The sequence below is a fragment of the Ictalurus furcatus genome, chromosome 14, assembly GCF_023375685.1.
Source record: "Ictalurus furcatus strain D&B chromosome 14, Billie_1.0, whole genome shotgun sequence".
Taxonomy (NCBI): domain Eukaryota; kingdom Metazoa; phylum Chordata; class Actinopteri; order Siluriformes; family Ictaluridae; genus Ictalurus; species Ictalurus furcatus.
Window position 1 is genome coordinate 8595558 of NC_071268.1, and position 122936 is coordinate 8718493.

The following is a 122936-nucleotide window of genomic DNA, read 5'->3' on the forward strand; positions in this document are numbered from 1 at the left end:
CATATACCTTGTAAAAGGGTCAAGGGAAAGCTATAAAACCATTTATAATTTGCATGTTTCCAAGAGCAAAATTGGTTCCATTATTGAGAAATGTAAGAAGTTTGGAAGTACCAGGAACTAGCCCTGTGGCTGTTAAAGAGAAGCTTCATGCCACTACTGTAGCTCAGTCAAAATGTCATCAGTTCTCATCATCCTCAACCATTTCACTTGATCTTCAACACAGTCAATGAGAAGACCCTCTTGTCCATCCCCATGAGTCTTTCATGACACAGCAAGGCAATAGTTTTGTTTTTAGCTGGAAGGACAGTCATATCTGGTGACATAGAGGAGATCCACATCTGCTTCATGCACACTGTCCATTGGTGTCCCATAATGCTCAGTGCTGCATCCTCCACTATTCTCCATTAATAACCATTCTCTCGGAGAGGTCGTTTTTATACCACTATGCTGATGACGCTCAACTCATCCTTTCCTTTCCTCCCTCAGACACTCATGTTTCTGCATGGATATCAGCATGTCTGGCAGCAATCTTGTCAAGAATGGCAGTTAATCAACTGAAACTAAATCCAAACAAAACCGAGTTGCTGTAGATCCCCATGCCAAGATCGTGTCATATCCCGTGTGATATTCCTGGACAACTCTCAGATCTCGCCATCTGTCTCTCCCCACACATCGTCACAGCCAATAGGCAACAACTTCCCTCATTACCTCATATCACTAAACTGACTCAGTCATGAAGGTTTCTCCTTCAGGACATCAGGAAGATCGAGCCATTTCTATCCACTCAGGTGCTTGTTCAGTTCCTTGTCATTTCAAATCTAGACTATAGAATCAGTATTTTGCCAACACTTTATTGCCTGTGAGTTGTGCTCACAGGAATTGGTTTTGGTTTGGTGCCATTATGCAACATTAAACAATACTTCAAAATATACAGTGTAGCAAAATCAACAGTGCAACCAGTGACAGATCCTGGCATTGGCCATATACGCAGCCACGTAGGAGGCGGCATTGGGTGTCACACTTTCAGACACAGGAGCAGTTTCACACAGGAAAATTCATTCTTTAGCTTGTGGTACATCTCCCCTTTCTGCCAGCCCTCACACCTATGCTGTTGTCTGTCTGTTCATGAAAAGTCACCTGCTGGAAGTCTCAAATGTGGGATGGATGATATTTTAATAGTGCCAAAAAAAAAATTAACTAAGTGAAATTGCGAAATAAAAATGTATCTCTACTCCTGATGTACATCCAGTGACGTACAGTAGCAATTTCCTTGGATTACTATAAAACATTAATAAATGACAATGTGAGACTGAACAGCACAAATGTGGAATGGTTTAGTCTTGACTGTTGATTGACGGGGGCAGAATGGGATGGGCGATGTTTACATGCGTGTGTGTGACATAATGAAAAGAGAGACTGTGAGTGAGACTGAAAATATCTGAGAATGAAAAGATCAAAGCCATCAGGATTTCACTTTCGAAAAAGAGAAAGGAGGACAATGAGAAACGGGTCAAAGCTATGACCCCATAGCAAACGGGTATGCTATGATGTCATCTCATATGATGTTTTGCAGTAACTTTATTAATGTGTAATTTTGCAGTGCTAACATCATAATAGTCAGCAATAAGTCTAAGACCAAATTACTTGAAACTTTGGATTATGCATTATAACAATTTTAATAACCTAAATTGCATAATTAATATAAGCATTTTAATGTTATGTTTTTATATTGTAACAAACTCATTTTTTCCCTGTCACTTGCACTGCAGTGTTACTTTGTCATTATGTCCCAGTATGATTGATAGTACCTCATGTACTATAGGGGGGACCCTCTGAAAGTATTGGAACAGCAAAGCCAATTCTATTATTTTTGCTATGCATTGAAAACATTTCGGTTTGAGATCAAAAGATGAATATGAGGCAATAGACCAAAATTTCAGCTTTCATTTCCTGATATTTATATCTGGATGTGTTCAACAACTTAAAACATGGCACTTTTGGTGGCAGACCACCCAATTGAATTAAAATTAAGTAAATTCCACTTAATATTTGGTTGCATATCCTTTGTTTGCAATGACTGCATCAAGCCGGTGACCCACTGATATCACCATACTGCAATTTTATTTTGTGATGCTTTTCCAGGCTTTTACTGCCACTTATTCAGTTGTTGTTTCTTCTGGGGGGTTTCTCCCTTCAGTCTCCTCTTCAGGAGGTGAAATGCTGCTCAACTGGTTTAAGGTCTGGTGATTGAGTTGGACAGTTTTAAGTCTTCCACTTTTCCACCCAAAAGTCCTTTGTTGTGTTGGTAGTGTGTTTTGGGTCATTGTTTTGCTGCATGATGAAGTTCCTCTCAGTTAGGTTGCATGCATTTCTCTGTAATTTGGAACACAGATTGTTTCTGTAGACTTCTTAATAGTGAGAATGTTCCAGATACAGCCATTCAAGCCCACGCCATGACGCTACCTTTGGATGTTGAGGACCTTGAGCAAATCTCCACACTTTGGCCTTTCCATCACTTTGAAGAAGAAGCCTTTATTTGTCACAATAGAGCAAAGTGAAGCAGTGCCCCTGGAGCAGAGATGGTTCCTAAACCCGCACATGACAGCTTGGTGGTACTGGGGCTTGAACCCACAAACTTCTGACCCAGAGCCATAACCATTGAGCCACCTTGTAGAGGTTAATCTTGGTTCCAGAGCATTTGTGTCTCATCTCTGTATTTGTTTGTGAATTCCAATCTGGCATTGAAAGTCCCAATGAGCACAGTGGCCTCCATCATCCATAAATGGAAGAAGATTGGAACCACCAGGACTCTTCCTAGAGTTGGCCGCCCGGCCAAACTGAGCGATCGGGGAGAAGGGCCTTAGTCAGGGAGGTGACCAAAAACCAGATGGTCACTCTGACAGAGCTCCAGTGTGTCTCTGTGGATAGAGGAGAACCTTACAGAAGAGCAATCATCTCTGCAGCACTCCACCAATCAGGCCTGTATGGTAGAGTGGCCAGACAGAAGCCACAGCCTGCCTGGAGTTTGCCAAAAGTCACCTGAAGGACTCTCAGACCATGAGAAACAAAATTTTCTGGTCTGATGAAAGAAAGGTTGAACTCTTTGGCCTGAATGGTAAGCGTCATGTCTGGAGGAAACCAGGCACCACTCATCACCTTTCCAATACCATCCCTACAGTGAAGCATGGTGGTGGCAGCATCATTCTGTGGGGATGTTTTTCAGCTGCAGGAACTGGGAGACTAGTCAGGATCGAGGGAAAGATGAATGCAGCAATGTACAGAGACATCCTTGATGAAAACCTGCTCCAGAGCGCTCTGGACCTCAGACTTGGGTAAAGGTTCATCTTCCAACAGGACAGTGACCCTAAGCACACAGTCAAGATAACAAAGGAGTGGCTACTGGACAACTCTGTGAATGTCCTTGAGTGTCCCAACCAGAGCCCAGACTTGAACCCGATTGAACATCTCTGGAGAGATCTGAAAATGGCTGTGCACCGACGCTCCCCATCCAACCTGATGGCGCTTGAGAGGTCCTGCAAAGAAGAATGGGAGAAACTGCCCAAAAATAGGTGTGCCAAGCTTGTAGCATCATTCTCAAAAAGACTTGAGGCTGTATTTGGTGCCAAAGGTGCTTCAACAAAGTATTGAGCAAAGGCTGTGAATACTTATGTACATTTGCTTTTTTTTGTTGTTTTTTATTTTTAATAAATTTGCAAAGATTTCAAACAAACTTTTTTCGCATTGTCATTATGGGGTATTGTTTGTAGAATTTTGGGGAAAATAATGAATTTAATCCATTTTGGAATAAGGCTGTAACATAACAAAATTTGGAAAAAGTGAAGCGCTGTGAATACTTTCCGGATGCATTGTAGCTCAGGAGGTGATGGACCTGCAGTGTCTCCACAATGGCATCTTAACAAAGAGGTGCACTGCACTCCTCTTTGCCATGATGGTGTATAGGTCCTTGATTTATAGCAACTCACTCATGGCAGGTCTGCCCCATGCGCCATCTGACCTCTACAACTAATCCAGAATGCAGCTACATTATTTGCTTTCAACTTCCCCAAGTTCTCCCTCAACACCCCATTGCTGCACTTCATCCAATGGCTTCTTGTAACTGATGCTTGGACAAGGGCATCTGCTAAATTCCGTAATTGTAAAATGTGTTCCCGGGGCAGGCTCTGGATCCATTGCAACCCTGACCTGGATTAAAATTAGTAGAATGATAGATTTAAAAGTATGATCTACAAAGATGGCACGATTGTGCAACCTGCATTTACATAGAAAAGTGGTTGTACACTAGTGATACTCATGGATAACCAGAAAAAAAAAAATTAAATCAGCTGTTTTTGCACTAGCCCAGGTCATGTTTTTACTGAACTGGGCCAACTTTGACTGCCCCAGCCCCCATGTTTCATTGACACATTTCTATGTTGGTATTCTTGATAAAAATGAAACGAGCTATAAAATGAATGGATGGTCACACTGCATCTCTCCATGACCCAGCCTTTATACTTAGAATTCAGAGTGAGTCCAATTAAAAATATTTCACCCTTTTTTAGGAGGAGAATTTGGTTTGCATATGCTTTGGGCTTGTCAAGAGAAAGCTTTTATGTTAGCAAAAAGGTGAGTAGATTTTTACCGTTTGACTGGGAAATTTTAATTATTATTTGTAATGTGAATTGTGGAGTATCTTTTTTATGAAGGGTTCCAGTTATTCTGGAGGGCACTGTATGTGCTGCAGTAACTGCCATGATTGTCAGAAGGCAAATCAGAAGGTTCATCAGGTTTGAGTTCACTGTTTTCAGTGCTGTATGATTTTATTCTACCTCAGTCTTTTTGTTAGGGGAAAATGATGTGACTGAGATCTCGTTGTGACTGGTGGATGAGATCTTGATGATTATCTGTTATGAAGCTATCACGCCACCTGTCATGACATTCCAATGGACATAGTATGTCTTATGATAAGCATGAAAACTAAATGCCAAAAAATGTTTCCACAAATTGGAAGAAAATAATGTATGTTTTGGATTATAAACCTTAAACACGTTCTGAGAAGTGAGGAAATGATGTATTGAATCGCTTATCTAGAACAGTGTATAACACAATGCTGCTAACAGTTTGGGCCAACATCTTTGTGCTGTAACAGGAACAGTCAGAAAAGACTATGTGGTACACAGAGCCACAGTTTTGTGATTAGGATTAGTCAGCATTTTCAGTTTTCTGAAGGCTGCCTTATCAATTTTTTATCATTGCATCTCTTCTGCAAGCAGTTGCAGGAGAAGATGCAGTTACTGAGAATATCATTTGCCCCTCACTTAACAATGCCAAACCAAACTAAGCAAACTTCCTGGCAAATGTTTGGGTATTAGTCAATTACTTTGCCCTCATGTGCGTGTGATGATAAATGATAATCAGCTGTAAATTACTAAGCATGTTACGGCTCAGCTTATTTACATTTAGTGACAGCCACACAACACCGTAAAAGGGCAACAACTTACAATGAGCTGAAAAGAACAAAATGAAGACTAAACAATAAGAGTGCCTCCCAAGCATGGTACGCGAAAAATGTCCCAGTAATGCGGCTCTGCCACTGCAGCCCCTCAGCTACCATAAATACACACTAACACATCCTTTTTTTTATAGGGTGCCATTTCTTTTGTCCTAATTGAATGGCTAGTTTTATTTGTTTCAATGAATACTATTTTCATTTAATTCATGCATGCAACTGAAACTAATCAATTCTATTAAACATAACAGAGTAATCCATATAAATTTGCAGTAAATTGCTTGTTATATGATTTGAAGCCAATCAGTCAAAGTTAATATTAGCAAGTCTCCTTATGCTTAAATTTGAGGAGAGGAGCTCTCGTAGGATAAGAAATGTTTTCTAAATTAACTGGATTCTCATAAATACCATATATCTTGTGTAAATGCTCTTTAGCATTTATTTTGATAAATGAGACCCATTATTCTTATTTTTTTTTTACTATTAGTACCTCACAAGATGGTGTCATTAGTATGAAATTGGGGCAGCATGCAACAAACAAGCAAAACAACTAATTAAAGAAAATGAGTACTTGAATTCCTGGTACCTCTGATGTAGCACACTGTATTTGACTCTCGACAAAAAGGCAACATTTCATGAGCCGTGTATTTCTTTCCTTGTATTGCACATCAAAGACATTATTTAAATCTGGCTAGAATCTTTATCTTTAGTTTGACTTGTGTTTTAATGCATGGTGTGCTAGTAGTAGTGCATCATAAGACGATTGCTTAGTTTAGCCAGTGGTTCCTGGTTCAGATAAGATCATCCATCAATTGTGTAAGCTGATGCTCATACTCAAGTTTCTGTTAACACAATTAGCACTATTTGATAATAGAAATTATTTATCCGGTGTCACCCAGATGAAGATGTGTTGCCTTTTGAGTTTGGTTCCTCTCAAGATTTCCTTCTCTTTCATCTCAGGAAGTTTTTCCTCTTCACTGTTGCCTCTGGCTTGCTTATTAGGCATAAATTGTATATAAGGATTTCTATTAAGCATCTTTGTGACAATATCGATTGTTAAAAGCACTTCATAAATGTAAATAAATTATTCGAATTAATCTAAAAAAAAAAAAAAATAGTTCCTATTGTTTTTGTGTCTAGTGTGTCATGCAACTGGATTTGCCTAAATGTATTTTCTCACTAATTACAGCATTAATCATAGACTGTACTTATAACAACTACAAATAAAGAACTAATATCCTGAACACATTATCTAGTGATTTCTCCACAAGTATTCTTAAATTTATTCTACCTATAGATTCACACATTAGGCAGATACCTTTATGTAAAGGCATAAAATAATTCAAGTACAGAAACAGATCCATCCATTCATTTTCTACACCACTTATCCTTCAGCGTCGTGGGGAACCAGGAGCCTATCTCAGGGAGCATTGGGCACAAGGCAGGGTACACCCTGGATGGGGTGTCAATCCATCGCATGGCACACAGAAACAGATTTCAGTGAAAAATCTCTTTTAAAAATGTCAGATATTCATATACCGGAATACTGTACTTGGTGCTGTGTGGTTAACTTAAATTTCTCTCTGACGGGTAATCAATAACATCTTAATCAAGATATCAGAAGGTATGAGCAGTATGCGCAATCACATCCTCTCTCCACACTATAAGAAGAGAGAGAGAAAGAAGTCACACAGCACTGGACCCACTGAATTCTTACAGTTCTGACAGACTGGAACAAGCTACACCATGAAGCTCTTCTTGCTTTTCCTCACCACCATGATGGTTACTGCAGCACCTCATGCATCTCCATCAGATGAACATAAACTTAAGCGTTTGATTTTAGAAGAAATCATTCAAAGTATAAAGGACGTGAAAGACAGCCTAACAGCAGAGGTAAGATTAATTAGTCTTTTAATTTAGTCACTGAATAATTACTAGAGAACATTTATAATACAGAATAAAGTCACTGATCGATTAACATTTCACCTTATAATTTCTCAGATTTTTGTCCAAAAAGTTATAACAACTGAACACTGCACTGTAAGTTGGAGAAAATAAATTTCACTTCCTTTTATTTTATATTATAATTTCTGTTGAAGCTAACAATACTTTGATGCAATATTCCAGCATAAGAACTTCTGCAATGCAGGTAATATCCTGTCGGTGTATAAAGCAGAGGATCTCGGACTAAAAGAAAAAGACTGGCTGCTGCCCAGGAAACTTGTAGCCTACACCAGGGTGAGTGACTATTATGTACAAACATGTCCTCTAAAAACCTATTCTAAAACGTGGTTCTCCATAGTTCAGCATAGTCAGGGGGTCTGGAATTTTGTTTGTTTACCTATCATTATCAAAATGTTTTTTTTATTAAGTTCTTTTAGTCATTATCTGATTTGACAATTTTATTAATTCAATCAAGCCCCAATAACTAACAAAACCAGTCAGAAAGTGTCCCCTCAGTGATAGCTTAAGGAATAAAAATCACTATGGCTTCAATATGTCTGGCGGTCTGGGAAAATGACTCTGATATTGCTGTGTACTGCTGAATTTCGGACAACTTGAAATAAATATTTAAAAGAAAAACTTTAGATTTTTGCAGGATAAGCAGATTGTATAATTTTAGAAATTCTGATTTAAATACATACCAAAGAGAAACATATTTTAGGGGGGTCACAGTGGCTAGCACATTTGCCTCGCACCTGCAGGGTTGGAAGCTTGAATCCCACCTCCACCATATGTGCACTCCAAAGAAATGCGTTGTAGGCTGATTGGCACTGGTTTGTCAATGTGTATGCGATTGTGCCCTGCAATGGGTTGGCACCCTGTCCAGGGTGTCCCCTTCTTGTGCCTCGATTTCCTTTGTATAAGCTCCACGCTCCCCTGCAACACTGTGAAGGATAAGCAGTATGGAAAATGGATGGATGGAGAAACATATTTCAGTTTGAAAGTCTGTAGTTTTAGGGCTGTATAGCAGAAAATGTCAAACCTTCACCATATCAAGGGTTTTCCTAGCCTAGTTTCCTAGGCTCCACATATTGCCGAAATATTACTGAACTTATTGAAATAATTAAAATAATACTTGACCATTTGCATTATGTTCATAAAATAGATATGTACTGATGGGGTTTGTGGAATTTCCCCTTTAAAGGTGCAAAAAGGTTGAACAATTGTCCTCTTGAGCATTAACACTACTAATACAGTGTCATTCAAAATCATCTAGACATATAAAAGAAAGCACTTACAAGCACTTTAGAAAGACATGTGAGCACAATGTATGTGGACCTTCTAATCTGAAAAGTCTTAATACAATAGTAAACACATCATTTTAATTTAAATGAAAATAACTGTGACTGTTTCACCTGCAGGACATTACCTGCAAGGACCCAGCATCAGAGGACAAAGTTAAACTTCACCAACTTCTGGATATCATACGGCAGTGCGCTCAGAAGGAGTACACAAATTCTTAAAGTTTTGAGATCTTAAGGTTTATTTAACCTTCGAGTGTTTTAATGCAAACACATTACATGATATATTGGCATTTTGCATATTGCTCACAATGTGGCATTAATTATTAATTTTTCCTCTTTTTTCACAATTCATTTCATAATGTGGTATTAAATTAGGGATTGAAATATTTGCAAAATGTAGATACAAATGCTATTTTAAAAATAAATTCTAATAAAAACAAGCAGTATGTGTCATGTCTCATAGTAAATGTACACACTTTTAGTGGTAATTAACATCACTTCTTTTTTTACAGTGCATATTATTATTATTTGTTGTTCAGCCCTCTATTAATAATCCATTTATTCACTCCTGTATATAAACAAGGTGTTACACATCTGCACATATTCAAATTATACACATACATTGAGGTGTCCATAGTGTACATATTAAAATTATTATTATTTTTTTACTAATTTAATTCTTATTTTTCTATTCCTATTGTATATATATATTTAGATACTTTATTTCAATTCTATTCCTATTTAATGTGTATTCTTTCCTATCTGTTTTTTGTGTAATTGAGCTGCTGTAACGAGGGAATTTCCACAGTGTGGGATCAGTAAAGGTTATCTTATCTTATCTTATATAATGTAAACAGGCAAAAAAAAAAAACAGCTGTTGTTAAATGGTGCTACAGTTGATGTAGAATGATATGAAGGCTCACTAGCTAAATGGCGTTGAAGTAATTGCCATTCATTCATATTCAAAGTAATTTTAAAAGATGACGAAATCATTAAGGGAATCACAACTAATATCTTGATACTGAGAAATTAGGGTGCATTGACATTTTTCTGTCTCAACATCTTTACTGAGGGAAATATTTACATAATATTAATAATCAAAGTTATAATCCACATTTCTAAAGCATTTCTCAATTTGGGTCAAAACTGCTTCACGATAAATGTTTAAACCAAATATTCATGATGAAACATATTAATGATATAACTGACAATGATTAATGAAACTGTTCAGTAAGGGGTGTTCAGTAAGGGCCACCACTAATGAACAGATCTGATGGAAGATCTCAACAAAGGACTTTTATCACGGGGAAAAGTGGAAGGTTTTCGACTGACCAAGTCAATCACCAGACCTTACCCCAATTAAGTAGCAATTCACCTCCTGAAGAGGAGACTGTTAGGAATGTGATCTTCGTATTGTGATTATTAAGAAAAGAGAAAGCGAAAGTACACGAGAAAACAAGGCGCCCTTGCCCTGCTACACACTTCTTGTATCAAGCGCTTGGGAGAGTTACCAAATGACACACAGATACACAAAATTCAAATGGCAAGATCTCTCTTTATTCAAAGAAAAACAGAGTATATATACTGCTTGTCACACAACAGAGACAATGGGTTAACTATTGATTGGCTAGGCAGAAGGGCATATTTGCACAAAACAGGAAGCATGTCAATGTAAGAGAGGAACAACTCCATATATGGTATTTGGAGGACATAGGAATGCGCATAAATGGTATTCTGGAAGGTATGTAAATGCATGCAAATGGTACTTGGGGAGACAAAGGAATGCACGCATATGGTGAGGGGTTTTATCCGTCTGTACCTGATTAAAAATGTGAACAAGGGAACAGAGAGGGAAGAGTGTTAACCTATAGGAAACTCGAGAAACCCATAATGTAAAAGCCTGGAAAAACATCACAAAAGAAGAAACTGACAATTTGGTGATGTCAATGAGTCTCAGAGTTGATGCAGTTATTGCAAGCAAGAGATATGCCACCAATATTAGGTGTTATTTATTTTAATTTACTTATTTGTTCCTATACTTGTACTCACCTCAAATTTGCGTGGTATGATGCAAAAGGTTATATGTTTTCTATTGTCCAACACATCTAGCTGTATATACCAGGAAATAAAAGCTGAAATCTTAAACTCTCATCTCATATCCAGCTTTTGATCTCAAACCCAGATGTGTATAGTGTATAGTGCTAGTGTATAGCACAAACAGATTAATTGGCCCTGCCATTCCAATAGTTTCAGAGGGGACTGGATCTATCAACATTAAATAATATTAAATAGATTAAAAATGTAAGACCATTAAAGACTGCTACACATGTTTGAGCATGCAACATATACTTCCTAACCCGGACCCATTTCCGAATGTGTACAGCTGATTAAAAGACGAATCACTCCTGATAAGAGATATCATGGATGTTTATTTCATAATCCTTCTCATCATTTTATTATGGATTTAATGTTACTATATTTATTCCTCACAGGACACTCACTGCATTGACTTATCATCAGCTGACAAAGTTGAACTTCGCCAACTTCTGGAAAACATATAACTGTGTGCTAATAAATACTTAGGGTCAGTGTAATAGGAAGAGCCATAAAAGGCATTGCCTAAATTGTCAGATGTTGCACTACACTCAACCAGAATTTTACAATTAGGATGTCATCATTTTCAGTCATGTGAGGGCTGCCTTATCTGTTTTTATCACTGCTTCTCTTTTTGCAAGCAGTTGTGGTTGCTGATAACTAGCGAATCAAATGACATGTTCAGTGTATTCCTTTGTTTAGTTATAATCACAAAATTGGTGAAATACCAGTGGTTGATGCTCTGATATGTTCATGTAAGTTAATGAAATCTCTTTTTTAACCCATCTTGGATCACTCTTGAATGCACATTTCTTTATGACAAACACAAGACTCAGCTCTCCATTGTTTCTTGCAGTTATTCATTACTTTATTGTTGTTGTTAGTCTGTTGTTATTACTATTAGTATACTATTAGTATTTATCCTGGTCAGGGTGAATTTGGGCTGCACTACCTGCTGCACTACCACGCCACCCTAGAATATATCATGGTGGTGTAATTATTCGTTTGTCTTCACTGGGGCAGAATACAAAACACGAGCCGACTTTGTATTGCGCACATAGTAATCTGTGATTAAAGATATTTTACTTAAATAATATTGACTTATCAGGAGCATGGTGGAAAGGTGGTACAGTGAGTAGTATTGCTGCCTCACAGCTTCACTGTCCCTGGTTTAGTCTTAGGTGATACTGTCTGGGTGAAGTTCCACATGTTCTCCCTGTGTCTGTGTCGGTTTTTTCCAGGTTCTCTGGTTTTCCTCTACCTCCCAAAAATATGCTGGTAGGAGCACAGGGCTATGACAAATTGCCACTAGTGTGCAAATGAATATACTGACAACCCCTACAGGGTGTATTCTCAGAGTTCCTAGAAAAGACTCCAGATCCAACATAACCCTGATCAAGAAAAACTTAGTAAAGATAAATGAATGAATTGACAGCTGACAGATTTCAGTGACAGATTAATGATTTTTTTTTTTTTAAACTGTCAGATATTCAGATATTCACTGTATTTAGTGGTGTGCGGTTAGCTTCAATTCTTTCTGACGGGTAATCAAGAACATCTTAATCAAGATATCAGTAGGTATTCCCAGACACCAGGTCTAAGTCGCTAAGTCGCATCCTCTCTCCACACTATAAGAAGAGAGAGGTAAAGAAGACACACAGCACTGGATGCACTGAAATCTGACATTTTGACTCAAACAAGCAGCATCATGAAGATCTTCTTGCTTTTCCTCCTCACCCTCATGGGGATTACTGCAGCACCTCATGCATCTGCATTCAATGAACATAAACTTCAGCATATAGTTTTAGCTGAAATAATACAAAATATAAAGGAAACGAATGGTAGCCTAACAGAACAGGTGAGCTATGAATTAGTGTTTTATTTGATTATAATCATTAATTATAATTCAATTTATAATACAGTATAAAGTCACTAATCTATTAACATTTAACCTTATCATTTCTCAGATTTTGGTTCAAAAAGTGATAACGACTGAAGGCTGCACTGTAAGTTTCTTGTCACTTTCTTCCTAATATTATTTTACAATTTCTATTAAATCTATACTTTGATGCAATATTCCAGCATAAGAACTTCTGCAAAGCAGGCAAAATCCTGTCGGTGTATAAAGCAGAGGATCTCGGACTAAAGGAAAAGGACTGGCTACTGCCCAGGCAACTTGAAGCCTACACTAGGGTGAGTGACTTTGACATATAAGCATCAACCTTTGGTTTGTCTATTGGTTGTCCAAAAAAACATTTTAGATTTCTAAACATTAGTTTTCCAGCACAACCCACCATTATCAAAGCTATTTGTTATTAAGTTCTTATAGTTGTTATCCAGTTTGACTGATCAATTGAATGGGTTTATTCCTTACCTTAATAATTAAAAAACAAGTCAGCCTATACATCATGTAAAATTTAAAGTAATGTGTTCTCTCTATGAATAGTTTAAAAGGATTAAAAATCTGTTTGGTTCCAGTATTTGTGTGGTCATGTGGGAAAAACAATCAGATGTCGGTATGATTTAATTCTAGAAAACAACCAAAAAAAAAATAAATTAAATAGAGATCATATAGAAAATAAAGATCAGAATTTTACTGCCAGTAATATACTTTGGCATTTCTGTAATTCCATGACTTAATGACAGCAGACAAAGTTTTATAAATGTTTAAAAGACCTAATAAAAAATGGGAAATTTAGCCAATAGTACAGAAATAACTGAAAGAATCAGCTATTATTTTCCCACTGATGTTAGAACAGATATAAATTAAATAACGAGATGATGATGACTTTTATTTTATTTTTCTATAAGTAGATTAGATTATACAAGTAGAGGAAGGTGGGGCATCTTTCTGGAATTGGAATAAAATCTTTTAAAATAAAATTTTATCCCTTTTTACTTTTGGTAACCAGGACTTAAAATGCTATAACTTTGATTGTGATTGAGATAAATGCAAAAGACAAAAATTTCAGTTTGGAAAGGTTTTCAGAGCAACCACTTACTTGACTTAATCCACTGCCTGTAGGTAAGAGATAGGGTGACTTTCTTTCTCTAGTCTAAGGCAAGTAAGAGTTACAACTTCTATGGGCATTCCTGTAACCAAAGTGAATCCACTGATGAGTTGGCCCTCCAGCTTCACCAATAACCCATTTGCCAACCAAATGTCATTACCAGGCTCCATGATGATAAGATAAGATAAGATAATCTTTATTGATCCCACACTGGGGAAATTCCCTCGTTACAGCAGCTCAATTACACAAAAACAGATAGGAAAGAATATACATTAAATGGGAATAGAATTGAAATAAAGTAGTAAATATATATATATATATATATATATATATATATATATATATATATATATATATATATATATATATACACACACACACACACACACACACACACACACAATAGGAATAGAAAAATAAGAATTAAAGTAGTAAATAATAATAATAATAATAATAATAATAATAATAATAATAATAATAATAGTAATATGTACACTATGGACACCTCAATGTATGTACAGATGAATACAAATTTGAATATATACAGATGTGTAACACCTTGTTTATATACATGAATGGATAAATGGATTATTGCACAGTTAACAATAGAGGGGTGAGCAACAAATAGTAATAATGTGTGGGTTGATGATGCAAAAAAACAGCTAGCAGTGCTACATCATATTGTTGTTGCATTAAAGAGTCTGACTGCTGTAATGATGAAGGACCTGCAGTAGCGCTCTTTCTTGCACTGAGGGTGCAGCAGTCTGCTGCTGAAGGAGCTGCTCAGGGACCCCAGTAACTCATACAGGGGGTGAGAGGAATTGCACATGATAGACGCCATCTTAGCTAACATCCTCCTCTCCCCCACCACCTCTATGCAGTCCAGAGGGTAGACCAGGACAGAGCTAGCCCTCTTAACCAGTTTGTTGAATCGTCTCCTGTCCCTCTCTGTGCTCCCAACTCCCCAGGAACCTATTGCATATAAGATGGCAGATGCAACCACAGTGTCATAGAAAGATTTAAGCAGGGTCCTGCACACACCAAAAGACCTCAGTCTCCTCAGTAGGTGGAGACAACTTTGGCCCTTTTTAGTACAGGACATCTGTGTTTGTGGACCAGTCCAGTTTATTGTTGAGGTGAACACCCAGGAATTTATATGAGGGTGTGGGTTGGACTTTTGAAGCCCTTTCAGAGCTCTATTTAGTAGAAAATGGGTGTCACACATATTGCCAAAAATGTTATTATGTACATTTAAATAATGAATCTAATATTTGAATATTATTATGCTCATAAAATAAATATGCACTCAGGGGGATTTTTTTTCTTTGTGTGTGTGTGTGTGTGTGTGTGTGTGTGTGTGTGTGTGTGTGTGTGTGTGTGTTCACAAATACATTTTATGTTATATGTTAGTTATATAGACCTCCAAATCTGGAAGGTTTCGCATTGAATTTGTTTATACAATAGTAAACACATAGTCTGAATTGAATGTGAATCTTTCCTGTGCAGGACATAAACTGCAAGGACCCAGCATCAGAGGACCGAATTACCCTTCTCCAACTTCTGGATAACATATACTGTTGTGCTAAGAAGGAGTACTCAAAACCTACCAGATCATCTCTCAGTTAGAGAAACTGATTATACTTGTATGTTCAGTTAATCATAAATTGTTGTTTTTGTTTTTAACCTTAAAGTATTTCAATGAAGGCACAGTACATATTACATTGGCATTTTACATATTGCTTATAATGTTGTGTTAAATCTTTTTGTTCTTTTTTCATAAATTTACAGCTTTCTCATGTGGTATTTAATTAGTCAAGGTTTGAAATATTTGATAATTGTAAGAGTTATTTTTAAAATAAAGAGAATATGCTATGCCTTGCAGTTAATACAAACACTTTAATGGTAATATACATTACATGCTTTTCTATGGTGCCCATGTGGTAGCTCATATATGATACACACACACACACACACACACACACACACACACTAATTTGCCATTTATTCATATCCAAAGCAATTTTGTAAGATGAAGAAATCATTAAGTGAATCCCCTGACTAATATCCTCATTAATCTAATTTCTAAAGCACGTCTCAATTAGAGTCAAAAATAAACACTAAAAGATTTAACAAAACATTCATGGTGGATCATATTAATGAAATAATTTACAATCATTAATGAAATGACTAGGTAAGAGATGTAATCATAGGCATAGTTTTAAACTCCTCTTCATTTATTGAGGATTTTGTCATGAAGAAGTGTATTGTGTACTTTAGTGAATCTCAGGGCTATATTACTGGGAGCGTAAAGCTTTCAATAAGCCCACCCTTGGTGAAAAAATCTGAGGGGAAAGGTCAAACAAAGACTGATCTTAAAGGTGAAGGGTACTGAAAAGGTATTTTTAAAAGACTTGAGTGTACCCTGTCTGAATTTTGGTTACTGGTTACATAAGAATTTAAGAATTTAATTTGATTCTCAGCTTCAATGGGTCCATCAAGTGGAGTGTGTTTGAAGACAAGTGTCACGTTCCGGAACGTAAGAGAGGATTAGGTCGGATGCAAGTGCAGTAAAAGTAGTTTATTAGAGAGATAGGCAGACAAATCCAAAATGGTAATCCTAAGCATGATCTAATAACATGCAAAAGGTCAGGCGATATACAAACAGGCATAAACAGAGCAAGGCTAGAATCAAAACAAGAAACGAGAAACAAGGTCAATAACATGAATCAAAATGAGAAACGAGAATCAAAGAACAACTGCTTGGTAAAGAGATAAACACAATACTATACAATGTGCACAGAAACATGAGGGGATTATATAACAAACATAATCATGGGTTAAACACAGGACAGTTAAAACCAATGATGACACACATTTGGGAAACAACCAAGACAGGGGTGGAGACAGGACAAAATCCTTAATAAAAGCACATGCCCAAAGCAAACAAAGTCAATGTCACTCAGGATTGTCCCTTTTTCGGAGACTTTGGACATTGCTGTCTTTGTCAGGCCATTTTTTTAGTTATTACCTGCTTCAGCCCTGCATTGGCTTTCTTTTGGTTGTGCTCCCTTATGAAGACACTAAATAAAGACTTAGCATTTATATTTCTCAAAGTCCTGCTTCCAGTGTCTCTCTGCACTTGGGCCCTCACTCCTGCATAGTGTAGTTGTTAGAGCACTGGGTTTCCAGCACCACACCTGAGGTTCGATTCCCATGACAGCAAGACTGAGTAATGGACGCAGCAAAGTCTGAAGAGCTTCAGTGAGCAATAGTAAACAAGGAGCCTTGCTTGGAACACACCAGGAACAACTACAACAGCTGGCAGAGGCTGTGAACCTGATTGCAAAGTCCTCTCCAAGACCTTCAGGCATGTTCACCTCAGTGCTGGACTCTGAGGAACCCAAGATCCCAGCCCCTCAGCATTATGATGCCTGGCACCTGCAAGGGTTTCCTAACCTAAGTTTCCCTCATCTTTAAACTCCAACAGAACTTCAACTTAAACTTCAACTCCAACTCGAACAGGTGTTCAAGCATCCAGTCAGTGGCCATAAAGCAGAGAGGCAGCTACTAGACCAATGCCAGGTCTGTGGCAGATTATGCCATTTGAGTTCTGCACTCTGGCATCTGGCAGTAGATGGGATTCAAAGACTCTAATATGGTCTTTCCAAAAAGGTAAAGGATGAACTTGCCAGTAGAGACTGGGGTTCTAACCTGGAGGAACTCATAACTATAGCCATCCGCATTGATAACCATGTTTGGTAGAGGAGGAAAGAGCGCTGCACTACCTGAGCCATGCCCATGACATCACCTCTGAATACACTAGCTCCTGATGTGAGGACCTTAGCAAGGGGATGTGAGGACCTTAGCAAGTGGGACAGCCCAGTTTGACACTCCTCACTCCTGGTTATTGTTGTCAGCTAGCCTTACTTGGAGGAACAGCAAGGAAAGGACTGTCTCAGTAAGAGCATTTGTAGAGTCAGGTGCAGCTGACAACTTTTTGGACAGTGAATTTGCAAGAAAGATGTGCCTTCCATTTGAGGCTTGTTCATCATCCTGGAAGGTGCAGGCCCTGGATGGCAGACCTATCAGGTCTGGAGTGATCAAATTCAGAGCAAGGCCTCTACATTTGACCATTGAGGAAAGCCACCATGAAATAATTTCCCTTGACCTTCTTGCATCTAATAAGAAACCCCTGATTCTTGGATAACCCTGGTTGCAGCTTCACAACCCTCAATTTTCTTGGACGTCTGGGACTCTGCTTCATTGGGGGCCTGTGTGCAAGGAATGCTGCATCCAACATCTCACCCTTCCTGCATCCTCTGGTTAAGACTCAAGGGATTCAATCAGCAACAATCAGTGAAGTGGGTGTCTTCTTTGAAGAATCCTTTAGGATTTACACTTTTGCCTCTTGAATACCATGACTTAAAAGAAGTATTTAGCAAACAGTGTGCTACCAAACTGCCCCCCATAGGCCCTATGATTGTGCTATTCACCTCCTCCCTGGCACCCTCCCACCTAGAGGTTGTTTATATTCTCTCTATACCCCAGATACTAGAGCCACACATGAGTATATTCAGGATGTACTGGTGCTGGTTTCTTTTTTGTTTCCAAAAAATATGGTGGTCTTCACCCCTGTATAGACTATTGTGGGCTTAACAAGATAACAATTAAGAACCGTTACCCTCTTCCTCTGATGTCATCTGCATTCAAACTGCTTCAGAAAGCTATGACTTTTTCAAAACTAGATTGCGAAGTGCATACAACTTGGTACGCATCTAAGAGGGTGATGAATGGAAGACCGCCTTCAGTACCTCAACTGGGCACTGGGAATACCAGGCCATGCCCTTTGAGTTAGCCAATGCTCCAGCAGTGATTCATTCCTTTTATTAATGATGTTTTGAGTGTGATGTTGAACCACTTTGTGTTTGTTTATCTAGATGATGTACTAATCTTCTCTAATTCTCTATAGGAAAACATTCAGCATTTTCTTTAAGCTTTAAAAGTGTGAGTTCCTGGTCTCCCAAGTTTCATTTTTAGGTTATGTTGTCTCCCAAGAAGGCATCCAGATGGAACCAGGGAAAGTATCAGCCATCACCAACTGGCCCCAGCCCAAAACATTGAAGCAGGTGCAGAGATTTCTTGGCTTTGCCAATTTTTACAGGAGGTTCATTCGTAACTTCAGTACTATTGCAGCACCCATTTCTGCTCTCAATAAGGGCTCACCACCTCATATTTACTGGACCACTGAAGCTCAGAATGCTTTTGAAAAGTTAAAGACATTTCTCCTCAACCCCCAACCTGGTACACCCTAACCCTGAACTACCATTTATTGTTGAGGTGGATGTGTCTGAAATGGGTGTAAGAGTGGTTCTCTCACAAAAGTCTATTACAGATAACAAAGTTCACCCTTGTTCCTTCTTTTCCATATGCCTGTCTCCAGCAGAGATAAATTAAGATATTGGTAACTGAGAACTCCTAGCTGTAAAACTTGCACTAGAAGAATGGTGCCACTGGTTGGAGGGGTCCAAGCATCCATTCACTATATGGACAATTCACAAAAACCTGTCCTGTTTACTGTTAAAACCTGTGGTAACCTCTCCTTTGTCTCCTCCAGCTCCCGATCCCCCCCATATTATAGATGCTGGCCCCACATATACAGTGAGGAGGTTACTAGACTCTCGACACTGTGGCTTTCACTATCTGGTTGACTGGGAAGGATATGGACCAGAGGAGCATACCTGGGTGCCTGCACAACATATCCTGGACCCAGACCTGACCCAGACCTTTGATCGTCAGCACTCTGATTGCACTGGGCTGTCTGGAGCCAGGCTTGGAGGGAGGGGCCATGTCACAACATGATCTGTCCAGCAGAGGGAGGCAGAGAGGAGATCACCTACGGCACGTTTGTTTGAATTGTTGCGCAGTCTTGGAGTTTCTTTTGTTCTCAGAGCTTCTGAGAGTTCATCTTGAACTTTTTTGGACTTTTTTGGGATAGCTATCTAACCCTTTTGGGCCTGTTTTTGTTTGCTCTGGATTGTTCTTTATTTGACCCTTTTTTTGGAGACTTTGGACATTGCTGTCTTTGTCAAGCCATGTTTGAGTTGCTAACTGTTACAGCCCTGCATTGGATGCGTTCTTTTGGTTGTGCTCACTTATGAAGATACTAAGTAAAGACTGTTTATAGTTCTCAAAGTCCTGCTTCCAGTGTCTCTCTTCAGTTGGGCCTCACCCCTCCATAGTGTAGTTGTTAGAGCACTGGTTTTCCAGCACCACACCGAGGGGTTTGAGTCTGTGACAAGTGTGATTGTATGTACCCAACCGTATGAGTGTATTTTTCCATATTATGCCCGTTGAATTGAATCACACTAACCAGGAGTATAATATTTTGCCTCTGTTATACTGCTGTTTGATAGACATGACAATAAATCTGAATCTGATCTGAGCTGAAATTCACCCGATTTAACAAATTGAATGTTGCTTCATTGCCCACCAAATGCTCTGTGGTGCGTTTGAGGGATTATCACTAGTTTTTGGATGTTGCTATGGCTGTAGTTGAAGATGGTGGTTTAACTGCCAGGTCATTATTAGCCTGGTAAAAATTCAAAGGGTCTCTGCTATTTCTAAAGGAAAATACCCTGGCAGGACTGAATGTAAGGCAGTAGAATGGAATGTTGCGTACATAACTCTGAAAACCTTTTCAGACATTGATATGTTACTGTGATTATTTTAATTAACGTTTTATATAATTTCATAGCTAGGTGGTCATATGACACGGTATGTGAATGTGATTATATTAATGAATCTGCTTAGTAGAATTACCAAAAGATAGTTACTTAGATAATGTGGATATTCTGACACTCCATTGCATCATGTTTGTGGGTTTTCCATTTTAAAGATAAGGGAGTGCTATGACTGCTATTTTCAGTGTATTAATGTGTATTACTCTGAGGTGTTGAGTGGTAAAACATTTCTAATACTTAAAAGGGCCTAATTGAGACATTATATGCAATGGTGCCCTGGTTTTTGCAATATAATTCATAGTGTTTACTCAGCAAAAGCACAAAGTGTGATTGTATGTACCCAACTGTATGAGTGTATTTTTCTATATTGTGCCTGTTGTATTGAATCACACTAACAAGGAGTATAATATTTTGCCTCTATTATACTGCTGTTTGATAGACATGACAAGAAAGCTGAATCTGACCTGAGCTGAAATTCACCCGATTTAACAAATTCAATGTTGCTTCATTGCCCTCCAAATGCTCTGTGATGGGTTTTTGGATGTTGCTGTGGCTGTAGTTGAAGATGGTGGTTTAACTGCTAGGTCATTATTAGCTTGGTAAAAATTCAAAGGGTCTCTGCTATTTCTAAAGGAAAACACCCTGGCAGGACTGAATGTAAGGCAGTAGAATGGAATGTTGCGTACATAACTCCGAAAACCTTTTCAGACATTGATATGTTACTGTGATTATTTTAATTAACGTTTTATATAATTTCATAGCTAGGTGGTCATATGACACGGTATGTGAATGTGATTATATTAATGAATCTGCTTAGTAGAATTACCAAAAGATAGTTACTTAGATAATGTGGATATTCTGACACTCCATTGCATCATGTTTGTGGGTTTTCCATTTTAAAGATAAGGGAGTGCTATGACTGCTATTTTCAGTGTATTAATGTGTATTACTCTGAGGTGTTGAGTGGTAAAACATTTCTAATACTTAAAAGGGCCTAATTGAGACTTATTATATGCAATGGTGTCCTGGTTTTTGCGATATAATTCATAGTGTTTACTCAGCAAAAACACAAACTTAATTACATGCCTTACTCAAGGACCCCAAAGCAGCTTTGCACCGCTATGTCTTGAAATCTCTATTTTTTGATCAGTAGCTCAGAGCCTTGCTCACTGAGACACCATCACCCCACAGCCACTGATTTGACATTATTCACACTTTGCATGATTTCTACTAAATTATATTAATGGTGTTTCATCTATTTCCCATGGCAATGGTCAAAGGAAAAGCATGAAGATATTCATGGTGTTGCTGATTCCCATCCAAGAGTGTACCAAGTGCTTTGTTTATCTTCTATACCCCTCTCTTCTAATAATTTAGATAGACGATTCGACTGCATCACTTAACTCTTGTGTCTGGTAAAAGATATCTTGACTTAGATGTTACTGATGTAACTCTTCAGAAAGCTCATGTTTGGATAAAAGAAAAAGGACTTGTTGATAATAAATGCAAGCAAGAAGAATTGCTATTACAGTGAAAAGTGAGAAACCGATTTATGAAATCACAGATGTAGGATTTAAATGCTAAATAGGATAATAATGCTAACACTTCAGTAGAGAATATTTGTGCTGTAACCGGAAGCACCATAAAAGGCCTTTTTATCAGATATGACAGTACACTGAGCCACAGCTTGCGCCTCTTCACCAAGCAGCTGTGGTTGCTGATACTTAATGAACTAGGGAAAACTTGTACGTTGATTTTCAGTTTATTCCATTAATAAACTGGCTCTGACTATGACTCTGAGTCATAGTCATGAAATTAGTGAAATATCAAAGGGATCACTCTGACAGGTATAATATAAAATAAAGAAAAATTAATTTCTTTTTTTCTTAGCTGGGTTTAATTTGTGCTGTTTCATCACAACAAACACGTGTCTCAGTTCTCCGTTGTTTCTTACATTTACTCATTACTCAGTATGTATTACTATTAGTATGTATCGTTCATTTGTTTATCTTCAGTTAGTGCTTTATCCTGGTCATGGTTGTGGTGGATGTGAGGAAGGAATACACCGTGGATGGGATGTCAGTTCATCACAGGGCACCACACACACTCGCACACCAATGGTCAACATGCACAGAAACGGCACACAGAAAGAAACCTGAGCTTGGGACTGAACCAGGGACCCATTAGTATGCATAGCTTACCACCTTCTACCCATGTCTGTGTGGCTTTCCTCCACGTTCTCTGGTTTCCTCCCATCTTCCTAAAACATGGTGATGTGAGGTTAGCATAAATGTCTCTCTAACGACTAATCAATGACATCTTAATCAAGATATTAAATGAGTTTCCCACACAAGAGGTACGTCACATCCTTCCTCAGCACTATAAGTAGAGAGAGGTATAAAAGACATACCCACTGAACTCCGAGATCTGACAGCTATCAGCACCATGAGGATCTTCTTACTGTTGCTTCTGACCATCGTGATGGTTACTGTAGCATTACATGTACCTGTATCAGACAAATGTAAGCTTCAGCGTACACTTTTAAAAGAAATCATTGACAGCGTGAACAAATTAAAAGAGGTAAGATATATTCATTGTTTTAATCCCTGTGCTGCAATTTTAAAACATGAGTAAAACCCACAATACAATGATTACAGTGATCCAATAATTATATATTTCCAGAGTTCTCCGATTTATGTTGAAAATGTGATATCCAAAAACTGCACTGTAAGTTACCATTGGTTTTGGCTTTTTTGTTTGTTTGTTTGTTTGTTTTGCTTTAACAAATAGAAAGTTTATATCTCATAAATAAATGTGCGTTACGTTACATTAGTTTTACTATAATTACAGTACATCTAACACTATGCAATATCTATCTAGCACGAGAACTTCTGCAAAGCAGGGGTAGTTCTGTTTAGGTATAAAGCACAAGACCTCGGACTAAATGAAAAAGACTGGCGGCTTCACAGGCAGCTGTTAGCCTACACCAGGGTGAGTGACTGTGATGTGAAGGCCTTTAGGCAATTAGTTTGAACAAACAACAGAGACTGATTTTAAACATGAGTGTTTAAAAAACAAGTGATTTTATTAACACTACAGACACAATGCAATCAAATATCAGGCCAAAATATTAAGGAATGTTAAATATAATGAATTAAACTGAAGAACAAAAGACTATTAAAGTCTATTACACATGTTTGAGCATGCAGTATACACTTCTAATCTGGAGCAATTCCTAATGTGTACAGCTGATTAAAAAGCCATTTAATTCTGATGAGATATTAATTAATAAATAATTCATTCATTTTAAAAACCCTTCTCAGCATTCTACTGTGGATTTAATGTGATTTAATTTATTCCCCACAGAATATCAACTGCAAAGTTAACCCCTCATCGGCTAACCAAGTTCAGCTTCACCACTTTCTGCAAGAAATAAGACTGTGTGCTCAAGATCATTACAGACAATTATGTAACTTCCACCATATGCATTAAGATTTATAAATGCAGTATTTATATGAATGTATCATCTGTTCTAATCAGTTACCATTTATTTATAGAAATTATTTATAGGTATATTTATGTTTCATATGTTATTGAATTCTAATTAATAAACATGTTAAATATGTACTATTAATGTCATATGATTAAAATGTTAAATTAATCACTGATTAAAATGTGTCCAAATATGTAAAGAGAAAATGTGCAATGTGTGTGTGTGTGTGTGTGTGTGTGTGTATACATACATACATACATACACACACACGGTCATGTGAAAAAATAATTACACCCCATGGAAATTATTGGCTTTTTTTTTTTTTTTTTTACATATTTGGTAAAGCAAATATCTGATCATCTTTGAAACAGTCTCTATTAATAAAGTTGATACACTCTATCAAATAACATACTTGAATGAAACCACAAGGAAACATAGCTTTTTCAATCATTTAGACATGGCTAATAGGGAACAATCCTGACTCTTCGGTTGAGCTAGCTGGATTCACACTAGTGCGAGCAGACAGAGGAAAACAGAGTGGCAAGAAGAAGGGAGGAATTATATGTCTTTGTTAACTCAAAATAGTGTAATGCTGTACACATAATGGTGAAAGAGAGCATCTTTACTTCAGATCTAGAGTTACTTGCTGTGGGGCTGAGACCATACTACTTGCCCAGGGAGTTCTCTCATGCCATTGTTGTGACAGTCTACTCTGTCCCTTCTGGTAGAGAGCTTCAGTGTTTTCCGACCAGTCCAGCTTGTTGTTTATGTGCACTCCCAGGAACTTGTATGAGTCCACCATCTCTGTTTTCTCCCCATGAATGGTAACAGGTGTTGGGGGCTTTCTGTTCTGGTAGAAGTCCACTATCAGCTCTTTGGTCTTGCTGATGTTGAGCTGAAGGTGGTTATTCTCAGAGCATCTGATGAAGCTCTACACCATGTGTACTCCTCCTCCTAGGAGGAGTCATCAGAGAATTTCTGGAGGTGGCATGTTCCAGAGTTGAAGCTAAAGTCAGAGGTGTTGATAGTGAATAGAAATGGTGAAAGTACAGTTCCTTGAGGTGTGCCGGTGCACATCACTGCATTTAACAGACTGCCCTGCAGTCATACATACTGTGGTCCGCTGGTTAGATAGTCAGTGATCCAGGCCAGCATGTTGTGGTCTACCCACATGGCTGAGAGCTTCGCTGCAAGCATGGTGGGCCGGATGGTGTTAAATGCACTAGAAAAGTTGAAAAACATGACCCTCACTGTGCTTCCCAGCCTCTCCAGGTGGGAGTAGGCCCTGTGCAGCTTGCCTCTCCCGGTAGCTGTTTTTGGCTTTCCTCAGTTCCTTCTCAGCTCCTTTTGGACTGATTTGGCCTCTTCATTGTCTCCTGCTATGAATGCTCTCTTTTTTCTGTTTAGGAGGCTTTAGTGTCTTATTGATCCATGGCTTATTATTTGAAAAACAGTGGACCTTCTTTGTGGGTACAACACTGTCCTCACAGAAATGTATGTAATCAGTAATACAATGTATTACTAAGTAATATACTGAAGTTCAGTAAAATACTGAAGCTCTCTACCAGAAGGGATAGAGCAGACTGTTTTTTCTAAGGAGGCTCATGTGAGCAGCAAGCTACTGCAAATGTTCCACCAGTCTTTGGTTCTCAGCACCCTGTTCTTTGCTGTGACATGCTGGGGAGGTGGAATTAAGGCTGGGGAGCAATGACAGACTCAAAAAGCTGGTGAAGAAGGCCAGTTCTGTTGTTGGTCAAAAACTGGAAAATCTGGAGACAGTGGTGGAGAAGAGAATGAGAGACAAAATCAGGTCCACTTTGGGAAACCCCTCTCATCCACTGTATGTTGAACTGCGGCAGATGGAGAGCACCTTGTGCAAGACAGAACCAGCCGACAGCCATCAGACTGTACAACACCTAACCACCCCCTCCCTTGACTTTACCTTACTTTGCTACACTACATATATGTTGTATTGTAATATTGTAGTAATAAGGGTACAGTAGTGTAATAGTTATATTGTTTACTTATCACTATTTCATAGTTATTGTCATATGTTTACACTAGATATAGGGTACAGCTGCTATATGTATATAGTATTGTGTATACTGTACATATGTGATAATTGTATGGGCTATATGTATAGTGTGACTGTACATTGTTGTTTGTTGTTTATAATGTTCATATTTTCATTATATAGTTTGCTCTTATGTTTATATATATTTATATATGTATCCACTGTATTCTTTATATATCTCTGTATTATATATCTCTGTATTTTCACTATCTTTATATTTTCATCACCTGTCTTGCTGCCGCTGTGACACCCACATTTCTATGTCTGGGGATTAATAAAGTATTATCTTTTTTTATCTTATTCAACAGAAATATCAATAGATGTGATATTGTTCTGTAGAAAAGTAAGTACTCCCTTTGCCTCAGAAGCTGGTATTGTCCACCAGTCTCTGACATCGGCTTGCTGGAATTTTTGACCACTCTTCCGTGAAATATTCTTTCAGTTGTAAGATGTTTGAGGGTTTTCTTACGTGTACTGCCCATTTCAAATCCTCCCACAATATTTCAGGGGGATTCAAGACCAGGCTTTGACTAGACCATTCCATAACACTCCATTTCTTCTTTTTGAGCCTTGGTGGAGTTGCTAGTGTGCTTAGGATCATTATCCTGTTGAAAGGTCCACTTTCTGTTCAACTTTAATTTTTGGAATGATGACCTCAATCACTCTTTGATACAGAATTCAATGAATGAAAGCTGTCCAGTCCCTGAGGCAGCAAGGTAACCCCAAACCATCAAATTTCTACCACTTAGCTTCACAGTTGGTATGAGGTGCTTCTCCTGAAAAGCTGTCTTTGGTCAGCATCAAATATGTCTGCTGTCATTGTGGCCAAACAACTTTCTTTGATGCATCTGTCCAGAGCACATTATTCTAGAAGTCCTGCTCTTTGCCTATGTGCTCATTGGCAAACTGTAGTCTTTCTCTAATGTTAATTTTTGACAGCAAAGGCTTTTTCCTGGCACGCCTCCCATGCAGGTCAAATTTGTGCAATCTCTTTCTGATTGTAGAAGCATGTACTTTCACACCAACAGTTGCAGGACTTACTAGCAGATCCTGTGATGAAATTTTGGGGTACTTGGAGACTTCTTTTTGCATCAGTTGGCCTGCTCTTGAGCTGAATTTACTGGGATGGCCAGTCCTGGTGAAATTGGCAGTTGTTTCAAATCTGTGCTATTTATAGATTATTTGCCTTATAGTGGAACTATGCATTTCAAATAATTTGGAGATCTTTTTAAATCCTTTGCCAGACTCATAGGCATCCACAACCTGTTCTCTGAAGGCCTTATAGAAGGCCTCTTTCAATCTTGGCATGATGACATCACAAACCTCAATAGCAAAGGGAACACCAGACACTAGATATGAGAGGGGTGTAAATAAGATAGGTTACACCTGCACCCCGTAAACAGGTTCTAATCCAACTATGAAGATTTGTAGGCCTTAACATGCAATAATTGCCCTCTTCTACCAGAATGTGCTGTTAGAAACACATTAAATATGTTCATTACTTTAAAAATCTTTAATATTTAATACATATTTTAACCTATGGAGGTTGCCATTACGTGACATGTGCGATGCGCTCAGATTCGATGATGCAAAATGGTTCTGTAATCTGTATATATAATCAAACCTGTAAGCATCTTGTTAGTGTGTTTTTTCTGTATAATCTCATATTGTACATCCATGGTTTTGGTCTCTTTTGAAAGGTGGGCTAAATATTTTTCGATAGCATCTGTTTGCTCATAACATAGCGACAGTGTGCTGGTGGGCCGTCTGTATTTTAACAGGATGAAATATATGACAGCGAGATGGCTGATAATCTCTAAAATGATAGATATTAGAATATGTTTCATCATAAAATGCTAGTTTAATCCATATGCTTACTTTGAACAACAAACGCTCTCAGTTGGCAAAGACGTGTAGTTGCTATACAGACACCATCGATTTTGCCCCACTCTTGACTCCTCACCTCTCTGATCATCTGATCATCATTTTGATATACATTTTGAGTAATGTTTTCTATATTAGCCTCCTCGCTTATGTTATGCTCAGGTTCAAATTGAAAAGGCGGAAGACATGTTAATATCGCTGTAGGGTCGTTGGAGAATTAAGACCGTTTCAACCATTTGACGTCACTGCCCAGAATGCATTGCAACATAAACAGCAATGGCTGCCTAAGAGTGCAAGGATTTTTATTATTTAAAAAAAAAACTGTCATCTAGAGTGTTTTTGTATAGCAGTATATATCGGATATCAGCGTTAATCTAATAAGCAATACAAGTCTTCATAGTCGGGGTTCCCTTTAACTGGAAATGTTATGAATCAACCTGGAATTGGAAGTGTGCCTATATTGTCTCAACGCACTGTGAAGAGGATAGTTTGAGTGGCCAAAAAATCTCTAAGGACCACAGCTGGAGAATTGCAGAAGTCTGTTGTATCTTGGGGTCAGAAAATCTCCAAAACTACAATCCAAAGTTGTTTGGATGGGTTTAAAAAAAAAGCCTCTACTCTCATCCAAAAAAAAACCTCAGTTTGCCAGACACTACTAGAACTTCAAATGTGATCAGGTTCAATGGTCAGATGAAACCAAACTAGAGCTTTTTGGCAATAAATATCAGAGATGGTTTTGGTGCACAAAGAGAGGTAGCCATATGAAAAAGTACCTCATACCCACGGTTAGATTTGGTGGTGGCTCTTTAATGTTTTGGAGCTGTTTTTCTACCAGTGGACCTGGACAATTTGTTAGGATACATGGCTTCATGGACTCTATCAAATATCAGCAGATATTAAACGAAAACCTGACTGCTTCTGCCAGAAAGCTTAAAATGGACCATGGTTGGATCTTCCAGCAGGACAATGATCCAAAACATACATCAAAATCAACACAAAAGTGGTTTACTGACCACAAAATCAAGGTCCTGTCATGACCATCCCAGTCAAGCACAGTAGTCATTGAGGCAGGACACTGGAGACTTCTTCAGCAGATGTCAGTGAAAACATCTGCTAGCTGATCTGCACATCCTCTGAGCACTCTGCAAGGAATGTTGTCTGGTCCAGTAGCCTTCCGTGGGTTGACTCTGCATAGAGTTTTCCTCCATCAGCCGTGGTTAGACACAGCACCTGGTCGTTGGGAGGAGGGGTGGTCTTCTCGCTGCCACATCATTCTGCACCTCAAACTGAGCATAGAAGTTGTTCAGCGCATCTGGAAGGGAGGCATCACTGTCACAGGTGGGTGATGTTGTCCTGTAGTTGCTGATTGCCTGAATGCCCTGCCACATGCGCCGTGTGTCACCACTATCCATGACGTGACTGTGGATTTTCTGGCCATGTGTGCAATTTGTCTCTCTGATGGCCCGGTATAGTTTGGCTCTCACTGTTCTTAGGGCCGCCTTGTCAACTGCCTTGAAGGCGGAGTCTCGGGTCCTTAGTAGTGCTCACATCTCCGCAGTCATCCATGGCCTCTGGTTGGAGCGTGTGGTGATGGTCTTGGAGACAGTAACATAATCAATGCACTTACTGATGTAGCTGGTCACTGATGCCGTGTATTCCTCCAAGTTGGTGGAGTTGCTGTCAGTTGCAGCCTCTCTGAACATGTCCCAGTCAGTCTGCTCTAAACAGTCCTGAAGAGCAGAGATGGCTCCTGCTGGATAGGTTTTCACCTGCTTCAAAACCGGTTTGGAGCGTCTGACGAGCAGTCTGTATGCAGGAATTAGCATAACAACTAGCTTTTGTCAACAAGAAGGATATTGTGTACTTCAATTAATCTCAGGAGCTTAATGCTTCCAATAAGGCCAGTCTTGGTGAACAGACCTGAGAGGAGAGGTCGAACAAAGACTGATTCTAAAAGTGAAAGGTATCAAAAAGGTATATAAAAAAAAAATAATAAAAAGACTAAGTGTACACTATCTGAATTATGGATACTGGGACCAACAGCTGGAGCCAGGATTGCTGGTAGTGTTCACAGGGAGGAAGGCCAACTACTGACTGGCACAGCCAAAAATGCCAACCAGGAGGCATCTTCTGGTCTCACCACCAGTAGATGTTTTCGACCTATTTCATTAAAAGACGGCCAGAGCTCATAACTGATCAACACTTGGTGGTGAGTTAGACTTGTCACACAGGGTGCTGATAGTTCCTGTGATGTAGTTCCTGTGTTTAAATCATTTGCCAGGAGATTCTTCCCTGTTTTTGCATTTAAAGTAAAGTAAACATTTTTATTATCTGATTTTTTTGTGTGCTATTTGTTCAATTGTTGTATTTTTCTCTTGCCCTTTTTGCCAACAATTCTTTTAAAGTTTCTTTCTAAGACCATTTTTTTTTCTGTTTAAACACCGCAAACGGATGTCATACACTTTGGACCTGCCTGAAATCCTTACCAGAAAGCTATGACCATGGTACCTGTAGTACTTTCAACATTGTCCAACACTGAGCTTGTTCTGCCTCAGGCAGAGAATGTGAACTCCCAATACTAGCAATAATTCAATTTAATTCCATGGAATTCAATGGACAGTCTCACATAGCAGCTTTACAGAAATATATCAATTCTGTATATAAATTTTATATTTATATGTTTATCCCTTATAAACATTAGAGCCCGCACAATGAGCCAAATGGGGGATAACTCAGCAACATAGTTGCAAAGCCAGAGCTAACACTAAGGCTCATCCATGGAAGCACCACTCCTCTCCTCAATTTGCATATTTCATTTAGAACCTGGGTCTTTCTGTAGAAAAAAAAAAACAGTAATTGATGGAGACTTTTGGCTTTTCTGGCTGGGTGCACTATCAAGATGTGTTATGAACCATTCTAAGGGTCTCCACTAGTTCAGAAGGAAAATGCAACAATGTAAGTCAGTAGAATGGAAGGTTGCATATGTAATCATGAAAGCTTTTGCTCAACATATCCTAGCTTGTGAGCTGAGCCTCCATTATATTGCATCCCTGGAGCAGATAGAAGTAATGGGCTTGCTCAAGAGTTCCACATTGGCAGCTTGGCAGTGCCTGGGCTTTGAACTCTCAAGCTTCTGATCAGTAGCTCAGCATCTTAACCACTGAGCCACAACTACCCACTCACCATTGCCTTCACGTTATTGACACTTGGCATTTCTGCTAAAGTTAAATGAGAAACTATAGGTTCATCTGATGTACTGTAGATGCTGCAGTAACCTTTGCAATGTTCAAGAGGAAAATCCATATGGTGTTGCTGTTTCTCATCCAAGCATTCTATGAGTTTAACATCATGTCCGTCTTCTATACTCCTCTTTTTTGCATCGTGCTGAGAGAGGATGTAACTTACCCCTTTCGTGCTTGGGGTATGATATCTTGATATAGATGTCACTGATTACACGTCAGAGAAGTTTCATAGTTGAATGATGCCAACTTCTATGATGCCAACCTCAAAACAACCCAGTGCGGTCTTCCGGTGGATGGAATATCTGCACATTTACAATAATTTTTCATTCAAAAATTTGAATTTTATATTTGTTCAATATAAAAAAGCACATGTTGGAATAAAAGAAAAAGGACTTTTTGATAATACATCTGAATTTGACATTGTGGCCCTGATACTGTTATTCTGGTCCAGACAAGCATAGTTTTGGAGCAAGAAGAACTGTTATACAGTGAGAAGTGAGAAACTGATTTATGAAATCAATGAAGTAGGCTAACACTGCTAGAGAGGATAATAATGCTAACACTTCAGTACAGAATATTTGTACTGTAACATGAACAGCCTTAAAAGGCTATGTATCAGATGTGGCACTACACTGAGTCACAACCTTGTGATTAGGATGTCATCATTTTCAGTTATGTGAGGGCTGCCTTATCTTTTTTTCATCATTGCTTCTCTTCTGAAAACAGCTGTGGTTGCTGATAATTAAGGAAGGAGGTGACGTGGCTGTAACTTATTTTCAGATTACTCTATTGTTCAGCAATAATCATGAAATAAGTGAAACAACAAAGGGATTGTTCTGATTATAATATAATGAAAAGCCTTTTTATAGACCATCAATTTTCTAACCAAGCTGATATTAATTTGCACAGATAGGAGGTATAATTACTTTCGAACTACCTATGGATTTCAGCTGGTTCCTTGCCTTGGAGAACTGCTTTTTCTTAGTGTGTTCAATACTTTTTTCCTGTGTCATTCCGCTTTATTACACATAACTTCATTTATGGACTTTAATGTTTGGATTTCATTATATGTGTGGATTTCTTGAGTTAATACCAAAGTCTGGTGAAAATTTCATGTGAATAGCCTCATTGGAAATATATTTACTGAAAAAAATGTTGACGCATTCAATACTTATTTCCCCTACTGTAAACGTTTATTTTGAAACTGATGCATGCAACACGTTCCAAAAAAGTTGGAAGAGGGGCAATTTAAGATTAATAGCGATGTGACGAGTTGAAATAAGAAGGTGATGTGAAACAGGTGAGACGATCGTCTAATTGTAGTATATAAGGAGCATTCAGAAAGGCCTAGTCCTTCAAGAGCAAGGAGGGGTCGAGGCTCGCCAATTTGCCAACAGATGCGTCAGTGAATAATCCAACACTTTGAGAACAACATTCCCCAAGACAAATCGGTAGGATTTTGGGCATTTCACCTTCTACAGGGAACCACATTCCCACAGGAACAATACCATATTTGATTGTCGTTGCAGAACTTCTTCTTCTGTTGTCTTCCTCCATTTCGTGTTTTAACCATTCCCATTTGTGTTTCATTTTACTGATTGATTAGTGCTCCTATTTAAGTTCCCTGGATTTTCTCATCAGTTGCTGGAGCATTGCATCAAGTCAGGTTATGTTTGTGGTGTGTTGTCGTCATCGTCGTCGTCGTCATCATCGCAGCCCTAGTTTGTCTACGTTTCCGATAGCCCCGGTACCTAGTGTGTTTTATTCCTCTTGTTTGTTTCCCTGAGCCTGTTCCCTGTATCTGTCTCTCCATAAAGAAGTTCTGCATGTTGTGTCTGCCTCTCTGGACTCCCGTCATGACAAATAATGTGTTTTCAATAGGTGAACTGAATTTTCAAATGATTCTCTTTTTTTTTTTTTTTTTGGGTTTTGTATTTTCCATACTGTCCCAACTTTTTTGGAATTTGGGTTGTAATATAAGTATAATATAACTAAATACAATCTCTTTTCTTATATTTCTTATACCCAGTTCACCTTGTACATTCCCTCAACAAACACAAGTCTCAGCTTTCTGTTGTTTCTTGCAGTTACTTTATTGTTGTGAGTAGTATTTACCATTCATTCATATTCACTAAGTGCTTTACACTGAACGGGATTGTGGCATGAGGCAAAAACACACCCTGGTGGGACACCGGTCAATTCCACAGCAGCGTGCACACACTCATTCACAGCTAGGGCAATTTAATGTACTCAGCCCCCATACTGGTATTTTTTTTTCTTTGTTGGAAGATGAGAGGGAACTGGAGAACATGGAGGAAACCCATGGGAGATCATGCACAAAAAGGGACCAAGGTTCCTTGAGCTGTCTGGTAGCAGTGCTACCCACTACACCACTGTGCTGAATGAATGATTGAGAATACATCCCAAGCATAAAGATGGCTTGATCAACACTTTATCCACCAGAACACTGTACTTGGTGGTGTGAGGTTTACTTTTGTTTCTCTCTGACGGGTAATCAATAATATCTTAATCAAGATATCAAGAGGGTTTCCCCACACACAAGGTAAGTTATGATGTCACATCCTCTCTCAGCTCTATAAGAGGAGGGGCAACGAAGACATACATACAGCACAGGACCCACTGAACTCTGAGAACTGACCAGCCATCAGCACCATGAAGATCTTCTTGCTGTTTCTTCTCACCATCGTGGTGGTTACTGCAGCAACTCATGTACCATCTGCATCAGACAAATGTAAATTTCAGCATGTGCTTTTAGCAGAAATCTTAGAACATGTCAAAGGCTTGGAAGGAAAGGAGGTAAACAAGGTAAGATATATTCGTTGTGTTGTATTTCCAGTGCTGAAAGTACTCTTTAAACATGAGTAAAACCCATTATACAATGTCCGTGATCTAACAATTGTATATCCCCAGAGTTCTTGGATTTATGTTGAAAATGTGATAACACCCGAACACTGCACTGTAAGTTACTGTTTTATTTTTTGGGTTGTTGTTTGTTTTTTATTTTTATTTTTTTTTTTGCTTTAACAAAAGAAAAAAGTTTATATCTAGCAAATGAAATTCATACTTTAAATGTTATATTAGTATTTCTGTGTTTACATCTGACTCTATGCAATATTCTAGCATGAGAACTTCTGCAAAGCAGGGGTGGTTCTGTCAGCATATAAAGCAGAAGAGCTTGGACTTAATGAAAAAGAATGGCTGCTACCCCGTAGCCTTGTAGCCTACACCAGGGTGAGTGACTGTGTTGTGAAAGCCTTAACAATTAGTTTGAGTCAAAAAAATAATAAAACGCACACACTGATTGCACAAAATAATGACGATTTTATTATTATTGCTGCAAATACAATGCAATAAAATATCAGACTGAAATGTTAAAGAATAATAAAAAGAATTAATTCATCAAATGAACACTGTTAAAAGTATATTACATATGTTTGAGCATGCAGCATATACTTGCTAATCTGGAACAATTCATAATGTGTACAGCTGAATCACTCCTGATAAGAGATACAGTGGATCTTAGTTTGATAACACTTCTCAGCATTTTACTGTGACTATATTTCTTCCTCACAGAACATGCAATGCCATGTCAGTTCATCGCTGGACCGAGTCGAATTTCCACAACTTCTGGAAAACATAAAACTGTGTTCTCAAAAGGAGTACAAAAAAAACTGTGATCAAAAGCAGCACTCCAAACCTTAGGATTTACGAATACAATATTTATATGAATATACAGTATATCTGTTCTAATCCATTACCCTTTAATCATGGAACTGTTTATGGTCTGTTATTTATAAATGAGAAGTATATTAAGTAATATATATATATATATATATATATATATATATATATATATATATATAAGTTTCAAATGTTACATATTAAATTTTAATTAATAAAGATGTTTTTAACATAAAGTTGTAATAGTGCTGTTGTTTTTTCCTTTTTCTTTTTCATAATACTGTTTTGTCATAAGATAATAAATTAGTCAGTAATTAACATATATATTTACAAAATGTAAAGACAAAATGTGTGAGATAGATGCATTTACACCACAGCATGGTAGAATTCTTGAGTCTGGTTGGTTTTGAACTGATTGAACTGTTTATTATTTGTTTTGAAAAAAAAAAATTGTGAAGTTGATTCATTGTCATTTATGGAAGGAATGCTGGTAGTCAGTGCTTTGTAAGTTTCCATGCAGGAGAAAGTTTCTGATAGATAGAGAGAGAAAGAGAGAGAGAGAGAGAGAGAGAGAGAGAGAGAGAGAGAAAGCAGCTTTGTCATCATTGGCAAATCACTATTGTATAAGGGGAATAACAAGGGGAATAACACACTCAATGCTGTGTGATTATACAAAAATAATCCAGTTTGGTCTGTTCCTTTAGCTGTTCATTGTTGGCAAAGTTTGGCATTGTTGTGTGTGGATAAAATAATACTGTATTTTGTGCACAAATACAAAAAAGTGATTGTTGTCATATGTTGCTACAATAAATGGAGAACACCATACAGGTTCTCCAGCTTATGGGAAACATTGTAGAATTTGCCAGTGATTCATATCCAGATGACTTTTTTTCAAAGTGGCCTACACATCTCATTAGTAACATCCTGCATCTGAGGTTTTGTGGTGCACTGACCTACAATGGCTGACTGTATTACGTCACATTGCAAGGTTGTATACGTGTGCTGATTCTGTTTCCGGATTTTCGAAGGCAATCCAAATAACAAAACAGTGATGTATGCATGCATGCATATATGTATGCATTTGTTTGATCAAACATGACACATTGTGGAAGGTTTTTATGCCTCTACCATTAGACATTAAGACATTATATTTTTTGGTTGTCCTTGCATCCGTCCAAGATTTTCTTTAGTGCTGTATCACAAGAAAGACTGGATGTTTGTAGGATTTATGTGAAATTATCATCGTAACCAACAAATGAGCCGATTAGATTTTTGAATCGATTTGAAGTGGTTTGAGGTCACAGCAAGGTTAAATGTTGGAAATATTTTTTCTTCAATAGCTTCCTTCTTGTTTGAAGTATATTTTAAAGGTATTTGAAGAAAAAAAAATTATTAACAAGATGGACTAGACTTGGTGCTGGAGGCATCTCCGTTGACACTGTTTGCATCAATTTCTACTTGTTTACACAGTCTGCCTGACTGTGGATTGATGGAGTCTAAACTCTTTGCTCACTCACACCTGATTGCCATCTCATTCATTAAAAACACCTGATTAATTTCACCTTCAAATGAACTGCTAATCCTAGAGGTTCACATACTTTTACCACTCACAAATATGTAATATCGGATCATTTACCTCAATAAATAAATGACTAAATATAGTATTTTTGTCTTTTTGTTTAATTGGGATCTCTTTGAATACTTTTTGGACTTGTGTGAAAATCTGATGATGTTTAGGTCATTTACAGTGGGGGAAATAAGTATCGAACGTGTCGACATTTTTTTCAGTAAATACATTTCCAGTGAAGTTATTCACATGAAATTTTCACCAGACTTTGGTATTAACTCAAGAAGTCCACACATAGAAAGTCCATAAATAAAGTTATGTGTAATAAAGAGGAACGACACAGGAAAAAAGTATTGAACAGGCTAACTGAAAGTTATTTAATACTTAGTGGAGAAGACTTTGTTTGTAATGACAGCTTTAAGACACTTCCTGTATGAAGAAATTAATGGGCCGCAGTATTCAGATGTGATTTTGGCCCGTTCTTTTAAACATATTGTCTTTAAATCTTGTTCAATTGGATTCGAGTCAGGTGATTGACTGGGCCATTCTAACGCCTTGATTTTTTTTCTCTGAAACCATTTGAGGAGTTTCCTTTGCTATATGCTTTGGATCGTTGTCCTGCTGGAAGGTCCACCCACGTCTCATCTTCATCGTCCTGGTGAACTGCAGCAGATTCTTCTCAAGAATCTCCTGGTAAAGGGCTCCATTCATCGTTCCTTTAAATCATATATGAAGTCTGCCAGTACCATGCGATGAAAAACAGCTACACAGCATGATGCTTCCACCTCCACACTTCACTGTTGGTATAGTGTTTTTAGGGTGATGTACGGCACCATTTCTTCTCCAAACACGGTGTGTAGTATGACAACCAAAAAGTTCAATTTTGCTCTCGTCTGACCAGACCACACTCTGTTAGTGTTTCATAGGCTTGTCCAAATGAGTTGTAGCAAACTTTAAACTAGCTTCAACATGCCTTTTCTTTAGTAATGGAGTCTTGCGGGTGAGCGTGAGCAGTGGAGTGCATTGCCTATTGTTTTCTCTGTGACGATGGCACCTGCTGCCTCCAAGTGTTTCTGGAGCTCTTTCCGAGTGGTCCTTGGCTCTTGGGCTACTTCTTCTGACTCCCTGTTCAGAAATCTTGCGAGGAGCTCCTGTGCGTGGCCGGTTGATGACGGAGTGATGTTGCTTCCACTTGCGGATAATGGCCCCAGTGGTGCTCACTGGAGGATTCAGAAGTTTTGGAAAACGTCTGTATCCGATTCCATCAATATGTTTTGCAACAATAAGGTTGCGAAGGTCTTGGGAGAGCTCTTTGCTTTTACACATCATGAGATGTTTCTTGTGTGACACCTTGGTAACAAAAAGCCTTTTTATAGACCATCAATTTACTAACCCAGCTGATATTAATTTGCACAGATAGGAGGTATGATTACTTTCTAACTACTTACAGATTTCAGCTGGTTCCTTGCCTCGGAGAACTGCTTTTTCTTAGCGTGTCCAATACTTTTTTCCTGTGTCATTCCACTTTATTACACAAATTTATTTATGGACCTATTGTGCTGTAATGTTTTGAATGCTTTATATTTCCAGATGTCTTGACTTAATACTGATGTCTGGTGAAAATTCCATGTGAATAACCTCATCGGAAAAAAATGTTGGCGTGTCCAATACTTATTTCCTCCACTGTATACATGCAGGTCAAATTTGAGCAATCTCTTTCTGATTATCGAAGCATGCACTTTGACACAAACAGTTACAAGACTTAATAGCAGATACTGTGATGAAATTTTGGGGTTCTTGGAGACTTCTTTTTGCATCAGACAGTCTGCTCGTGGTCTGAATTTGCAGAGATGGCCAGTCCTGGACAAACTGGCGGTCGTTTGAAATCTGTGCCATTTGTAGATTATTTTCCTTTCAGTGGAATGATGTATTTCAAATAATTAGATCTTTTTAAATCCCCTTGCCAGACTCATGACTAGGCATCAACAAGCTTTTTCTGAAGGCCTTACAGATCTCTTTAAATCTTGGCATGATGACACCACACACCTCAATATCAAAGGGAACTCCAGACACTACATATGAGAGGGGTATAAATAAGACAGGTTCCACCTGCACCCCCTAAGCAGGGTCTAATCACTGGCACTCAATCTTGAATACCTTAATTGTCGGGGAACACACAGTGGCTTAGTGGTTACCATACATGGTTATCACACATGAATGGGTGTGTGTATGTGATTGTGCCCTGCGATGAATTGGCATCCTATCCAGGGTGTACCCCACCTTGTGCCCCATGCTCCCTGGGATAGGCTCCAGGTTCCCTGCAACCCTGTAGGATAAGCGGTATCGAAAATGGATGGATGGATGGATGGATAAATGTAGGCGTGTACTTACTTTTTCCATGTGGCTGATCTGTTCGTTGTTGTTGTTTTTTTTTTTTTATTTAAACTGTGAAAATTACTACAAAATGTCATTTGAAAGTGTATCAACTTTATTAATACATTTACGGTATTTGGCAGACGCCCTTATCGAGAGCAACTTACAGAAGTGCTTTGAAGTCTCTATCAATAAATGCATCCTGATACTGGTTCGCTAGGTCACAGGCTAAGAATACCATTAGTCTAAAAACTCTGTTGGGAGGTAACATAGTAAGAAAAACACACTGACTACACAACTTTTTTTAAACAAAAAATGCTAATTTAAGTATTTTAGGAAGAGGTAGGTTTTTAGATGTTGTTTGACTCAGCTGTTCGGACATCTAGGGGAAGTTCATTCCACCACCTAGGTCCCAGAACAGAGAAGAATCTTGATGCATGTCTTCCTTGTACCCTGAGAGATGGTGGCACCAGTCTAGCGATGTTAGAGGATCGGAGGGAGTGTGGTTGAGTGCGGGATGTGATAAGTGATTTGAGGTAAGTTGGTTCTGGTCCATTTTTAGCTTTGTAGGCAAGCATCAGTGTTTTAAATCTGATGCTGGCAGCTACGGGAAGCCAGTGGAGGGAGCATAGCAGTGGAGTGGTGTGGGAGAACTTAGGAATGATAAAAACAAGTAGAGCAGCTGCATTCTGGATCAGTTGCAGAGCTAGCTTTTTCCATTTCAATTACATCAACAAGCATAAAGAAGAATGCACACACAAACCAACTAAATCCTTTTTTCTTTTTGAATTTTCTGCCCCAGATAGATATAAACACTTCATGATAACCACTTTTTCGTGCCCTTCTGATGTTACTTACATGATTTACCTAATTTAGTTGCATTTATTCTTTGCACACCACAAGGGGTCCCCTGTGACTGCTTGATAAATAATTCTATTTGTGTAATGTGCTTTTTGCATATCTATTTTCAAAATCATGTGGCCCCCTGGTGGCCCCAAGCGACCCCGTATATTGCTTAAAGCAAGAAATAAGCCTGGTGTCCCTATTGATTTAATGTAGTAATTGTTTTCACTTTAATAGTCTTTAAAATATCCAGTCAATTAAAGTACATACATTACTAAATCAAAAGTCTAAATATTGCAGCTTCCACTCAAGGGAGTAAATGTTCCTCAAGGGAGGAAAGTAAAATCTGCTTGCATAATATTTGTCTTAATCTCTGTGTTCTCCCTTTGCTCATGTGGGTGTCCTCCAGCTGCTCCTGCTTCCACCCACCTCCCAAAAACATTCCAGTAGGTGGATTGGCTATGCTAACGTGCCTTTAGGTATAAATCAGTGTGTGAATGAGTGTGCAACGGGGTGCAACACAATGCTCGGTGTGGCAAATATCTGTCTCTATTTATATTTTAACCCAAAGTGGACACAACCTAAAGCAGAAAGTTTTTGGGGTTTTTTTCTATGACTGGAACACACTGAAAAAAAATTCAACTCAGAGGTAAAAATGGCAGTATGGTTTGTGAATTCTGGCTGTGACCGTTCCTCAACCTCAGCTACAGCACTTCATTTCATACTCTAACAGGTCTCAACTAGAGTTTACATACCCTTGATACTCTTAATACTGTGTGTTAATCTTGTTTGTCCTGAGCAGTTAAACTACCCACTGTTCTTCAGAGAAATCCTCCAGGTCCTGCACATTCTTTCATTTTCCAGCATCTTCTACATATCTGAACCCTTTCCAACAGCGACTATATGATGATCAGATCCATCTTTTCACCCTGAGGACAACTGAGGGACACAACTGTTACAAAAGGTGCAAACGTTCAAAAGCTCAAAAAAAAAAAATGAACAGGATAATTGGTGTAAATTATTATTATTTTGTTTAAAGATCTTAATTTATTTCATTTAGTACCGCCCTTCAGAAGCTACATAACATATTTACGTTTCCCTCCTGGTGAATCCTGTGAGGTCCCAGTCCCGATGCATACATCTAGTCGCAAGGGAAAAAAAAAAACACCTCATTTTTGTATCTGTATTTTATCCATACAGAACATATTATCTGTTCATTCCGAGTACGTATTCATATTTGATTACATACCTAGTGTACGACAGAGTGGCATCACTTCCAGGGTGTATTACCACCTCGTCTCCAGTGTTCCTAGGAGAGGCTCCAGATCCACTGCACCTGACCAGGATAAAGCACTTATAGAGAATGAATGAATGAATGATTTCCATGTACTTGTTTCTGTTGTGTTATGGTCAATTGTATTACTGATGGCATGTTTAAAAAGCTTGCTTGGATTCTACCTGACTACGACACTTTGGATAAAAGCATTTGACAAGTGAGCAAATATACTCAAATGTACATGACTAGAAATCTTACCACTCCATGCTTTAATAATAGACAACAAACTAGATGTATTGTATATGCATTCTCACTCAACGAATGACTAATGACTTATTAATAAGACTCTGAACATTCCCTACAATCCTTTTTAGACCATCACTTTTAAAAAAAAACAAAAAAAAACAACAACTTACCACCTCACAAAATCTTGACCTAAAAAAACACAAGTAGTGTGAAAAGAGCATGTGTCTGACGTTGCCAATATCTCAATCAAGATATCAGAAGGGATTCCCAGACACGTAAGTCATACAGTCACATCCTCTTGCTCTCACTTCTATAAGAGAAGAGAGGCGGTATGGTATAAAAGACAGTGACAGCACAGAGTAAACTGAACTTGAAAACTCAAAACCAGGCAAATTAGACTGGAACCACGCACGACGACATGAACGTCTTCATATTTTTCTTCCTGACCACCGCTGTGGTTACTGCAGCACCTCATGCGGCATCTACATCAGACAAACATCAACAGAAAGGCGGAAAGACGGCCAACTTCACCAACCATGAATGCCACCAGAAAACTCTAGAAGGCAAGAAAGGCGGCCAATATCTTTTAAAAAATGTCATGCATAGTGTGAAAAACTTGAAAATGAACCTAACAGCGAAGGTAAGATTCACATTACCTGTATGATTAACAGAATTGTAGACCGGCAGTGATTAAAAACTCAATCTAACAATATAACATTTTGTTTTTTTTTTAATCAGACACTTCAGAAACAAGTCCAACATGTTTTTATGAATGAAGAATGCAGTGTAAGTAAAACACCAACATGCAAGCATACAATTGATTAACATAACATTCAAATGATATATCAATATGAGAAAACCTGAAGATATGAGCCCTTTTATATGTGTATTCTAGTGTGAGACGCTCTGCAAAGCAGGGAAGGTTCTCACAGCATACAACACATCGGACCTCGGACTGAAGAGTGAGCGGGACTGGAGGCTGCCTAGAATGCTTCAGTCTTACTCAGAAGTAAGTGACTGTGATTTTGAGAAAGCAACACCCTTTTACCACAGTGCCTCAATTCTGATTGGTCAGAAGTTTCTCTAACAACCCAGCCTAGACAGGTTGATCCGTCTGTAAGCTAAATCACAGCGCGCTCATTCTAACACATTTTCAACACATGCTCATGTTTTCTGTATGGAGATGTTTATTTAGCATTTTTGGAAGGAGTCTCCGGTGTCAGCACTTGGTACTAATCAGAGCTTAAACGTTAAGATGTCCCGCATAAGAAATTCTTTGGGACAGATGGCTTTGTGTTTCGTGATTTCTCATTAACACGCTGCAATTTGTTTTTTTATGTCTTCAAGAAGATTTAAGGGCACGACCGTTTATAGCCGCTAAATGATAACAGGAGCTAACCTATTTTGATATTCCTCAACATTAAATGTAACTACAAACGGATAAAAAGTACGACGGGTCATTCTTAAATAACTAAGTCATTTTATTCTGGGATGTGCCATTACAGCAATATAATTTTAAATGGATTTGCTCGTTTGTATTGCAAATGTGATGCATATGACTACAGATGCACAGCAACTCTAACATCTCTGTATGTTTCACCTGCAGAACTGCTCATACCCAGAGGAGCCAAGCACGGTTCCACTTGACGAGCTTTTGGATAAAATACACAGCTGTGCCCAGAAGGAGTTTGCAAATTATTAAAAAAGAATGTATTGTAATATTTATATATCTTTATACTAATACGTTATTTATGGGAATGTGTTTATACTTTAGTATTTATTTGTAAACTGATTACATATTTATGAATAAAATATTTATGCACATGGCATGAATTTTGTTGTCGTTTCAATTCAATAGCAGTCACCATGCAGTTTCCCCAACCATACAGCCTACCTGCTGTACAATACACACAGCAAACAAGGGACTTAAAATTCACCACACTGTTGCAGTTAAATATTTAAATACAGGCAGGAGACATTAAATTAAATAATAATAAATTTTAAAAAAACAGTAGCTCTATTATTCTGTAGGCATGGCATGGTGTGGGTTCACTTACGAATCTCCTTAGACGGACACTGCAAGTCTGTACAAAGCTCTTCAGATTGATCACCTTTATACGGAAGTCCTAAGAGGCCATGCATTATTTTTTTCTTTCTTGGTTTCTTGTGATAACAACTTAAATTTTCTCATGATTTCGATAGATCAAAAACGGATTTCTCACGATCTAATTTTATAACGAGAAAATCTTGTGCCCTGTGAATGGGACTGGTGTTTCATGAACGTTGCCATCTTCGCCACGGGCATCATAAATTGCATAATTGAGATTGAAAGAAATTGATTGAAAGGAACAGAAATCGAGATCACAAGAAAACAACTGTTTACTATGTCGAGATCACAAGAAAATAAAAAAATAAAAAAATAAAAAGCTTTTATCCAATGTACTTTTATCCAATAATGCAACATTTCTAGCATGATGGGAGTGGTCTTTTCCAGGATAACTGCACACACACAGCACAAAGATTCACTCGATCTTGACCTAGTTGAACCAATTATGTATCTCTGCAGCCTGGAGTCAGCTCCAAATGGGCGGGACTAGCTCCAATCCGCCTACATATGAGATGAGCTAAGGTTAGAGAAGGTCGCTTATTGGAATTATCCTCAACAGCAGTGGTCACCAACCCTGTTGCTGGAGATCTACCTTCCTGAAGACTTTAGCTTCAACCATAAGTGTGCCCACCTGACCATCTACTCATTGCCTTAAGGCTTTCATGATCAACTAAAATAGGTGTGCTAGATTTTGGAGATGAAACCTGCAGGAAGGTAGATCTCAAGGAAGAGAGTTGGTGACTACTGGTCTACAGAAATATGCGATCATATGTACAGGTGCATTTAAAAAAATTAGAATATCATGGAAAAGTTCATTTTTTTTCCCTTGTAATTTAATTGAAAAAGTGGAACTCTCATATACTCTAGATTCATTAGACAAAAGTGAAATATTTCAGCCATTTTTTTTCCTGTTTTAATCTTGATTACGGCTTACAGCTCATGGAAATCAAAAATACAGCATTTCAAAATATTCGAATAAAGAATTTATAATACAGAAATGTCAACCTGAGAAGAGCTCTAATCAGTTAATTAGCTCAAAACACCTGCAAAGGTTTCCTGAGCCTTTAATCTCTCAGTCTGGTTCAGTACACAATCACAATCATGGGGAAGATGAAAGTAAATGTTGCGTTTCATTTGGAAATCAAGGTCCCAGAGTCTGGAGGAAGAGTGGAGAGAGGAGAGACACAGAATCCAAGTTGCTTGAAGTCCAGTGTGAAGTTTCCACAGTCAGTGATGATTTGAGGAGCCATGTCATCTGCTGGTGTCGGTCCACTGTGTTTTCTCAAGTCGAGAGTCGATGCAGCGTCTACCAGGAGATTTTAGAGCATTTCATGCTTCCATCTTCTGACGAGCTTTATGGAGATGCTGATTTCCTTTTCCAGCAGGACTTGGCACATTGGCACCTGTGCTTGATTGTCCAGCCAACTCGCCTGACCTGAACCCCATAGAGAATCTACGAGAGACACCAGACCCAACAATACAGATGAGCTGAAGGCCGCTATCAAAGCAACCTGGGCTTCCAGAACACCTCAGCAGTGCCACAGGCTGACTGCCTCCATGACACGCCGCATTGATGCAGTAATTCGTACAATAGGATTAAAGCCCTGACCGAGTATCAGTGCATAAATTAACATAATTTTCAGAAGGTCGACATTTCTGTATTATAAATTCTTTATTCTAATATTTTGAGATACTGGATTTTTGATTTCCATGAGCCGGAAGCCGTAATCATCAAGATTAAAACAAAAAAAAGGCTTGAAATATGTCACTTTATGTGTAATGAATCTAGAATATATGGAGGTTCCACTTTTTGAATTAAATTATGGAAAAAAAAATAACTTTTCCATCATATTCTAATTTTTTTGAGATGCACCTGTAGATATGCTGGCCTGTTTGGAGCTAGCCCCACATATATTGGCTACCTATGGGAGATTTTAGAGCGATGTGTTAGACAGCACTCTCCAAGACCATCATTGAAACACCAACTGAGGGATTATCTTTTGGAAGAACGGTGTTCATTGCTCCAGTACAATTCCAAAGACTTGTAGACCCTTTGCCAAGGTGCACTGAAGCCGGTTTTGCAGACAAACACCTTACTCTATGTTGTTTTTTCATTCATTTGTCACCTGTCTGGAAATGTTTGGTGGTAGTCCATTTAAACCAAGACTATGTATCCTTTTGTCCATTAGGTGTTTCACATTGCTTTAACATTTACATCTTTTCATTTGAAAGATGCTTCCATCCAAAGCGATTTACAAGCTAGACCACTCCAAGCATCTGAGCTGTTAAATGCAAGGATGTTTACCAACTGATCAAGAAGAACAGAACGATGCATAATCTAAGCCTACCAATAAACAGCTTGTCATTTAAACCGAAATTTTGTAATCATTGATATGGCGAAGCTTTTCATGTTTACCATTTATGGAAGGAGTCTCCATTGGACATTGGAAAGTCTTTAGGATTTACACTTTATGGTTTCTCTGGAACACGCTGGAGACGGAACAACTGTTATAGCTTGTCATATTGTAAGTGAGAACTAACGTGTCTTGCAGAAGTTCCCCAACATTAAATGTACCTATAAATGGATAAAATTATGACGTGTTGTTCTTTAATGCATTGCTGTGGTATAAGAAGGATAACATGCATGCTGTTTTTGGAAAATATAATAAATTTTAGAGTGGGAACAGTAACTCCTTTATGTGTCGGGCTGCATCACACCACCCCAGCATTCCCCAGTGTGTTTATTCCTTGCATCAAAGATATAAGAACAGAGTCTGCATGATGGCCTTTGATTTTCAAACCAAAAACACTGTTCATGCATTGGATCTTTAACATCATATACCTGTTAGGCTGAAAACATTGTGATTACTTACAACCCCAAACACACAGAATTTCAAAGTATTGCCATGTTATGAATCCCGTTTCTGCGTTAGCTATTATTTGTTTAAAAATACTACTACTACTAATAATAAAATTTAAAAAAAAAAATAGAAAAAAAAACACACAACAACTAAACTCTCCTACATCTATGCTCTCTATGGTTCTGTTCTCTACACCAGGACATCATTAAATCAGTATAATCTCGAATCCATCTTTAATATGTATTAATCCAATACTTACTTATCCAATCAGCTTGCTTTTCTACTTTCAGTTCACAGCTAGAGCTGGGAAGGTGGTGAAAACATGCCACACAACACACAAGTAAGTTCAGTTACTGTTCAAGATCACAGAAAATTCATGAAAATGTCTGACCACCAAGCATCCGGTTATTTACTACCCTATCCACACTCCTCTTTGAGGATCACCACATCAAACACACACACGATCATCAGTGCAGTGTTGTGCATCATGTGAAGCTTTCCCTCGTCACTCTTGCCCTTGGCTGGCTGGCTTGCTGACGGTTCATTACGGCACTGTAAAACGTCTAAATCTGCTAATTGTATTGTAACAAGATCTAAAAGTGTATTTATTTTTAATCTGTACTCAGTGTCCAGAAAAATGCTCCACCATTCATTCACTGTGCTTGCTCACTTTATATCACTCTCTACTCTTCATGTTATTAGGATTCATGAACGTTGCTTGTTAATAGTCAGTGTAGTGGCACTTATTTTTGGGTGAATGTTGCTTATGTAAAGTAAATGATCAATTTATAGCACCATAATACTAATAAATAAAAGCTCCATAAATAATTTTCAGAAAGACAATTGTAGTATCGGACCATATTATTCGTATATCTTTAATCGACACATACCAATGTGATCGGGACATGTAAATATGAGGTAAATAATTTAATAAATTAACAAGTATACATGGTACAGCATAGTAAATGTAAACAATTTTATGGCAAATGCAAAGTTTCATCTTCGACTACAGTGCGCATGTGGTTGCTGATGAAATGAAAACAAAAACATTTAGCTAGTGTTAAGTAATGCTACAGTTGATGTTGAGCAGCATGCACGTTCTCAGGCCAAATCCCTCACCAAATCAGGTTAGGAGCACACATTACATACATCAAGTTCAAAGACTAAAAAGGAACCTCAAAAAGGCCAGTGGTAGAAGCATCAAGCATGTGATTCATATCTGAAGTAGCTTGCTTAAGACTACAAGCTAATCAGCTAGGGCATCAGTGTAGTAACATCCTGAGGAGCCATGTCCTGCCTGAAACTACCATGTATCAGCCGAAGCTCAAGTAACACTTTCAGTTGTGTGTTGAGGTTAAAGAAGAAATTTATCATCATTTGCTGAATGCACATTCTGAAACGAATAAGTGTTTTTACAACGAGCATAAAGAACTGCAGTACTCCAGCACACGTACACCGAATACCTGTTTCTCCACCAAAACTTCAGTATCCTTTGTCCAGATGCTTACATCTTTACACATCGAACATCAATTCGTTCTTATGCAAATGACTGGCCTGGATCCTGCAGTCAGAAACGAATGAAGATGATCACTGTAGCAGGGACTCGATGGCAGTCTCCGGCCTGGACGAACGCTTCCTACAAACATTAAGCAAATGGATTTAGCACACGATTGATTTTATGCTTCTAAAAAGAAAACCCAGATCAGAGAGGAAACATGTGCTTAGACCACATGAGCACTATTCCAGCTTTTTGGAATAGTGACTACACATTGTGTTGTGACTACAGTTACTCTCAAACTTTTGAGATAAATAATTACAATTATTCACATCTTAAGATTAATCAGACCAACTCTGGTTCATGTTAGGCTTCATACCAAGTTGTTTTTTTTCTTTTTGGTAGATTAGTAATGTATAATACAATTGTACACTCATTAAGGTACCAACAATCTCTGCTACTTCCTTCCAAGCTTTATTTTATCTTTTAGCAATGCATCGACACATTTAATTAGATAGATGATAGATGATAGATAGATAGATAGATAGATAGATATGACAGAATGAAACCACAGTTGAGAATCTTCCACTCCACTTTTGTGTGTCTGTCTTTTTTTAAATGGCGGAAAACAGCGTGTCGACTCTTTTTTAAAGTATTAAACCTTGGTTAAACAGGACTTGTTTAAGAATACCTGAATAAATTGTTAACTTGTTGAAGGTTTAAACAAGAAGACAGTTGTCAAAGCGTCTGAAACCTTTTTTGTGATCTCCATCATGCCTAATCCGGTCAATCCAACGGCAACAATTTTACCTCAGCCTGTTAACCCCGCCCACATTACATTACTAATTCAGTTAACTTTCCTGATGTGCGTTTTGCCATTAGTGCGGTGGCTTTAATCTAGCGGTCCCTTTAAGATTTTTGTGTTTATGACTATGTCGAAGGTCACATGACATTGCCAACATGGCGGATGTAGTATGTTCGGGATTGTAATCACGTATACTGATTAGTACGTACTGTTTCAACGGCCGTACAGTAGGTACTGTCACAGTACGCGATTTCAGACGCGGCCTAAATGAGAACCAACTGTGGGTAGGAACTAAAGTAGTGAGTGGGGAACTGAAGAAATGTCAGACCAGACGTGCGTCATAGGATTGCTCAGAGGAATTATCTGAGCCAATCATGTGGAATCGTAACTTTACTGAGTCATACCTAACTGCTTAGAATTGAGAAAAACCTCAATTCGCTTGTTGTGCCGCTGTCCTGCTGAAGTTGCGACCAGGTCAAGAGCGTGTTGCACTCTGGACATTTATTTATTTATTTTTATATAAAGTTGAACTTTAAAAAAAGCTCCACTGTGATCCAAAAGAAAAGCATTCAGCTTTTCTGCCCATATGATTATGCGTAAAAATGTGCAGTGGCAGTTGAGAAAATGCTTACAGTGACATGCCAATAGTTTTCAAAGTTAAAGGCGAGCCTATTCTTATAGTGTGTTTTATTCTTGAAGAAAAGCAGCAGATAAGAAACACGATCTGACCTGCGTCCAGTCCTGGGTCTGGCCTTGCCACTCTTCGAGGTCCTGGGCCTCTCCAGCCTCATCAAGGACTGGCGCATGCTCTCCTCCGTATACGCAAGATACACGTGAGACAGATCCACCTCGAACGGCTGAAACGCATACAAACAGCACACTCGGTAAGCCTAATCTCATCAAGCTGTATAAAGCGCATTACAGAATTGTATTCCGAATCCAAGTGACATTTACATCCTTTTCTTTCTTATCTGGCACAGGGGTTTGTTTTCTCATGTTGTTCCCGGTGTACGCCACGCATTTCTAAGGAAACAGAGATGTTATTTTAGTGCAATATACCCACAATATAGCCACATGGAGTGAAACAATACTTTGAGTACGCACCAGCTGCCATTCTCCTATGTCTTCATTCCAGTGTACATAATTCTCAATCATTTCCTAGAGCACACAAAGGTTACACTGATTAGATCTTGGTAGACAAACTCAAATTCAGTTTATGAAATCTATAATGTCAAATCAGCACTCTTTACATATTTCAAAATGATATATTTAGTTGCAAGTACAGTCAAGACAATCAAAATTAAGCACAGTTCAAACTTGAAACCATTGAGAAATGTTCGGTATTTTAAGATCTTCAAGCTTCTGTATGATCCCAGTACATTTGTACATTTTAACTTGAAAGAACGTATTAGATTCTAGAGATAAGAACATGCAGCACTAGGCATATAATCATACCTGGTATTCCTGAGGGATAAAGTTGTCAATGATCAGCATTTGCAGACGGAGTTCTCTGCTGAGCTGGCGGATGTTCTCCAGCAGGCCCTCGATCTCTCTGTGATGTTCCTGTTGCAGATCTGCCATCTAGAACAGAAAAGCATACTTGGAGCTTTTGCTTGCTTGGATACTGTAGATTTGTACCAAAGAACTGCTGCTATAATCATAAAGACCATTCTGTACTCATCCCAGGACTCTTATTCTTAATATGCACATACTGAAAAGCCTTTTCATCTGCCTCGCTTTCCTCTATATTACTGTATACTATAATAATAATAATTTATAATCACACTATCTGGTTTCCTTTCGAGTCTGGCTCCTCTCAAGGTTTCTTCCTTTTTTTTGGCCCAGTCACCTTTCGTTTGCTCATTAGAGATCTAAATCTACATCTGGATTTCTTTACAGCTGCTTTGTGGCTAGGTCTAGTGTCTAAAGCGCTATACAAATAAAACTAGATTAGACTGCAAATCATTTTGAAACGTTTCTTACAACATTATTTACCAAGCATGATGTAAACATGTTTTAAAAAGGATCAAAAGGACTGCCAAGATACACTAAGGCCAAATGTTTGTGGACACCTGGCCACCTGGTTCTTCCCCAAACTGTTGCCACAAAGCTGAAAGCACACAGTTGTACAGAATGTCTTTGTATGCTGTAGCGTTACATTTTCCCTTCTCTGGAAATAAGAGGCTCAAATCTGTTCCAGCATGACGACGCCCCTGCGTACAAAGCGAGCGCCATGAAGACATGGTTTGAGAAGGTTGGAGTGGAAGAACTCGAGTGTCCTGCACAGAGACCTAACCTCAACCGCACTGAACACCTTTGGGATGAACTGGAACCCCAGACCTCCTCAACCAACATCAGTGCCTGATCTCACTAATGCTTCTGTGGCTGAATGATCACACAATGATCCCCAAAGCCACGCCCTAAAATCTAGCAGAAAGCCTTCCCAGAAGTGTGGCGGTTATTATAAAAGTGTGTGGGGGGGGGGTCTAAATCTGGAATGACATGTTCAACAAGCACATACAGGTGTGATGGCCAGGTGTCCACAAACTTTTGCAATTTAGGCCATATAGTGTAAATTGTGTTGTATTATGATGTTCACCCTGAAGAACCTTTAAGGCAAATGAGTGACCAGTTCTCATATACATTAACAACAGGAATGCTCTGCTGTTGCACATCAAATTGCAATTCAGGCAGAAACAAAAAGCTTGAACACAGTAAGATAATAAGATAATGAATATTTTTAGCATACCTCTGACTTTGCTGCCATCAACATGGTCCAGACTTTCTTCAATTTCTTGGTCTTCCCTTGGGCCTCCTCCTGCAAACTGGTGTATTTTTCCTCAATGTCCAAACGCTCTTGCTATTGAGAGACACAACAGGGAAACACAAACACAGTACTGAATAGTGTAGAACAATCCAGAACAAATCCAATCTTGACATGAACTAAACTTGTGTACAAAGCTGATTGACCTGCTCTAATTTCATTGGTGCCAAGTGTATCCGTGGCGCTAAATTGAAGCCAAGCCTAAATTGAACGCCTACCTCCTTTTCTTCCAGTTCTCTGCGGAGTTGCTCGGCTCTTTTCCGCCGTTCCTCCAGCTCGTTGTTGGATTCTTCGAGAAGCTTCTCCTGCTCCTCTGCCTTGGCCAGCAAGTCAACTCCTCCAACGATCACCTTCTTCTCCAAAGCAGACAGCTTTTCAAGTAAAAGGTGGTGTTCCTGCCTGAAAACCAAATGAGATCGTTAAAGTGCTGGCAAGAAAGTAGAACTGAAGCACAAACAAATAGAAGATTTTATTAATAATAAATAAAATAACCTACTTTATATATATATATATATATATATACACACACACACATACACACACACACACACACACACATATATATACACACATACACACACATACATACATACACACACACACTCTATAAATTCGGCTTCTTCAGATTAAAAAAATAATTATAATAAAAAAATCCATAAAGACTTATCTTGCATTCGACTGAAGCTTATAACCCAGCATTTCTGACTTCCGAAAATGAAGATCCAAACAAGACAAAACGTATCACTTCTTTACTTTTAAAGAAGCTATTCTGTATCTACTAGTACTTAACATACAGACACATTAGGTTGTTAAATCTAGAATGATGACAAGTATAAGTAGCTGTTCTGAGGAGGTGAATACATCACTCATAACACTAGATTAGATTAACTAGATTGTTGCTGACAAAAGATGAACATAAAAAAAAAGGTGTCCATGTTTTTGTCCACGTTGTAGCTCGTGCACATGGAGGTTGAAAATGATGTGATTCCCAGTTCTAACTTCCCCACTTCAGAGTCAATTCGAACGCAGCGTTAATAATGATGTAAATTGGGAAGAAGTCTTTGAAAAGCAATCTTGTGTAAATACCATTTAGAAGTCACAAACCACAAGTACTGAAAACGAAGGCTTCTAGGACTAGTAGAAGCGTGGTTATTTGGAAACTGGCTCGGCCAGGACTCACTGGGCTTTGAGCAGGTCTTTCTCCCTCTTCTCCAGCTCTGCTCGTGCCTTGTTGCGCTCCTCCTCCTCCATGTCTAGCTTGGCCTCCAGGGCCTTCCGCTCCTCCTCGATCTTCACCTGCATCTCTGCCATCTTGTCTGGGGACACCTTCTTCCTTCCTGTCAGCAGTGTAGGGGGGAAAAGAAACAAACAAATAAAATAAACCTAATGTCAAACAACACATCAACATAGTAAAACTTATTAGCAGTGGAATTTTAACGCAAAGATCTTACACCATATGCCAAAATGGTACACCACTTTGGTATGCATATTGGCCAGGGACCACCCTATACCTCCTCGAACAACTCCCAAAGTGAGCATGTCAACGCCTCACCCACTTCCACATCCATACTCCTAACTCTTACACACCCTTATCCTTATCACACACTATAACAGGTCCCAAAATTCAGTGGAAAATTATTACATGAATTGAAATCTTTGCATTTTAAAAACAATACTATAGACCCGTGTTCATCCACTGCACACCATTTTCCATATTCAACCACAGAAGAAAAAAAAAAAAAAAAAAAAAAACACAAAAGTGGCAGAAAAACAGGGCCAATTGGAATGCGGGAAAGATCGATTTGTCTTTACGTAGGTACTCGAGTAAGTACTAAAAACTAACCCTTACTAAAATTAGTATCAAATGTCCTGTTTATTTAAGAAGCCACTGCTGTTTGATATGTTTACATTATAAACATGGGACTGAGGTGGAATCTCGTTGAAAAAGACGCGTCTGAACTTTTCACTAGCAACTCCTACTTACTGACATTTGGCCTTAGCACATTGTCTGTCTAATAGTCAATGATTAGAACAGTTTCGGCTGTTTGCAAGTGAATATTTTTGATCCATGACGTTACAAGTCATCTGTGTGGGCACACACACACACACACACACCATAACACCAATATTGCTCATGTAGTTATACATTTCTTACTCATTTTAATTTGATGCAGAATGTGTGGGTGGATTGGTTCATGCCAAATAAAACTTCCCATTTGATGATCCCGGCTCGGTGTCAGTTAATTTAAGCCTGTGCCGAAATGAGTTACAAGTATAAGCTTGGTTCACACAAAGCTTCAAAATAATCGAAATTATTTGTGAACTTTGCACTGAAAATGGGGCACTAGGTATACAGAATAAGCCTGAAGATATTATTAGACTGGTGTTTCCTGGAACCTTCTTACGGCACACCAATGCAGGTCATGTGTGCAGTTAATTATGAAACCACGATCCATGGTGTTATGTACATCAATAGCATCAATATTTCCACAAAGTCTATAGAAAAACAGTTCTCTAACAGGTAGTAGATACAGCAGAGACAGCAAATTCAGCAGCATACTTGCGTTGGTGTTTTGCACTAGGAGAGATTTACATTTACAGAGCACTGGGTTAATAGAGGAGAGGAGGGTTGAATTGCTGCCGAGACTTCAACACCAAACTCGATCTTGAATTTAGATGAGAAAAAGAAATTCATACAGTATTGAGGAGGACGTTTATATTCTTACAGTTGAGGTCAAAAGCTTACACCTAGCCCAAAGATATTCAATCTCAGTTTTTCACAACTCCACACATTTCATGTTACTATACATTTCCTTTAGCAAGTCAATTAGCGCCTTTATTTTGATCACATCAGAGTTTTTTTTTTTTTGTTTTTTTTTTAAAATCAATTAGACAGCTTTAATTCACTATAATCAGATTTAGAGTGGGTCAAAAGTTTTCGCCACATTGACTGTCTTCTGCTTGGCCAACTGTCGTAAGTAGGAGGTAATTGAGAGTGCACCTCTGGCTGTACCAGGGCCTACGTTTAAAGACCGTGCCTTTGAGATCATAAGAAAATCCAAGCAACTTAGCCAAGACCTTGTGGATCTCCACAAATCTGGTTCCTCCTTAGGAGCAACGTTCAAACAACTGTACACTGCATCATTCAGGAAAGAGGCACAATTTAAGTCTCAAGTGATTAATGAACATGGTTCAAAAGATTCAACTAAACCCCAAGAAACAACAAAGAATCTGTTGAAGGAGTTGGAAGCATCACATCCAATTATGTACATCCACCATTAAGAGAGTCCTACATGCCCATAGCCTAAAAGGTGGTTGTGCAATGAAGAAGCCCATACTCAAAGGCCAGAATAAAAAAGCCAGACTGATGTTTGAAGGTGATCAGCAGCCTTTTGGAGGAATGTTCAGATGTGTCAGATGAAACTTGAAATGCTTGGCCATAATAAAATCAGTGCTACGTGTGGATGAAAAATGGTGAAGCTTTTAATCTGAAGATGACCATCCCAACCTGTGAAGCATGGAGGTGGCAGCATCATGTTATGTTTTGCTGGAGAAGCGACTGTGCCCTTCGAATATAGACAGCATGATGAGTAACAAGAAGGATTAACTAGAAACACTGAAGCAACACCTCAAGAGACCAGTCAGAAAGTTCAAATTCACTGTCAACTAGGTCTTCCAGCAGGGCAGTGATCCTAAGCATACCTGCAAAAGTTGTCATAAAATGGCCTAAAGACAACAAAGTGAAAGTATTATATTGGCCATCACAGAGCACTGACCTGAATCCCATAGAAAATGTGTGGACTGAACTGTAAAAAGCACATCTGAGCAAGGAGACCTACAAACATGACCGAGTTACAGCAGCTCTGTCAGGAGGAATAAGCAAACATTTCCAGCAAAGTACTGTGGAAGCCTAAAGCGAGCATTTGATTCAAGTTCAAGCAATTAAAAGGCAATGCAACCAAATACTAACAAAGCGTATGTAAACTTCTGACCCACTGAAAATCTGATATAGTAAATAAAAACAGGAATAAATCTGTCTCTTAGCTGTTATTTTAAAATGGCCTCTTAAATGAGTAATAAATGAGATGCCATAATCAACGCAACATAGGAAACGCATGGTAACATGAAACGGTGTGGTGAAAAGTTTAGTTTGAATGTCTTTAGCCTAGTCTAGGTGTATGTAAATTATGGCCTCAACTGTATAATTAAACGAGGTGTTTAAAAGAGAGAGGATACGAAATCAAAGGCAGCAACATGACCACAACAAAAACAATAACGTTGACTCTGCAGTAAAGCAAGGAACACACATAAAAGAGAAGAAGAGTGAAAAAAGTAGATACATTATAGATCAAAAAGATCTGAAACAATTTTTCCGCCTCAGATCCCGTCATAATGCCTGCAACTGACCCAGATTTAAAAGATTCAACTGTTAATGTTCGGCGTTCTCATTTCAGTCAGCTGTCCGCTCTAACAAATACAGAGACCGATACACGGAGAAGTGCTGTGTGTGTGTGTGTGTGTGTGTGTGTGTGTGTGTGTGTGTGTATATATATGTATGTATTTATTTATTTATTTTTTAAGAGCTGCAACTTATGATTATTTTGATAATCGATTCATCTGTCGATTATTTCTTCAATTAATTGGATTAAAAGGCAATTTTTATTTTCTGTATTTTGAAAAGAAAAACAAAAAAAAAAAACTGTTATTTCACATTCTGCACAGTGCTGTCCTAATTTAAAGGTATTAAATGGATCTATGTGGGCTAGGGATTTTTTTTTTTTTACATTAACATATTTTGAAAAAAAAACCAAAAAAAAAAAAAACCTGTTTGTCCATAGGCTTTAAAGCAGAAGTTAAAACACTATATTAAAAATGCTAAAAAAGTTATAAATAAATAAAAAATTCTAAAAAAAGCACAAACTAAGTGTTAAGAGGTTGAACGTTCTGCAGTAACACACACATTCACTCTTTATTCTTTTTTACTTAATTCTGTAAATGTACGACACTTCTTACATAGAAATACAAGGCCGTGTTCTAACAGTTACTGCTCTCATAAAATACACAATTACTTTTGTTTCTAAATATCGCTAAATATACAATCAAACAACAGATTTGATCAGAATGAATGTTTTAGTCAGAGTTATTGCGCTTCTTTTCTATTACGCGCTGTTTGATTGACGTGGGGACTCGCGCTCGTTCGGTGATGTTTAACGGAGACTCGCTCGCTGTCAGGACGAAGCTTTATGTAAAATGGAAACACTGGCGTGAATTTCTAACATTTACAGATAAGGATATAAAGGTAAAAATGTCATTTCTGTGCTGAAGAAAACACGTCTGGAACACATTAAACATCACACACGTTTAACGTCGTAGGATACGACACGACGAGCCACGTTAATACACTTACGAATTTGTCTGAAGCGCTTAATATAAAACAAACACACATGTTTTGGACGACCAAATCTCATGCGCTTTTCCCGCAACAGCTCACTCTGTGATTTCCGCTGTTTTTCAGATGGGTTTACATCACTAAACCTATGACGTAAAAGAAAGCTTTAACATATGCCACAGTCTGTATTTGGTGCCAGTGTGACTCAGCAGCAGATTGATAAGAGGTGGCATTCACTTCAGTTACCATAAGGATGAACCATATTTGATCGTTATCAGTTTGCCTTGGTATACAGTTTATGCCTGGCAGTGATGTATCCACCATCTCTTTGTGGTCTTGACTGCTAGAAAACATTCATTCAGCTACTCCCTCCTCTGGTTTGCAGTGAACTCTTTCTATGCCATCTATCTGTGCCTCTGCGCTCCTTATCCCTCTTTCTCTCTTTGCCCTTGCTGGGTGCTTTGGCAGTGTCCTGAGATTAGTGCACAGGCTGAAAGACAGGGGGATTTATAATGGCCATATGGGAGGAGTGTGCGCAACAGAATTCACATTGGATATGAAGCGTAAGTGACCTTCCATCCCGTCCTCACCGCCTGAGACTCACTTTTGTTATGTGAGCACTACCGATGGGAAGCCAAAACCGTTATATCTTTATAAACCTTTATATACACAATAATAATGCCCACCTGTACAACACCACCAGTGGTGGATCATGATGCTTAGAGATAGCAGACATTTTAACAAATATAATGTAAAAGGTTACAAAACACTGTAAGACAATGAATACCACATGATAATGTCTTTTGTTAAAAATACCATACAAATAAGGCTCCCATGGTAGTGTAATGAGCAGCATTTCTGCAATACTCTGCAGCAACAGCCACTCAATCATAATTTTTCATCATGGTATATATAAGATTAATTCTGTAAGGAACGATGTGTACATTTATTAAAGTCAAAGATATTCCATGGTTAAAATAATTCATTTCATTTAGACTAGCACACAGCATTAAATAGTTGTTCAGTAGTGAAACAAATTTTCACTATTGGCATAAAAGGGATACCAAATCGATCATGTAAAGAAACGGTAAACCTTGCATCAGAAAAATAATGGAACATCCTATTTCATCGTGTATTTATCCTTGCGAGTTCAGTGGTAATGGAGCGTGTTCAGAAATCCCCTGTGCACTTTACTGGTATATGAGTAAGAATGTAGGTGCAATTCATCACTGGGAGGATCAACTCGATCAACCACACACTGTATCACATGATTAACTCGCTATCTGATTATTAGAATCCGGCTAACACCACGTGTGACAGTGGGAGACTCTAACCTCGTCGTTTCCTGCGTCTCTCTCCACCATCTGCAGTCTCATCCTCCCCTTCGTCCATCTCTTCAGAGCCGCTGCCCTCTGAGCCCGAGATCTCCTCTCCTGGAAATAAGTATGTATTAACAACACATAGTTAGAGCCAGTTTTTAGTTTTTGTACTGTTAAAAAAAATAATAATAATAATGCTGACTAGACAGACACATTTCAGTAACCCTACTCGTCCTTATCCTTATCATCATCATCATCATCCTTATTATATTTATAGCGTTGTGAAAGTGTTTGCCTTGGTTTATCTTAGATTTTGTTTTCATTTCTGATACAATTTTGTAGGAGATCTGCACAAAAACAGAAGAAATCAGCACTGTATTATTTCCATATCCTTATACTTAAAAATGCATTATATCTATATATTTAAAAATTTTGCCCTAGACGTAAATTGCAAAGGCAACAAAAACATTAAAACCCCTCCAACCTCAAACCAAAACCCACTCCCTCTGCTAAAACTTCTGAAGCCACATTTCAAATGGTGCACTTTTTGCATACTGTACATTTACTGAAAATAGTGTGGTCACATCGGGGGGAAAAAAACAGTGAGATGTAGTGCACTATTAATACCTGCATGATGTATTACTATATTATTAAATCTGTGCCAAAAGTATTGAGCGTAACATTTCAAGTAACGAACAGAAACATACAATGAGAAAGAAGAAAACACTCTGAAACGGTGAACTCGGAGACAAAAATGTAACACGGTCCTTAAATAAACAGCGTTCTTTGTTAAGTTTTCTAAGCTTCGTTTTTGTTAAATCGTGGTTTATGAACGCGCTGCCGGAGTTTTCATTTACACTTTCAAACTTTACGTTTACGCTCCGCAAGTTTACATTCGCCATTCTGGGATAAATCTCTCGTGTGGGCGGGACTTAACAGCGATTTCCTCTCATTGGCTAGTGGGATTTGGATCGACAGCTCGAGTGTCCAGCTGAGGAGGAGGAGGAGGATGACGATAAAGATGCTTCCGAGAGCTTATCTAAAACAATTATAATAATAATAAAATAAATAAATAATCGGATGAGACTATCCAAACCTCAAATATTAATTACCAACTAATACACTAAGTAAGTAAATAATTTCCAGTACATAGTACAAACACTAACTATACAGAGAACTGCATCCAGAACACTCCAAAATTCACGTCACTACTTCCTGGACAGGGAGCTGTCCATCCAAATCTCTCTAGCCAATGAGAGTAAATCTTTAAGCCCCACCCACACGAGAGGTTTTCCATTTCAGATTCAGATCAAGTATACCTCAAGGGTGAGAGCTGCTGCTCTGTCTACATACCGGCCGACAAATTGGGCTGAAAGTCAGGAAATTGGAGCGGTTGCAAAACAGATAACTGTGTAATAATTTGATTAGGAACAGGTCTAGAATCGTTTTAAACATTAGAAATGACACGTTTATCCTTTACTCATTCATAATTCTAATGAAATGGTGCAAGCCGGTTGGTTATTCTAGTGTACCTTCTTCCAATTTTTTCTTGAGCTCTTCGATCTCCTTCTGAAACTGGCGTAAGAGCGCATCTTTAGGGTCTTCGTTGATTCTCGCTTTATTCTTGATGTTCTTTGCACGGTTTGCATAGCGCAAGGTGCTGATGGTCTCATCATAGTTGTAGTCCGCTGGTCCAATGTTTGCGCACTAAAGAAGAAGCACCAATTGAAGTTAACTTAGAAGATAGACAGATTTCTATTTTATTAGTTCTGCATTGTAGTTAAGATGGCTGTGCCCCCAAAACAGAAAAAAAAACTCTAGGTCTATGAATTTAATTATGTGTGAAAGAGCACCGAGAGCCTAAATTGTGTGTGCCTGTACCATCATGGTTTTAGAGTTTCCTCCCAGAGAGTCTTGCAGCAGGCGCGTGAGTTTGGAATTCCTGTAGGGCACGTGTGTGCTCTTCCCGTCCACCAAAGCGGAGATCACATTGCCCAGAGTGGACAGGGACAAGTTGATCTTTGTGGCCTCTTTAAGACGCTGCCCGGTGGCTCCTGTCTTACCCTGCCTCTCAGATCCCTGACAAGCAAGAAACATCCATCGCAGCACTTCAGTTTAATTAAACTATGAAAAACATCAAATGTTATGCTTGTTTTTAGGCTTGTTCTCCTCACCGCAAGATCCACCAGGTGCAGTTTGCCCATGCGTACATGCTGGTTTCCGTCGATGCCCTTCTCACTGCACTCAATGGTGATGGTGAAGATGGCGTGAGATCGGGAGCTGTGCTCGTTCATGTTGGTAGCACCGACAGAACCTGCAGAAACAAACACAACATCAGTTAGATGTTTCAGCATGTAGGAAATATAATATGTTTATCAGAATGCAGCTGACTCTGAATTTCTGTAATCGATTCCCATAATTATAACCGTTGCTTTGTCATTGTTGTGTTCGTTTACATTCGGATGAGTAAAGCGGGTAAGAAAAAAATGAAATTTTGTTAATGATAAATATTACCATCTCTTAGAAGATGGCGAAGTTAAACTGGTAAAATAATAATAATAATAAAAATTATCATATTAGCACTACACTCACTGGCCACTGTAATAGGAACACTTGTATCCCTGTTCATTCATATAATTATCCAATCAGCCAATCATGTGACAGCAGCACAATGCATAACATCATGCAGATATGGGTCAAGAGCTTCATATCATGTTCACATCAAACATTCAGAATGTGGGGAGACGGGGGGTGATCTCTGGGAGTTTGATTGGGGTATGGTGACTGATGTCAGACAGGCTGGTTTAAGACCAGGCAATGTTTTTCTCCCATCTTGAACTGTCCAGATGTGGTGATCTGCTGTTGTAGCCCATCCACCTCAGGGGTGTGCATTCTGAGATGCTTTTCTGCTCACCACTGTTGTAAAGAGTGGCTGTGTCAGTTGCCATAGCTTTCCTGTCAAGTCCAACCAGTCTGGCCATTCTCCTCTAACCAGTGATTTCCGCCTGCAGAAGTACCCCTCACTGAATGTTTTTTGTTTTGCCACACCATTCGGTGTAAACTCTAGAGATTGATTGTGTGTGAAAATCCCAGGAGATCAGCAGTTTCTGAAAAGCTCAAACAAACCCATCTGGCACCAAAAACATGCCACGGTCAGAGGTGCTGAGACGACCAAGATCTCTTGACCTAAATCTGTATGAATTTATTCACTGCCCTGATGCCATGTGACTGGCTGATAGGATAACTGAATGAAAGAGCAGGTGTACAGGAAGGTGTTCCTAATAAAGTGGCTGGTGAGTGAACTTAAGGCAGCGTTTTCAAATTCATTTAATACTGTAATCTGAAACCATTTAATAAGCATATGAAAGCAAAATTTGAGAACATCTGAAAATTGTATAGAAGCCCAGATCCAACATCCAGGTGTCGTTGATGTTAATAACAAGTATCACCAGAAATATGCAAACAGTAATACACGCTTACGGTTCTTGTGACCCAGAGTCATAATTCGGTCCATATCATCCGCATTGTTCACAACGTAGCCGGATAAGTCTTTAATGTAGACGCCCACGTCTGGCCTCTCTTTCACCTGTTTGGGGGATTTTCAAAAAATGTGCAATGTGTTCATGGAACTTATGAATACACTAAATATATATGAATAAAAGTTGAAGGAAATAAGAAGTTAATGAGAAAAAACATGAGAAAGAAACTACTGACAGGTCCACATTTTATCAAACCATCAAGTCATAACCACAGGTTACTAAAATCGGTTCCTGGAAACTCTTATCGGATACCAGAGAGAGAGAGAGAGAGAGAGAGAGAGAGAGAGAGAGATTATATATATATATATATATATATATATATATATATATATATATATATATATATATATATATATAAAAATAAAAAAATAAAAAAAATACACTTTTCAGGCTAAACACATCACTCTGAAGCTGCATTGAAACTGTCTACTATTAGGGCGTGAGCATAATTTGCTAGTAAATTCCAGTGTGTTGTTATTCTAGGTGGATTCTTGCATTTTGGACCAAAAATGTCAATCTTCTGCGAGCCTCTCTAAGTGGAGATGCAAACGGTATATTACAGACTATCTTGAAACAAAAAGGCGAGACTCTGGTATCTTTGGCCCATAAAAAATAAGGCAAAACTGCTGATTATTAAGTAGCAGACTTTTCACCTCATTATTGTTTTTTGCTTGGGAAGTCCCATCATATTTAGCATTTCTGTATTAACAGGCAGGTCATGCAACAATAAAAAGAGCAAAAAGTAGGGTGTGCCGTGTGTCAGCACTTAATATTTTCCATCACTATGTAGGCAAGTGTGAATTTCTGTTTCTCACCTCCAATCTCTGCATCTGGTCCTTCCCCAACAAGTCCCTCACTTCCTCATTATAGATCTCCAAGTATGAAACTCTAACTAAGAACCTGTCATTTTTTAAAATAAGCAACATTTAGTCAGCAGTACATCTGTATTGTTTTTTTTTTTTGAGACTAATGAAATGAAAAATATGCGCCTACGGGTAAGTGCAAACTACATCATTTGGATATGGCGAGTAAATACATTAAATCTAATGGAAATTGTATTATAATGAATTTTATTGTGTTCTGACAAAAACAAAAGGTCAGTTTACATTTGTGAATTGCTCACATTAAACAAGTTTTATCACTGATGATGTGCTCACCTGGTGTCTCCTTCTGCTTTAGCAATGTGACCGAAAATGTGAGCGAACGAATTTGGAATGATCCCTCTGAGCTCAGGAACAGCTCTCACACCCTCCATGGTGAAGGTTTTCCCAGTGCCAGTTTGTCCGTAAGCAAATATGGTTCCTGGGAACACATTAAAGACAACATGCAAGTTTTCACTGTTATTCTACGTACAAAGATCAGGCCTCAATTATCAAGGTCATTTATTCGTAAATCATTTGTATGCGTATTCATGAAAATCTTGTACATTCAAAAAACGTCTGCAACAGACGCAAACCTCGAAAATCATATAAATTTGCATGGATTACTGCACTTTTGTATACGGAAAATACCGTCGAGTTTAAACGGCTTATTTTTTTAATTATGTTTAGAGCATTTAGCAGACATCTTATCCAGAGCAACTAATAGACGTGCATTGGGGTCTCAATCAAAAACACATCCTCATGCTAGTTCACTAGGTCAGGGACTAGGAACCTCAGTGAAAACTAATACCAACTCAAACCCATAAATTAAGACAAACTAAACTAATCATTCAATTATAATCATCATCATCGGCATAGACGTTAGTCAAGATAACTTCCACTTCTGTTTTTCGGCATTTACTCTGCTCATTCAGTTAGTGCTTCCAGACGTCTGTGCACTTGAACTTTTATGGAGTTCTGTGGACGTCACTACATGCAAATGAGCTGCGTCGAGAACGTGCTTTGCACTTCATGGGTGACCAGCGCACACACGCACGAAGAAAGTCAGAAACTTTTGTAAATCTGGCAGAAATGTTTTTTGTTTTTTTGTTTTTTTAAGTTCACTTTCTATTTACACCCAAATTTACTGAAAGATGCCGAAAAATTTAACGAGACCTAATATTCATGTTCTTTTATAGAACTCAACTAGTAAGCAAATATCAGGTGCAGTGCAGCATGAACAACCCTTTAATTTAAAAACATTAAGAAATGAATAAATAAAAATAAATTAAAAAAGAAAAAAAAAAAGAAAAAAAAAAACCACACACACACACACACACACACACACACAACACAACACAACACACAGGACCTTGTCTAAATCCTGCACCTAATATTCCACAGGATTGCAATTTTGCTTAAATTTACTCACATGGCCAAGAATTTCACCCAAAGCAACCTACAAATGAGGCAGAATACAAGCATTGACCCAAGCTGATGAAGGTTTACGGCCTAATTCATAAACAACTTTCTGGGATGTAAACTCAAACAAAACAAAAAAATGGCAGCGCAGATGTCCAGTACTTTCCAACTGCACTTTTTTTTTTTTTTTTAAACTGACCAGAGAGTACAGTCCTGCCTTCTTGCTTTCTATTGGCTAACAAGACCGAGAATTGTGACATTACAGGTTTAAAAGATCAACTAGATAAAAATCAGTTTGAAGTAAAATTAACCACTTCTTGAAGCAGAGGCATTTTCATTTGCCACTCCCTTTTACATGTCTATAAATGCTTTAATGTTTCTGCTTTGCAAATTTCATTCACATTGTAATATAGGTTTCTCCCATATAGACAAATCAACTCTGAAGTCTGAGCATCTGCAGAGGTGCTACATTTAAACTGGCACACCATAAATATCAAAGTGGCTCCTGAAGAGTAACGGTGGATGATATACAAGTATCAGTATTGAGTTGTAATAACAAAGACTAACACCACTGACAGTCATAATAAAGAGCAGTAACTAGTTATTTTTTACTCATTCTTTCATTATTCCACCTTTCCTTTGTCAAGCAAGTTAAGCATCTATGTTTTTTTTTTTTTTTAATAGAAAGATGTGTACTTGACATCCAAGAACTGCACTGTGATGAATAATATGTGCAACATGTAGTGCTGAAGTTTACCAGTAACGGTTTAGCCAGAAAAGGGGGTTTTGCCGTTTGTTATCAAGCAGTGAGGTTCCAAAAACAGCATACTGCTTTTATATTGCTACACACACACACAATCAAAATTATTCAACCCCCACTGCAAATCAGGTTTATTGTCAAAATTTACAGACTTTCAGCCGTTTGCAACGAACAAATCAAACAAAAGCAACCGAAATAGTTCAACACAACGAATGCTTCAAGTGGTTTCGCCAAATTCAACTGAAAATGCAACTTAACCTGACTTAAACCCCATAGAAAATCTCTGGTGGGATTTGAAGAAGGCGGTTGCAGCACGCAAACCCAAGAATATTACTGAACCGGAGGCCATTGCTCATGAAGAATGGGCCAAGATTCCTCAGGAACACTGCCAGAAGCTCTGCATCTCGTTTGTAGCAGGTCATAACAGCAGAAGGGTGCTCTACTATGTACTAAAGATGCCTGCCATGAAGTGGTTGAATAAGTTAATAAGTTATAAGTTGCATTTTCAGTTGAATTTGAAGAAACAACTTGAAGCATTCACTGTGTTGAACTATTTCAATTGCTTTTGTTGGATTTGTTCATTGCAAACAGCTGAAAGTGTGAAAATTGAGACAATAAAGCTGATTTGCAATGGGGAGGTTGAATAATTTTGATTGCAACTGTATGTGCAATATATTTAGTACTGAAGCCGTGATGGGCTTTAAAAACGTTTAAAAACTGGCTTGCGTTCATTTAACTGAAATGTATTCATTAAGAATAATACAAACTGTAGCCTGTTGCATATTGCAGGCATTTGCAATTGTAAGTAAGGAATACAACATGACTGTGCATGCTGTTATAGGAAAATAATCAACAAATGGGAGGTGTGATGAAACAAGGTTAAGGTTCACACCATGTCGTAATTACCTCAATTACAGTATTCTGACTTGTATAAAGTTCACGTATTGGTAGAACTCGTAATTACAACTTGTAAGCTAGGAATTTTCTGGGAGCTCCAAACGCTCAAAATGGTGGCGGCTTCAGTTAAAAGTAGTTATCTCGTAACATTTGTGTAATAACTTGTAGAATTGACTATTATTAATGTCTTAATAATGAAAAATAAATCTGGAAATAAACAAAAGATGTACAATACATGACGTACAAAAGACGTACAATAATGTTTAATGTTGCTAGCACAGAACTGGATATCTATCTAATGTCCCTGTAGGAATGCATCATCCCGAGTCCGAGGACATGAACAGCTCCTAATCATTATTTAGGTCATTGTTCAAGGACTGCATGTGACAAGCACTTGTTCTAGTATATCACATACCATTATATCCCTCTAACACCGAATCGATAATGGGCCGGGCTGTTAAATTGTACACGTCTAGCTGTTTGCTGTCGAGACCAAACACGGTGTCGAAAGTGAACGTCTTCGGTGGCTCATGGGGCGTCTCATGTTTGCTCACGGTGATGGTTCCTCGGATTTCGTCCACAGTGACCGACTGCTTGTGCCCCATCACCTTCTCTTTTTGGTTGAGAGGTCGACATCGGACCACCACCTTCACGTTGTCGCTCACCTCCAACTTTTCTGGCTTATCAAGCTTGTTGCTCTACGAGAAAACACAACAGAGATGGTTGAAAGAGCAGGTCACATGCATGACCAAATCATTAGTCATATGATTCAATTCACATTTAATAGTTAAAGTCCCCAGGAAGTGCTTTGAAACGCAGCGCATTATTGGATGTGTTGACATAAGTCAGGGCGAAACATTGAGTGGCTCCTCCCCCTTGTTAAATAGCCAATAGAAGGGCTAGGCGATACGACAAAAATATCATATCATTCTTATCATTTCATATCATATACTTGAGGACATTTCTACGATACACGTTGCACATTACGATATATATTTTAGCTAACACACTGTCGCAGAACAGTAATAAATTAAACAAAACAAAAAAAAAAACTGTTCAACTGACTTTGATGATACTTTCTTTAATGCCTACAAAGACTAAGAAGATTAAGTTTTAAAAAATTCCATCAAACCAACGGCAACCATTCAGTACCATTTAATTTGCAATTATTAAAAAAGTAAAAAAATAAAAACGCATAACCATACCAACGATATCTCGGAAAAGTGTATCGCGATATTATAAATCGATATATCGCCCAGCCCTAGCCAATGGCGTTTAGCTTACCCAACAGCCAGGAAACTTCGGTTGCGTTCACGCCATGTCGGAAGTACCGTAATTACTACATGACAACCCGGAAGTTCTGCTCAGAGCTGTTCACGTCCTTGTGCCAGCTACATTAAACCGTTTTGTACATTTATTTCCAGATTAATCTTTCATTATTAAGACATCAATAATAGTCAATTACACAAATTATTACACAGAAATGTTACGAGATAGCTACTCAACTACATTTTACCGCTGAAATCGACGCCATTTTGAGTGTTTCCGCAGAGTTATACCCATACGTGAACGAGTCAGAATACCGTAATTACGGTAATTACAACACAGCATGAACACAGAATTAAAATTGTCGGGGGTGGGACACTACAGATTCTAGAGAGCATTTGATTGGACAGATAAACTGACGAGAAGCCGAAGTGCAGAATGAGGTCGTTAAAATTGTTGATCCATATTAGTGGTAGAGAGAGACCGTCAAAAAAAGACTGAACGCTTACTAGCTTATAGATAAATTTCAGGCTGACACATTCATACTAAATGTCACAAGACGTTCATTGAAGTTGTTCAAAAAAAAATGCACAAATTACTGACAGCTACAAAATGAAGATTTTTATTTATTTATTTACTGAAAATAAATGGAATACATGTCTAATAACAACACACTTCCTGACAAAAACGATAAGCAGGACAGCTATGCTGCAGTCTGTTCAATACGTGCTTTGAGGGAACCAACAAGGATGCTAAACAATCTACACATTAGCGGATATGACAGTTAGCGGTTAATCCATAACTATGGTTATTGTTTGTTTGTTTGTTTAATAACAGCTGCATATACTAACCAGCTAAATTTTGATATAACTATAGCTATCTTTCTGTGAAGTTTGGTCATTCATATATATATATATATATATATATATATATATATATATATATATATATATATATATATATATATATAAACTGTCAGTTTTGCTTTAGAATAGTTGACAAGCTATGGTAAACTAAGCTAAGCTAACATAGCTCAGTAGCTACCAACATGAAGTTAGTTGTCTAGACAACCATCGGTATTTTGCTAGCGGGGTTAGCTAGCTAGCTAGCTATCTGGCTAAACACAAACAAACGCTCTCTCCCAGCTATATCTTTGTAGAATTAACGACATTGTCAAGACGCCATTGCAACAAAAAAATAATATATATATATAAAAAGAGTCTCAGTGAATAGCATCAAGGCGATGATAACTGTATGACATTTATCGGTTATATGTAGCACGGAAGCTAGCAAGCTAATGGGATAACAGATGAAGAAGGGAAAAACCTCGGGATGAACACAACGCTAGAAATGATCATTGATGATCATTTTACACTCTTACCGGCATTTCTGAATCTTCGGTGTGTTGTTACTCGAGTACGGAGAAACGATTCGCTTCCTGTTGGGTAATAAACAATGTGTGTGTCTGAGGTGTTATTTCTCCATACTCAGATGCCCATCCCAAACAGCGGCCCTTAGGGGGATTTTATCACCAGGATACACTGAGGCTGCGCACCGACACACACACACACACACACACACACACACACACACACACACACACACACACACACACCTGCATCAGCACTGTGTCTCTGCACATCCACAAACAACTACAAGCTCATTAAAGTTCGATAAAATGATTGTTATTGTTATTATTGTACACAAACATGTTCTTCTGTTCAAGGTTCGACTGTACATCTTCTAAGACCCTAAAACAAAGCCTGTTTGAGCTGCCTCAAACCGCTTCTTATCGGTACACAGAAGTGTCATGCTCTGTGTTTCATATATATAGTAGTGGTTCAGCACAAGCACTTTAGAGCACTCTCATGATTCTATCCTGTATTAACCATTTTTCTGCAATAAACCTTTTTATCTTCAGAGGACGAGTCTGCGAGTGTTGTCTAATTTCTACGACAATTTGGCATCTCCTGGCTCGGCTGCACGAGTCTTTTCAGCTTTTCTGGACAACAAGCACACCGGAGGATGCCCATGGAAGAGTTTCACCCTGAAGTGTGTGTTGACATGCAGGCGGTCTGCCCTTTGTTGTGCAGAGCGAAAGACCGATGCAGCCTTACTACTGACTGGTAGGAATCATCAAACATTTAGAATTAGAATTAGAATTTTATGAAGTCATTGTGTATTGCTGTCTGTGTGGAAGGGAGTCAATGATATAAGAAATGCGTGTATTACATTGAGAGAAGTATTAAATGGAGGCGATTTCTTTAGAGCTGCAACAACTAATCGATAATAATCGATTATGAAAATCGTTGTCAACGAATCTCAATATCAATTAGTTGGTCTGCGCGCAACACGGGGCAGATTTCGGTTCAGAAAACAAGCTTCAGAGAGTAAATACTAAAGTTGTGTCCCAAATAAAGTACTCTACACTTACACTATGCATTATGCACTCGACCCTAGTGTGTGGATTTTAGGAAGGTATTATCATCTCATATATAACACTAGCGTTTTTTTTTTTACTAACCGGAAATATAAGCAGCTTCCTAGGCGACTGCGCATGACGTCATATGCACGCTAGCATTAGCAGACACCCGAATCACCGATAATGACTTTCTTCACTGTTACCTTTTATTCCCAACATGACCTCAGTCTCCAACAGACGGAGGCGAAATCGTCACGTGACTGAGGAAGAAAGTCAGAAAGGCAGGGGGGCATTTTATATTAAACACCGCAGAGATCGAACAGTGCTGCACGAGCACAAAATTATGTTTATATCCAAAATGCTCCACTGTGTGTAAGGGACAGGGGAAACTGGTGCACGCTGTTTAAAAGGTTTAGTTTAATTTAAGTTTCTTGTCATTATATGCTGTATTTGCGCACTTCCAGTGTAAATTCTGTTGTTTATTATAACGGCAGTGATGCGTTACTAACGAGGCCACGTTGCTGATCACGCGCTGTGTAGACATGCAGTAGGAGCATGAGTAAGATCTGTAATGTCAAATGTCACTATGATCAAAAGTAAACACAAGTCAAATAATATGTCTAAAGGCAGTGAGTAACAGAAACCACAAGGTGTGGTGAAAGGGAGTTTTTATTATTAGTTTAGGACTGTAGTTTAATTCGGTGCTTTTTGTGCATCCATAAAAAATAATGCATGAATACTATAATATATATATATATATATATATATATATATATATATATATATATATATAACATTTGTTTTTGTTTATATTGTGTATATAAGTATTTATTCATTATTTTTTATGGATGCACAAAAAGCACCAAAAGCACCAAATTAAACAACAATCCTAAATTAATAATATATATTCTTGTGTGTGTGTGTGTGTGTGTGTGTGTGTCTGTGTGTATTGAGTTCTTTTCTGTTTTGTACAAACGGTTGTGTAAATTTTAGTCTGAATTTATATTTGTAACACTCAGTTTGTGGATTTTATTTTAAATAAACAAAAAAAAATGGTACTGAAAGTTTGCCCCGCCCCATCCGATTAATCGATTAATCAATTAACAAATAAATAAATAAATAAATAATCGGCTCACTAATCGACCATGAAAATAATCGTTAGTTGCAGCCCTAGATTTCTTATAAGAAGTTCCAGGAACTTCGCCTCTGCGACGGCAGAGATATTGGTGTTTCTTAGATCACAGCTTCAAAACTAAGATATATACTGACGGGTCTATATATATAGAGAGAGAGATAATAATGGTAAAAATATTTGCTAACGGAAAGAGTCCGGTTCGAGCAATAAATAATTAAAGACAGTACTTATTAAGAAGCGCAAGAGGCGCAGTATTTTTACGGCGGATTATTATCAAGTGGCATGCCCCACTGGCTCATTCCATCATATCAGCGGTACATGATACATTTGGCAAATTTAACGCACAAGTAAATTTTACTGAGATAAATAAATAAATAAATAAATAAATAAATAAATAAAAAAGAATGGAAGAGAAAACTGTAAGTTCTACCAAATTGCTGTATGTTGACTCGCCCTCACAGGTAAACTCTTTTACATTCTTAAGGTTTGCTCTATTGAACCTATAGGTTATATGATTAATTGAATGTCTAGAGATTTGGCACACATTTGAACCTTATCTGTCTGTGCACGAGAAAGCATATTCACTTAATTTTCATAGCACGTTAAATTGATTAAAACTTTGAAAGTTATAGAAGCTGTAAAAATAAAATAAAATAAAATAAAATATGGGGAAAACATGTAGCAAAGCACATCCTGTGACACATGCTATGGTATGTACAGGGTATATGTATATATTGATCCTAATATCACATTTATGCGTGTGAATTATGGGGAAGGATGTTTGAACCAATATGATGTATGGGTTAAAGAATGTGCTTTCCCTGAAAAAGTTAGTTTTAGCCTCAGACAGTTAGAACAACTGAAACTTAATTTAGAGATAAAGGAGAGAGAGAGATACCTAAAACAAAGAGCGAAGTGCAGTTTTTGGCTGACTGGAAGGCATTTGCTGAATGGCAGAGCAAGGCACATAAAAGAGAGAAAAAATGTCAGGCAGGGCCCTCATCTGTTTCTCAGTGTGTTAAATTGCAGAAAGCCGATCCCGACCTGGACTCCGCCCCACCGTGACGCCCACAGCCAGTAAGGAGGAAGGAACCTGCAGTTTCAGAGGCACCTGCGCATGATGAAGCAGCCCAGCCTACGCCACTCTATCCGGACCTGTCAGAACTGAGCCACCAATCCCCACCGAACTATGCACCAGCTCTCCTATCTTCACATGTGGCGTTACACACGAGATCCCAAGTGAAGGGACCAACAACATTGCTGCCTGAGGACTTCAGACCTGACAAAATTAGTCAGACTGACAATTCACAAATGTCTGAACCAGTCATGACCCTTAACCTTTTAAAGTATAATGCCTCTCCTTTTACACAATTACCATGTATATCTCTTGTAGTTAACGGACAAAGTGTCACATTTTTGGTAGATTCAGGAGCAACGTATTCAGTAATAAAACACTGCGAATTAAAAGAATCCCCAGAAATGAGTTCACGGTCACTGCACTCCATGGGCGTGACAGGACATTCAGTATTAGAACGTTTCTCTGAACCATTAGTTTGTGAATGTGAAAATGGGAAAAGAGTAACCCAACAATTCCTAATTTCGTCTTCATGTCCAGTCAATCTACTGGGCAGGGACTTAATGTGTGTTTTACACTTAAATTTGATGTCCTCACCACAGGGAGTAACAATAACTGATGACTCATCTTTGGGAACTCCATTTGTTAAAGAAAAAGAACTCTGTGTTTATTAATGGTCTGTGCATAACAAGCCTAGAGCCTGTGCTCGTTTGTTGACGTTGGCACATGATAAGATGAAGGACAACTATGTTGATTTTATGCTGTCCTCTGCCCTTCATTGCACAGCACAAGTGCATGAAGGAAGAGACTTTAATTTTGAGAAAGAATGGTTTATGGATATCCCAGAAAGTGAAGAGCTGTGCCTATATTGGTGTGACAAATTTTGTGCATGTTCAGTCAAATTGAGTGACACGCAGTTGCGTGTATTTTTTGTCCCAGAATCAGCGCCTCACGTCTCATTAGCAAAAATAAAGAACAAACAGTGGAAAGACGTGGGACCGTGGGTCAGATTATGTGAAAATGAAAGAATTACAGATTGGGAACATGAACCTACTTCCAACATATGGTACAGCCCGACGCTGGGAGTTCATAAAAAATTCTTTCAGGAAATGTGCAAGTTTAATCGGGATGTCATTTGTCATGACAAGGAAATGTTTATGAACCTTGGGACAAGCCCCACACCCCTAGAGATACATCCACAATTGAAGAAGGTGCCTCTCGGGCTGTGGGCCCAAGGGAAACATGACGTAGGCCTGATTAGAAGTGCACCACCAGTCGTGATCACGCCAAAATCTGACTTTAGGCCCAGACAATCTCAATACCCTCTTAAATCAGAAGCTATTGAGGGCATTAGACCAGATTTCAATTCATTATTGAAGGCAGGGGTCATTGTTCCCTGTCCTGATTCGTCAGTGCACACTCCAATATTTCCAGTGAGAGAAGTAAAAAAAAACGCCTACAACCTGATGAATGGAGATTTGGACAAGATTTGCAAGCAGTTAATGCAGCAGTCAAACAGAGAGCTCCAGACCTGCCAAATTCTTACATTACATTAAGCCAGGTTCCAGTAAATAGTGAATGGTTTTCAGTCGTAGATTTAGCTAATGCGTTTTTTCAGTATACCTCTTGATAAAGACAGTGAGTTTTGGTTTGCATTCATATTTGACGGACGTCCTGACACTTTCACTCACTTGTGTTAGGGGTATTGTGAGTCAAAAACGATACACAACCAAATGCTAAAGGACAGCTTAGCACCTCTACCACTTTCTCCAGGGCACAGTGTGAAAGTGACACCATTAAATTGTTGCAGCATCTTGCCAAAGAAGGCCACAAAGCCAGTCTCTCCAAATTACAGTATGTACAGCAAGAAGTGAGATTTCTTGGGTCATGGCATTTCTGCAAAGGGAAAGAAACTCTCCACTGAAAGAGGATCTGCAATCCAGAAGATTCCCAAGCCTCTGACGAAGAAACAGGTTCTATCTTTCCTAGGTATGTGTTCGTATCGCAGAACTTTCATTCTAAACTATTCCATTCTAGAAGCACCAATCAGAGAGATGGCATATGCGACAGGTTGTACAGCTCATTCTCAGGTAAGTTGGATCCAGTCGCAGAGTTTCCCCCATGTGTACAAGCAATAGCAGCAGTTGAGAAAGCTGTGGTGGCATTCAGAGACCTGGTCGGTTACTCGTAATTGAACCTCTTGGTTCCACATGAGGTGTTGTTACTCCTACTTGAACAGAAAACCTCACACCCGTCCACCCAACGGTGGCTGCACCATAACACTATACTACTAGACATGCCGAATGTCACTATAAAACGACGTACTGTCCTTAACCCTGCTACTCTTCTTCCAACAGAGAAAGACGGGGAACCACATGACTGTGTTGTACTGACTAACGAACTCTGCTCCCCTAGAGTCGATCTGAAGGATGTTCCATTGGAAAACCCAGATTTGATCCTTTTTGTGGACGGGTCTGCATCATGTGACCCAGAGACAGGTAAAAATCGAGTGGGCTATGCAGTAGTGACCGCACACGAGACAGTCTGTCAGGAAGTCTCCCCTCAAACCTGTCAGCACAAGCAGCTGAACTATATGCCCTCATAGAGGCATGAAGACATGCTGAGGGACAGTGAGTAAATATCTACACAGGCAGTAGATATGCCTTTGGGGTAGGACATGATATTGGAACAATTTGGAGACACAGGAACTTCCTGACAAGTTCAGGAACACACATAGCCCACCACAAACTAGTCTCTGAGCTGCACAGAAAGAAAGAAAGAAAGCACAGAACACATTACCTTTATCGTTCCTTCAGCTGAGCGGCGACTTATCCTTGGGATCAAATGGAGGCATGCCTTAACTGAACGAATTCTTCAGTATAGGGCTACATCGCTTCAGGATATCATCTAGGTTTCATAGATAAAACCATTCAAAGCTTTAAAAATCATAACCAGGACATGCATTTTACTCAATGTGGAACTTAATATGCAGCCAGTGGAGCTTAAGTAAAGCAGTTACTGCAGATGAATGAATGGTACTGTTCTGTGCTTTTCTTGGTAAGGCTGTGGGCTATGCATTCTGAATTACTCTCACAGAAACTGGACAGATTAGAAAAAGATAGATGTTTTTCCAGTCTTCAGTTGTCCCGTTTCAGTAAGCCTGTGCCCAGTGTAGACTCGGATTCCTGTTCTTGATTGACAGGACAGGAACCTGATGTGGCCTGCTGCTGTGTTAGCACACCTGCTTCAAGGGTTGACATGTCGTTGGTTCTGAGATGCTTTTTTGCTCACCACAGCTGTAAAAAGAAGTCATTTGAGTTACAGTAGACTTCCTGTCAGCTTGAGCCAGTCCGACCATACCCCTCTGACCTCCCTCATCAGCAAGGCATTTCTGCCGACAGGACCGCTGCTCACCAGATGTTTTTTTGTTTTTCACACCATAATGTGTAAACTCTAGACTGTTGTGTTTTTTTTATTGTTTTGTTTTGTTTTTTTTTAAATCCCAGAGCAGCAGTTTCTAAAATACTCAAACCTGCCCATTTGGCAACCATTTTATGTGCAAAGTCACAGAGATTAGATTTTCCCCCATTCTAATATTTGATGTGAAGGATTAATTGAAGCTCTTGGTCTGTATCTGTATGATCTGATGCACTGCACTGCTGCCACGATTGGTTGATTAGATAAATTCATAAATGAGCAATGGTACGGAGCTCATTAATAGGGAGCGCCTATTAAAATTCCTATAAATGTGTCTGGTTAGTATAGACACGAAGCTTGTTTAAAGAGACAGCAGGGCAGCCAGAGGATCTGACAAATTGTCTACATACGCAGAAGTCCTCCTAAGGGTTAGTTAGTAGTTAGATTATCTTTTGCTGATGAAGCTGTGCTATAACTGTATCTCTTACATAACTTTAATCTTAATTAATAAGCATAACACACCATACATAAGAATTCCATCAAAGCAACAAAAAAAAAAGTCAAGAAAATAAAAACACCACGCTGTTCTATCATAGATCATTTATTTCTGTACTACAAAAATAAACTAGCAGGGATTGCTGTTGATTAAACTGTGCCGGGTTGACAGGTTTTACAGTGTTATATTGACAAAAGTATCCCACACTTACTGCATTTAAACAACAGGAACATGTGCTCTGAGACAATCCATCTTTCAGAGCTGTGTCTCAGATCATATACATATGTACTCAAGTCTTGGTATGAAGAAGGATTTGAGGGACACCATGACCCTGGTTTAAATAAAATAATAAAATTAGCAACAAATCCCATTTGCATGAAATTAATATCGAAGCAGTAAAGTTAGAATGTTAACTTTGTGGTTAAATAGAAACCCAGGTTGCCAGATTTCAATATAAATCCGGGTTTCCAGATTTCTACATAAATCCGAGTTTACACATTTCTACATAAATCCGGGTTTCCACATTTCTACATAAATCCAGGTAGCCAGAACATTGAGCTGTTTCCAATACAATCTATAGGAAAGGAATTAGTGCGCAAGTCTGGATTTGTCAACATCTCCTTGGAGTTTAGGTGTTAAATTTTAACTACAAACTTTTTTTTTACATCTAATATATATATATATATATATATATATATATATATATATATATATATATATATATATATATATATATATATATATCGATCAGCACAAGGCTCTTCATTTCAATACCTGGAAATACATTTTTATAATTTTATAATTCAGCTGCAGAGATTAATGGTGCAGTGTGCAATAGTTTCAGAAAAGGCAAAGCGAACAGTATGCAGCCAAAAAAACAAAAAAAACAAAAACGGTGTATGTCCCCTATACCCCACCAACAATTTTAAGCCACCATCCCACTTGTTTGAATTGTTAAAAATAATTATTATCAGTGTAGTGTTTTCACACGGAGAAATACGAATAGATGAAGTGCTGTAAAAACAAATGGGTGATGGACAATATTTGCTGAATAAATTATATGTTGGATCAATGGACATTTTTGCACTACCCTGTCCAATCAAGCTCCATAAAACAAAAAGACAGGACTTGTAGCAGATATTGGATAGAATCAAAATGGCTTGCAATGACAGCAGTCTCCATTTCAAAACTGTTACTGTTAGTGAGCTGTACAAACACAAACAACAGATATGCAATTATCAGAGAACAACTCATCGCAATACCACATAGTGCATTTTTAATAAGTGCAAACCTTTCATGTACAGAACCAATGTAAGTCTTACAGACTAGTATAGAATATATACTTTAAATACAAGGTCATGTACATGATCTGAGACACAGCTCAGCAGTGTCAAACTCAAACCCTCAATAACCATTGCCTTATACAGATGTGTTTTCCTTTTAACAAACACACCCAGTTCATGCCTTTCTTAATTAACTGCTGAGTTCAATCAGCTGTAAGGATACTAAACTCTGCTGTGCTCTGGCCCTTCAGAATGGGAGTCTGAAACGGCTAGCCTTGGCCATATCAACGTGTTAAAAAAAAACAACATTATCCCAATGTGCATGTGACCTTCATAACCACAAATAAAGACAAATGACACAGGGACAAATTTGAGGAGGACCTGGGATGTGCGTTTGTGGTTATATGAGGCATGCTGTTCATTGAAACACACTCAAATAGATAAAGAGCATATTGCTTTGGTTCCAAAAGCAACACTGAGGGTGTTCTTTTTGATTGCAGATTGTGCACACACACACACACTCATACGCACAACCAAACACACACACACACACACACACACACACACACACACACACACTCAGGCAACTTTGTCCAATATGTCCAGAATGCTGCTTTGGAAGAGGCCAGTCACTCCAGTGATCTCCTGTTTCACCAGAACCCTCCCATCTGGCCGAGGCTTTTGGACCAGGACCAGCTCTCCCTCCAGCAGGTTCAGCTCCGCATCAGTCTTTGCATTATATCCCATCAACACCCTGTGTCTGAAACAACAGTGAATGTGAATGCATCGACAGCCGCCATCCAAGTGCAAGATTTGGCAATGTGTTATAAAGTGACACAGTAGTGTATGTGCTACACTATATAAGTATATCAAGTCAGTACAAAAAACATTTTAGATTCCCAAACATTCGTTTTATAGCACAAAATTAAATGTTACTGAAAAAATGTTTGTACAACCCCAGTTCCAAAAAAGTTGGGACGCTGGGTAAAATGTAAATAAATACAGAATGCAACGATTTGCAAATCTCATAAACCGGTATGTTATTCCCAATAGAACATAGAAAACATATCAAATGTTTCAACTGAGGAAATGTACCATTTTAAGAAAAAAATAAGGTAATTTTGTATTCGATTGCCGTAACACATCTCAAAAAAGTTGTGATGGGGCAACAACAGGCTGGAAATGTAAGTGTTACTAAAAAGAAACAGCTGGAGGAATATTTAGCAACTAATTAGGTTAATTGGCAACAGGTCAGTAACATGATTGGGTATAAAAAGAGTAACTTGGAGAAGCAGAGTCTTTCAGAAGTAAAGATGGGCAGAGGTTCACCAATCTGCGAAAAACTGCGTCTACAATTTGTGGAACAATTTCAGAATAATGTTCCTCAATGTAAAATTACGAAGACTATGAATATCTCATCATCTACAGTACATAATATCCTCAAAAGATTCAGAGAATCTGGAGAAGTCTCCGTGCACAAAATATCCCAATTAGACCATTATCCAAAATGGATATTTATTTGAACGTATGTTCAAAATTTCTTTGGATAATTTCTTTCAGCCATCTTAAACACTTTTATCTCACAGTTACTCTTGGGTCAAAAATAAGTGAACATGATCTCCATAATCTGTTCTTTCCCCCCATTGGTCACTAGAAAAAAAGGTAAAGAAATGAGTGTGAGAAATATCACTCCATTTTTAATAAAAATTCATATCTGAGCTGCACATCTAAACATGACTAATAGCGTAGAGGCTTTTCCGTTTATTCTCATTACTGGCTGCTGACTGGATGTCTGAGATGTGGGTTAAATCATGAAAAAAGTGAATGGATTTCCTCCAAGACTGCACTGATAGGTTGCACTCACCTGACGGGACTGGACTGGCTGTTGAGCGTGTACAGTTTTGTACCTAAAGGCAGATAATCCCCACTGGCATTATTCTGACCAAGACCCTTCCTTTGCATGAATGTCTTTGTGTCTTTAAGGACTGAGGTACTTCCATCCCGACCTATGATGGCTGACGGGTTCCAGTGCTCCAGAGCCGCAGGTCCGCTTTGAGAGTTACCCACAACCTGCGCTCCAGATGATACGGACGCCAACCTTGTTGTGGTTTGGGGGACTTCTTCAGTTAAGAACCTCACCGACTTCACAGGCTAAAAAAAACAAAAAACAAATAGTCCAAGTTCAGATCCAGAGAACCATAATAGAGCAACCTGCAAAACAAGCAATGGTGGCTTGGTGGTTAAGCCTCTGGGTTACTGATCGGAAGGTCAGGGGTTTAAGCCCCAGCACTGCCAAGCTGCCACTGTTGGGCCCTTGAGCAAGGCCCTTAACCCTCTCTGCTCCAGGGATACTGTATCATGGCTATCCCTGTCCTCTGACCCCAACATCATAACAAGATGAGATATGCGAAAAGTAAAGAATTCCACAGTGCTGTAATGTATACGTGACCAATTACTCAGTGACTCATTATTTCCTTTTACCGTATTTTTCACCCATTTTATTCATTGCCAATTTCCACCCACTAGCTAACCCACTTCTACTTCTACTGCACAACCAGTCTGTGCTTCCTCTAAAACACATGAAGCCAGTCACTCCGCTAGCAGAAATAGATTCCGAAAAACTCACTTTATAGTGTAGCTAGCTCACACTGATTTGTACAATCACGTTAAAAATTAGCTTCCCTTCTTCTTTTTTTTCCTCTTTATCTGATGCGCTTTCATATTCTAAGTCAAAAGTTATATTCATGAAAAATGTATCGTTTGCCATGTCCGTTGATGAGGTCACTAACTCTACTGTAGTAAAGTTGACTGTAGTAAACTCTACTTTAGTAGGAAGTGGATTTTTAGTAGGAGTGAACCGTAACGTCTCAGTGCGGTTATAGGATATATAAGTACTCTTTGAAATCAAATTAATGGACCAGAATTTAAGTGTTGTATATACTGAAATAGATCTCAATATCCTGTTCACACACCATCTGCTTAATATTATTTCAACTGTCGTGATTCTACACAGATTTAAATAATTTATTCAAATACCAATTTATTCAATGTTATGGTAACGTAATTATTTTTCAAATAGTGTTTCATGACTGATGAAGTAACAAATCTCTTCACAGTGGTCTATCGGACCCTACTCAGTATAAAAAAAACACATGGAAATGTAATTCTGGTTACCTTTTCTGTGTTGTGCCTGTGAGTATCTGGTTTCATCAGAATAGACTGAGGAGCCGTGGAAGTCTCCTTCGGAGTCGTATACCTGGCATCCATTGTCTGGTATGCACCACCAGAGGGAGCTGTTCCTTCATAAGTCCAGTGCTGTGACCTGAGGGGATTTGTAAACAAGCCATTTCTCTTCCTGGGAAGGACGGGAGAGCGGCCAAAGCCGTAGATCTGTCCCAAATCCTGAGGTGGAGGATGAAGGCTTGAACCTGGATTTTGGGGATGGTAGCCGTTATGCCGGAGTGAGCCTAAGAAAATATAATTGTATAAACAGTCCATGAAAAACAGAACAAACCGCTTTCAATTTTATTGAATCTAAAATATTCATAAAGAATGTTTACGGCTTTGTATAGAGTCTAGAAGACTGAGCCCGCTAATGAGTTTTTACTTACATCATTTCTCAAAAAACTAATCTGAAAAGTTACTCAATTGACAAAATTTCCAACCAGATATTCTACGTTAAATCATTCAAAATAATTATGGAGAAAAATAAATGCTTATTAAACCATTGCTTAATGCCTTTAAAAAAAAAAACCTGTAGGTGGACACAAGTGAGATTTCAGTATCCAAGTCACAATTTACGTCATATTCTCGAAGATTTACTCAACAGTAGGCAAACCTGTTAAAATAACCCATAACAACCAAACCTTATTCACCAATAATATTAGCTAAATTAGCATGTTAGCTGGTGTTCCACAAATGTTCTTCTACTAACGGTTTCAGATTGCATGGTGTTAACAAATCTAACCCAATATCAATCTATTGTAGGGGTCATTTAAAAGCGAAATATTTAGTGGTTTTAAATATCCCTGCAGAAAACTGCAATATATCTGAATATCATGTTTGCATAAATAAACAAATTATAGGCGATTTTTATTTATTTGCATGTTTTATTTTAAATATTGACTGAATTAGATAGCTATAGATCCGCTATGCCGTCTAGAATTCAGTGCAGTGTTTGCACTTATATTAGTGAAGATGGATCTCTAGGCCAAACTATACGGTTGGGTGCAAAAGTTTGCATCCCCCTTGATTTCTGGTTGAAATATCCACCTATGTTTTACAGATTATTTATAAAATATTTAAAAAATTATTGTTCAAAACCTGATGTAACACCACCTAAATATTATAGCAATTGACTCGTTTCCCTTGAGTGATTTCCATTAGCGAGCTCAAACGTTGGTATACATGCTTTTTGGTTGGAATGTGCCTTGTTAAAGTGTCTAATGGCTTAAAACGGTCCGTATGTTTTGTACGTTAAGTCTAATTTAAAAATCAAGTCAAGTGAAGAGTTAGTGGGATCAGAAAAATAGCCATCAGAAGATCTAAAACAGAAAATAAAGAGCTTTCATGAATATTGAGCAGCAGAGGGAGATAAAAAGATATCAGAGTGTTTAGAGATACCAAAGAGTCAAAGAAAATATCTATTAATAAAAATAGAACTTCATAGATGCAAGTGGAAGTCCACATGTATTTCACATTCAGAAATATCTTACTGATAGTTTTACGCTATTTGGCCGTTTTTGTTACTTGCAATAATAAAGGAACATTTGTAAAACCACACACGTTAAATGTGCAGGAAGGGGGTGCAAAGTTTTGCACTCGGCTCTAGGTCTAGAACACATTCCTACATATTCCATGTGTGTGAACCCATACTACAGCTGAAGGGTAAATTGTAAACAGAGATGTTTTCCAGTGACCCAAATGGCTGCAGCATGCTGATATTTCTCACCTCTGTGTGAAGTCTGGAAGGTTCGTCTGACCGTGTCCCAGCCCTGCTTTCCTCCTGCCTGAGGAGATTTTGCTGCACTGCCAGATGGTACAGCTGCCTGTGGGGGCATGGCACCGACTGGAGCAGCGACTTCAACCTTTACTTTATCCAGAGGCAGTGATGCTGCTTGGGGATTCTGGGGTGTGTATCTCTTTGCTGATGCTATGGCTGCACTGGGAACAGCGAGCTTTGGCTGCTCAACAAACATTGCAGAGGTTCTGTGAGAAGAAAAAATACACCAAAATAAGCACCTATTTTTTTAAGTAACTTTTATTGTGTTTAATACATCAGTATGCATCTGTTTGTGTGTGTCTGTGTATGACACACACACATACATATATAGTTTACTGCTTTGTTGTTGGTTCTCTGCACAGAATTTCACTCGCCTTTTATACTTTACTTAGTAACTTTGTAAACTCTGATGTGACAATAATTCTGAAATCCACCAGACCATAAAGGTGCAGTTTGTAATATGTAGAGCCCTCTGCTGTCTGTAAGGGAAATAGCAATTGCAATATAACATTGACAGGACTTCGTCTTCCCCACAACCGCAACCAACCTCACAACCGACACCACAACCAACTTCACAACCAAGCCGCAAAGCAAGCCGCAAAGCAAATGTACAACCAAGCCCCCAACCAAATCTACAACCAAGCCCCCAAGCAAGCCCCCAACCAAATGTACAACCAAGCCCCCAAGCAAATGTACAACCAAGCCCCCAAGCAAATGTACAACCAAGCCCCCAAGCAAGCCCCCAAGCAAATGTACAACCAAGCCCCCAAGCAAATGTACAACCAAGCCCCCAAGCAAATGTACAACCAAGCCCCCAAGCAAATGTACAACCAAGCCCCCAAGCAAATGTACAACCAAGCCCCCAACCAAATCTACAACTAAGCCTCCAAGCAAGCCCCCAATCAAATATACAACCAAGCCCCCAACCAAATTTACAACCAAGCCCCCAAGCAAGCGTACAAATGACCCCACAACCGACCACACAATCAAGCTCCAACCAAGCCCACAACTAAGCCCATGACCGACTTCATGAAAGACTTCATAACCGAGCTCACAACCCCGTAACAATCCAGCAATTTAAACTTAAAAGCTCCTCTATCCCGGCTGGAGCTGCAGCCATTTCAGGTGCTGGCACTGAAGATAAATAGCCAAATCCACTGCATGGTCACGCTGCCGATATTCTCTGATGTAAAACTACATACTTTTACAGGTCTTTAAATACTTTACAACATCATAAACTGCACCTTTAACCTACACTTTCTTCACTACTCAGCATAGTTTACATTTACCCAGGCCCCCTCTTTTGAGGTTATAACAATACAATTGTAAACTGTATTTTATTATCACCAATCTATCTTAACTTCATGTGTGCACAGGTGTGAGTGTAAATAAGGGATGGAGGCAATGTTAGACCAACTAAAATCACCTTTGTGCCTCATATATGTGCTTCTTATAATATAATTTATGACTGTTTATTAGAGGAATTTTGCTTAGCACATACACTAAGCACATGTCAGCAGCACAGGCTCATGACCATTGATTTTGATGAGGCGGGACAACAATAATTACAAAATAGCCTCGAACAAAATTAATGAGAGCAGCTGTCACACTTGATTTATGCTATATACTACTATCTACTGAATCTTTAGTGTAACCCTCTAATGCGCCGTTAAGAGTCTACAACATACAGTCTAGCAGCTCGAGTCTAACAAGCTTTTCACATAGGAACACGTGAGAAGCTAAGATCATCAACCAGAGTTGCCAGGTTTCAGCTAAATTTCCAGCCTTACTGCAACTCAAAATCCACACAAAAGCCCTGAAACTTGGCCCAAAAAAAATCGGTCGAAACACATTTTTCTTGTTTTTGTCGGCCTTTGTGTGGAAAATAAAGGTCACTGTGGTGTGCTCACATTTCTAATGTACAGACATTAGACCCTTCATAGTCTCCTTTCCCTTCTTCCAATCTTTGAAGTACACAATAGAATATAATAGAAATAGTTCTGTACATCATAGATGCACTGTCTGCACTGTTTGTGGAAATTAATTGCGTTTAATTCCAATTATTTGCTATAAAACACGATCTTGGTGGCTGTAGAGCAGCATGGGGCAGCATGATTCCTGCCCCAATCTTGTTTGACCAGTAAATGCAATAATAACTCTATGAACAAATGAGGGTGTAAGCATTATGCCATAGACTTGGGCAACTAGAAAGGTGAGCAAATCACTGGAACATCAGCTTAAATCTGTTAAACAGCAGTATATTTTTAAATAACTGGTCATTCAAAAGAGGTAATTAGTATTTCAATAGAATGTATGGATAGACTGCTGATATACTGCATATGGTGGTGTTTTTTGGTTGTTGTTTTTTGCAGAAATGGGCCATTTTTGAGCAGAACACATCAGGTAAGCACACCACACCAAAATAAATGTGAGTGTATTATAATCTTTAAGATGAGAGGGTGTTGAATGGACGTCTGAGACGGGTGTGATTGTGCATACAACAAAGCATGCACACAACGGTGCGCAAACGTCGTCTTACCTAAGCACAGGGGTGACGTAGTTGGCAGGCAGGATGCCTACTTTACCAGTTCTGAGGGAAAGACCGCGTAACCAGCCTTCCTTAAACTTCCCGTAGACCCCTACCATCTCGCCTTTGCTCAGTTCCAGCTCCTCGGCGCGATGTGGAGTGTATGAATACAGAGCAGCACACCTACAGAAAGAGAAACATCTGCATCTCTGCACTTTTTGTTGCTTGCCTACAAGCAAAACTAGACTGATTTGCAGATAAGAGATTTCCACTAAGTGACATGCGGTCCGTGATCCAGCACAAGCCACAGTATTTAAATATCCGCTCAGAGCTCAGAATGAAATAAGGAGCACTAGCAGATAAGAAATCCTGCCGCCGATAAGCTACCGTTGCCTGTTGGGTTTGCTTTGTTTTGGATTGTTCTCTTGCTGCAGGACACGCCCTCATTCCCTTTGTAACTTTAAATCTTTTTCTTTGTAGGTAAATTGTTACATAGATGTGCAGATTTTGCAATTTCCTCCCCAGTAATGACTGCTAGGGGAACTTCGCAGTAAACTTTACATCACTTCTTGCATTGCATTCTTTTTCTACTGAAGGAAGTGACAGAATGACTCTGAACTTCATTTACCTGAGAAATCATGGTTTGTCTGACTCATACACTAGAACCCCATAGGTTGACATAATCAAAGTACGGGCCTGAATGAGGACCTCAATATCAGATGTTAATTAGCAGTTTAAATCATTAATACGGACCATAAAAAAATCTAATTAAAAAAAAAAAACGTTCATTATTTGTATAAAACAAAGAACAAGCCTAATGCCCTCATGCCCTCATGATATCACAGATGCGTTAGATTAGGATTGGAGCTAATCTCAGTTACAGACGTGCAGAAGAGCTGGGTTGGGAACCTGTCTTTTAACAATTACAAACCAACTCAGGAATGTGAAACAACCAGGAAAAGACTCGGAGACACTTACACACTGATAGAAAGCTGCTGAATGGGGGACTGTTTGCTCTCTGCTTGTGGTGGAAGAGTCTGTGGGTTGATGAGAGCCATGGTGATTGTTGGAGGAGTGTCGCCGTTCATCTTTCTTTCACCCTGTGAAAAGAAATACATATAGAGTTAATATGTCTAGCAGTCTGGGGGAAAATGCCCTGCGTCACTTTTACTCAATCCTGGAAAACGGCCAAAAATGACGAAAAACTGGGTTTGGGCCAAAACTGATCATAGATAACGGCTGTCAAAATGACTGTGTTTCTCCTGCTCCGTTACAGCATCAAAACAGAGATGACAGCACACAAAGTTTTAAAATGTTGAAATAACCTAATAAAAAAAAAGGCAAGAAATTTTGCTGCAAGAACAGCTGACTTTATGAATCTGTGATTATTTCCCCAGTGAGATCACTCAAGGAGAAGTCGATACCGAGGCTCGTGTTTAAAAAATCCATGAGTGACTTGTACCGCAGGTGATGAGACTGATGTGGATGATGCTGATGATTAAAGTGAGAAAGTATTTCCTGTTGTAATCGTATCATTCTTTAAAATTCTGCAGTAATGTTGGTGGGGTTTTTTTTCCCCGTAAGTATAATACAGTAGAGGTACGTGTAGAGGTAGACAGGCTGTTTGCTTGATCGTGAGGTGATTCTGGGTAATATTAAACCAGATTCATAATGCCATATTCGATAATACAGTGATGACCCATCAGCATTATTAGGGACTTATAAAACAGTTTATAGCTGCTATAAAGAAAGATCGACATACGTTTTAATGGTCGTATTTCCGTCTTATATATACTTATTATCACTTTAAATGAAATGTAATCAATAAATAGAAATGTTTTGGATTTTAGTAAAATGTCAAAATCGGCCCACGTGAAGAATTTTATACGTGGGCCAGACATGGGTGATTCGGGTGTAAGGAGTGCTGAATAAGCTCCAGTCAAATTGTGTTTAAAAAGAAAAGAAGAGCCTCAAACATCTTCCGACTGAAAGAATATTGCATGGAAGGGTGGTCAAAGCTTCCAGCGAGCCTGGTGGACAATTACGCAAATTACTACAAGAAGTTATTTCTGCTAAAGGGGGGCAATACTAGCTTCTGACGCCGAGGGTGTACTTACTTTTTCCACAGAAGAATCTCACATCTATCGCTATTTCTCTTGAATAAATGATTGAAAAAAGCTCATTTTCCTCGTGGTTCTGTTCGAGTATATCAACTTCATTAATAGCCGCTGTTTCAAAGAGGATCAAATGTTCGCTTGTCCAAATTTGTCAACAAAAAAAACCCCCAACAATTTCCATGGGGTGTACTTATTTTTTCGCATGAGCGCTGTAACTTGAAAACACTTTCAAAACCACACCAGCCCTTCCAGTATCGCATGAAACAACAGTGCAATGATCAGATATAAATGATCATCCTATTATAATTATTAAGATTGACCCGGAGCAAATCCGTGCTTCGTTGCCTCATACGTGGCAAAATATTTTCATCTCCATGCATGCACTCCTTTATATTCAGCTTCAAATGTTACCCATGACAATGTTTCATCCTCAAGAGGAACTGTTTAGTTACATAAGAAAACACTTAGCATGTCAGTGACAGCGCTGACTCAACCAGGGAACAACCCAGAGTGTGGCCTCTCCCGAGGTGTAAACTCTCATCAGGGTTAAAAACAGCGTTTGAGTCATGGGTAATTTTTTTTTTTCGTGACTCAGATCTGAGCCGCATATTTCCACACGCCCCGACTCTAGAATGATCACTGCTGTGTTCCTGATGCAAGCGCGAGCTAATCTGATAGCCTGCCTTTGCCTTTCACAAGATCTTGCATCGGTGTCAATGTGTATTATTGCTTGTGCAATTTGCAAGCGGTTACTACGGTAATGCTTCACGACGTGAAATGGCTTAGAGAGGATAGAAAAAAAAAAGTGTAAAAGTTCGACGGAGCTGAAGTAACCGCAGTGGAAGTCGGTGCTTCCGATTGTGAAGGGGGAAGGAACGATAATGAGCTTGTCTGACCTTCTTTGACAGGAACTGGAAATACAGGATCTAGAAAAGATCTTGAACACACTGTGCAATGTGTTTGTAAATAATAGCGCAGATTCAGCCTTGAACCCAGAGCTCACCTTGTTAAGAAAAATGACTGGCTTCATGATCAGAAGTGACGGAGTGTAATGCGGTTACTGGATAATCTGAACAGACACAGATTGCCCTGTTAGTCACACAATGTCTTATTCAGATGTGCCGTCGGACCAGACGCTGTTTGTACTTTGACTGCTGACGTTCATCCGCTAATCCAGCTGAGAATATGTTTGCCCCCCAAACACACACACACACACACACACACTTGATTAACACTAACAGCATGCGGTGCATGTTCCTAATACATTAGTGGCATGATGACATTCATAACTATTAACAGTAATTATAATAATAGAACGGGTGGACACTAAACTGACTACTTTAAACTAGTGGACCGTCGCGTGATTGCAGGGAAAGTTTTTAAAGTGTTTAAATTTTATATATATCAAAATATATTCAAATACATCATACGCCCATCAAATGTAAGAATGTTTTAAAATGAACCAATTTGGTTATAACAAATGTAATGATAATTTGCACAAAAAAAAAAAACCCTCAAATAAATAAATAATAAAAGTCACATTGACGGATAAAATAAACAAAAGATCATTCAGAGAGCCAAATTAAATGTCACACCAACAATAAATAATAATAATAATAATAAAATTATACTTTCTGTTAAATGTTTTGATTCAATTTTAAATGTCCAATGTTAATATTATTCATGTTACATGTTAATAAAATAAAGCAACATATTTAGAAATGACTGTTTAATATATAGCCTATAATTGTTGTGGAGTGAGGGGGTTCTTGTGGATTGTTCGAAATATGCTAGGGGTCCAGGGCTCACAAAAGGTTGGGACCCACTGACTTACATTAGAACAGCTATAAACCTCCATTCACTCACCGGCCTGTCTTTCTTTCTTCACGCTCTTCAAGCTAATAAGACAAAATAACACAACTTGTCGTGTTATCCATAAACCTCAAAGCGCAAAGTCCTCTGACTCTGAAAAATGAAGCTTACAGCTTTAACTCGGACTGTTACAAAGCGCCGACGCCGGAGCCTCCTTTCACCGCCGTTAAATAAATATCGCCTTACAGAAATCTGCACCGGATCAACAGTTACAGTGGTGCTTGGAAGTTCGTGAAACCCTTTAGAATTTTCTACATTTCTGCATTAGTATGACCTAAAACATCATCAGATTTTCACACAAGTCCTAAAAGTAGATCAAGAGAAACCAATTAAAGAAATGAGAGAAAAATATTACACTCGGACATTCATTTATTGAGGAAAATGATCCAATATTACATATCTGTGAGTGGCAAAAGTATGTGAACCTCTAGGATTAGCAGTTAATTTAAAGGTGAAATTAGAGTCAGGTGTTTTCAATCAATGGGATGACGACCAGGTGTGACCGAACGCTCTGTTTTTATCTAAATAACATGGATCCATCAAAGTCTGACCTTCACAACACGTGGTTGTGGAAGTGCATCATGGTCCGAACACGGGAGATTTCGAACTGTGAAATGATACAACTGCTAATCCTAGACGTTCACATACTTTTGGCACTCACAGATATGTAATACTGGATCGTGTGCCTCAATAAATAAGTGAGCAAGTATAATATTTTCTATCTTTCATTTGTTTAACCGGAGTTCTCTTTGTCTACTTTTAGGACTTGTGTGAAAATCTGATGATGTTTTAAGTCATATTTATGCAGATATACAGAAAACTCTCAAGGGTTCACAAACTTCACACACAAGCACCACGGTAAACACATTTTTAGGCATCTGTTTATGTGGTGCGTCTGCCGTACAAGTCCCTGTGTAAGCTGGTAACTATTATTAAAACAATCATGTATTATAATGAGCGCAAACTAATGAGACATACACAACAGGCCTGTTGTATAATGGTCTAAAACATACATACATAACGCAGTAACTACGTAAAATATTCTGTATCGATGGGTGTTATTATGTGATGTGCGTTTCGGGGGGTTTGGGGGTAACTGTTCATTGGTACAAGTTATTGAAAGATGAAAACAGTTTTGAAACTGTCAGGAATGGGCAAATATTAAACTCCCAGGACACATCACATCACCTCACGTTCATAATGACATACCTTTCCTACTAGTTACGCAATAAGGTCTTTTGAGAAGAACAACTGAATAATAAAGGGTTAACGAGTGCTTAGCGGGGTGCGGTTTTCTTTTCCATTCACTTGATTCCTGTCAGACATGTGTCACTTAATGCCACTTTGAAATGTACACACGCCGGTTATTTGTTGGTTTTTTTTTTGCACTACAATAGTCAAAAGCCATGGGAAAACAGGTATGCTTTAAGGTGAGTTTTGAAGAGTCTCGGTGACTCACTCGATAATTTCACAGCTTAGTGGTGCAGAAATGAGGCCCTGCCACTGCGTTCAGGTTGGAAGCTCAACTGTGTTATGTGGAGATCATGACCAGGGCTGCTGAATGCTCTCTCTCTCTCTCTCTCTCTCTCTCTATGTGAGGGCTGAAGTAGAATTTGCATTAGAGGAGGCGTGTGCAGCCTTCAGCCTCCTACACTGGTACAGCTGACATGTGCTACATGAGAGTCAGGAGGTATGTGAGAAGAGGACTAAAATGGCAAACGTTTTAGTCGAGGAAATAGAAATAAATGGATTTTTTTTCTAAAATAACATCACATACGGGTGGGTGATGTGCCAAAAATATTATTACTGTATTAGTTATTTAAATTTCTCATTTAGCAATTGCAAAATGTAAGTAATCAAATGAAAATTCATACAAAAATAAAAATAAATACTTACTATACTCAAAAAAGTATATCATGATGTTATTATATGACAATATTGGTATCATAGTGTCATACAATTTTAAAAAGGTACAGTTTGTAATCTGCAAGTCTTTCTAGACTTGCTATAAATCATATCATTTCAATATATTGCCACTCCAAGGATCTGGCTAGTTTTTTTTTTTTTTTTTTTAACCCAAGACTTCTATTTATTTTTTTTTTTCTGGGCCAGAAATCAACTGCACCCCCTCCTCAGGCCTGGAACACTTTTGCTTAAAGTGCACCTATTATGGTTTTTCAAATATTACCTTTCATCTAGCGTGCTATAGAGCTGTTTGTGAATGTAAAACGTCTGCAAAGTTTCAAAAATTAAAAAAAGTTATTGACTCCTAAAAGAAGGAACCGATTCTGAGCAGCTGAAACGAGTCGTTAGTGATTCCAGACTTTACTTCCTGTACTAACCTACGTAGGTTTGTAACAAAAAGCCCCGCCTCTGGTCTTCATCAGCTGCTCGCTGACAGCGGTAGACCAATCACAACAGAGCATGCCCTCTGAAAGGAGGAGTTTCGAATGAATCCTTTAAAACGGATCACTGAACGAATCGTTTGTGACACTGGGGGGGAAACGGTAATGCTGCAGATCAAATTATGAGCACATTAAAGTGTTTTTTACCTTGTATGCATGTAAACCTATTCCATGAGACCTTTAAAACAAAATTAGGCACGTTTCAAAACCATAATAGGTGCGCTTTAAAAGGCAATCATGAAGCATACAGAAAGGGTGGGGTCTGACTGCAGTTGCAAGCAAAAACTAAAAATTTTACAGACTGCTCCTTTAAAAAAAAAAAAAAAAAAAAATCTTGCGCAGCCTGGGTACCAACAATAAGAAAAGACAAAGATCAGTACGTGTTTCAGAGAGGGATGAAACTAAGCATAATTCAGCCTACGTGCACGTCAAAAGTTGGAGGCAGCACGAGTCCTCTACGTGTGATGATGAGCTCTGTAATTGTGCAATCATCTATTAACGGAGCACCCCATGTACGAGATGAAGGAGGGATGGAGGGAGGGAAGGAAAGCACAAGGAAGAAAGGGCGAGAGGAGGGAGTCACTGCTCAGGCGGGAGAAATAAGCCTTTCAACCAGATAAGAAGGGGGTGTTACATAACCACATGAGTCATGAGATTACAAAGTAGCAATAGAGAAAAGGGGAAGGTTTTTTAGCTCTATAAATAGATATATATATATATATATATATATATATATATACATATACATACATATATATATATATATATATATACACACATACATATATATACACATACATATATATATATATATATATATATATATATATATATATATATACACACACACACACACACACACACACATACACACATATATATATATATATATATATACACACATACATATATATATATATATATATATATATATATATATATAACAAACAGTGACATGTATCAAAAGGTATAATAAAACATTTTTTTTTAGCCATGCTGCTACAAAAAAATAACAGTGAAGGCGTGAAACTGGCTTCAAACTCTGTTCATAATTCAGGACTTACCTTTAAATTGAGTTAAAAGGGCACCACACACACACACACACACACACACACACACACACACACACACACACACACACACACACTCTTACTGTTTAAAGCACCTGACCTGGATCTGACTTTCAATCCAACATAAATCCATAAATCAGGTTTCATAATCATACAGTGGCAGCTTTTTACCACCGCGGTGGTTAATGTCCAAACCACTGTGGTGAGCGTTGGTGGTGTGTGTGTGTGGGGAGGGGGGTTAAAATTTATATCACTATATTATATATTATGGCAAACTACCATGGTGTGGTTGTCATGGCCACCATCACAGCCCTAAATCACAGCTTCAATGATTTAAATCAGCCAAATCCATGGACTTTTAATAAATAACTCACTCACGGGTCATTTACTCGGCATCGCGTATCAATTCTTTAGCATGATCTCTGACCGTGCTGATTGCCTTTCACGGATGTTGTGTTCAGTCTAAAGGAAGACACTACTGCTCTGAAACGTACTGCATGCCAAAAATACCATTTTAAACGTTTCGTTTTGCACTAACTGTTCAGGAAGAAGAGCAAAACAAAAGCAAAACAGGTGGCGCACACATTCCCACGTAAACTCCCCACACACTGCTTCCTCACCTTTGACGGGCTTTTCCGAGTGCTTCCGGACCGCAGCTGGGAGACTGTGGAGAGTCGGCCAGGCTTTAGAGGCGCGCTAGGAGCTGTTGAGCTCTGGACCTGACCGTGGTTCAGAGTGTTCAGGACGCTGACGTCGGGAGGCCTGGCCGTGCTCGCCTGCGTCCTGGAGAGCCGTCTGTGGCTGCCTGCATCTAGGCTCGTCCTCCTGCTGTTCCCTCTCGCGTGCCGTGGGTGAAATTCTGCCAAATCACTCGCCTTCGCACTCGCCAGGAGTTTGAACGCAGCCGGATTTAGCTTGAGGAGCGGGAAAAAAAGAAGCAGAGATGTTAAAAGCAGGCAGAGAGACAGAGTGAGAGTGTGTGTGTGTGAGAGAGAGAGAGAGAGAGAGAGAGAGAGAGAGAGAGAGAATGGAAATGACTGTGCTGAGATACAGTGCTGAGCTTCTGCCCGGGATGTTTCACCTGCTAAATCTCTATTCAGCATGAAGTTTTCTTTCAATAAGTAAGACGACAGCACAAAGCCATTAGTCACGTCTGGGTGAGTGCCCTGCTCTTTCTGATCTGCCCTGCTGTGAGTTTCAGAAAAGAGTGTGTGTGTGTGTGAGAGAGAGAGAGAGAGAGAGAGAGAGAGAGAGAGTGAGAGAGCGAGAGAGTGCTGCGGCTTACAGTTGATGTTACCTCTCCCCCTACAGTGATGTGCTGTTATGCCACCAAAGCAAAGGAAACATTACTGTGCCTTCACGGCTGGCTGGCCAGCGCCGAGAAGTTGTTTGCCAGGAGGACAGCGTGCGAGGAGACTAAAAACTCTTTGATTTGACCAACAGCGAAGACAGTAAACAATTGATTTAAAAACTGTGAAAATGAAATAATGACTGTAAGGTGAAAGTGTAGAAGATCAGCTTTAATAAAGTTTCGTCATTAGACAGTAAACCATATAGAGATCACAGGTGGGGTTTATATATATATATATATATTCCTTTCCTTTTTAAAAATGCAAATGGACGTTAAAGGAGCAATCTGTGATTTTACAGCAATGAATCTTCCTTCCTACCTTAATAATTCTTTACATTCATATAGCACTTTTTTTTTTTTTTTTTTTTTAGAAACTCAAAGTGCTTTACATAGTACTGGGGGGGATTTCATCAACCATGTAGCGTCCACCTGGATGATGTGACGGCAGCCATAGTGCTCCAGAACGCCCACCACACACCAGCTATTAATGGAGAGGAGAGAGTGATGTAGCCAATTCAGAGATGGGGATTATTAGGGGGCCCTGATAGAGAAGGGAATTTCACCAGGACACCGGGGTTACACCCCTAATCTTTTACGATAAGTGTCCTGGGATTTTTAACGACCACTGAGAATCAGGACCTTGGTTTAACGTCTCATCCGAAAGACGGTGCTGTTTTTACAGTAATGTCGCCGTCACGATCCTGGGGCATTAGGACCCCACACAGACCACAGGGTGAGCACCCCCTGCTGGCTTTACTCCAGCAGCAACCTTAGGTTTCCCCGGGAGGTCTCCCCAGACTCAACCCTGCTTAGCTTCAGTGGGAAACCAGGCGAGAACTGCAGGGAGATATGGCTCTGACCTTCCTCCCAACAGACAAGGTCATGCTGTTAAAAGAGGCAGAGCTGAGCAGCATTTTTCTGTCTGGGGCAGAGCAAATTTAAAGGCCTGAAATATGTAAAGGTAAGATTTCAACTCAACAACAAGCAAGATCTACTGCATGGCGATAATGTCGCAAAGCACTAAGGTAATCTAAGAAATTCTGTGATATGGAAACCGCTTAGAAATGGCACTTTTAAAACTGGTTGCATTTCTGAGGTCATGCAACGGTTGACACGTGTCCATGTCTACGCCACGTGTCTATTTCTCCTAGACAACAGTAAATCCTGGCTTTCACTTTATTGGCGATGCAATGATTTCATAAAATGCATAAAATGTTGGTTTCCACATGTGTTTAGTCAACAACATTCCACTTTTCTGGCTCTGAAAAGCAGAGTCTTTGTCCTATGATGAGTTAAAGCAGTATGTTTTGGTTCATTTTCTTACTTCAAACTAATCTGAAAAATGTTGACCAAAAAAAACCTAACGATGACTAAATGATCGATCTCAAGACATATGAGAGAACATAATGGCATTTCCTCGATGAATAAATGACGGGACCGGATGTGTAGAGGACGGTGTCATATCTTTCCCAATCATGTCTGTGCACTTGGTTTACAAAGGCGATTAGGAGAAAGTTCATTATGAAGCTCTACACATTGAGAGAGAGAGAGAGAGAGAGAGAGAGAGAGAGGTGAGAGGGCCAGTGCTTCATTTGTAAAATATGAGGTACTGGAACACCAAGGGAAAAGCAAGTGTGTACCGAGAGGGAAAAGTTCCCAGAACATACACACACACACACACACACACACACACACACACACACACAACAGAGCTTCAAAAGCTTCGCGTAATACAGTAGTGTTGAACATTGTCATAGATCTACGGCCGATAGCATGGATATGATGACCGCAGTACGACGAGATCGCAACCTTAACATCGCCAGAGTATGGATGGGCGATATGGACTTAAAACTATATCACAATATTTTCTGTTATTTATTGCGATAACGATATCAGTGACGATATAAATACAGTACCATGCACCACTGTTTTTATCTGCAAGTGATGGCTGTGATCTTGAGAGCCTCAGAAACACAAACACTGATCTAAAAGTAAAACTGATTTTCTGTAACCGAACCAGTTCCAGATTGTAGAGGTAGCTCCTCGTTTAGCGATAAACTCCTCCTCAGGTTCACGTCCGCCTTCCGCCGTACTCGTTTTCGCTCCGCACGTGAGCTGCGAACGGGTCGCAACGCCGTCGCACACAGAAACCCGTCATCAACTAGGCTTTATCTTTATTATCGTGGGAAGACTCGTTCTTATCGTGGGGAGAATTTCTACCGGTATATCGCGAACGATAAGATATCGCCCCATCCCTACGTCAGAGGATCGAACGTTTGGCTCAGAACACTACGTCTTACAAAAGCTGCACTCTGCCCATTAAACAATAAAACACAAATCTATCAACACGAATGTCAATATCAATGCAAAAAGACTTTCCTGTCTGTCTCATCACTTCTTTAAAAATGGACAACAATATCAGCTGCCTTTTTTTGTTTTCACCATATCCATGCTGCGTAAGCACATGTGACTGATAACACGATTACGTCATGCTCACTAGTTACCAACTGGTCATCATGGAAATGAGCCGGAGCTGACGAATAAAGCATGATCGCTCATTAAATGATCAAATTATTATTATTTTATTTAATTTGGATTAAAATAAGGCATCTGATCCACTTTCCAGAACGCAGGCACTCCAAATCAGAGACATGCTGGATAGCATGAGCCAGCACAAAGTACTGTAGAGCAGTGTTTCTTGACCCAAAAGTGTCTGCCTGGTCTCGAGATCTTTTCCGTCATGAGTATAAATGACCAATTAGAACTGTATCTTTGAAATGTTTAGCGAAAAAGTGACCTCTATTGTCAAATCGTGTTAACACCTCCAGGTTTACGTAAACAGTCCAATCATAAACCAATCAATCGAGGTCTCTTGACGTAGCGTTGCTCTTACGCATACGCTAGCTCCATGCACCATGCTAGTACGAACACAATATGAACAAAGCATGTTTGCCATTCAAAAAAGAGTGGGTCGCAGTGGGCGAACGGTTGAGAAGCCATGCTGTAGAGGGCACTGCTGTGGTTGCCTGCATTGCTGGATAGATTACAGATCTGTCCCTTTTAACCTGCATATGGATGCTAACGTTAAAGCTTTGTGATTAGAAAAGGATGCTGCCATATCCTAACTTCAGTGATGTTATGTTTGTGAGAGAATGTTTTACCCCTAGGATAAACTATAGAGTCAGTATAATTATGCTGTTTAGTTTATCTTGAGGACAACGCAATGCTTTAGAAGTAGTCTTGTGATCCTACAGGGTGTATATATTTTTTCACACCGTACACAAATATAGAACTATAATAACAACAATAATAAAACATTCTCAACTAGACTAGACTATTACTCAGCTTACCGGTCCGTTCTTGCTTCATAAAGGATCAATGTTGATTTTTTTGGGCTCGTCTGCAATCGATTTCTTTCTAAATTTATCGGCCTCATAAGAGCTTCCCTTACTGGCAACATTGCTGCTTTGTTCCTCTTGCGGACAGACAATGATAACAGACTCCAGGTCTCGATGCTACATTTAGAAAATCAACTCTAAATCTAATGGAGGAACAACACATAGCTGGCCAAAAACAACAAAGCTGACAACTGGCCATTAAGTTCTGTGTAGAAAATGAGCTTTGATTCCTGGCTGGCTCACCCCCGTACAGCTGGTTCATTTCAGATTCACTGTGCTGGACTGTAGAGCCAAAAGAATAAAACGCTGTGTCACTGTCCATTAGAGTGACACGATTATAAACTATAAAACCCTGCACAAGCGACAGGTTTATATCTACAGTTTAATTATCTCCCTTTATCTTGTCCCAGCAACTGAATAATGAAAATATCCGTCACTATCAGAAGCCAATTTAAACGCCGAGAGCATGCAAAACAAGACACTGTTGGCAGTGAAAACATATTTTCTAGAAAACTAGTACACACACCAAAGCTTGTGACGCACTCACAAGATTTGATTCGGCTTTACATTATACAGTCATGGGGAAAAAGAAAAGTACACCCTCCTTCAATTTTCTGTTTTTGTTTATCAGCGTCTAAATAACAATTATGTGACAGCAAAAAAAAAAAAAAACACAACAGATTTCAATATATAGTCGTGCTTTTTTCCCCAAAAAGTAAACCAACCTTCAGAAACCAGGTGGGGGGGAAAATAAGTATACCCTTCCTACTTCCACAGCAATTAAGAGCGTAAATAGCAGGCAGGTGTTACTAATAAAATACGCAAGATTAGTTAATCATCAAGAAGTAGGACTGCCTACATAAAAGTAGAACTACTGGCACTGTGGTGTTCTGGAGCACTCGGGTGTGTGTCTACATCATGCCAAGGAAAAAAAAAAAATCATCAATCTGTGAAGGGTTATAAGGCCATCTCCAAACAATGTGAAATTCACCATTCTACAGTGAGAAGGACTGTTTACAAATGGAGAATCTTCAAGACAGTTGCCAGTCTTACCAGTACTGGGCATCCCAGCAAATTCTGTCCAAGGTCAGACTGTTAAATGCTCAGAGATATAAAGAGATATATACAGGCCTCTGTACATGTCACGATTCCCCCTTGAAGCAGCGTGCTCTAAGCGCGAATGCGCGAGCACCTGCTTTTCCGTTGTTGACCGTAATGACATCTGGACACGTGTGTTTTGTTTATGTTTCTGTCATGTCTCCTCCCTGTTCTGTCATTGGCTGGGATTTCACGTGGGTCTGTATTGCTCTCAGCTGCAAGCGGTTTAGACGCTGATCATGTCCGCATATATACCGCGCGCCTCCCAGCACTCAACGCGGAAGATTAGTAAATGTTTGGAGTTGGTTTAGCTCGTATCGTCGTCATAGTCACAGTTCATGTTTAAAGTTAGTTCGCGCTGGATTATCCGCTTCCAGTCCCTCGTCATAGTTCGTTTCTTGTTTTGTTTATCGACCTAGATTCCTGCCTTGCCCCGTGTATGCCTGTTTGCCAATCGCCTGACCTCCTGCATGTTTGTGGATTACGTTTTGGATCACGTTTTGGATTCGTCTGCCTGCCTGTCTTTCTTTCCAATAAACAACCGTTCATACTGCACTTGCATCCGTCCTATCTCTGCTCCGTCACGATTCGTGACAGTACACATATTAAATGTTTATGTTTATGACAGTACAATCAGAAAAAGACTGAAGAAGGATGGATTTCATGGAAGGGTGGGTAGGAAAAAAAAAAAGCCTCTTCTCTCCAAAAACATGGAGCACGAGTTTATATGGAGGTTTGAACAAACATCAAAAGATTTGGAACAACATCTTTTGGAATGATGAGACCAAGGTGGAGATGTTTGGTCATCTTGGACACGGGAAACTTGCAGTCATTGAGACAACCATGAACTCCACGTTATACCACAATATGCTTGAGATGAACGTGATCTTTCCAGCAGCTGAAGCTGGGCTAAAACTTGGTCATGCAACAGCACAGTGATCCCAAGCACATCAGCAAGTCGACATCTGAATGTCTAAAGAAGAAAAAATTAAGACGTTGGAATGGCCAAGTCAAGGTCCAGACCTCAAACCCCATAGCGATGCTGTGGCAGGGTCTTAAAAGAGATCAAACATCAATAAACTGAATCAATGTTGTAAAAATGAATGGGTTAAAACTTCTCCAAAATCATATGAGAGACTGATAAACTCCTACAGATACCGTTTACTTTAACCATTAGTTATTGCTGCTAAAGGTGGCTCTACACGTTACTGAATTATAGAGTGGACTTATTTTATCCAACGGGTTTCTGCATGTTGGTTTACTTTTTGGGAAATAGTGACTACATATTGAGATTTTTGTGTTGTCAAATGAGCTAATTTGTTGGTATAGGTCCTGATAAATAAAAACAGAGAACTGAAGGAGGATGTACTTTTTCCCCCATGACTGAATTACTTCCTATTTATCACTTGTTCATTTCACAAAGTTTTTTTTTTTTTTTTTAAATCCAGAACTCTTAAATGAGGGAGTTTACAGTCTATAATTTGTTATAATGTTTATCCTTGTGTTGTATAATTTGGTATGTGGCTATAGCGTGTGTGTGTTGTCTTATACATCCAACATAAGCATGTGCATGATTCCAGTTCATATACATACTTGAAGACATGCCACACTCCTACCACTGCAAACTACTTTCTGTCCCGTCCCGTCCCCCCCCCACCTGCTCACTTGGTGTGTCTCTTGTTTCCTCAATGCGACGAAATTTAATACAAGAATATGTGGCAATGCAGCCTTCTGCTTTAACTCACACATATGGATAGAATAATTTATCAAGAAAGATGACAGACAAGTATGTTATAAAGCTGTAAAAAGCAGCTAAACAACTCATTTTATACACTTCAGACACTCTACTATTTATTATTATTATTATTATTATTATTATTATTATTATTATTGCTTTCTGTATTTTATATTATCTCTTCTGGTTTTATTTACTGTTGTTCCCTAATGATTTATGTGTTATTATTCTTGATTATATTATGTCTCTGATTATTACTATTTATTAAAATATAAATATATGATTATATTTTTTATTGTGTGTATTTTTAATGTCCTTGTGAAACATTTTGAGATGCATTTTACACATGAAAGGTGATATAAAACTTTCTTTAGAAAACCTCATAAAACTTTTATTATTATGATGATGATAATGAGACTTTATTGGTCACGTATACATTACAGCACAGTGAAATTCTTTTCTTCGCATACCCCAGCATGTTAGGAAGTTGGGGTCAGAGCGCATGATCAGCCATGATACAGCGCCCCTGGAGCAGAGAGAGTTAAGGGCCTTGCTCAAGGGCACAACAGTGGCAGCAGTGCTGGGGCTTGAACCCCCGACCTTCCGATTAGTAACCCAGAGCCTTAACTGTCAAGCCACCACTGCCCCTTTATTATTATTATTATTATTATTATTATTATTATTATTACTACTACTACTACTACTACTACTACTACTACTACTACTACTACTATCATAATCATCATCATCATCATGACCCCCTGCCTGTCCTCCATGTCAACATGTTTACCTACTACTACTCTTGACTCAGGTTAACTCTGTATATAACTTGTCTATAAGCTAAATATTTTTGTAAAACATACAATGTAAAAGAATATTTGTAGTGTTTATGTGTGGTTACCACAAACAAGAATTTTGACCTTTCCCCAAAGTGAGAAAAAAACACCCCAGGCAGCTGTTCACTTCCCTAAGATCTAGCCTGGAAGAAAATAGGCTGGAATATTCCATTAAGGAAGCTGAAGTATTTCTGCTTACTCATCTCCAGCGTTTTGACTTTGTTTTGGCCTGGTTGACTCCCACAGGCAGCCTCCTGTTATTCCATTACAAACTTTTTTTTATTTAAAAAAGAAGAAGAAAACAACAAAGCAAATGCATTCCCTGTTTTTCTACATTATTTTTATTATATTTTTAAGGTAGCCCTGGGGGTAACAAAGCATAGCACCGAGCAGCTGAGATTTAAAGATGGGGTTCGAAATCTGTAGGTGGAAGTACGTTTTGCAGCGGTGAATAAGATATTAGCTCAGAAGTAGGGATATATCAATATCGTTGTATTAAGAAAACATGTTGGTCAATGGATGCATCATATGGATGCGTCATATTTGGTGAAACTGAATGTTTACTTATTTAGCATTGTAAAATTACGATGTTAGATGTAACGATAAAGTGTACAGTGGTTTCATAATTGAATAAAAACATTAAAAAAGCAAAAAGAAAACCACACCTAATGCGCATTCTTTGTTCTTCATCTTCTAGAAGTAGAGTTTTTGTCGTTAATTAAGAGGAGGTACACTGCCATCTTGCTCCAAAGTCACTGCAACACACCTGACGTCATAATTGCGACTTCCCAACTCGTAAATATGAACGTCCTAGGAGGACGTGGACGCACAGTTAGTGCTCAGTGCTTGCAGAACTGAAGTGTTCTCAAGAGTGACAGTTTCTCCCCATGCTCACTGCACTGTTTCATACTCGTGAATACCTTAGTGTGCAAGTAAGTCATGGCATCTAGCACTCATGGCATGACTACAGTCTCTAGAAATGTCTTAGGTGCTCAGGATGGCCATCCATATACTCTGGCATATTAAACAGAGGTCGACCGATAGTGGATTTTACTGATGGTAAATGGTCTGCACTTATATAGTGCTTTATTAACCTTATATCGCTTTACACTGTGTCTCATTCACCTGTTCACACACACTCACACCAATGGTAGCAGAGCTGCCATGCAAGGTGCTAACTTGCCATCGGGAGCAACTTGGGGTTCAGTGTCTCGCCCAAAGACACTTCAGAATGTGAAGTCATGTGGGCCGGGAATCGAACCGCCAACCGTACGATTAGTGGACAACCCGCTCAACCACCTGAGCAACAGCCACCCAATAACTAAGTTACCGGTACTTGCCGATAACCGATTAATCAACCGATTATAAAATTAATACTGACTGAAAACATAACGCTCAAGTAAAATACTTCTGAACTTTATGACAAAAATAAACAGTGCCAATGTCATGTCACGGCAAACCAGTGACTCCATTTCCCAGAATGCACCACGATCTACAAACATGGCCGACGACTACAACTCCCAAAGCTACACACCGTCACCGGTCACCTTCTCTTGAGAACTAATCAGACACACCTGTTCCCAATTACAATATCAATGACACCACACTACTTAAGAGACTCTCACACACACAGCCATTGTGAAGTATACACTCAGTTACGTTTCGTCTCTGCCGTTACCAAGCCTTGGTCCCTTGTTTGTTTATTCTGGTTTTTGACTTTGTTCTTGTTTTCGACCTCGTCTTTTTGCCTTGCCTTGTTTGGACTGTTTGCCTGATCGCCTGACCTCTGCTTTATTTGATTTTATTGTTTACTCATTTCTGATCCCCTGGACTTGTTATTTTATTAAACTGCCATACCTGCACTTGCTTCCGTCCTAACCCTCAATACGTGACAATTTACTACCGTGAAAATGTACCGTTTTTTTTTTTTTTTTTTATGAAATAAATATATAAATATTAATATATATTATACAGTATTATAGAACTATTAATAAATAGTAAAGTTAATAAAGATATACATCCAAACTGAACCAAAAAGTAACAAACAACAATAGAGACAACCAAAATCACTTCAAATAATAATAATAAAAAAAAAAAACACTTCAAATAACACAACAAAATTTTGCCTCTACAGTCCACTCTCGTACTGTATAACGACAGAGGCCTGTTCTCAGCTGCTCCAGCAACGGACGCAACCGGGAAAAACTATGTGTGGATTTTTGCCGATAACCGATAGTTCTATCGATCAAACATCGGTGCAGATTAATCAGCAAAACTGATCAACCAGTCGACCTCTAGTATTAAGGATACTTTTTAAATGCCATAAAATGTGTTATCAGGCTAGTTATATTGCAGGAAGAAGCTCTTGATATTTTCATAGAGTACCTTCGCGCCAATCATTAATTGAAAAAAAATTACTTCCAGACTACATCTCTACACAGAAGCTAGTCACTGTTTTCCCAGCGGATTTGTAAATGGAGGGGAAAAAACAAATGATTTGGACCAACAAAGAGGCAAATCTCAGGAAGCCTCCGCCTTTTACACTATACTTCAAGAGTTCTAAGCTCTGCATCTTTCTGGGGGCGTGGCTGTTTGTGTTTAGGTTTTGTGTTTCCAAACAGCTAGCTTTAGCTACCAAACAAGCTCACTGCATCTTAAAAGGCCAAAGGAATCATTCCACATGTAAAGGCACTATTGAATAAACGTATAACCGAGTTCTCGGATATAAGAAGAAAAAAAAAAGAAGAAAAAAAAAAAAGAAAGAGTCTCACCTCTGTAAACTGCAAAGGAAAGATTCCGACCTTGTCCCCCAACTTCCCTTCACCCCAGTTCTCATCCACTCGCTTAATCACAGTGATGACGTCTCCCTGAATGCAGATGAGAAAGAAACAGACACACAGAGACAGCGTGAGACGAGCAGTACATACGAGTGTGATTCACATGTGATGCAGGGATGTCCCTGAACAGCTTTACTTCGCTGTAATTACTCCGAACTGAAGACAAGATGTGCCTTTTGTGTCTGCAGGCTCCAAACTCCTTCCCTTGAACTCTATTCCAAACCCATTTAAACCATCTGGTCTCAGGAAACACACACACACACACACACACACACTAGGAAGCGCTCTTTAATGGACTCCACCGAGTCACAGCTGTTACACAACATCCTCTGAAACAGTCTCAGCGTATGTGACTGTAGGGAAACTAAGGCTAAATCCCATTACTGCCAAAACCTTACATATTTATAAGGCACAAGTCAGCAGTGTATAAAAAGCATCATGCATTTTTACTGAGGTGATTTAATACGCTCGTGTTCAATTATAAGTTCTACCAGTACCTCGGTAAATCCCATTACATCCACACACACACGTGCACCAAAAATTAGCTTTCGACTCATCACGAAGAACAAGAAGTTTTTCTGTGTGAATAAATACAAACACTACAGCAGTGCAGGGACGGGGTACCAGGAGGTAGAAGAGGTACTGAGGAAATTATACGTGCGTGAAAGTATAAACGTGTCAAAGTCTTACTTGTGAGTGCAAAGTGAAAAATGTATTCAAATGAAGGAATCCAAGTTGCTACTATTCAGTGTACTCAAATATTACAAAGTAAAAATGAAATGTTTTACATTACGAAATGATGTCACGTTTTCATGTGCAAAGTCGATTTTATTATCCGTCAGTCCCTCCGGGATTTCGTGATGAAAAAAAAAGATAACTTGCAGAAATGAACGCAAAAAATCAAGCAAACGCCGCAATATTTAGAAGGAGAATAAGTCTTTATTGGCCACGTATACATTACAGCACGGTGAAATTCTTTTCTTCGCATATCCCAGCTTGATAGTAGGTTGGGGTCAGAGCGCAAGGTCGGCCATGATACAGCGCCCCTGGAGTAGAGAAGGTTAAGGGCCTTGCTCAAGGGCCCAACAGTGGCAGCTTGAACCCCTGACCTACTGATCCGTAATCCAGAGCCTTAACCGCTGAGCCAGCACTGCCCTATTTTTCAAAAATGTTCCAAAATTACCGCCGATTTTCTGCGGTTTCAGGCCAAGGAGCATCGTGTGACATCACAACACACATTCAACCAAAGGCCTCTTCGTTTCCTGTGTCGAACAGGAGTACAGCCAAAAGGTCTCATTTACCAACAAACATCGCTGCAAAAGACCGTGCAAAACTATTTCATGCAATTGCCATTTCGCCCCTTTCAAGTAGTTTTGCGCACACACACACAAAAAAAAGCACAAAAAGCTCCGCAAATTGCGTCGCAAATTTTTTTAAAAAGCCGCCGCAAAATCCACAACCATCACGGTCCATGAAATCCTGTATGGACTGGGTTATGTAAAACGATGCCACTCTGCCTGAACGCCTCATTCAATCTCTGTATGTTTGATGTTCATATGCATGACTAAGTTTGTTAATAAACGAATCAGAAGTTAAATAAAAGGAAATAACCAATATTTAATCATTAGCTAGAATCTGACTTGCTGCCTAACCAGTTTATGTTAGTTAATGGTATCAATCCTAGTCTAACTTTGAGGAACTCTCCTCAACGTGCTTTTTCAGGTTCGATGGAGTCCATGCTTTTTAGGGAGTCAAAGAAGACACCTCATTTTATAGGTGTCTTTACTTTCCCCAGCATATTGAAACATTTCACTGTGGTAGCACCGGGGCACTCGTCCTCAAGGCCATATAGCGATATTCAACACACACAGAAAGCTGTAGTGCATGATAACGACATTGTTTAGCATGACAAGGTCACCTCAAGATTCTTCATAGTTTTTTTTTTTTTTTTTCCTACACTGATGAATCTGATCGGATGCTAAATCTAAATTGTGTGCAGAGGCCCATTCTATCGATGAGAGAAGAAGAGACTTCTGCCATTTGTAACGAGTGCTTTAAATCTACAAATAGAAGTCTTTAGAAAGCATGGTTTACTTGGATCTGTAAATAAGCAAGCATACTCCATCTCAATGACACTCAATACTTGAGTACAGTAACGAAATATTTCTTCATCCCTGATGGAAACTGCTTAGAAAAGCATATACACAGACCTTCATGAAGGCCAGACACTCCTTCCTGTTATCTGGATCCAGCCTGTTCAGGTCGAAGTCGTAGAGAGCGCGGCACAAAGGCGCAGGCTGCGTTTGCTCGCCCGGGACCTGAACCATGCTGGTGGGTACGAGCCCACTGTTCCCTTTAACATCGCCAAAATACCAATTGTCATCCACTCTCCAGCGCAGGCCGACCATGTCGCCCGATTTCATGCTGAGCTCTCCGGGTCCATTGCCCTGGTAGTCGTACAAGGCTTTAGCCAGCACCTGGAAAAACAAACACAGATAACGACAGATAAGTTGAAGGACACGAAAACACAAGAAACCAGGTATATTATAAAAAAGTAAACTCATTAACAAAAGAAGTGATATTTTACCTAACTTTACCGATTGACTGGATTTAACCGGTGAACGTTATATACTAGTTATTAACTACCTTTTCCTCATTCATATGTTTCAACATATTTACTTGCATTTGTTTAATTACAAATAAGGTTAATTGTGTTTATATGTAGCACTGATATCACTACCGAGCAGTCGTTTCGGATTCAAAGAAGGAATGTCGGTCAGAAAGAAGGAAATGATACGCTTATATGCCCAGGGTGAAAAGGCTGATTCATGTTTGCTACATTTCCTGATAGCGACTGGAAAATTGAGCAACATACTCAAGCATTTTATCCATTATTGTGAAACACCGTTTTCATATTTACGTTGTTTAGCGTTAACGCCTGTCTTTCCGGCAGCTGCGTTTCCTTATTTACTCCTATTCATACCATGCACTTTATGTTGGTCAGAGCCAAACAGTGCTTTATGCTGCCTGGATCATCCTGTTCCTGCTGCTGTTGTTCAGAGTAGATAATGCGTACTCTTTATTCGTTCTATGTATTTACTTTATTGTGCTCCACTTTTTGTCTTATATCAAAGCGTGACATAATTTTAAGGCAAAATGAGAACGTCCAGATCCCGAGTCCAAACACGGTATCGGGGAAATGTATAGGGTATGAACGCCAACTCTTCAGCATTGTTTAATATCTTACGTTATATATGTTCATAGTGTTGCACAAATGAAATTAAATAAAAGTCTGAGTATTAAAATGAATTAAAAAAAAAAAAAACCTAAAAACAGACTTCACATAACTATTCAGAGGTGAGGCTGGAAAACAGCTTGATAGAAGGACAGACAGGACATGTCGTTAAAAATAAGGTCTGTCTGAAATTGCTTATTCGCTCACCCGTTATAGAAAATATTGATGAAGTGTAATCGATGCGTGTAACTAATAGAGATGAACCGATGCTAAATTTCTCAGCCGATACCGATGACCGATTATTCAGAGTGATATCGGCCGATACCGATGGTTCTGCCTTTTATACCTTCTTTTAAATTAATAATTAATTCCACAATTCTGAAAGAAATGCAGATAAAAACTTTATTCTCTCCGTTTCAACAAGTTGTTTCACAGTAACTGGTCTCATCAACACAAAACACATTACTCTAAACATTATAAACACATGAACTCAATTCTGAAGATTAAATTAAGATTATTAACTTATTGAATGTTATTAATTCATATTAACAGAATTAATTGACTGAATTGTAAAAATCCTCCTGTTAGTCTCACATTCACTCAGCACAAACAAAAGCATTTCTACTTCATCATTAACATCAAACTGCTAATATATAATATACACTTTTTTATATATTAACATTAACTGGATTTGAAATACACTACTCTACAAATATAATTTTCTGCGCAAAATATACTTTTTTTGTCAATTCATCTTTATTTAAATCTTTCAACAGTGTGCCGGAGCTTTAATTCAGTGCGAGCAGCGCGGCAAAGAAAAAAAAAAAAAAATCGACTCGACGCTGAAACTCCCGCTTCACTGCTGCAGCGTCCGGTGTAAAATTGTATCAGTGCAGAGATTAGAGAGATTACACACTGCAGTTTTATCATCATTCCACACGAGAGACATCATCTTTACACACAGAACGAAATCCATGTGTTTTCCCGCCCTCTTTTGATTGACAGGATATAATCGGCCCTGGTCATTAGATGTTTTTAAACCACCTAGGCCGGTCATTGGCCGATATATCGGTGCATCTCTAGTAACTAACATTTGGATATGTTAATAAAGTACAATCGATATGTATAACCAACATTTGGAATTATTCCTTAAGCATAATCTAATAATCAATATTAATTAACAAAGCATAATCTATACGTATAATCAATATTTAGAAGCATAATCTAAATCCATAGAACACTTTGAGACCAAGTTGTTTTCCAAGTGTGTATTGAGTTAGATGAATTCTGTGTCTTACGGTACAATAATTGTTTTTCTCTATCGTCCTGCACCTTTCTGCACGGCAATAAATTGGCATTAGACATTCGCTGAAACTGCTTTTGTAAATAAACAACCTTGAGGCTGGATACCAATTAACGAATTAGGCTAGGGCCTCAGGAAGGGAGGTAGATATCAGCCAGGACGGCAGACAGAAACAGACAGAAGCTCATCGAGACATAAGAAGGGAGTGTTGATCAGAGAGAAACTTTTTAAAAAAAAAAAAAAAAAAAAAAAAAAAAGACTCGGTCTGAGTGAAACCTTTTTTTAAAAAAAGGAAACCTTTGTCCTCATAAAACCTTTTCAAGAAAAACAACTAACCGTGCATGCTCCACAAACTTAAGATAACGCACCGACATGAATAATTAATTGTGGCGAAGAAGGTCGGTCTGTTTTTAAAGAGAAATGGCAAAACCCCGCCTAAGAATGAGTACGCTGTGGAGAAAGGTATTTAAAAAAAAAAGGTTTATTGTTTCAATAAAGTTTGATTACTTTTTGACATCTACAAACCCTCGGTCTCTGAAGGTTTTCTTAGGTTGGAAAGATTGTTTTCCACGACACCGTCTCTCTCTTGAACTTGTTGAATCTGGTCATGTTAAGCCTTCTGGCCTAAAGACTTGCGTCAGGAAACCCTGAGCGTGGACACTTTTCCAAAAACTGTTCAACAAATGTCTCTTCACACAAAGCTTCATCGTACCTTTATTGATTTTTAACCCGTCCATGTTGATCATCCTCCATACAAGTCTCTCTGCAAGTTGGTACTACAGAAATGATAGCGTAGTGCAGGGGTTCCCAAACTAGGGCTCGCAGGCCGTCGACCTCCGCTAAACAAACTAGGAGTCGTGTCTCGAAACGCATACTTGTGGATGATTCTGGATCTTTAAGGAATTTTAAACACCTCTCTGTTTTGCGTATCAGCCCTTGACGACAATCACGACGACAGCAGAACGTTTTAAGCGAGCTGTACGTTACGAACATAATGAAGTCTTCAAATATTTCAATAGTCCTAAATTATAAATCTGAAAGAAGAAAATGACTGTGTGTCAACGCTTGGGGTTCTTGGGGGTCTATTTAGGGTCAAACGTTGTGAAATTGGATTATTTTTCTTTTCCCTGCTCAAGCTACTGAATGGAGAAACCATAGATTCATATTATTTGAACCTGGAACAATCTAGATCGAATCTAATTGGACCTGGACACTAATATAATTAGGCACTTGTAGCACCGTTCATACTTATATTTAACAGTTAATATTAGCACTGTCTGAGTCCTTTATCTATAGGATGAACTTTTTTAATATATTCCAAATCACTCGTTTCGTGTTCCATTAGGATCTGAGAGCGTTCACTTTACACGTTTACATGCACATCAAATTCCGTTTAAGGTCTATAGAGGGTATGCAGTGACGTCTCTTTCCTGCTGGAACACGTCCCCCTCGACCGGACCGGACTGAGCGGCAAAACATCCAGCAACATGGCTGGTTTTAACAGGGGAAGCTGTGAAAACGCTGGCATAACTAACGCTCATCAGCTTAAATTAAAGGCAGTTGGACTCGACAGTGACCCGTACAACTTGCCCTGAACCTGTGGTCCATGGACATTGGCATGTGGCCAGAAATCGGTTTTCCCGACATTTATGTGCACCTGATTTCGAGGCCCGAGGAAATACACGGAGCAAAGCCTGAAGGCATACAAAAGCCTTGACGCTTGGTCCTACTTCAAGGCGGGATTTGTCGGAGAAATTAAAGTGATAAGAACACCAATAAACATTCTGGTTGTATGTTGACAGGTATGTACAAATATATGTTTTATTTCATTATATAATTTTATCTGGTAAGCTAGATAGTCCCAGTTTGTTTGTAGCGAACACCGCTTCCACTTACTTACGTTATATATATTTGTGAAGGTAAATCAGTCGGAGAATGAATGAGCCCCCATTGTTCATCGAAGGAAACAGGCAGGGTTTAAAAACAAATATGTAGCAAGTGATTCATTATTGGCCAACATGAACACCACATGCCAAAAGAGCTTATACTTACACTGCTCGACTCGGTAAAAAAGGACTGAATGGTTTTTTTGGCACTCTGTAAGAAAACAGCTCAGAATTCTTGTTGAATCTTTTAGCACAGTCAACACTGTGATCACACAACAGCTTTTTCCCCATTTTAGATGCGTTATCTCTGTTTTTTCGCAGAATTCACACTGTACACTAATGCTGCCGCTCAGCGGGCGTGTCCGTGGCGAGTTCCGGCTACCGTGACGTCTACTGCGCATACCCTCTATATTCAGGTTGCAGCCATATCCCGAATACAATGTTTATATGCTTATAGGCATTGGAATATTCCTCTATACATGCTTGTTGTAAGTATTTCAGTCTACACATGCTGTCTTCATTTCCCGCTGTTATTTTCCGGGAGATTCAAGATGCTGCCGTCGCTACCCAGAATTCCTTGCGGTGGATTTTCTGAATACGGTATTTACGTGCGACGGATTTCCGATTAAAACTGGCTAAAAGTTCCAGGTGGGAATCAGAATTTAGGGAATCAGAATATTGTCTTAACTTGAATCGGGTGATCGGACCGCGACGTTTACGTGACTCAGTACTACTCAGAATATTGCCAAATTCTGATTAATATCGGAATATTGATGCGCATGTAAACGTAGTCAATTATTCGTTTCCACAAAGATTTGTCTTTGCTTGTGTAATAACTGTTCTGTATCATCTTCATCACAGTGATTGAATTGATATAGAACATAAAAGAAAGTTCAGAAACTTGTGACTGACAGGGTCGGTTTTGTTGTCCGTAATAACTGATTCTACTCAATGGCTCTTGAGTCCAGGGAAACCCAAAACTCCTGACCTGCTTAAGTCGACCGGAGTGCCAGTGTCGCACGGCTTTGTTAACAAGCACCCAAGAGGCACTGAGCATAAACACACGTCGCTTTCACACCGTTATAATGAGCGCATTTACAGAGCTGCGCCGAAATCAAGAACCATGTCAGCGCATATCAGTCGGTGTTTTCACTCTTATCTCACGGTCACACTGTGCTTCAGGATAAACAAATTCATTCAAAACAAGGGGACTTTTTTTTTTTTTTTTTTTTAAATGACTGGGATATTTTGGATTAAGATCAGAGTAAAATGTCAATCAGAAACACTATCATTAGAACCATCCATGCTTTTGGTGCTTTTTGGACAGCTGCAGGGTAAACAGATGTGAGGTCCTTAAAAATGTTTTTTTTTTTTAAATGATGGCAGTGTAGTTAAAAAAAAACAGCGAATGTGCTTGAACATAAATCAGCATTTTCACACCATGTTTAGTTTGTGAACATTCAGTCAGGCTGATCTCGTCAGTCTGGGCTTTGGGGTAAGCGATGAAACCAAGGACGAAGAAACACAGTCCCTGATTTCTTGTCTCCCCGATCCCGATCCCAATCCGAGTGATTTAATATTGCGTAACTGCCGATACAGTGTCCCGACGCAATACTTGTATTTTCCTAGAGCTAGGTGTGCAATTAAACAACTCTGCAAGGCATTAAGAAAAGAAATTGCCTGAATTCAAGCTGCTCCTTATAATGTTTTTAAATGTATTTATCTTCTCCAGGAGAGGAAATTTCTCTCTCCTTTTAAAAGTATCCTCCAGTGTGTGTTGCTTCAGTGAAGCCTTTGCCCGAGTCACCTGAGTGAACTCACAGTATTCTGCTGAGTGTTTAGTTTTAAGCGATCACATTTCTAGTATTGAACGCGGCTCTGCTGCCGCCGCCTCGCGAAATGCTCGTGCTGCAGCCGTCACAAGTCTCTGTCGGACTGCTTTCGTTTTCCAATTTAAAATATTTCCACATTGCAGACATTTTAGCCGCATAGTCCTGCTACAGATTGGGCTCTCCGTGACAGCGGACACAAAACAAAGGATCGGGCTTAGGTTAGTGCTCAATAAAGCCGATACCGAGCAGTTAAAAATGCCTTAATCGGCCCTGATTCCGATCTCTGATATCTGCTCGGGACAGCCCTATTACCTGTACAAATAAATGTAAAATGTGATTAAATGTAAAAGGTTCAAGCCGTAGCCTTAGCACATGTATATTAAGTAGCTGTTTAGAAAAATGATTTGCGGTCTGGAACGTGCCTGTCAGTCAACTTATAAGCACTACGCTACAAGCTACCGTAGATCCTGGGGGCGGAGCTTCATGAACATGGGTGGGCTTAAAGAGTAAAAAAATTATTATTTTTTTTTTTTAAATCATTCAAATGTCAAATCCGCCTGCTTTACTGTTAGAGACCTAATCATTCCTAACGCATATTCAAATATCCAGGACAGTTTCTGTAGATAAATCACGACATAAATGCATCCATGACCTGAGGAGTGAATGTCACTTGCAAGCTCCACCTTTGCTTGTGGTGAAAACGGCATCGAAACAACCTCAGTTTCCAAATCAGCCAAATCAGCTTACTTGCACTCTTGGTCTGGTCTGGTGCTGGCATTTAGTTTGCAGATCCTCAGATTTTCCTCACTGATCTCCCTGGCATGTTGGAAAGACTTGTTGGGTAATATAACACGATAGCATTGTAAACTGTCCCAACAGTGCATTCTGGGGTATAGTCAGCTGCTCTAGAGCAGTGTTAAACCTACAGATATACATTTAACAGACCTAGACAGCTAGTGTGCAGTACCGAAGCCAACTCTATAGTAACACGTGCTCCTTGGAAGTATGTTTCACCCATAGACCTGCGTTCAGTTTCTTTCATTTTTCTTTCAAAGTTATGTGACTCACAGGTATTTTCATGTTTCTACAGAGAATGACATTTGTAACTAAAAACACGCTATTATTTAATTTGAAACGGCAAGTAAAACATCATAAAAACAAACCCCATAGACTCAAAATATCGGTGAGCCGACCTGCAGTTCTCTCATTCTTTCAGTTCTACACCTGTACATTTACTCTGGCTACAGCAGCAGCAAAGTGTGTGTCGAGGAAACTGTCTAGCTGACTTGGCTAATGATTCATTTTTTGATTAACAGTGACAGAAAACGTACATGGTTACTTACACTTGAACTGTCTTGTTATAACATTTAAATTGGGTGTGGCTGCATGTCTCCTGGCATGTCTGGACTTTTTTTTTTGTTATTTCTGTATTTGTGTACGCTGGTTTTACCTCTCAACTTTTTTTTTTGTCATAGACAACACTAGCTATTTCGTCCCTACTGCATTACATTAAGCACAAGAGCTGACATGCTTCCTATGAGACTCATGAAGCTACAGTACTATGTTTTATTTTTTATTTTTTCTGAAAACATAACAGGCCAGCTAAACACACTCGGAGGAGACACTTAATGATTTTCTTTCATATATGTGAGCGCACAGATGTCTGCTATGCGCTAGAAAGGAAATGCCTTCCTTCCTACCTACCCACCCAGATAAGGGCCGGTTACAATCTCTCAGACTTCCATGAATGGGTGGCTGTGAGATTGGGATTCAAACTCTTAATCTCTTAACAACAGGGTAGGCTTTTAGAAATGTTTACTTTCTGCCTAACGAAAATCCACTCATTTTTTAGTGTGAGGTTCACACTATTTAATAATGACCGTTGATGCATTTTGGAAACCCAGCCCAGATAAATAGAAGGCCACACCTGAGTCAACATGGGTGTGTTAGAGAAAGAAAAACAACGAAATATGCAGGATCACAGTGAGCTAAATCATTGCCAGACTGCAACTCCCATAAAACAGAGATTAAGGGAGCTGGTTAGGTTGGGATATTAGGCTAGACTAGTGATAAACAAACTACTAGTGTTGAGCAATGCAATGTCGAGTAATCTGGTCACTACTTAGATGGGAGACCTCCTGGAAAGACTACGGGCGCTGCTGGAAGTGGTATTAGTGAGGCCAGTAACTGGTGCTCACCCTAATACCAGGGGGTTCTAAAGCCCCAGTACAGTGACGGGAACACTATAGTGTAAAAACAGCACCCTTTCATCTTTCCTGACTCTCTGTGGTCATTAAAAATCCCAAGACACTTCACATAAAGATGAAATTCCCCCATTGGCCCTTATCTATCATGGCTCCCTAATAATCTCCTCCCTGAACTGGCTACGTCACTCTCCTCTCCTCTCCACCAATAGCTGGTGTGTGGTGGGCGTTCTGGTGCACTATGGCTGCCGTCACATCATCCAGGTGGATGCTACACACTGGTAGTGGTTGAGGAAACTTCCTCCCACCATACAATGTAAGGCGCTTTGAGTGCCTAGAAAAGCGCAATATATTTTTAAAAAATCAAAGTAAAAAGAAAAATAATAATAATAATAATAATAATCTGTCCTTTTGTGTAATTTGAACTTCCATTGGATGAAGTGTCCTTAGTCTATTCATTCATTTAAAAAAATAAAAAGTATGATAGAATGAAAAATCCACCTCGTTCACATTCACTGAACCATATTTTGCTTTTGTCTTCTGAATCACTGCTGATCAGTGTGTCACTGATGTGTCAGTGAAACTGTCAGCCCAAACAGAAATCAAATCTAAGGGGTGTTCCTCTCCGTATAATCACATGGCATGACTGTTACTGAATCCACAATCCGGGCTAGAGAGAAACTTCTTCATACCATTCATAAATCAATGATTCCAAAAACATCCATCCATTTTCTGTACACTTACCCTACACAGCGTCGCAGGGAGAACGGAGCCTATACCAGGGATAGCGGGGCACAAGACGGGGGACACCCTGGACAGGGTTCCAAACCATCACAGGGCACAATCCCACACACACACTACAGACAATTTGGAAATGTCAATCAGCCTACAACGCATATCTTTGAACTGCGGAGAACGTGCAAACTCCACACATACAGGACGGAGGAAAAAATCGAACCCCCAACCCTGGAGGTGTGGCGCAAACGTGCGAACCACTACACCATCGTACGAAACCCTGGTTCGGAGAAATTTAACGAGAAATAAATGAAATAAAAATGAAAGCTTATATTGATATTTCAGTGTCTTTCTGTTAATCTTTGAAAGACAGGAGGTTATTCATGCGAAACCAGTGACACCAGCTGCCTCAGTGATAGTCTACAGAAAATGAAGTCAAATTAAAACTAAAATAAAGCTGTAAACTTGATATTAACTTTTGTTGTTGACGTAAGAACAATAATACTTATACAATCTTATTATCTCAGTTGTCTTATTGTAACCCATGGCACTACAGTACTTTTCCAGTGTTACTTTGTTTCTAAACCTCCACTAGCTACAGTAGTAAAGTAGTACCGTGGAAAAGCCTTCCAGTATCGCGATATTCTAGGGTTTTTCAGATCTCTCACCCCTCCAGACCTGTCCAGGTCCCTCATGGTGGTCATGTTGTCCCTCTGTATGTCGGTCACGAGTGTGAGCAGAGAACAATCCTTCATTCCTCTAACATCTCTACGTAACGACCCCTTTTTAAACCTTGTTTAAAAAGTTACATCATGAACACTTCAACACATATATTTATATCTCGACAAAAAGTTATTTTGAAGCCGTTACCGCGATATTCACTCTGAAGGATGAAGCACTTCCGTAAACAGTCCGGCTTCCTCACAGGTGGCTTCGTCACTCAGACAGGTGGTGCAACCGGACTGGAAATCACTACGCCTGCTCCACCTCTTCAACAACACTATTCAATCATAAAACAAGCTAAAAGGGCAGCTTTTTTCCTTTCTTTTTAACCACAATTGCTTCTTTCACGCTGAAGAAGGCGAAGGACATGCTGTTGTTTTTACTTTTATTATTATCGTTTTCTGAAAGATAATGATTCACCATTATGTAGTGAAGGGAGATATTAAGGGAGCGTCTAAAAAGTGCACAACATTGACAGTTTTTTTGGGTTTTTTCCCAAAGAGTTGGTTAAGAAGGCAAAATATATAAAATCACTAAGTAAAGAAAAGGTCATTCATTGATCCTACTGAATATCACACCCCCCCCCCCGCCCCGCCCCCGCCAAAAGGGCGATATTTTACTTGACATAAATACTATCGTGATACTCCTATTAGGCGTACAATCAACCGTAGCAAAGGATATCGCTAAGGACTGTGTTATTGTCCATCCATCCATCCATCCGTTTTCCATATTGCTTATCCTACACAGGGTCGTGGAGGTGCCTGGAGCATATCCCAAGGAACTCGTGGCACAAGGCAGGGGACACCGTGCTATCTTGCCGATTACATCGCAGGGTGCAATCACACATTCACACACTACGGACAATTTGGAAATGCCAATCAACTGGACAGAAACCTGTCAGAAACTGAGGAAACCCTGAAGCACATGGAGGTGCGAGGCAAATATACTTTTTAAAAATTATTATTATTATTATTATTATTATTATGGGAAGCATGGTTATGCAGTGGGTAACACTGCCACCTCACAGGTCCTGGGTTATTTCCTAAACTCAGGTTACTCGGGCAGAGCATGTTCTTCCAGTATTTCCATATGGATTTCCTATTGGTTCTTCAGTTTCCTCCCACTGTCCAAAAACATGCAGATAGGCTGCATTAAAGGTATGATCACACTAGTGAGTGACAAGGCAACAGGTGTGCTGGCACATAACATGTAAATCAAACAACCAATTTTCCCATCGATTAGTGCAATATTTACTTTTTTTAACTAATTAGAAATATATATATATATATATATATATATATATATATATATATATATATATATATATATAGACATTTGGTGGTGCCTCATAGCAAGTACATTTAGCTTGTACATTTAGCTCGTCCTGCTAACAAAGCTAAAACAAAGCCTGGCATGTACATCAAACAACGAATTTTCACACTTTTTTCACTTTATTAAAATCTTGGAATTCATTTTAAGTACATTTTACAGACAAATAAATCATATTCAGTACTAAACCATGTGCTGTAGGCTATATTTTGGCCACTACTCTTTCGCATCGGAGCTAAAAACTCTGGACGGATGGTGTACGCCCACAAGCGACAGCAGTAGCGATTGCTTCACGCCCACAAGAAACAAACTACTTTAGGGTAAGTTGTCACTAGGAGTGAATATGTGTGTGTAAATAGTGCCCTGCAATGGATCAGCATCCCATTGGGGGTGAATTTCCCCACTTTCCACGCAGTGTTAGCTCGATTGGCTCCAGACCCTGAATAACACAAATCGGTTACTGAAGAGGACTAAATGAATGTTATACACAAAAGCATAAACTGGTTTGTGATTAAATAAATACAGTTCTACTACTGTAAACCTTTAGAGTTAAAGTTGTCTTATGTCTTATAGGAGGCCGCTGTCTATCATACTTTTTAATATCCATGATTTTATTAGTTTCTATAAAAGTCTTATATCTACGGAACAATAACACTAAGATGGCTAATAATTGTTATTAAAAATTAAAGCAGTGAACATTTTTGAAGAGCTGAAAGATTTAACAGCCCGTTAAAGATCACTCTCATTTACATAAACGATTCCGGTTATACTGTGGGTCGTTTTGAATCATTTCTAAATTTTGAGTTGTGTAAAATACTGGTTCTCTTTCTTTCCATGAGATTTTCTGAGTTTTGCACATTTAGGCTTATGAATATGCATGCGAAATGTAAACACACTAATGTGTTGTGGAATGTCTGTACACAGTTTCTATACAGAGAGGATGTTGTGGGAAATCTTAGTCATTCATATGCATTCAAGTACAAAGGTAACTGCACAGACCCTAAAATCAACCTGTCTTCGATGTACAGTAAATTGATGGGTTTTTTTTACTGATTTTACTGGTCTGACTGCACCTGCTCAGGGGATAAAAAGAGCTCTCCCAAGCGTCTTTCTACTGCAACAGACTTTCTCAGTTGCAGATACTAGAGACTGACAGTCAAAGGAGACCTATCACAGCTTTTGGACTGTGATAGCAAAATCAAAGGAGATGTTTCTGACACAGAATACAAAGGTAGTGGACAATCCAGATTTTGAATCTACAAGACCATGGAAAGCTAAAGATGATAATGTATTATACCTTTCACCAAAACAAAACTGAGGCAGGCCGTCAACCTCCAAAATATACTAAATGTATCCTACATGATCTGGTGGACAATAATGATGGCAAGAAGAGGAAAAGATGCCTTTCACAAGATCATACAATTAGCGCCACATTGGCAAACAAGGTGCTGGAAATAGGCCTACATTTGCAAAAAAGCACTCGCTTACACTGTGAGAGTAATCACAAATAAACAAAAATAATATCCACAGTATGTGCCAATGGGCTTAAAACAGAAAAAAGAAATACGTATACAATAGTGAGCAAAAGTCTTCTTGGCCCATGCAAAGAAATGCTGTAGAGCAAAGATGCCTTCAAAAATAATGAAATTAAATGTTTCTACATTTTTAAAACAATACTATAAAGAGAAGTAAACTGTGATAAATGAAACAGTCAATATTTTTTGTGACGACCCTTTGCTTAAAAAAATAGTCTCTGGTACAATTTGTGTAGTTTTATAAGGAAATGAGCTCTAAGTTTTTGAGCATCTTGCAGAACCAGCCACGGTTCTTCTGGAGACTTTGACGGACTCACTTGTTTCTGATTTTTGCTGCAAAACCCAGCAGCCTTCATTTTGTTTTCAGTATGTTTTTTGAAAACTGGTCTCTTATGTAATATGCTGCTTTCGTTACTGACATAGAAACAGTTTTCTGTAACGTTTAATTTTGTGCTGGAAAACTAATGTTTGGAAATCGAAAGTGTTTTTGTACTGACTCAATAATTAAGTCATTAAATAAAAATCCATAACAAAGTTTGTACTAAAAAAAAAAAAAAATAGGGTGCCTAAGACTTCTATATCTTAGACTGAATACATACATACACATATATATATATATATATATATATATATATATATATATATATATATATATATATATACGTATACATTATATATATACATACACACACCCATATACATATATACACACATATACATATATATATTGTGCCAATCCATCGCAGGGCACAATCACACACCCATTCACACACCGCGGACAATTTGGGAGTGCCGATCAGCCGATAACGCGTATCTTTGGACTGGGGGAGGAAACCGGAGAACCCGACGGAAGCCCAAAAAGCACAGGAAAAACATGCAAACTCCACATACACAGGGCAGAAGTGGGACTCGAACCCTCAACCCTGGAGGTGCGAGGCAAACATGCTAACCACTACACACCCAGTGAGAGAAATTACAACAAAAAAAAGCACTTTGTATTAAGTGAAATAAGGAGTGTCATCAAAATATCTCTTAGTAACAAAGGAAATATGCGTATTAATTGTATTACATGTTCTGTTTTGCTGTTTTTAAGTAATTATTTGCTTTCTTTTGAATGTATTAAACTGTACAAGTCAAACCCTCTGACATCAAGTACATCATTAACTTCAAACCTAACAAAACAATTTTATAGCCTACTTGTAAAAGTAACCCCATGACAACAATAACATTTAGACATTAAGATTACAGATTTAAAATAATAATTTGTAGATTTTAAACATTCTCATTTATATCAGTAATGTAAGGTTTTTCCTCTTTGAATACATTCATGTAGGGGGGGAGGACAATCCTACATCCGCCTCTGTCCTCTGTGTGCACTTTGTACACGGTCCCTTACTGACAAACGTCATCTACTTTCTTCTTCTCTCTTTCCACGGGTGAGAAAACCTGAGTCGGTCGGATTAGTTGTGTACATTTTGTTTTCGAGGCACTGAACAGAACATCCCGATGACAAGGACAATGTAAAACTCACTTTCCTGCGGTTATGTATATGCCGAGCAGCTGATAGACAGAGGAAGTGTAAACACACAGCGCCTCAGTAAACACAGACTAGTGCTCTTATACCCAACACTTACACTTTTACAAGCATGAACGATTACAGAAAATCAATTCCCAAACTTAAAATTCTTATGTACCTACCTTAATTTCCATATAGTCCAACCGAGAATAAAGGAAACATAGCAGCTCTGAAGAGACCAAACTAGTTCCTGGACAGACGGAGGTGCATTGCACACGGCTCAACTTTCACTGCACAGGGTTCATTCTTACTGAAAGGCACTGCACAGTTCACTCTCACTGACACCACTGACTCTGCTGGGGAAAACAACTCAAACCAGACTAAGCTGGTTGGCTGGTCTTAGCTGGTACAGCAGGCTGGTTTTAGAGGTGTTTTGACCACTTGTTTTTTTTTTTTAGCTGGTCAGGCTGGTCTTAGCTGGTCAGTGTTGTTCAGGCTGAAATTTTCCAAATTAAAACGCTGACTATATTTATTCAGACAACTTGGTAGAAGCCCTTATCCAGAGAAATTTACATTGGTCATATTTATATAATTGAGTAGTTGCCTTCGTCAAGGGCCCAACAGTGCTGGGATCGATCTTCAGAGCTGTAGTCCAATGTCTTAACCACTGAGCTAATGTATTTGTGCAGCAACTTTAATCATTTAAAGTGGGAGCTTAGCCAGTCTGGGAAATCAGCTGACCCACCATCTAAAACCATTTGAACACCAGCTTGACCAGGCTGGGAGACCAGCTAAAGCCAGCTGAACTCCAGTTTGACCAGGCTGGGAGATCAGCTGACCCACACACCATTTAAAACCATCTGAACACCAGCTTAACTAGGCTGGGAGACCAGCTAAAGCCAGCTGAACACCAGCTTAAACTAGAAAAGATCAGCCTAGTCTGGTTTTAGCTGTGGTTTTTTTCAGTAGGGATTGCACAGTTTACTCGTGTTCAGATTCACTGCACTGTTCACGCTCAGAAAAACCGAACAGTTCACTCATACTGGGATTCACTGCATCTTTTACACTGCCCAAGATACCTGAATGGTTCTGTGCACAGTTTACTTACCAAGATTAATGAATAATTCTGTGCATAGTTTCCTCACCAAGATATCAAAACAATACACTGTCACTAGAATTCGCTGCATAGTTTACACTATCAAACTCACCAGACAGTTCACTTTTACTGTGAATAGTGCTGTTTACTGTCACTGAGAGTCACTGCGCTGTTTACTGTCACTGAGAGTCACTGTGCTGTTTACTGTCACTGAGACTCACTGCGCTGTTTACTGTCACTGAGACTCACTGCGCTGTTTACTGTCACTGAAACTCACTGCGCTGTTTACTGTCACTGAGACTCACTGCGCTGTTTACTGTCACTGAGACTCGTTGCGCTGTTTACTGTCACTGAGACTCACTGCGCTGTTTACTATCACTGAGACTCACTGCGCTGTTTACTGTCACTGAGACTCACTTCGCTGTTTACTGTCACTGAGACTCACTGCGCTGTTTACTGTCACTGAGACTCACTGCGCTGTTTACTGTCACTGAGACTCACTGCGCTGTTTACTGTCACTGAGACTCACTGCGCTGTTTACTGTCACTGAGACTCGTTGCGCTGTTTACTGTCACTGAGACTCACTGCGCTGTTTACTGTCACTGAGACTCACTGCGCTGTTTACTGTCACTGAGACTCGTTGCGCTGTTTACTGTCACTGAGACTCACTTCGCTGTTTACTGTCACTGAGACTCACTGCGCTGTTTACTGTCACTGAGACTCGTTGCGCTGTTTACTGTCACTGAGACTCACTTCGCTGTTTACTGTCACTGAGACTCACTGCGCTGTTTACTGTCACTGAGACTCACTGCGCTGTTTACTGTCACTGAGACTCGTTGCGCTGTTTACTGTCACTGAGACTCGTTGCGCTGTTTACTGTCACTGAGACTCACTGCGCTGTTTACTGTCACTGAGACTCACTGCGCTGTTTACTGTCACTGAGACTCGTTGCGCTGTTTACTGTCACTGAGACTCACTGCGCTGTTTACTATCACTGAGACTCACTGCGCTGTTTACTGTCACTGAGACTCGTTGCGCTGTTTACTGTCACTGAGACTCACTTCGCTGTTTACTGTCACTGAGACTCACTGCGCTGTTTACTGTCACTGAGACTCGTTGCGCTGTTTACTGTCACTGAGACTCACTTCGCTGTTTACTGTCACTGAGACTCACTGCGCTGTTTACTGTCACTGAGACTCGTTGCGCTGTTTACTGTCACTGAGACTCGTTGCGCTGTTTACTGTCACTGAGACTCACTGCGCTGTTTACTGTCACTGAGACTCACTGCGCTGTTTACTGTCACTGAGACTCACTGCGCTGTTTACTGTCACTGAGACTCACTGCGCTGTTTACTGTCACTGAGACTCGTTGCGCTGTTTACTGTCACTGAGACTCACTGCGCTGTTTACTGTCACTGAGACTCACTGCGCTGTTTACTGTCACTGAGACTCGTTGCGCTGTTTACTGTCACTGAGACTCACTGCGCTGTTTACTGTCACTGAGACTCACTGCGCTGTTTACTGTCACTGAGACTCGTTGCGCTGTTTACTGTCACTGAGACTCACTGCACTGTTTACTGTCACTGAGACTCACTGCGCTGTTTACTGTCACTGAGACTCACTGCGCTGTTTACTGTCACTGAGACTCACTGCGCTGTTTACTGTCACTGAGACTCACTGCGCTGTTTACTGTCACTGAGACTCACTGCGCTGTTTACTGTCACTGAGACTCACTGCGCTGTTTACTGTCACTGAGACTCGTTGCGCTGTTTACTGTCACTGAGACTCACTGCACTGTTTACTGTCACTGAGACTCACTGCGCTGTTTACTGTCACTGAGACTCACTGCGCTGTTTACTGTCACTGAGACTCACTGCGCTGTTTACTGTCACTGAGACTCACTGCACTGTTTACTGTCACTGAGACTCACTATTTTCTCATAAATACAAACATGTACATACATGCTTCTCACATATTATTGTAGCCCTATTTGTGTGTGAATACAGTGTAATTAGACTTTAGCCATTAATACGTTTAAAAGCAACTGTTAAAAAAAAAAAAAAAACACAAATGTCAAGGCATGTCAGAACGTCTCCAGGGCCCAAAAACACCCTCAGGCCCTGAAAACGCCCTTTAAATGAAACACAGTCTCAATATGGAATATACTGTATGAATCATCACATGTTGCCTGCTGGTTCCTCTCTATCCACAGCTGACACTCAACCACACCCCCTCTGCCCCATTCACTTTTACACATTTCACTTTTTTATTCCATCTTAACAGTTCACTGTTACGAGACTTACTACACAGTCAGTGAATTTAAAAATTTTTATTTCCCACACTCAGCAATTAAACAACTCATTTCTGTCAGTACAGAATACAGTTAAATCTTAGATTCAATTAGCACATCATCTACTGTTTGTGACCTACAGTGTTTATGTAACACCAACTACACACAGATACAACTGTACAAGCATTAAAGCAATTAAAGCTGTCTTAATTAATTCAACTATGAATAAACATTGTATTAATTAATTCAACACTACGAATGGACTCAGCACTGTTCATGTAGCACTGCACAATGTCAATGTAAAAATATCCTGTTGCCTGTAAATTATTTA

At 39.0% G+C, this 122936-nt stretch overlaps 2 protein-coding genes and 1 long non-coding RNA gene across 7 annotated transcripts; 1 reads left to right on the forward strand and 2 right to left on the reverse strand.

Annotated features, from left to right (window-relative positions):
- Nucleotides 1–47182: 47182 nt before the first annotated feature.
- Nucleotides 47183–68892, reverse strand: kif3a (kinesin family member 3A). Of its 3 annotated transcripts, none has more exons than XM_053641419.1 (18): nt 68754–68891; nt 68228–68393; nt 65996–66278; nt 62799–62943; nt 62457–62541; nt 61583–61688; nt 60277–60416; nt 59984–60181; nt 59635–59809; nt 58118–58216; nt 52575–52731; nt 51613–51793; nt 51320–51430; nt 50026–50151; nt 49675–49728; nt 49525–49593; nt 49300–49427; nt 47183–47906 (listed from the first exon to the last, which is right to left on the reverse strand). In XM_053641419.1, the coding sequence occupies exons 2-18, from the start codon at nt 68231–68233 to the stop codon at nt 47858–47860; spliced, it is 2112 nt and encodes a 703-aa protein (XP_053497394.1). In that variant the 5' UTR covers nt 68234–68393; nt 68754–68891; the 3' UTR covers nt 47183–47857. The 3 variants fall into 3 exon arrangements, with proteins under 3 accessions (XP_053497394.1, XP_053497396.1, XP_053497397.1); XM_053641421.1 differs by having other exon boundaries at nt 68228–68284; nt 68754–68886; XM_053641422.1 differs by lacking the exon at nt 68228–68393 and having other exon boundaries at nt 68754–68892.
- Nucleotides 68527–68946, forward strand: LOC128618053 (uncharacterized). The gene is made up of 2 exons (XR_008387669.1): nt 68527–68641; nt 68768–68946. It is a non-coding gene; the product is annotated as an uncharacterized LOC128618053 (long non-coding RNA).
- Nucleotides 68947–76140: 7194 nt separating this feature from the next.
- sh3rf2 (SH3 domain containing ring finger 2) lies at nt 76141–119560 on the reverse strand. 3 transcript variants are annotated; one of them, XM_053641343.1, is made up of 10 exons: nt 119403–119560; nt 105133–105399; nt 102857–102952; nt 92288–92581; nt 85182–85303; nt 84216–84386; nt 81626–81882; nt 79849–80141; nt 78539–78825; nt 76141–77434 (listed from the first exon to the last, which is right to left on the reverse strand). In XM_053641343.1, exons 1-10 carry the CDS (start codon nt 119412–119414, stop codon nt 77254–77256), a joined length of 1980 nt encoding a protein of 659 aa, XP_053497318.1. In that variant the 5' UTR covers nt 119415–119560; the 3' UTR covers nt 76141–77253. The 3 variants fall into 3 exon arrangements, with proteins under 3 accessions (XP_053497318.1, XP_053497319.1, XP_053497317.1); XM_053641344.1 differs by lacking the exon at nt 119403–119560 and adding an exon at nt 114988–115332; XM_053641342.1 differs by lacking the exon at nt 119403–119560 and adding an exon at nt 114786–114981.
- Nucleotides 119561–122936: the final 3376 nt, after the last annotated feature.

Excerpts from the sequence above, each read along its gene's own strand:
- kif3a (XM_053641419.1), bottom strand. Across the intron at positions 62,542-62,798 it reads AAAGCAGAAGGAGACACCAG|GTTCTTAGTTAGAGTTTCAT; the intron begins GTGAGCACATCA and ends AAAAAATGACAG. Across the intron at positions 49,594-49,674 it reads ACATAGGAGAATGGCAGCTG|AAATGCGTGGCGTACACCGG; the intron begins GTGCGTACTCAA and ends CTGTTTCCTTAG.
- sh3rf2 (XM_053641342.1), bottom strand. The coding sequence starts at position 114,872 with ATGAAGGATTGTTCTCTGCTCACACTCGTGACCGACATACAGAGGGAC. Across the intron at positions 102,953-105,132 it reads AGTGTCTGGCCTTCATGAAG|GGAGACGTCATCACTGTGAT; the intron begins GTCTGTGTATAT and ends ATCTGCATTCAG. Across the intron at positions 77,435-78,538 it reads AGCCAGTCCAGTCCCGTCAG|ACACAGGGTGTTGATGGGAT; the intron begins GTGAGTGCAACC and ends CTGTTGTTTCAG.